Consider the following 144,179-nt stretch of genomic DNA (forward strand, 5'->3'; position numbering starts at 1 on the left):
ACTGGGGTTGTGGGATGGAAATCCTATAAAATTGTATTGTGATGATGGTTGTAAAACTATAAATGTAATAAATTCATTGAGTAATAAAAAAAGTCCAATGCAAAAAAAAAAAAAAGAAACAAACAAACAACAGTGCATCCTTGGGGCAGTGTCCTGGTTCCTCCTTAAGGGATGCACCTAACAATGTGTTTGAGTTCTTCTGTAGAACTAACACCCCCAACAAATGGAAGATGTTAACTATTTGATGAAGTTTTTTTTTTTTAATTTTTTTGGGGGGGCGTCTTTTTAGAGCCACATCAGCAGCATATGGTGGTTCCCAAGGCTTGGGGTGGAATCGGAGCTGTAGCTGCTGGCCTACACCACAACCACAACAATGCCAGGCCCAAGCCACATCTGCAACCTACACCACAGCTCATGGCAATGCTGGATCCTTAACCCACTGAGCAAGGCCAAGGATCGAACCTGTGTCCTCATGCATACTATTCAGATTCGTTTCCACTAAGCCATGACTAGAACTCCCAAACCACTTTTCTGATTTCTTTACCTTATATTGTTTACAATGTTCTCTTAATTTTTTTTCTAATGTCTGTAGGCTCTGAAGTGATGACGATTCTTTCATTCTTGATATTGGTAATTGGGGTTCTTACTGAGAGACAATGACTCATGGGTCTCTGTTAACGGAAAACTGGACTTGCCTACTGGAGGTTGTGAGCCAAAAGATGCAACCAAGCCAAAGATTGGGAGAAGAAAGGATTTATTGCTAGGAGCAAGTAAGAAGAACAGTAGGGGTCTTTCCCAAAGTACTAACTACCTAAAGAACAAAATTGCTAAAGGTATATGCATATTCATGAAGGGGTTGGAAAAGAGGAGAATTCAGCACAGAATTGGGGCAAAGATTAACAGAGTTAAAGGTTAACTAGTTAAAGATTAAAGGTTAACAAGTTTTAGTTGATTGAAGTCACTCTTGAGGATCAGAAAAGGTCAACCTTATCCCTTAGATTCCAGTTGACCTGGTGGTTGAAGGGGTTCGAATTCTGCAAAAGATCTCAAGATAGTGCTTCAGACTAACCTTTACCATTGTAATGGAACCAGGAGTCTACAATTGATTTATTATCTTTGCTGTTTCTACTACTTGCCTGATAAAAAGAATGTTCCTGCCTTCTTTTGTTCCCTTAAGATCAACATGTTTATAAAGACCTGTTTATACAACTATAAATGTAAGAAAACTCATTGAGTAATTAAAAAAAAAAAAAAAAAGAACTGTTCAAGGACAAGTGTTGTGGCCAGGCTTAGGTCAAAAAATGACTTGGGCCAAAATGGCTTCTCTTATGTCAAGAAAGCCATGCTTGGTTCTCTTTTTCCAAGGATCCCCTATTCCCATCTGCTTATACTATCTATTACTGAGAGACAAAATCTGTTATTATTATGAAACTGTCTTTTAGTTCCGTCAGTTTTTGCTTTCTGTATTTTGAAGTTCTGTTATCAGGCACATACATATTCATGATTAGGCATACATACATTATTTCTTCCTGATTAGATCCTTTAATCATTATTAAATATCTTTCTATCACTAGATATACTTTTTGTGTCAAAGTCTATTTTTGTTATTTTAATAGCCATCCTGCTTTTTTATGTTTATGATATCTTTTTTTCCATCCATTTACTTTTAGTCTGCTTTTTTATACTTAAAGTGAGTCTATTTTAGACAACATATACTTGGGTCTTAAAAAAAATTTATACTGGGAGTTCCCTTTGTGGCTCAGCAGAAACGAATCCGACTAGGAACCATGAGGTTGCAGGTTCAATCCCTGGCCTTGCTCAGTGGGTTAAGGATCTGGCGTTGCCATGAGCTGTGGTGTAGGTCATAGAAAAGGCTCAGATCTGGCTTTACTGTTGCTGTGGTGTAGGCCAGCAGCTACAGCTCTGACTCAACCCCAAGCCTGGGGACCTCCATGTGCTATGGATGTGGCCCTAAAAAGACAGAAAAAAAAATTTATTCTGACAATCTCTACCTTTCAATTGGAGTGTTTAGTATTAAATCAAAAATAAGTAAATAAATAAACATGTAAAAAATAGAGTTCCCTGATGGCCTAGTGGTTAAGGATTTGGTGTTGTCACTGCTGTGGCTTAGGTTACTGCTGGGGTTTGGGTTCAGTCCCTGACCTGGGAACTTTTGTATGCTGTAGGCATAGCTAAAAAAAAAAAAGAACTTAATCATTTAATACAGTTGCTGATAGGGCTGAATTTGTTATTATCTTATTTATTTTCTATCACTTGATTATTGTTACATTGTTTCTGGTTTCTTGGCTTTTTTAAATTATTTGAACTTTTTATAATTCCATTTTAATTTATGTATGGCTTTTAGATTCTAGTTCTTCTTTGCATGATTTTTTTTAATCAGCTCCTTTAAGGATCACAATATGCATCATTATCTTTCCACACTCTACTTGAGTTAGTATTGTACCAATTCACATAAAATATAGAAATCTTGGCTATAAACAGGTCCATTTGCCTCCTCTACCCTGTCTTTGAAGCTATATTTGTCACTTATATAATGGTTATATACATTATAAACCTATGCGCAATATCATAGTCTTTGTTTTGAAGTCATATGTATTTAAAGGCATTGATAGGAAAATACAAACTTTTATATACAATGATTCTCATTGTTTACAGTAGTTATGTTCTAGAAAGTCACCACAAACACCAAATTTTGAATACTGAGCATTGCTCCCAGAAGAAATACAGAATTAGCTTCCTGGAGGCCTCTACTCACAATATTTTTTGTCAATTGATCAATATATAACCTTGTTTTATGTATATTTCTGTTTAAAGACACCTAATTAAAGTATATTGTTGATTATTAACATTGAACCGATGACCAGTGACATCAGTTCTTGAACAAAGCTTATCCAATACATGTATTTTTTCCATAAAGCATACTGTAGACTTCTTGGGCTTAGGAACAGTAGACAGCATTGTCATCATTACATTTGGGAGCCACTTTAATGAGCAAAATCATCAAACAAAGCACAAGAATGCAAAAAACATGGCAATTATAGACAGTGAAAAGTCACTTGTTTACATTACAGAAAGGCAGTGCCCATCTGGGAACTTTCTGGGAACGCACACGCACTGGGCAGCTCATAGTTTCCACTGCCCTGCATGTGTCCCTGAATGACTGTGAGTACTGATTTGGGGGTGACAAATGAAGATTAGCAAGTGGGCAAATTCACAAATGTGGAATCTGTGAATAATGAGAGTTGACTGTATTTCCTCGAATGTTTTTCACTTCTCACATTCTTCCTTCCTTCCCAAAATATTGAGTTTCCATGTGGCAGCATTCAATCAGGCTGAAGAACTTTCTTGAACATCTCTTGTGGCATAGTTCTGATGGCAAATACTTCTCTTAGTTTCTCTAAAATATCTTCATTTTCCTTCATTAATGAAGGATAATGTGTGGGTTGACAGTTTCTTCTGCTCCTTAAAGCTATTGATCTACTGTCACCTTCATAGTTTATGATATGAAATCCTTAGTGATTCAAATTATTCTTTATGTGATATTCCATCTTCCTCTGAATGCTTTCAGATTTCTGCTTATTTTTGGTTTTGAAAAATGAAATATTGCCTTCCAGATCAGTAAACAAAAGATGTCACAGTCATTCGTCATTGCAGCCACCTCCTAGGGTGAACAAAACAGGAACACCAGCCATCCAGCACCCATCAGACTGCAGCCACTCCCAACAGTGAGCCTTGAGAAAACTCAGGATGTGAAAAGACAGAGCACTGGCCCCAGAGCAATAAGGTTTATATCAAAGGAATTATTTTAGTGAGCCCAGACCTTGCATTTTCCCATACTTAGAAAAGCACTAAATTCTTTAATTTGAGATATCTAGTTTTGAGTTATTAGCAGTAATCTTTTGTTCTTACTACCAGCACATGATTGCAAAACTCCTATATAGCTTAGCTCCCCACAGCCTCCTTAGAGCAGTTTTCTCAGGGTTCCTTAAGATGCTGCCTACCAGGCTTAAGTCCTCAGTTTTGTCCACCAAATAAAACATAACTCTCAGGAGTTCCCATTGTGGTGTAGTGGAAACAAACCTGACGGAACTCCTGTCATGGCGAAGCAGAAACAAATCCAATTAGGAACCACGAGGTTGTAGGTTCGATCCCTGGCCTTGCTCAGTGGGTTAAGGATCCGGTGTTGCCGTGAGCTGTGGTGTGGGTTGCAGACATGGCTCAGATCTGGTGTTGCTGTGGCTGTGGCATAGGCCAGCAGCTATAGCTCCAATTCGACCCCTAGCCTGGGAATCTCTGTATGCTGTGGGTGCGGCCCTAAAAAGACAAAAAACAAAACAAAACAAAAAAACCCAAAAAACAAAAAACAAACCAGAGTAGTAAAAATGAAGACTCAGGTTCAGTCCTTGGCTTCGCTCAGTGGGTCGAGGATCTGGCATTACCATGAGCTGTGGTGTAGGTCATAGACTCAGCTCAGACCCTACATTGCTGTGGCTGTGGTGAAGGCCGGCTGCTCTAGCTCTGATTCAACCCCTAGCCTGGGAACTTTCATGTGCTGCAGGTGCAGCCCTAAAAAGCAAAACAACAACAACAACAACCATCACCCCATAACTCAACTTTTAGGTTGTGCATATATATATTTTTTTTTGTCTTTTTTGTTGTTGTTGTTGTTGTTGTTGCTATTTCTTGGGCCACTCCCGTGGCATATGGAGGTTCCCAGGCTAGGGGTTGAATCGGAGCTGCAGCCACCGGCCTATGCCAGAGCCACAGCAACGCAGGATCCGAGCCGCGTCTGCGACCTACACCACAGCTCACGGCAACACCGGATTGTTAACCCACTGAGCAAGGGCAGGGACCGAACCCACAACCTCATGGTTCCTAGTCGGATTCGTTAACCACTGCGCCACAACGGGAACTCCAGGTTGTGCATATTTTTTAATCATCAATTTTTGGCTATCAGACTGTGGTGTCTCTGGGCATAGCTATCTTTGTATTTATCCTGCCTGGGGTCTACTGAGCTTCTTTGGATCTGTAAATTTGTTTCTCATGATGTTGATTTTCCTCAAATTATTTGGCAATTCTTGGTTTTGTGGTCATCTGAACACATAAGAGATTTTGGTTATGGAGGAGAGTATCTGTCATATACTCTCTCCGTGGGTAGAAATAGGACCTGTGGCCACCACCTGAATAGCTTGCATTCTTTCAGGATGTCATTGCCCAAACTCGGCCTTTGTCCACTGTGCCATACAGAAACACGGAGACAGAGTTTGGGGTGAAGGAGAAATGAGTAACTTTATTGCTTTGCCAGGCAAAGGGGGCCACAGCAGCCTAATATCTTAAAGACTGTGCCCTCTCTGGGGAGAAAATAGGAAGGGGCTTTATAGTTTGGGAGTGGAAAATAGGGCCATAAATAATGGCCAATGTAGATGTAAGCTTGCATTCTTCTTCAAAGCTGGCATCAGGTGGTCCCAGGTTCTGTGGTCCTTGAGGCTGTCTCACTCTAACAACTTTCTGGAATAAAGAATGCTTCATCAGGAGTTTCCATCGTGGCTCAGCAGAAATGAATCTTACTAGTATACATGAGGACACAGTTTCAATCCCTGGCCTGGTTATAGATCTGGCGTCGCCATTGATACTGGAATCTGGGTTCTTGTTCACAGCAGTCGAAGAATGTACTCTTTGAACACACAGGCAGCAAGCAATCAAAGTCTTTATTAAAGAAAAGCAAATAGCTCATGGGGCTACTGGAAGGGGGGAGAAGAACCCCCCTTCTTTATTGTCCTATAGGGATTTTTATCTCTTAGAGGTGGGGAGGGGCACCAGCGTGGGGTCCAGAAAGATATGGTTTTCTCCCAGTGGCCTTGCTCAATTATCTATATCAGTCTTTGTCCAATAGGGGTTTTAGGGTTGGAAATGTCCCATAAGTTTTACGGTTTTTTGGTCCTTTTCTTTCCTTAGACTAAGTCACCATTCCTTTCATTCCTTTTCTATCAGTTGAGGAATGGCTAGAGATTGGCATTTCCTATAGTAAACAAAGCCTGTGGGGAATGTGCATTTCCTATAATAAAACAAGACCTGTGGGGGTGTTATTCCCTGGAGCCCTTAAGCCACAAATGTTAATCAATATCCATACCAAAGAATGTAGAGGAGCCCATGTTCCTACACTGACTACCTGAGTTAATATTCTGCCTCACAGTGAGCTGTGGTGTAGGTCGCAGATGCTGCTCGGATCTGGCATGGCTGGCATTGCTGTGGCTGTGGCGTAGGCCAGTGGCTACAGCTCCAAGTCTACCCCAAGCCTGGGAACCTCCATATGCCATGGCTCTAAAAGGACCCCCCCCCAAAAAAAATTTTTTTTAAAAAGAATGCTTCATGAAATAGTTAACGTCTTCCATTCGTTGGGGGTGTTAGTTCTACAGACGAACTCAAGACATTGTTAGGTGCATCCCTTAAGAAGGAACCAGGACACTGCCCCAAGACTGCACTATTGTTTCTTAACTCTTCCTCGCTGGTCTTTGCATCCCCTCCCTTCCCTGATTAGCAACTGTTTGAACCTGCTGTTTGGAACTCAGGGGAGGTCGTGGAAGCTGAATGAAGCCTACTACTTAAAAACTAGAAATGAGGGACACAGAAAGGCTTTTGTGCCCAGGAGCCCCACAGTGCCCTGCTCCATTTCAGTATGAGGAATGGGTAGGGCATGCTGCTGAACAGGAAGAGCTAGCAGTTCATGTTTTGGTAAAAGAGTTTCCTGATTGGAGTTCCCTGGTGACTCAGTGGCTTAAGGATCTGGTGTTATTGCTGTGGTTCTGGTCACTGGGTGATGGGTTCAATCCCTGGCCTGGGAACATACTCATGTGGTTGATACTGGAAAGATGATACAGGAATCTGGGTTCTTGTTCACAGCAGTCGAAGAATGAACTCTGTGAACACACAGGCAGCAAGCAAGTGAAGTCTTTATTAAAGAAAAGCAAATAGCTCCCAGGACAGTCGGGAGGGGGGAGAAGAGCACCCTTTCTCTATTGTCCTATAGGGGTTTTTATTCCTTACAGATGGGGAGGGTACCAACATGGGGTCCAAAAAGATGTGTTTTTTTCCTCCCATTGGCCTTGTTCAAGTACCTATATCAGTCTTTGTCCAATAGGGTCTTAGGGGTGGAAATGTCCCTTAAATCTAGTTTCTTTGTCCTTTACTTTCTGTAACCTGAGTCACAGGGGATTAGGGATTAATGTCCATCTGGGCAAACAGGAGTGTGGGGAGTGTTACTCCCTGGAGCCCTTAAGCTGCAAATGTTAATTAATGGCCATATCAAAGAATGCATCAAAGCCCAGGGTCCTACACTGACTACCCTCACAGGGATGGGGGGGGGGTGCAGACACACACACACACACACACACACACACACACACAAAAGCTTTCTGATTATTCCAGGTTTCACCTGCCACATGGAATGTCCTATCTTATCTTTTAAACTAAAGGCCCTGTATTCTACCTGCTGCTATCATTGATGAGGCTAGCTTATCTGCTCCTGAAACCAACACACTTTTGACTCAAACCCAGGTTCAACACAGGTGGGACTTGAACCCACAGTTTTTTGTTTTTGTTTTTATGTTTATTTATTTGTCTTTTGTCTTTTCTGTGGCGTATGGAGGTTCCCAGGCTAGGGGTCTAATTGGAGCTGTAGCCACCAGCCTATGCCAGAGCCACAGCAATGCCAGATCCGAGCTGCGTCTGTGACCTACACCACAGCCCATGGTAACACCGGATCCTTAACCCACTGAGCTAGGTCAGGGGTCAAACCCACAACCTCACGGTTCCTAGTCAGATTCGTTAACCACTGAGCCATGACAGGAACTCCCTGTTTTTTTTTAAATTAGAATCACTCCCTGGAGGGAGTTCCCACTGTGGCTCAGTGGTAGTGAACCTGACTAGTATTCTTGCGGGTCGGGTTCAAACCCTGGCCCCGCTCAGTGGGTTAAGAATCTGGTGTTGCCATGAACTGTGGTGTAGTTTGCAGACTTGGCTCAGATCTGGCATTTCCGTGGTTGTGGTATAGGCTGGTGGCAGCTGCTCTGATTTGATCCCTAGCCTGGGAACCTCCATATGCCATGGGTGCGACCCTAAAAAAAAAAACTAACTAAAAGAGCATTAAAAAAAAAAAAAAAAAAGAATCACTTCCTGGTGCCTGGACTTACTAAGGCTCTGGTTCCTTGTGTCTCAGCATAAAGAAATTCAATGAGAGACAAAGTGATAGGCAAGAAATAGATTTATTAAGATAGAATGCTTGTGAGCGATACAAGTGGGCAAGCACAGAAGCTCTGCCCCGAGGATTAGCTGGGCTACATTTTTATAATCCAAGGAAAGGGGAGTGAGAAAAGATGGGCTTCTTCCTCATTCTTTGAGTAGACATTAGGCTTATATCACCAGCTCCCCCTTTGTATCAGGTAAGAGAGTATTTGACCCTCTGAGGTCAAACAAGGATTGTCATGGTGCTTATTTAAATCAGCAGAAGGGTGGTAACATAGGCTAAAATGTGTTGAATCATCTCAGGTTTCTGTATAATCAGGGTCTCCTACTTTGAAATATCATCTTTCCCTTAAACTCCTGCCCTTGTTCCTCAGGATCATCATCTTGTTGCTGACCTTGAATGCAGACGTCATTTTATCTTTCACTCAAAGACCTTGTGGAAAGTAACATAATGTCTTTTCTATCAGAGGAAATTTTGGTTACTCCATTTTGCTCTGGTTTTGGCCTAAATGCCCCTGCGACCCCCTTTCTGTTTACCTCTTTTTCCCAGCAACAATTTGTTTCAATTAGCCAACCACGAAGAATGTGCGCCCTGACCTGACCAATGGGAAGGGGACAGGTAAATCACCTGCGTTAGGGATAAATAGGGGAGGGTCCTTTGTTTGGTGGGCGTGCTTTTTGGAGTACCCGCGCTTTTCTGCAGAAGTAAAGAGCCTTGTCGATATTTCTCTTTGTCCATGTGTCTCACTTTCCGACACTGGTGACCCAAGCCAGAGTTATCTTAATTTCCAACAACCTGAGGCATGTCGCGTGCTTTTATTTATGGTTTTATTTTATTTTATTTTTTCTTTTGAGTACTGCACCTGTAGCATATGGAAGTTCCCAGGCTAGGGGTTCAATCAGAGCTGCAGCTGCTGGTCTACCCAACAGCCACGGCCATAGCCACACCAGATCCAAGCTACACCACAGCTTGCAGCAAGGTTGGATCCTTAACACACTGAGTCAGGCAGGGATCAAACCCACATCCTCATAGATACTAGTTGGGTACTTAACTGACTGAGCCACAGTTAGAACTCTTATTTAAGCAAGACTGCTTCATTCTCCAGACATTCTGATGACTTTCTTTCTTTTTTTTTTTTTTTTTTTGTCTTTTGTCTTTTTAGGGCCACACCCTTGGCATGTGGAGGTTCCTAGGCTAGGGGTCAAATTGGAGCTATAGCCGCCGGCCTACACCAGAGCCACAGCAACGCCAGATCTGAGCCGTGTCTGTGACCTACACCACAGCCCATGGCAACGCTGGATCCTTAACCCACTGAGCAAGGCCAGGGATCAAACCCGAAACCTCATGGTTGCTAGTCAGATTTGTTAACCACTGAGCCACGATGGATACTACTCTGATGGCTTTCTTGAGCAATTATTAACTAACAGTGGTCTCCCAAATTTCCCTAGGTTTCCCTCTCTATCTGTGGTCTCCTACTGGGACTTCTACAACTACCTGTGTAACTATCCTACTCTATCTGCTGTGATACTCCAATCTATCACCTTGTGACTTAGTGTGGATTCCTCCCTGCTCCTGACAGCCACCTGTAGATGTGGGTGCTACTACTGCCTTTTTCAGCAGTCCGTCTTCTTGTTGTTTGGGCTGTTTCTCCTTTCTACTGTCCAACCTAGCCTCCTCTCCATCTTTCAGGGACTCCTAAATGCTGGACCATCAATAGCTAATCTTGTTATTTTCCAATGCACTCCTGAATTTATGAATTTTAAATATCAATTTTCAAGATGTCTTGTCCACCAAGTCTAGGGATTTGTGGCATGTAGAGAAGGCTGTAGTATGTGTCTAGTTTGCCATTTTATTTATTTATTTATTTATTTATTTTAATTTTTCCCCCCTTTTCTGGCCACCGTACAGCATATGTAATTCCTGGGCCCGGGATCTGATCTGAGCCACAGGTGTGGCAATGTTGAATCCTTAAACCACCGTTCTGGGGATAGAACCTGCATCCCAGTGCTCCAGAGACACCTCCAAACCCCTGTGCCACAGCAGGCACTCCTCTAGTCTGCCATTGGCATTTAAAATCAAATGTGCTTTGGAGTTCCCATCATGGCTCAGTGGTGCCGAACCTAACTAGAATCCATAAGGACGTGGGTTCAATTCCTGGCCTCGCTCAGTGGGCCAAGGATTCGGCATTGCCATGAGCTGTGGTGTAGATCACAGATGCAGCTCAGATCTGGTGATGCTGTGGCTGTGGCGTAGGCCAGCAGCTATAGCTCCCATTCAACCCCTGGCCTGGGAACTTCCATATGCCTTGGGTGCAGCCCTAAAAAGGACAAAACAAACAAACAAACAAACAAAGAACATAAAATGTGCTTCTCCCCCTCCCCCGACATCCCCATCTGCTCCCTCCTCTTTTTCTTAGGGAAGCAGTGCTGATAACAGCCTGATTTAATAGTGAAGTTAGGTAAAGAAAGGATACAAGAAATTCTTTTTTTTTTTTTTTTTTGTCTTTTGTCTTTTTTGTTGTTGTTGTTATTGTCGCTATTTCTTGGGCCGCTCCCGCGGCATATGGAGGTTCCCAGGCTAGGGGTTGAATCGGAGCTGTAGCCACCGGCCTACGCCAGAGCCACAGCAACTCGGGATCTGAGCCGAGTCTGCAACCTACACCACAGCTCACGGCAACGCCGGATCGTTAACCCACTGAGCAAGGGCAGGGACCGAACCCGCAACCTCATGGTTCCTAGTCGGATTCGTTAACCACTGCGCCACAACGGGAACTCCAGGATACAAGAAATTCTAAGTAAGATGAGCTGCGAAAAGAACACTACAAACTTTCAGAGTGAAGGGGAGTTTGTTCTGATTGGAAAAGTGTGCTAAGCTTGCCAAATTCATAGGTTTGATTTCTCACAATTTTTGTTTGTCTCATGTAGGCTTTGAATTTGTCTTGAATTCCTCCAGTATTTGCCTTGCGTTTTTAGATTTATTGGCGGAGTCTTCTTTCAAGCTTATACATTTCTGAAGTTATATTCAAACACTGCCATCTTGTGGGTCATTCTTCCTGTCTCCCAATCCCACCCCTCAAACTCATGCAAACATTTCTACCCAGAACAGTTCAGGTATGTCAACTTTTATTAGGTGTAAACCGCAGTACTAAGTGTTCTACATATATTAAATTGTTAAACTTAATAAGACATTTAGGAAGGCAGTTCCTAAACTGTTTGTTGTTGTTGTTGTTTTTGTCTTTTTGGGGCCGCACCCATGACATATGGAGGTTCCCAGGCTAGGGGTCTAAATGGAGCTGTAGCCGCCGGCCTACACCACAGCTCATAGCAATGTGGGATCTGAGCCGCATCTGCAACCTATACCACAGCTCACAGCAACGCCGGATGCTTAACCCACTGATGGAGGCCAGGGATCGAACCCACAACCTCATGGTTCCTAGTTGGATTCATTTCCACTCCACCATGTCAGGAACTCCAAGTTCCTAAACTGTTAATCCCGTATTAGAAATAAGGGGACTGAGGCCTCGAGGAGTTATATAACTTGCCTTAGGTTTTACAGCTAGTAAGAATAGGAGTAAATTTTTACATGTAGGACGTTTGCCTTCAGAACGTTTGCTTTCCTGCCATGGCTCAGTGGTTAATGAACCCGACTAGGATCCATGAGGATATGGGATCGATCCCTGGCCTCGCTCAGTGGGTTAAGGATCCGGCATTGCCGTGAGCTGTGGTATAGGTTGCAGATGCGGCTCGGATCTGGCATGGCTGTGGCTGTGGCTGGCAGCTAGAGTTCCAATTCGACCCCTAGCCTGGGAACTTCTATATGCTGTGGATGTGGCCCTAAAAAGCAAAAGCAAAAAAAAAAAAAAGTAGTTCCCGTCGTAGCGCAGTGGTTAATGAATCCGACTAGGAACCATGAGGTTGAGGGTTCGATCCCTGCCCTTGCTCAGTGGGTTGACTATCCAGCGTTTGCCGTGAGCTGTGGTGTAGGTTGCAGACTCGGCTTGGATGCCGCGTTGCTGAGGCTCTGGACTAGGCTGGCAGTTACAGCTCCGATTAGACCCCTAGCCTGGGAACCACCATATGCCGCAGGTGCGGCCCAAGAAATGGCAAAAAGACAAAAAAAAAAAAAAAGGAACACTTACTTTTACTGCACCCTCATGTAAAACTAATAAATCTAGAACCAACACAGGGTGAAACAGTAATATGAATAAACTATAGAGAGGAGGAGGTAACTGTTAAAAAAAGTCATCAGGGAAGGCGTCACAAATCTATGAGGAGGTGGACTCTTCTAAGTGAGAATTTGCAGGGAAGTCATTACCTAGGAGGAGTGCAGCGGGGGCCCTATCCCCTGGAACTAATGGTGTGGAAACACCCTTTAGTTGTCTATTGTTTTGTCTGCTCTGCCCCATCTTCGTTTGAGAAAACATTGTCACCCTGCTTCAACCACAGACCTCTAAAAAGTTGTCAGTCACAATACCCTTGACTCCTCACCTAATCTGAGCTAACCTGAGCCGATGTGAGGGCATATCGGTGCCTCTGGGATCTTCATGCTTGAAGCAGAGGGCTCAGTGTGACCTTCCCTAAGGGCAAAGCTGAGATGTGTGTCAGAAAACTGCTCCTAGGTGCTCTCCTGTGGCACAGCAGCATTGTCACTGCTTTGGCATGGGTCACTGCTCTGGCTTGGGTCTGATCCCTGGCCAAGGAACTTCCCCATGATATGGGCATGGCCAAAAAAAAAAAAAAGAAAGAGAGAAAGAAAGCTGCCTCCAGCCATGTGTTTAGATTCGGAAAGTGGAAGATGGTTTAGAATAAAAGAGAATATGGCCAAACAATAAGTCATTTGCAGGCCAAATGTGCTGCTATTCTTCCCGTGGTGATAATCATTCTTGCAGAACCTGAACAGGTTTGGGTTTTGATCCACTGCGACCGTACAAGCTCTGATGTTCTCTATCTTTCTCTCTCTCTTTTATTTTTTCTCTTTTTAAGCAGCATCTGAGGCATATAGAAGTTCATGGACCCAGGATCAGAATCAAGCTGGAGCTGCGACCTATGTAACAGCTTCAGCAATGCTGGATCCCTTAACACAATGTGACGGGCAGGGGATCGAACAGGCACCACCACAGAGACAGGCTGAATTATTAACACCTTCAATGGTTGTTAAAGTCAATACATTTTGATTATGAAGGATATTAATTTATTTTGGAAAAATGGCATTTAGGGAGTTTACTGCAAATGATGTGGCTCAGTCATTTCTGCAGCACTCTATCCTGGCCTCATCTCAAACTCCATTCTTGACGCCTGGATTATTCTCCTCTTTCTCCTCTAAATCACTGCCCTCTTCTAAAGCCATCTTTAGACTTCTTTCTTTCCACATTGGTATTTTATTTTATTTTACTATTTTATTTTTTGTCTTTTGGGGGCTGCACCCATGGCAAATAGAAGTTCCCAGGCTAGGCATCTAATTGGAGCTACAGCTGCTGGCCTGCAATGCAGCCACAGCAACACCAGGTCCGAGCCATGTCTGTGACCTATACCACAGTTCAGAGCAAAGCTGGATCCTTAACCCACTGAGTGAGGCCAGAGATGGAGCCCATGTCCTTATGGATACTAGCAGGCTTTGTTACTGCTAAGCCACAACAGGAACTCCTAAACTTTGATTTTTAAAAATTAATCAAGTAACTCAACTACTACAAGTAAAAATGACAATTCAAAATGATAGAAATCAAGAATCACTCATAACCACACAGAGACAATCATTGTTTTTGGTATATTTCTATCTTTCCTTCTATGGGTAAACACAACAAATTTTTTTAAATGGTTGATTTTGATCTCTTCTTTCACTAACCACATCTGCAATGCAGTTTTCATTTAATTGTATTTCATCTGTACTGTTGCCTAATCATTGCAATATTCTGTCCTAGAAATTATCAGTATCTTTGAAGACAATTTTCCAGGGAAATGGAGAGCAATCCCATATGGCTTGCAATCTATTTCATCTGGTTATCTCCTACCCAATATTCTAGTCTCAGTTCAAGTGTCACTTCTTTGCAAAGTTAAATTTATCATAGCATTATTTGCAGTTTTTGTAAGGGTTGCAAACTATTTTTACATGTGTGATTATCAAGTTTGTGTTTTGTTCACTTTTGGATCCCTAGTGCTTACCACAAAATCAATGAATGCTTGGAATAATTCTGTTGCTAAGGAAATACTTCTTACTTATAAAAAGTATGATCTACCACTTATGAAGTGTTATTGTGTGCTAGACACTCCGTTAAGTGGGATATATCTGTACATAGTTATGTTTTCACAACCCTAAAATGCATTATTGCTTCTATTTTACAGTTGAGGAAACTGAGGCTTCAAAAAAGCCAACTAGGAGTTCCCAGGCTAAGAATCCAGGGTTGTCACTGCTCTAAGGATGTTCATTTCCTGGCCTTGGAACTTCCACCTGCTGTGGGCTTGACCCCAGCCCACTGCCCCCTCCCCCCTCCAAAAAAAAAAAAAGAGAACTTGCCCAGCGACAAACAAAAGATTTAAAAGATTTGAATTTAGGTCAATGCATTTATTTACATTATGGGCTTTACTTGCCATTCTTAGCTTCTCCATGATTATAAAGGTCATCATACATAGCTTATTTTCAAAACCAGCCGATTTTTACATTACAAACTGGTTTTTGTTACATGTCAAAAAAGGACGTCAGGCACCTAGAAGGGGCAAAGAGACAGAACAAGGTTTTGGGAAGGGCGGCGGGAGAGCTAGTTATTTTCCTATTCCCTTCACTAGGGAGGTGCGTGGCTTTGGGGATTCCATAAGGTAGGCTCCAAAAAAAGTAAAGCCGAATGGGCCTTTAAGAAGACATCTAGTTCAAGTCTGTCGTTTTACAGATGAGAGGGACTAAGTGGCTTGTATAATCTACACGTGGCAGAACTGCACAGCTGTGTCTTGACTCCTAGCGTTGTTTGTTCTGAGTCACACTAGCCCTCCCTGAACAAATATTTACTGAATCAGGCCTACTCCGCAGGATGTTTCCCTTTCCCTATCCTAGTATCGATTATCGGCTACTTGCTTTCCTCCCTAATTATTTTCACTCCATTTTTAAAATGGCCCTTGGATGCAGAGTTAAAGGGGAAAAAGCATAGTGCAAGAGCCTGGGGTGAGGACTGAGTGCAGTGATCTGGTGAGTGGTATGACCCTGGCCTGGTCCCACAGCAGTGATCTAAGGAGGCAGTGACGCCTCCTGACCCAGGGAGTGACCCCAATATAATGCGGGTGTAGGAGCGGCCGGTGAGGGGCGAGGCTGAGTCTCTGCAAGACAACGCCTTTGGCTTTCCTGTGACCCCAGGGTCAGGGCAACGGGAGGGCACTCTCATAGGTGCAACATGCCAACAACGCCTTTGACTTCTGCGGCGTGGCCAAGGCATTCCGCTGCCCGAGACATCTAGCCAGGTGTCCCATACTGTTTCTAAACCCAGGTTTATCCTGAGTTCCAAATCTCCTGCTGCGGGGGAGCGACGTTTCCTCTTGGGCGACGGCTGACCCCCGAAAGGGCCGTCACCTTTCCCACCGCCCCCGTCGGCCGAGTGTCCCCGGCTGAGGCCTGCCCCGCCCCCGGCTAGCGCTGGTTGCCCCAAGGCCGGCGGGGTCAAGTTCCTTCACGCGGCCAGGGAAAGGCCAGAGCTTAGGGCTGCCACGCGAAGCATTCTGGACAGACTCCAGCCAATCCGCAAGAGGCATACACGACAGTCAACCAATCAGCGCCGGTCTTATTCCTGGGTCCCGCCCGCGCCGGCCCGTCCCTCCTTGCCCCCCTTCCGCGCGCCTGTAGTCGCGGCTGTAGCTGCAGCCGCCTCCGGAACTGACCCGGGCCTGGGGAACGGGCCTCCACTGGCGCCCTTCGGTTTCTTCTGCTGCCTTCACTGAGGATGAGTCCCTGCGCGGCCGTGTGCCCACCCCGCGGAGAACACCGGCGTATTTTCATCTAGCGACTGGTGAGGGACTGCATGGCACGGTGCGACCCCGTGGAGCCGGCAGGGGCGGTGGCCTCCCCGTAGCAGGGTGGCGTCGGGACGGTATTCTAGCTTCCCTGAGGGTGCGAGTGGGCCGCGGGGCGGGGACGCACAGGCTGCCCGGCTGCCCGCGCATTGGCGCGGGGCCAGTCGAGTGGCCTGGTCCCGGCGGCCGCCCTCAGGCCGCCTCCTGGAGCTAATGAATGGTCCGTGCAGGCGACGTGCTACGTTGCTGTCCTGCCTGCCACGCCCTCCATCGACGTAGAGGTGCTGGGTTTTGATAGTTGTCTCGTGTCACTTTCCCTCGAGCCTTGAGTTTTAAGCCATTCCTCCAGGCGCCCCTGTCCCTTATCTCTTTCGTGGCGTCACTGAAGTTTTAGTCACTGTGGGGATACTAACGACGAAGTTCAGCCTGAATCTACAGTTGTCTGTGAAAAGGGACCCGTGTGTTTTTTGGGGGGCGTGGGGTGGACAGGAGAGAGGCCTTTTTCTTTTTTGGCCGCCCCGCAGCGTATGGAATTCCTGGGCCAGGAATCAGATCCGAGCCACAGTCACGACCTAAGCCTGGGGTGCAGCAACGCCAGATCTTTAGCCCACTGCGCCAGGCAAGCGATCCAACCTGAGTCTCGGGGCTCCCAGGATGCTCTTGATCTCATTGCGCCTCAGCGGGAACTCCCCGATAGAGGCCTTTTCTGATATCATGTTGCTTTATTTCTAAAACGTTTTAGTTCAGCAGTGAAATAAGTAACCCAGGACTTCTGTGACTTCTGATCTCCAACGTAGTTAAAAAAAACTTAAAGTCTGTTGACCAGACAGGTTATTTTTCAGGAAGCAGAGACCGATGTAGTAGCACTTTTTTTTCCCCCTCATGCCTGGAAGCAGAGTGTGTTTGAAAATTGAAATTTGAAAAACAGTTTTTTTGAAGTGTAGTTGATTTACAATGTGTTAATTTTTGCTGCGCAGCAAAATGATTCAGTTATATACACATACACTCTCACGCTTTTTTTTTTGTTTTTTGGTTTTTGGCTGCAGCGTGCAGGGCCTTGATATGGGATCTCAGTTCCCAGCCCAGGGATTGAACCCTGCGGCAGCTGTGAAAGCACTAGGGATTTCCCAGCATTTTTTTTTTTTTCTTCTTTCTTTTGCCTCCACTGTGACATATGGAAGTTCACAGGCCAGAGATCAGACCCGATCCACAGTAGCAACAATGCCAGATCCTAATCTGCTGCACCACCAGGGAACTCCACAACATTCTTTTTTAAAATAGTTTTTTCTTGGAAAAAAAATTCTTAAATCGATGAAGTTAACATTTTAATTTTATTAAAGTATAGTTGACTTACAATGTTGTGATATTCTTTTCCATATGGTTTATTACAGGATGTTGAATATAGTTCCCTGTGTGCTGTATAGTAGAGCCTTGTAGTTTATCCATTCTATATGCGGTAGTTTGCATCTCCTAACCCCAAACTCCCACTCCATTCCTCCCCCACCTATTTTCCCCTGTGGCAACCACTAGTTTGTTTTCTGTGTCAGTAAATTTGCTTCTGTTTCATAGATAGGTTCATTTGTGTCATGTTTTAGATTCCATAGATAAATAATATAATAAGGTGTTTGCCTTTCTCTTTCTGACTTACTTAGCATGATAATCTCTAGGACCATCCCTGTTGCTGCAAATGGCATTATTTTGTTCTTTTTATGGTTGGGTAGTATTCCATTGTGTATATGTACCACATCTTTTTAATCCACTCATCTGTTGGTGGACATTTAGGTTGTTTTCCTATTTTAGCTATTGTAAATAGTGCTGCTTGTGAACACTGGGGCACATGTATCTTTTTGAGATAAAGTTTTGTCTGGATATATACCCCGGAGGTGGATTGCTGGATCATATGGCAATTCTATTTTTAGTAGAAAATCAAAATTTATCAGAAATACTGAAAGAATGTGACTCTTGTGACTGGTAGAGTTTATATGCCCATGATGTGCAAATTCACATCCTTCCATAGCTCCTTCATCTTTGTACTGTTTCTCTTTCTTTCTTTCTTTCTTTTTTTAACAGCCACATCTGTGGCATATGCAAGTTCACCGGGTGAGGGCTTAATCAGAGCTGAAGCTGAATCCTGTGCAATAGCCATGGCAATGCTGGATCCTTAACACTGACTTGAAGCAGGAATTGAACCTGCATCTTTAGAGACATCGGGTCCTTAGCCTGCTGAGCCACAGTGGGAATTCTTCTATTTTTTTTTTTTTTTCTTTCTTTTTGTCTTTTTTGCCATTTCTTGGGTCGCTCCCATGGCATATAGAGGTTCCCAGGCTAGAGGTCGAACCGGAGCTGTAGCCACTGGCCTACGCCAGAGCCACAGCAACGTGGGATCCAAGCCACATCTGCAATCTACACCACAGCTCACGGCAACACTAGATCCTTAACCCACTGAGCAAGGCCAGGGATTGAACCTGAAACTTCATGGTTCCTAGTCGGATTCGTTAACCACTGAGCCACGATGGGAACTCCTCTTCTTTCAATTTTGAATTCTTGATTTTTTTTTATTGGTTTTTAGAAACTGGTATAGGGTAGATAAGGGCAGAAAGAGCTGTTTTCTAAAAAGAATTATAGAGGGTACAGATACTTGCAGAAACTTTAGTCAAAGCAAAGCAAATTTTACTTCAAGGAATTAAAAGTAGGTTACTTCAAGGAATTAAATACATGGCTCGTCCATTATTTTAAAAAAAGACTAAGGAATTCCTGTTGTGGCTCACTGGGTTAAGAACCCAACTAGTATCCTTGTGGGTTCGATCCTTGGCCTAGAAACTTCCATGTGCTGCAGGTTTGGCCCTAAAAAGGAAAAAAAAAAAAAAAAAGGAAAAAAAAAAGATGAAAAACTTATATCCAGATCTTTCAGTATGCTAAATTTTGAGTAAGGAACTTGTTATGTTTTTAACTCTCTGTGCTTTAGAATGATACGCTTCTATAGACCGAATTACATAAGGAGCTCACCATTACTTGGTTAATTATTATAAATGATGTCAAAGTTAGTTTACTGTCATGAATAGGACAATAATTCTTTCCCCCCTAAAATTTAGGGAAGTTATTAGTTGTGAAACTGAGTTTTGCACTAATAAAATATTGGAGTTTCTTTTGTTCCCAGAGATTATTTGAAAAAAACTTTAGAATGAAATACAATATTGATAAAGCTGAATTATTAATTTCCTGAAGTAGTAAGTCTTGATGTTTTAAAACTATGTGAACTCTTTTCAGGGCTTGCAGAGGGATATAAAATCTTGAAAATTCTTCAATTATGAGTCATTGTAATTTGTAGCTTTGTAACAGTTATTTTAATATAGATACAAGCTTATAGGGAAGATACTTTGGTTTTAGAGAGCTCTTTTTTAAAAAACTGCTTATTGAATTTTGAATATTTTATTTTGTGAGAAACGTAAGCATGGCATTCTCTCTGCTTCCCTCCCTTAAGGAGGCAAGGTACCTCCTTACAAGGCGTGTTATCATCATTTTGCAGATGAAGAAATTGAGGACTAGAGAGATTAAACCATTTGACTTAAGTTTTAGGTAGCAGGAATTCAAATTTTATGACTACAAATAAGAGTAATTTTTTTTTTTTAATTCTGTTACACTATTCTTCTCATTAAAGATTTCCTAACTGCATTTTGAGAGTGCAATTTGGGTAGAGTAGAATATGTGGAATCTAGAGGACTTTCTGTCTGTGATATTGGGTAGGCTACTTAAACTTTCACATCAATTTCCTTATTGTAAACTGAGAGTAATAATATATATAGGGCAATATAGGCTAGAAGGAAGATTAAATTAGTTAATTTATATAAAGCACCATGTTTGTCCATGTGAAAGCTCACAAGGTGGTAGATGGATGGTTTTAAGCCATGGGCAGATTGGCAGCCTTGTAAAGGTTTGGGTAAAAAAGCTTTCCAAGTAGAAAGGATTCTAATACAGTTATGCTATTTTCTTGTGCACACACACACACAGACACACACATATATGTACCTTTTTCCTATGTGACATTTTTTGGGTGCTTTCATGAATGAATTGTTTCCTTTACTTTTCAGAACAACTCAGAAGATAAATAGTTGTTATTCCCATTTTACAAATGTGAGAATTGAAGCTTAGGCAATTATGATTGTGTGCCCAGGGTCATTTATTAGTTGTGTACCTGAGTTACTAGCCCAGCATTCTGAATTCATTGAGTCTGAACTTCATATGCTACATCGTTCCCAGGTCTAACTGACATCCTCTTCTTGAAGTCACAAGGCTTTTAACACATGAAATATAGATATTGGTTGATTTTGGCTTTGGCTGTGTCAGAGAATAGCAGTCTTGTTTTTTAGGATGATAACTGAAGTCAGCCATGGATGAATAGGATTGTGAGCATTTGTCGAGGGCTCGGCCTCTAGTGGTTGGCACCTTTGTGGTGGACCATTCCTCAAGGTTAAACAGTGGCCTGCAACTATCTGTACTTCTCAACTCAATTTCTCGTCAACCCTTCCTGTCATCACGTACATAATAGAAATCTTCGCCTTTAATTTCTTTGTTCCTTTGTTTATTTTTCTGATTTCCAAAGTATTTATAACCCTTACTCTTCTTCCTTGCTGCCCTATCTGTAATCAAACCGCAAACCTAGGAGTTATCACCATGTACTGTCAATTCAAGGTCCTAAACATGTTTCTGAATCACTCACTTTATTTATCCTTAAAGATAGGCACATAAAACTGTGTAATCTAGTTCATCCTTATATGTATTTTAGGCCTTACACATTGCTGTCTTCTGAATTACATGGAATTTTCAGAATGGACCAAGATGATTTTAGTGCTTTTACATTTACTGTTCTTTCTGCCTCAGATGCCAACCCACCCTGAATTTATCAGGCAAACATGTACTCGTCTTAAGTCTCCTTTGGGAAATCTTGCCTCTGTCCCTCTTGTCAGCTCCCCATTCCTGTAGGCCACTTGTTATATCTTTACCATAGGTTTATAATCATGATGTATTTTTAAAAATATTTGTTTATTTTTGGCCACACCTGTGGCATGATATATTTTTAGTGGTTAAATAAAAACCATTCTTGGAAGTGCCCCTGTGGTACAGCGGGGAAGGGATCTGGTGTTGCCAATCCTGCAGTGCGGATTTAGATGCTGGCCTGGGAACTTCCACATGGGCCTGGCCAAAAAAAAAGTTATTCTCTACCAAGCTGTGACCCATTGATGGTAGAGACAGTATAATAGATAATATATTTCATTTGCTTAGTATGATTGTTAAATGAGCTATATTTTTTACTCAAATATTATCCATGAATCTTTGCTTTATTATCTAAAATATTTAAGTTCTGTTTATTTTTGTATTCCCAGTACCTTATGACCTATTGATACACTGAAGAGGCAGCATAATGTTGTAGAAATAGCTTGGACTTTACTGTTAACTAGATCAGTGTTTGAATTTCAACTCCTCTTTTACTGGTGGCGTTATTTGCTTACTTAACCTCTGTGATGAATAATATCATACCGTGTAAAATACCACATGCTTAATAATTATTTCATTTGCTTTCTCGGCCTTCAGTAAGCACTTGTTGAAAGCATAAATAAGACTGACACTAGGCATTGGAAATATAGGCCAGAAATTTAGGAGATACATGAAGAGTATACATGAAGACAGATTGGGGGATTATGAGTATGTAGGTTGAATAAAGTTAACATGAAGAGATTGAAGTTATCCAGAGAGAATATGAAATGGAGAGGAAAAGGAGACTGAAGATAGAACACCGAGAGAAGCCCAGCATTTGAAGGTTAGAGGAAGGGGAATGCCTTTGGAAGAAGTGGTAGGAAAGAGATCCCTTGCTTTAATGCTTCAGTGGTTCTTATGCTTTTAGTATTCTTTTATAGATTTCTTAGGAGAATGGACTATAAAGTAATATTATCCAAAAGTATTTGGCAATTTGGAGGTCAATAGTAACCTTATGTTAATGATTTCATTGGAGTAGAATGCATAGAAACCAGGTAGCAGAGACACTGAAGCCCAGACTTGAACTTCAGGATTAAAATTTGTTAACTTTTTACTGAAGAAGTGATAGTAATAAAAGCTGCTGTTTGTTGAATATATTTTGGTGCCAGGCACCATGCTAAGCAGTTTCATTTATCACTACAGTAATCCCATGAGGTTTGGTGGCATTGTCTCTATTTTCAGATGAAGAAATGAGGGCTTATTTAGCTTATGTAATTTTTAGAGTTGTGTAATTGGTAACAGCATTGCTGTGTTTGAATCCAAATATGTAGGACTCTAAGAACTGCTAGCTCTTAGTCACTTCCGTATTTATGTTCATAGTACTCTATTCTTCTTTCTTCATGTATTATAGTATGGTATTACTTTTATATTTAATACTTTTTTTACATTTTAAGTGTTTAAATTATGTATAGTAACAAATTAGGGAATTCTTTTCTATTGTACCTTAATTCTTTTTGTAGGCTTTGAATGATTTATGTAAGTGATTCCTTTCAGGTATTAGGAAGATACTGAAAAAACAAAGATGGCAAAATTTTAGAGCCTCGAAGCAATGTAATTAACTACCTTTGACTATTTTGCCATATATCATGTTTTCCAATTTAACATTTTAACTACTTGCGACTTTGGTACTTTTTTCTTTATGTCAATTACCACATACTTTTTGCTGATTTTTGGTTCAGATAAGGTGGAGCTGATTTTTATAAGGATTCTATCAAATTATAAAACATATAGTCTAGTAGAAACAGAGCTGGAGCTAGAAAGGATTAGGAGTCATCTAGTTCTATGCTCATTTCCAGATGGGGAAATGAGAATAGTTTTTCTTGTGCATATAAACTTACTTATGTCCCACTAAATATTATTCTTATAACTGTTTTTCTGTCATTGAGTAAATAGAGTTGTCTCTTGGTATCAATAGGGCATTAATTCCAGGACCCCAGCAGATAACAAAATCCACAGATGCTCAGAGTCCTTTGTATAAAATGACATAGCATTTGCATATAATCCACATACATCCTGCAGCATACTTTAAATTATTTCTGAATTACTTGTGATACCTAATACAGTGTCAGTGCTATGTAAATATGGTTGAACCTTGAACAACTTGGGTTTTAAGTGATGGGTCCACTTATGCTTGGTTTTTTTGTCAATAAATGTGTACTGTAGTACTACAAGATGTGCCTTTGGTTGAAACTACAGATGTGGAACCATGAATAGGGAAAAGCTGGCTGGCTGTAAGAGGGTCAGTGTGTTGTTCAAGGGTCAACTATAATTGTGAATGTTTTGTAAATAGTTGGCCAGCATGGGGCAAATTCAAGTTTTTCTTTTTGGGACTTTCTGGAATTTTTTAATATTTTTACTTGAGCTTGACTGAATTCATAAGTGTGGAACTTGCAAATGTGGAGAGCCGGCTGTATTTTAAAAACAAAACAAAAAAAATTCTTTGGGGGAACTTAGTATTTAGGATAATTTGATAGCTTGGAGAAGAGAATTTACATAGAATTTCTGCTATAAAAGCTTTAAAATCTAGACATTATGGATATGACATTTTATAGTACATTTTCCAGATTATTTCATTGTAGGAAATATATAGCTACTTTATTCTTTTTGATACATGAATAATCTGTTGCATGATCATATGTAATCATCTCTTAACTGTTTATTTTTTTTTCCATACAGTGATAGATGCAATGAATATATTTGTGCTTATGTCATTTGCACATGGATGTATTTTTACATGATAAATTCCTAGGAGTAAAATTGCTTCAATCAGAAGCAATGTGCATTTTACATTTTGGTACTTATTACTAAATTGCTGTCCATAAAGGATGTACTAATTTACACTCACCAACAATGGAATAGGGTTTCTATTTTTCCACAGCTTCATCAATACATAGTAATATCAATCTTTTTGATCTTTGCCATTCTAATAGATAAAAAATGGTGTCTTGTTGTAGTTTTTGCATTTCTTTTAAGGACAGTTTTTCTCCTTTTTTATCTTTGACATTTCTTATGTATATTTTAAACCGATTCATTGATCTTTTATAACTTTTGGATTTCTGATCTTTGTTTTGTTTTGTTTTTTTTGTTTTTGTCTTTTTAGGGCCACACCCTCATGGCATATGGAAGTTCCTAGGCTAGGGGTCGAATTAGAGTTGCAGCTGCTGGCCTGTGCCACAGCCACAGCAACGCCAGATTCGACCCGTGTCTGTGACCCTCACCACAGCTCACGGCAGCGCTGGATCCTTGATTCACTAAACGGGGCCAGGGATCGAACCCACACCCTCATGGATCCTGGTAGGGTTTGTTACCGATGAGCTACAATAGGAACTCCTCAGATCATATTTAGAAAGGCTTTTTTTTTTTTTTTTGGTCTTTTTGCCATTTCTTGGACCGCTCCCATGGCATATGGAGGTTCCCAGGCTAGGGGTCTAATCGGAGCTGTAGCTGCCAGCCTACGCCAAAGCCATAGCAACGCAGGATCCGAGCCATGTCTGTGACCTACACCACAGCTTATGGCAACGCCGGATCGTTAACCCACTGAGCAAGGCCAGGGATCGAACCTGCAACCTCATGGTTCCTAGTCGGATTCACTAACCACTGTGCCACAACGGGAACTCCAAGAAAGGCCTTTTGTGCTTTAAGATTATATGTAAAAAAAGGGTCTCTGGTTTTCATCTGGTGCTTTTATAGTGTCATTTCTTATGTTCGTCTTGGAATTTATATTGGTGTAAGATATAAAGTAAGTATTTAAAGCTATTTTTTTCTAGCGAGTTAACCAGTTCTCTTGATACCTGTTGTTTGATTATCATCTCCTGTGATGAAGGACCTTCCAGGCAGAGAGAACAGTGTTAGCCCAGAGCTTGGCACTTAGTAAAAACTAATGAAGAGAGCCTTGGTTATTGTGGTGGTGAAGGTGGAGGTGATGGTGATGATGATTATGTAGTTTTAAGGAGTGAAGATTTTGAATGGTAGTCCAAAAAAATCGTAAATTTAAGAATGTTTATAGCTTGTAGAGGCATAACTAGTTGAGTGTAAAAAATGCGGAAGAGAAGGAATGATGATCTGAAAGAAAAGAGGTGGACTCTTTAGACACAGAGGTTAACCTTCAACATAACACTGGAAAAAAGGTGAGATTGACTGATGTAGATACAGAATATTATAGTTGTGAAAGTGATATTAATGCAAATAACCAGTAATCTATAATAAGAATGGAAGGGAGTTCCCATTGTGGCTTAGTGATAACGAACCCTCCTAGAATCCATGTGTATTCAGGTTCAATCCCTGGCCTTGCTCAGTGGGTTAAGGATCCAGCATTGCTGCAAGCTGTGGGGTAGGTCGCAGACTTGTGGCTCAGCTCTGGCATTGCTGTGGCTGTGGCGTATGTCGGCAGCTGCAGCGCCGATTCGACCCCTAGCCTGGAAATTTCCATATACCGTGGGTGTGGCCCTAAAAAAAAGAAAAGTAAGAACAGAAGAGGGTTTTATTCCAGTCAAATAGGACAAGAGTCCAGGAACCAGCCTCTCAGTAGCTTTGAGGGAACTATTCTGCGGAGGTAGGGGAGGAGACAGTATGTATGAATTATTTTGATTGGGAAATATATATAGTCAAGCATATATGTTGGTAAATGATTACTGTTAATCACAAAGAACTGATACCTTGAGTTAATGATTTTAGTCTTATTCTATATATGGGAAGGTGCAAGAATCTGGTCTTCTTTTTAACTACTTAGGAGCTTCATCCTGTTTTTCCCATCCTAAATTTCCCTCAGTATGCACTGTCGGTGGACTTCTGTAGTGGGTTTGAACTTAACCTTTGTATACCTGAATGATGAGCCACACTCTTCTTTAATGATTAAAGCAGATCTACAGTGTATGTTCATAGGTCATGAAATAGGCTGCTGTAGTTAGCATAAAATTCAAGCCAAGTTTGTATAAGCTGAAGTGACTTCCCCATGTCTCACTATGTGAAAATTTCTTCTATCAGTGAAAAGTTGATAGATTCTTTTTTTGTTTGTTTGTTTTTTAAGTAGGAAATTGGGGCATTAAGTTTATAGGAAATTAAAGAGGTACTTGTATTATAAAGTATTTGAGGAGAATAAGAGATAGATTTTGAATTTTTACTCTTTCTTTCTTCTCTTCTAGGTCACCCTTGCAATTATGGATATTTGAAAGGATCAGTCAGTGTGGAGGGGGAGTTCCCCTCCCCACTCCCCCTTGGTGCTTGACTCCAGGAGTAATTTATAAACTGTGGAAAGCTTTTTTTTTTTTTTTTAACTAAATAACTTGTATTTGATATAAACTTTATAGAGCTATTTATAATTTTCTGACTGAAGTGCCAAATAAATTGTAACAATTCTATATAGTTTTATACTGTTACCATAAGGGTTTAAATTATAATACTAAACAGGCCATTTATTCTCTATACATCTCTCTGAATAGCACCTTTGTGTCCTGGCTTTTGGATTTTTTTAAATTATCTGACTATTCTGAAGCAGTAAACTGTATAAAGCAATTAGGATGAATTCTTCCATCCCAGACTGCACATCAAAGTGTCGATCCCTGAAGCATGCTTTGGACATCCTTTCTGTGGTAACCAAGGGGAGTGAAAACCAGATTAAGGCTTTTCTCTCTAGTTACTGTTACAATGCTGCAACTATCAAGGATGCCTTTGGCAGAAACGCCCTCCACCTTGTTTCCTCCTGCGGAAAGAAAGGAGTATTAGATTGGCTCATTGAGAAAGGAGTGGATCCACTGGTGAAAGATAAGGAGTCAGGATGGACAGCTTTGCATAGAAGCATTTTTTACGGGCATATTGATTGTGTTTGGTCTCTCTTGAAGGTAAGTGTCATTTAATTAAAACTCTTTGGTCTGGTATATGTTTTCTTAATCTTTTTCATATGCTCCAATTTCCAAAAGAGATTTGAATTTGTTCTTATCAATTGTTTGATGTCTCTTTTATTGTAACTCTTCTTAAGATAGAATTCACACCTCGTATATCTTTTTGTTTATAAATGTATGTATGTGTGTATTTGAGGGCTGCTCCTGAGGCATATGGAAGTTCCCAGGCTAGGGGTTGAATTGGAGCTGCAGCTGCCAGCTTATGCCACTCAACACAGGATCTGAGCCACGTCTGCGACCTACACTGCAACTCATGGCAATGCTGGATACTTTACCTACTGTGTGAGGTTAGGGATTGAACCTGCATCCTAATGGATACTAGTTGAGTTCATTTCTGCTGAGCCACAATGGGAACTCTTCATATATCTTTCTAATTTAAACCTTTTGTGATGTAAAATTTTAAGCATATACCAAATTTGCAGTATATTGATAAACTGTTGGCCAGTTTTATGTTATATATGTCTCTACTGACTTTTTCCCTTCTCTGTTATTTTGAAGTAAAGCCTGGACATTTTGTCATTTACTCAGTACTGTGTATCTTTTAATATTTTTAAGAGATACGGTTTCCTTTTATTTATATTATTATCTACTTCAAAAGGGCAGCAGTTATTGAAATCACTTGGGGACTGTGTTTTGAATAGTGCCTTTATTTCTTGTTTGACTAGGATAGTTTTTTTTTTTTTTTTTTAAGGACCTGTCCCACAGCATATGGAGGTTCCCAGGCTAGGGGTCAAATCAGAGATGTAGCCACTGGCCTACACCACAGCCACAGCAATGCCACATCTGAGCTGCATCTGCTAACTACACCACAGCTCATGGCAATACCGGATCCTTAACCCACTGAGCAAGACCAGAGATCAAACCTGCATCCTCATGGATTTTAGTCAGATTTGTTACCGCTGAGCCACAATGGGAACTCCTAGGATAGTTTTTATATATTAAAAATTAGAATCAACCTAATTTATTTTGAAATTTCCCATCAAGTAGATTAAATCTAGGTTTTGTTCTACTGTTTAGCCAAAAAATACGAAGTGTTTTGAAGTATCCCCTGATGTCATTTCGCTAATGAATGCAAATTAAAATCTATCAGAAGTCATGAGTTTTAAAATGAACAATTTTCTTTTGTTTAGGCATTTTGTTATGTTTGTAGAGGACCCAGAGAACAAAGCAGTTCCTGTCCTCAAGAAACTTGTGGTCAAATTAGGGCATTAGAGCACTATCTTCAGTGTCTTAATTTTTGATAGCTATTTTGACTTAAAAGTTTACCTAGTGGTTTTTATGTAGTAACATTTACTGATCAAAATTATTTTCAACATGTATTAATGGCAAAATATCCTTTTTGCAACTAAACTATCCAGGTCTATTACTTACTGAGTCATCTTGGACAAGTTACTAAATCTTAAACCTCAGTTTTATCTGTAAAAAGAGAATAATAGTAGCACTTTCCTTATTTCCTTTTCCCCTGGGAGTTTCTGTGGGAGAAAAAACTTAAGTTTATTAATAGTACTGTTAATTCCTTTTATATCTAAAACCTTTGGGCATCTGTTTAATTCCCTTGTTGTAATCTCTTTTATAGGGAAAGTTAGGTTAGTAAGAGTTAAAGCATCTATCAGCTCTGCCTTTACCCTTTCCCATCAATTTCTGCTGGAAAATTGGATGACTGCCAATTCTTTCAAGGGTGGGTGTGTCCTTGAGTTTTCTCCTGTCCTAGGATTGCCATTCAGGTCTTGGGATTTGTGGCTTCAGTTTGAAATAGGGTCTGGTCTGAAGTTGGGACCTTCCTCCTTTTCAGTTTCATTTCCCTTTAGAAATCCCCAGTCATCATCACTGCTGTAGCTCAGAAAAGCCAGGTTATGCCTTGGGCCACCTTTGCCCTTGGCTTGACTTATCATCAGAGACCTTCTGATCAATGGTAGACTTCTGACATGGACATATTCTATTGATAAAATATTCCTGCAAAAACCTCTTTCATCCATTTGGTATCCACATATTGTTGTGATGTAACTGTATTTGTTTAGCACAAACTTCTTTCCTTTGGCCTTTTAACATTCCTTTATTCTGAAGGGCTGCAGTGATGGGGTGTTTATGTCAGTTCCACTTCTGGGGACAGCTGAAACACTTAAGGTGTTATAGATTGGCAGGAAGAGCCATACAGAAAAACACATTTTAAATGAATTGCATTTGATAAATAGTTTATAGATATGAAATTTTAAATTTCAGTGCCAAAATAAATTGTACAATAAATTGACACCCATGCTATCAATTCCCAGTTGCCAGTGATGAAAAAACCTTAGCAGAAACTTGTCCACCAAAAGCCACAGTAGAAACAGCATTCCTATGCAGTTTTTCATTGCCTCCTTGATTCCGTGACAGGATGCATGTTTATGTTTGTAGGGTACTGATAAAGCTGTTAACACTGTACTATTGTTCCTTAATATTGTTTGTTTACTTACATTACTAATCTGGAAGAACTTGCTTTAATTTTCCCCACTGGTAAATAGAAGAACTGAATCATAAGATTGTGTGGATTAAATGATATACTATTTGTAAAATATTTGGAATGAAAATTTTGAGGAGTTCTCATCCGTGGCTCAATGGTTAACGAGTCTGACTAGGAACTACGAGGTTTCGGGTTCGATCCCTGGCCTCGCTCAATGGGTTAAGGATCTGGCATTGCCGTGAAGCTGTGGTGTAGGTCACAGACATGGCTTGGATCCTGCGTTGCTGTGGCTCTGGTGTAGGCTGGCGGCTGCAGCTCCAATTCTACCCCTAGCCTGGGAATCTCCATATGCTGTGGCTTTGGCCCTAGAAAAGACAAAAAAAGAAAAAAAGAAAAATTTTTTGAGTGCCTGATGGCAGTGATCCAAGTGCTAGGGATATTGTAATTAACAAGACAGAATTCTTTTCTTGTTTGTTTTTTGTTATAGTTAGATGCTGTTTAATAAACTAATGAATTTACCTACTATTTTGGGGATTTGTAAAGGGTTGATCTTTACTTTTTTGGCTGTGCCCATGGTGTATGGAAGTTCCTGGGCCAGGGATCAAACCCATGCCACGGTAGCAACCTGAGCCACTGTAGTGACAATGCTGGATCCTTAATCTGCTGCACCATAAAGGAACTCCTAGTTGATCTTTTAAATGGAGTAAACTACACACTGGTCCTACTATCTTTAAAGATGAACATATTAGAAACTGTTTGGGCAAAAAAAAGTCCCTAGTCCTTTATACAGTTAGGGCTACTTAGTATGTAGTCTTACTAGGGTTCACTTGGTATGTATAAAGTTTAGGACTATATATAAATTTTATAAAACTGTTAAAATAAACTCTCCAGGAATCTAAGCTTCTGGGATCCTATTCATTAGATTCATAGCTTGGAACGCTCTACCCTAAAGTCTGCCTTTCTTACTCTTATAAAGGCTAAGCTCAGGTCTTCCCACATGGGCTTGTTAATAGTATCTAATTTGTAATAGTATCTAATTTAAAAGTAGTAGGCAACATAAAATTGTTAAGGTCTAGATCACTTCTGAATTTTGTTAGCTCACTGACTTGAGAATTTTTTGTTCATTGATGATCTTGTGAAATCAAGTATTATTAACCATCTGGAACACAATGAAGTTAGAATTGATTTCAATTTATTAAAATCCATTGTTATAGGGTAAGAGGAGATTTTGTTTCTTAGGTAACCCCAAACAGTATTCCAGCATGTTAGGGTTTAAAAACTTCATGGTTTACCTTGGCCCATAACTACCCAGGTAAACTGTGTGTAGAAAAGCAGTTGATGACTCAAACCAGTTAAAATAGAAATCAAAATAATTGTTGAATGCCTTATTAAACTATCAGAAAATATTAAAAGTTATTCTTTAAAAGGTCTATGTTTTATATTTAAAAAACGAATGAAGTAACAGTAATATGAACATTCCTCTTTGTCTCCCCCCCATTATATTTTAAAAGACAGTAAGAATGGTGAAGGGATAAATAAGTAGGACAGAAAATGTTCTATTTCATGTTTGAATTTGAATTGTGGAGATATAAAACAACAAATTACTTTAAATTCTTCTTTTTGGTTGCACCTGTGGCGTGTGAAAGTTTCTGGGCTAGGGATGGAACCTGAGCCGCAGCAGTAACCCAGGCCACAGAAATGACAATGCTGAGTCCTTAACTGCTAAGCCACCAGCAAACTCCCTGAATTCATCCTTAAAACATGTATAAACATGCATTCGCAGATTTTTTTTTTAGATGCAATTTAACTGTAAGTTATGAGACTGCTATAAAATTTTAAGTAGAAAAACATAAAAATACCTAATACACAAGTGGGAAAGAATGTAATTATCTTAATGTCAATAACAAGGATAATAGAATTCAAGGCAAAAAGAGATGGAGCATAGGTGATCATCGTATTTATATATAGTAAATACTATTATGCATAGTAAATACTAATATAAATATTGTTTGCTATTTCATAGAAGTGTTTATAGCCCTTAATTGGACGTGGAGTTTGGCTCTTTAAATACAGGAAAAAAAGTGTGTGTGTACATACACGGAGACACAGACCCAGAGCTACAGCCTTCAAGGCAACTAGCCCTGCCTTACCGTGGAACTTTCAATATCTAGTTCATTTTGATTATAAATGGTTATTGATTTTATTTCTTCACGTTTTCTGGTTTTTCCTTATTCCACCAAGAATTGAATATTCAATTTCTTTTAGTTTTTTTCTGTGTGAGAAAAAATATGTATGAGCATAGGTGATAATTCTTATTAAATGCTTATTTTTTAATGTATTTATGGGCTCGATCACCTGGTATTTTTTTTGGCTGACCCATGGTGTATGGAGCTCCTGGGCCAGAGAGCGGTTCAAGCTGGAGTTGCGACTTAAGTCCACAGTTGAAGCAATGCCGAATCTGTAACCCCCTGTGCTAGGCTAGGGATCAAACCCAAGTCCCTGCCACTACAGCGATACCATTGATTCCATTGTGCTGCAGGGGAAACGCCTGAGGTTTTGTTTTGTTTTTTTTGTTTTTTTTTGGTCTTTTGTCTTTTTAGTGCCCCACTTGGGGCGTATGGAAGTTCCCAGACTAGCGGTTGAATTAGAGCTGTAGCTGCTGCCCTACACCACAGCCACAGCAATGTGGGATCCCAGCTGGGTCTGCGACCTACACCACAGCTCATGGCAACGCTGGATCCTTAACCTACTGAGTGAGGCCAGGGATCGAACCGCAGCCTCATGGTTACTACTCGGGTTCATTAACCACTGAGCCACGATGGGAACTCCATGCCTGAGTTTTTAATGTGAGTGAATTACTGGTTGTAGGTAAATGATAAATATATATGTATACATATCTCTCTCTGTATACACACCTATATTTTTTCCTTTTTTTTTTTTTTTTTTTTTTTAAGCATGGTGTTAGTCTTTATATTCAAGATAAAGAAGGCTTGTCAGCTCTGGATCTTTTAATGAAGGATAGACCAACTCATGTAGTATTCAAAAATACTGGTAAGGAAATTCCACAAATATATTCTGTTAAGGTCCAGCCTAGAAAATTTTAGTGAAATTTTATTGTTATTAAAATATCTAAGAAAATTGATTTGTGTGTGGATATCTACAAAGACTTTTATTCTTGTATATGTTGGTTGATAATTTTAGTTTTCTTTTAGAAGACTTTGATTTATTTTACACTTTTCAATTTCAGTGTACATTTATGTCTATAAGTGTAAAAACACAGCCTAAAAAGGAGAAAGGCAGTTAGAATTGTAACTACAATAGAAAAAATCATTAATGTGCACGGAGAAAGCAACATCAGCATTTGATGTAGAGGGAAAAAGGAAGTGATTCTTTTACCCACTGTCTTCTAGTTGCACTCATATCTCCATTTTTTTTTGCCCTGCGAGCTTTGGAAATTGAAATTGGCAGAAAAGGAGATGAGATTTAAATGAGAACAGTCTGTAATTTGCATTTAACTAGTAAGCAAGCTAAGTGAAGACACATTCTTCATTTTTATTTCTACCTTGGACACTATATTGCAAGTCACAGTCATATAGAACCGTATAAACCTTCCAAAATAAAATGAAGATTTGTATCATAATTAGCTGTGATTAGGTTTTATCCCAGTTTAATGGGTATTACCCTAATCACTAATGTGGTTTTACATCTATTAAGAGCAAACTATTAGAAGTTAATGTTTCTGTAGAAATAGTAACTAATATCATGTTTGCCTCATTTAGAACCTTTATATGTGCGTGTATATATTTAACAGTTCACATATTCATGGAAGCTAGAGGTATATGGCAGGTGGCATTTTACTCATTTGTCAGTTAAACTTCAGCTGCTAAAGAAACAAGGGTCAAATGTTAGAATGCTTAAATTGAGACAGGCCTGTGCCTAATTCAGATTTTCTGGTTTCTGTTCCTAGAATTATATAGTAATAGATTCATTATTTATTTATTTATTTTTATAGATTCAAAATTTAGAGTGTTGGTAGTATCTTTTTAAATACGGTAGTTAAATTAATTTTTGTAAAGAGTCATGTTTGAGGTAAACTGATTAGTGGAGTATATAATTGAACTACACTGATACTTGTTTTAAAATGTAAAAGAGTATATATAAAACCCAGTTTTTATTTTAGATCCTACAGATGTCTACACTTGGGGAGATAATACAAATTTCACCCTGGGTCATGGAAGCCAGAATAGCAAACATCATCCGGAGTTGGTGGATCTCTTCTCTAGGAGTGGGGTTTATATCAAGCAGGTATATTGAAGTATATATATATGAGTACTTTTAGAGATTAAAAAGAACTTTTGCGTTTGATAGCTCATCTTTTCATTTGGATTTTGTTAACTTTGTTGAAGATATGATAACATATTTGAATGAAGAAACTGATCAGAACTCCTCTAATTCTGTTTTAGATTTTGTTAGATCTAACCATATTTAGACATCTCATAACTATGTGAGATGTTTGTATAAGGAGTGCTTAGAAATTAGAAGGCACTATACAGATTTTTTTTTTTTTTTTTGGCTTTTTGCTATTTCTTTGGGCCGTTCCCGTGGCATATGGTGGTTCCCAGGCTAGGGGTCTAATTGGAGCTGTAGCCACTGGCCTATGCCAGAGCCACAGCAACGCGGGATCCGAGCCGCGTCTGCAACCTACACCACAGCTCACGGCAACGCCGGATCGGATCGGATCGTTAACCCACTGAGCAGGGGCAGGGATCGAACCTGCAACCTCATGGTTCCTAGTCGGATTCGTTAACCACTGCGCCACAACGGGAACTCCACTATACAGATTTTAATTTAAGAAGATAGAGCTTCTGTTGATTTTCTAGTTTTTGTTTCCTTTTAATTAAATTTCTTCAAATTGTTTCTTAAATGAATTTGTTGTTGAAACTTGGTGTTACTAGTTCGAGGTACGTGGACCTGAGCTTTACATATAAGTAGTTGTAAAATATTACCTGATAATTGTGAAGGGTTGGTCTTGGTCTCATGTCGTTGTTTTGGATAATATCTTCTACTTCCGTGGATTTTGGTACTTTTGACATACTCATCTTGTCTACAAGGCTGGGTGTGTGTGTCGTGTGTGTATATAATTTATATCTCTAGCCTCTGCATTTCTTCCTCTTCAGCTTCGTTTCAGTTATAGTCTGGATATTCTCTCAAAATTTTAAAACCTGACTTTCTGAAGTGCTATTTTTGCAGCTCCTAAACATTCTTTATTTAATTTTATAAGCCATAGATCTTAGTTTCTGAATTTTGAGGAGTATACCTCAGAACATGTCTATTGAGGTCATCATGTGTTTTTTTTTTTCCCTGATATAATTATTAATATCATCCCTTCTTGGTCCCCCCAATATTTAGGTGGCAAATTATGTGGCCACTATATTTAGGGCACTGCTTTTCATACCAAAAGTTATCACTTAATGTATCACAGCAGTTTAAAAAAGAAATGGAAGAGTTAAATTCTACAGAATATTAAAATTTGAGAGGCCAAATAATATTAAGGTAAAATGAGTATACTGATTCATTGACAGAATAGCAAAGTGTGGTCTATGGGTTAGGTATGAAACTATACACATATTCAAAGGTGTTTCTTGTTCTTGCTTTCCGCTGATACACTCAGCCAGCCATTTCAGTACCCTTGCTTTCTGGTGAGAATATGTAACAATGGAAGTGTTCTTCAGAGGATGAGGAGGGGTCTGGGAAGGAAGCAGATAAGACAAGAAGTGGGGAGGAGAGAAAGCTTGAAAATCAGTATAATGTTATTTAAAGCCACGTCATAATGTTAAAGATAGATTACAAAACCAGAGTTATAAAAAGGATGCACTGATTATCCTCTAGTCCTTGTTTATAGGTGATGGTGTTCTGAAAAAAATCTCTTAAGGCATTTCCACTGTTTTCTATATTTAAGTAATATTCCGTTCTTTCTTTTTTTTACAAAACAAATGATATTTTATCCCTAGAAGTTTAATAATTTCTTTTCTTTTTTTTCCTATAGGTGGTGCTTTGTAAATTTCACTCAGTGTTTCTGTCTCAGAAAGGGCAGGTTTATACCTGTGGACATGGTCCTGGAGGACGTTTAGGCCATGGAGATGAGCAGACATGCTTGGTAATTGAATTGTCATTACACATTTTAGGTATTTTCAGTAAAATTTGGTAAACTGGAAGCTTAAATTTTTTTTTAACCACCTATAAGGAGAAAAGAATATATCAATTGATAATAGATTTTATTTAATTTATTTATTTATTTATTTTTTGTCTTTCTGTCTCTTCTAGGGCTGCACCTGCAGCATATGGAAGTTCCCAGGTTAGGGGTCTAATTGGAGCTGTAGCCGCCGGCATGTGCCAGAGCCACAGCAACGCCAGATCCAAGCCATGTCTGTGACCTACACCGCAGCTTACGGCAACGCAGGATCCTTAACCCATTGAGCAAGACCAGGGAGCAAACCTGCAACCTCATGGTTCCTAGTTGGATTCGCTAACCACTGAGCCATGACAAGAACTCCGATTGATAATAGATTTTAAAAGATCGGTTACTTTTCTGATATATCATGTTCAAATTAAGGATTTAGATATAATGCAGATTTCTAAAGCAGCAAAGAAAAATTATGTATAAGCTTTAAAGTATTTCTATAATTGAAATTAAAAATGTCAGACTGATTATAAAACCTTTTTCTTGAAGTACAGGTTTTTGTTAAGGTGTTTGTGTTATAAAAATTGAGCTGGTATTTTCATTGTATAATCTCAAAATTGACTCTTAGGGGAGTTCCCATTGTGGCTCAGCAATAATGAACCCGACTAGTATCCATGAGGTTGTGGACTAGTATCCCCGCTCTGGCGTTGCTGTGGTTGTGGTGTAGGCTGGCAGCTGTAGCTCTGATTTGACCCCTAGCCTGGAAACTTACATATACCCTAAAAATTGATTCTTAGGCCACTGACACTTATTGTTAATTGAAAGAAACCTAGTAATCATTACATTCAAGAAAATACCTTACTAGTTATTTTTTAAGGTAATGTTTTTTTTTTTTTGGAGGAAACTAGTGGTATATTCATCATTAATTAAGGGGTGCTTTAATTGAGAGAGAGCTATGATAATAACTTCCCATTTTTTGAGGGTGTATTATGTTCTAGATATTATTCATGCTTTCCATGCAGTATCATTACCTTGATTTAAGCCTTACAGCAGCCCTGTGAGGTTATAGGCGTTATTATCTTCACTTTATGTACAATGACAATGGTAATACTAACAGTCATTTATCAGTTGCTTACTCTGAGCCAGAGACTGTTGTGTTTCGTCCTTACGTACTCATTTACTCCTTACACTGATCTTATTATCATCTAAAATACTATTATTTTGTGTTCAGATGAAGAAAATGAGGTATAGAGAGGTTAAGACATTTGAGATTCAATAGCTAATGAATGGCAGAATTAAGATTTGAACCCAGGACAGATGACTCTGAAGGAATCTGCTGTTATATGTTTGGTAATTCATGGACGGGATGCATTGATTCTTGCATTTTTATTTATTTCTTCACTATACCAATGAATATTTCAGCTGAAGAGCTCCTTTTATTCATACCAAACTAATTTGCACTTGGTGCATGATTTATATTAAGAACTCAAAAATATTTGTTAAATCACACTTTTTTTTTGTCTTTTTGCCATTTCTTGGGTCGCTCCTGAGGCATATGGAGAATCCCAGGCTAGGGGTCAAATTGGAGCTGTAGCTGCTGGCCTACGCCAGAGCCACAGCAACTCTGGATCTGAGCCGCATCTGCGGCCTACACCACAGCTCACGGCAACGCCGGATCGTTAACCCACTGAGCAAGGGCAGGGATCGAACCTGCAACCTCATGGTTCCTAGTCGGATTCGTTAACCACTGCGCCACGACGGGAACTCCACACTTAAGTCTCTGATGATGAGTTGAGTACTTTTTCATGTACCTGTTAGACATTTTTACATCTTGGCAAAAATATCTACTCAGGTCCTCTGCCCATTTTAAATTGGATTCTTTGTCTTTTTGCTGTTGAGTTTTAGGAGTTCCTTATATGTTTGGAAATGATACCCTTATCAGATATATGATTTGCAAATATTTTCTCCCATTCTGTAAGTTGCCATTTTATTTTATTGCTTGTTTCCTTTGCTGTGGAGAAGCTTTTTAGTTTGATGTAATTCTACTTGTGTGTTTTTGCTTTTACAGCATGAGTTTTGAAGTAATGTCCAAAATAAACATGGCAAAAACAATGTTAGAGAGACTTTCCCCTTTGTTTTCTTCTAGGAGTTTTACAGTTTCAAGTCTTACATGTAACTATCTATTCCCTTTTGAGTTATTTTTTGTGAGTGATGTAAAACAGGGAGCTAGTTTCATTCTTTTTCAACACCATTGTTTTTGAGAAACTATCCTTTCCCCTCTGGCAATCTTCCTAGGGAGTTTGATGCTTTCTCAGATATTTTCTAAGGATATACCTGCTCCACAATTCTTATTCTATCTCTGGGGGAATTCTTAAGACTGTACGCCTTCTCTGGATGCTGTAAAGCCAGGCCAGTTGCTAACAGCTTTCCATCTGCTATTCCTAGGGTGGTACTAAATCCTTTTTTTTTTTTTTTTTTTTTTTTTTTTTTGTCTTTTTGCTATTTCTTTGGGCCGCTTCTGCGGCATATGGAGGTTCCCAGGCTAGGGGTCCAGTCGGAGCTGTAGCCACCAGCCTACGCCAGAGCAACAGCAACTCGGGATCCGAGCCGCGTCTGCAACCTACACCACAGCTCACGGCAATGCCGGATCGTTAACCCACTGAGCAAGGCCAGGGATCGAACCCGCAACCTCATGGTTCCTAGTCGGATTCGTTAACCACTGCGCCACGACGGGAACTCCTAAAGCACATTATTTTTTTTTTTTTTTGTCTTTTGTCTTTTTGTTGTTGTTGTTGTTGTTGCTATTTCTTGGGCCGCTCCCGTGGCATATGGAGGTTCCCAAGCTAGGGGTTGAATCGGAGCTGTAGCCACTGGCCTACGCCAGAGCCACAGCAACGCAGGATCCGAACCGCGTCTGCAACCTACACCACAGCTCACGGCAACGCCGGAGTGTTAACCCACTGAGCAAGGGCAGGGACCGAACCCGCAACCTCATGGTTCCTAGTCGGATTCGTTAACCACTGCGCCACGACGGGAACTCCAATCACATTATTTTTATTGAAATGTCTTATTGGAGTTTTAGATTTTACTCATTAAACAATGTCCATTTCATGTTAAACTCATCTCCTTGCTGAACTATAGCATTTGCCTCTGATAGATCCAGCCATGTATCAGTCATGTCATTTGGGATGTGGTATCAGATTCTATTTATATTTCTATATAGATGGTTAATGTAGTGTGCTAAAGTTAATTTTATTTTGTAGGTCCCAAGGCTTGTGGAAGGACTGAGTGGTCATAATTGTTCTCAAGTGGCAGCTGCTAAGGACCATACTGTTGTATTAACTGAAGATGGATGTGTTTATACATTTGGTCTAAATATTTTTCATCAGTTAGGAATCATCCCTCCACCTTCCAATTGTAATGTCCCCAGACAGGTAAATATATCTTTTTTAAACAATATGGTGACCATTTGCTATAAAACCTGTATGGACAAAAAGATGGAAGGTATTAAAAGAGCAACTTATTTTACTTATATTCAATGGTATATGTTTCTTCAACGGTATAAACTTTATTTTTCACAGGAGATTTAGCATAGTACAAATTAGTATTTGTTTGGCATGAGAACAAATGCACTTGGGAAATTAGGTGCTTAGATTCAGCTTTTAAGTATTCAGAAGCAGAAGGTGGTCCAGATATTTTGCCTTTGACCCTTAAGTAATTTTAGGCCCTGAAAAAATGTGCAAAGTTTATAAATAAAAAATGGGCCGTACAAGTGAGGCACTCAGAAACTTAAGCTTATTGGCTTTATGGTATATCTGTCTCCACACAGAAATCACACTTGGTAAGTTTATGTGAGTGCGCATAAGTCCAAAAGCCACTGTTCTTTGTTCTATTTTCCCCTTTTCATTTGAGCAGCCATGACCAGAAGGTGCCCTTTCATCTCAACTCCAGGGACCTAGTACCCAAGACGAGACTGCACAGTGCTTTAAATTAATAGGTTAATAGAATCATCACAAGTGTGTTTTCAACTCATAAAATGTTGCATTTCAGGTGATATATTTCTTCACTGGTTTAATCCTCTGAATTAAATTATTAGATATGCATTTTTATTAATTAGCTTTAAAATCCAGTGCTTTTCCATTCTGGGTAGCTAATGAATCAATAGAAATTACTCCAAAATAACTAGAAGTAGTTTCCAATCTGATTTTTTTAGAAGATCTGTTTTCCCCAACGAACTGTGGAATTTGTAGATATTTAATTATTTTATAGACTTCTTTAGGAATGTAGGTTTTGCTTCCATTTTTATTCTCATTGTTTGGCTACCTTGAGCTCTGGATTTATATGGACATGTTCTTAAGTGGGGGCAGTTTTGCCCCCCAGGCGCCATTTGGCAATGTCTAGAGACACTGTTGTCGTAACTGGGGGCTAGGGGTAGGAGCAGTGCCACTGACACACGTAGTGGGGCAGAGTTTAAGGATATCACTAAACCTCCTGCGATGCACAACACAGTCCCCCACAACCAAGAATCATCTGGTTACTGTTGAGAGACTCTGAATTTGTCAAATTTAAAAGTACCATATTTTCTAATAAGAATGAGGATGCCTATTTTACATATTGCTTGTTAACAGAAGTTTAATGATTTGGTTTTTATTTTATTTTTGCTTTTTAGGGCTGCATGAGCAGTATGTGGAAGTTCCCAGACTAGGGGTTGAATCGGAGCTACAGCTGCCAGCTTACACCACAGCCGCAGTAATGGCATCTGCGACCTACACCACAGATCATGGCAAGGCCAGAGATCGAACTCACATCTTCATGGATACTGGTTGGGTTCATTACTGCTGAGCCACAATAGGAACTTCCAATGATTTGGTTTTTGTACCATGCCAACTTTATACATGTTAAAACTGCTGACATCAAGTGGCTGCACCAAAATATCTCATGTTCTGAGAGGAGTTGGGGTCTCAGTGTTTGTGCTGGGATCTTTTAATGATGACTGCCCCTAGCACTTGAGGGGAGAATTAGCAGCAAGGATGCCATGTGTTTACCACCCTGGTGTACTGTTTTTTGCACGATTATACTAGTTCATAGATACATAAGAAATGAAAGTCTTGTTTGTCTTTTGAATAGATGCAAGCAAAATATCTGAAAGGAAGGACAATCATTGGAGTAGCAGCAGGCAGGTTTCATACAGTGCTGTGGACTAGAGAAGCTGTTTACACTCTGGGACTAAATGGTGGACAACTGGGTAAGAAATCTGTGATGACAATATCAGAAAAATAAATTGGATTCTTAAAACAGATATTTTGTGATTTGTTTATTTGTGTAATTTTTTAGGTCACTTACTGGATCCCAGTGGAGAAAAGTGTGTAACTGCTCCTCGTCAAGTCTCTGCCCTTCATCATAAGGACATCGCTCTGTCTTTGGTTGCTGCTAGTGATGGGGCCACCGTCTGTGTTACCGCAAGGGGAGATATTTACCTACTTGCAGACTATCAGTGCAAGAAGTTGGCTTCTAAGTATGTGTATTTCAGCTCTTCCAGCAAATATCTGAGTATCAGCTTTATGCTGTCCTCTGAAATGTCAAATGGAGAAAATTGAATGGTGGGAAAGTCAACAGTTTTGCCTTTGATAATCTTAGTCATTTGACAAAACATCTAGTGAATATATGTTAAAGTTCTTTGAAGGTTATAAAACAGTATTTCTGAATTATGATAACATGTAGTTAAACATTACCTATAAACTTCCTTTTTTTATGCTTCAGGTGCACAGAAGTAGATTAATCATAATTCTTGGTTTGTGACACAGTCGTCACTTGTGATGTTTTATATATTATACACTTATTTTATAAAAAGTAGTTAATCATATTCTGTGGACCCTCAGTCCGAGTTTTAAACCTATCTGATATATTTTTTTATCTTTGTGTAATTAATTTTATCTGGTAGCATGTTACAGTAACTTGCAATAAATAAGAAGTTGGCTGTCTAATCAAAAATTTAGTTAAAGCAGGGACTTATAAAACTAAGGTTTAATTTCAGAGGGATCTGTCAACTGGAGTTCTCTCTCCTTTGTGCATAAACCATACTAATAATGTATTACCAGTGATGTCATTTTTAATGATTTAGGAAACAATTGTGAAACAAGGGCAGAATCCTATATTTTTTCATACATTTTCAGTCTTTTATATAGTTGATTAATTCGTATCTGTTTTGACAGCAATTTTTTTGCTTTTCATAATTATTGTGTCATTTTAAAGTATCCAGCTTTTGTAACAGATGTTCTTTTCAGACAAATCTTTCATTGATTTACACAATATTTCATTATAACTGTAGTACTAAATACAAGTAGAGAAATATATCATTGAACAGATAATGTAGCTCAGTTAGTGGAAGCGAGAGTGTGTAGGAATTCTAGAGAGTAACCATCCAACTTTTAAAGCAATCAGGGTTTTACAGTGCAGCAGAATGTGCTTTTGCTAATGTAAATGAGATGGTATTTCATAAAGATACCATCCATGCAGTTATCTTATGAGCAGAAGATGTCAACTTCTTTATTTTAGGTTTTAGGTTTTGTTTTTACTTAACATTTATAAAACTTGCCCTGATAACATTAAATTACACTTTAAACTTAATGTTTAAAGTTCTATCCAAGTTTTCACTAAGAAAATTCTTTTGTTAACAGCTTGTTACAACATAGTAATTTTGAAAAGAAAATTTTTTTTTTGAAAATGCAGGCAAAATATCCAAAAGGGAGGACAGACATTGCAGTAGCAGCAGTCAGGCTTCATACAGTGCTATGGGCACATCACATGTAGATATATTGACAGGTGCGATGAATTGGCTAGCAGATGAGTTATTAAATTAGCAATATGAATGGTTTTTATGGTAGCTATATCTATTTAAGGTTGTCCATATTCAAAATTAAGAATTTATATTTCATTTCAAGGTTTAAATTTTTCTGTTAAAATACAGATATATTTATGAGCTTTTAGCTTTATCAGTTACTTAATATAGAGTGAATGTGTACATGAGCAAGTGGGGTTTTATGTATTTATTTATTTATTTATTTATTGCTTTTTAGGGCCACTCCCGCAGCATATGGAGGTTCTCAGGCTAGGGGTCTAATCAGAGCTACAGCTGCTGGCTTACGCCACAGCCCCAGCAATGCCAGATCCGAGCCACATCTGCGACCTACACCACAGCTCACGACAACGCCAGATCCTTAACCTACTGAGCGAGGCCAGGAATCAAACCCGCAACCTCATGATCCTGGTCGGATTTGTTTCCACTGTGCCATGACGGGAACTCCAGTTTTAGGTATTTAATGTATCTTTGTAGTAGGGCCTTTTGGGAAGGAAGGATTTTCAATAGAGAGATATGGCCAAATGGCCGTTGTGTAGGGGAAACTTATAAAAAGGAGGGACTGAGGATGCCGAGGTCACATCATCTCACTTCAACTTTCACAGTTACTGCTCTGAGGTATTGTTTGAATAGTAAGTTCTTTAAAGTTGAGCTGGTGTACTTTAGAGAACATATTAATCTAGAATTTTTTTCTTTTTTACCCAGACAACTAAACTTGAAAAAGGTTCTTGTATCTGGGGGGCATATGGAATACAAGGTTGATCCTGAACATTTGAAAGAAAATGGGGGTCAAAAAATTTGCATTCTTGCAATGGATGGAGCTGGAAGGGTGAGTATATATTTAGGCAAAGGCATAGTAATGTTTTTTTTTTTTTTTTCTTTTTTAGGGCCACATTGAGGCACATGGAGGTTCCCAGGCTAGGGGTTGAATCGGAGCTGTAGCTGCCAGCCCACACCACAGCCACAGCAATGTGGGATCTGAGCCGTGTCTAAGACTTACACTACAGCTCATGGCAACATGGGATCCTTAACTCACTGAGCAGGGCCAGGGTAGAACCCACATCTTCGTGGATCCTCGTTGGGTTGCTTACCACTGAGCCACAACGGGAACTCCAAGGCATAGTAATCTTGTTCTCAGTTGGTAACTGTAGAGGATCCGATGATGTTAAAAATACATGTTTTATGGATCATAAATGCTGTGATAGACAGTTTCTATTGACTTTTGTTTCCCTCCTTGCTTTTGATGTCCAGTACTAATTAGTTTGGAGCTGGTGTTTCACAGAAAGTATGATGACATTTACCTAATCTTGCACTGTACTTGTTAAACTAGTTTAAAATTTCATTTGTTGTGCTTAAAATGGAAGTAAGGGATTTTGATGGGTATTTAATGTGTACACTGAGTAATGAAAAAATTGAATTGCATAAATTTGAGATATAACTACTCTTTAAAGATAAAGTAAAATGCTAAGCTGGCAATGTTGAAAATTCGATACATAATAGGAAATTTTCTCTCAGATTTGGTTTCTAAACAAATGTGCATATATAAATGCAGAGATTATTACTATCATAAATAAAAGGTAATGTATTTCTAGATCACTAAAGAAAGAATCTTATCTCTTCCAGTAAAGAGAGTTCTAATTTTTATTTCTCTAATAAAATTGTTAATTAAAATATATCATACATTAGAAACACTGAAAAAATTTTATACCATGTCTATAAAAACGCATTACTTTGTGCTTTGTTTATATAAAAAATACAGAAATTATTTTCTTAGGTTTCCTAAGTGCTATAAAAATTTACATTTTAGAGATTGAAAAATTAATTATAAAGCCCTACCTACTGGTACATTACAGGTATAAACCTACTGGTTGATTATTTTATTAGAATTATATTTAAGAATTAAATATCTAATTTATACTGAAAGAAGGAAGCAGAGGCATGGACTTACATTTAAAAAGTTGAATATAAAACCGTTTGACTTCGGGATGTATTTCATTTACATTAATAGAGATTAGCTTATTTATACATGTGGAATTTTCTGTGAAATTAATTACTCCTATAAAAGTGACAACCAGGCTCTGAAGGAATCAAATCAATATAGTCTATTTTTTGTGTACATAGCTTTTGAGTGACCTTGGCAGATACCATTCTATGCTTTAGATTTCTTAATTATGAGGGGAATGAACTTTTAAAAATCAGCATTATTAATTGTTCAGGTGAAATCATCCTTAAAACACGAGGCTTTGAGCAGATGAAAGGGTTGCTGCTCTGGATAAAGCTGGGTTGGGAGCCCAGCGCCCTGTCTCGTTCTCCATCCTGAGCAGCAGTGCCTGAGCTATCACTCTGGAACACTAAGGGAGAACCATGTGGGAGCCATTAAATTTTCTGATGATTTTTCTGTCCCTAAGATTTTGTTTTGGTTGTCTGAGTTATGCAGACATCTGTTTTTTTCCCTCAAGAGCAAAGTTTGGATTTTCATAGGCGATTTTCATTGCTCTTGCAAATAGATGGTACTACAGCAAGTCTGACATCTAAGGTTTAGCACTAAGACCTTTGTTTTTCTTTAGCATTGTAGAATATCTGTTTGCCCCAAATTTTAATACTGAAAATCATTTCTTTTTCTTTCTTTTCTTTTTTTTTTTCTTTTCAGGGCCACACCTGCAGCATATGGAGGTTCTCAGGCTAAGGGTCTAATCAGAGATATAGCTGCTGGCCTATACCACAGCCACAGCCACGCCAGATCTGAGCTGGGTCTTCAGCCTACACCATAGCTCACGGCAATTCCGGGTCCTCAACCCACTGAGCGAGGCCAGGGATTGAACCCACAACCTAATGTTTCCTAGTCAGATTGGTTTCCACTGTGCCACAACGGGAACTCCTGAAACATTTTTAATGCTTCATGTTTGCTTGATGTATTTTCTGGAAGACAATTCTTTAAAACTATCTTGACTTTATAGTAGTCATATATATGTATGGAAAAATGAACCCTGAAACATATTAATCAGTGTCTTTCTTTTTAGAGGCAGTATCTCCTGATTTCCGCTTTTTGTTGTTCCAATGCTATATTGCTCTCTATTCCAATGTTATTTGGTTTTATTGTAGGTATTTTGTTGGAGATCAGCCAGCAGTTCTCTGAAGCAGTGTCGATGGGCCTATCCACGCCAAGTCTTCATTTCTGATATTGCTTTAAGTAGAAATGAAATTCTTTTTGTCACACGAGATGGAGAGGGATTTAGAGGGAAATGGTTTGAAGAAAAAAGAAAGAGTTCTGAAAAAAAAGGTTAGTTCCTATATGTGAATGGCATTTAAAAGTGAATGTATAATTTTGTTAGTATTTATCATTAGGTTTAATTGACAAGTGTTATTAGGTTTTACCCCATGTCTATTTTGATTTTGTTTTGTACTTGCATGTAAACAAAGGGAATTCATTCCACTTAAATCTGGAGTTTTCAGTCTTATCCATCTTTTTTTTTTTTGTCTTTTTGCCATTTCTTGGGCTGCTCCTGCGGCATATGGAGGTTCCCACGCTAGGGGTCTAATCGGAGCTGTAGCTGCCAGAGCCACAGCAACACGGGATCCGAGCCACGTCTGCGACCTACACCACAGCTAACGGCAACGCTGGATCGTTAACCCACTGAGCAAGGGCAGGGATCGAACCCACAACCTCATGGTTCCTAGTCAGATTCATTAACCACTGTGCCACGACGGGAACTCCAGTCTTATCCATCTTAATATGCCCTGAACTGGTGGTACATTCCCATGGGCAATGGGGGGCATTATTGCTAATCTTTAGCCATGGCTGTAAGGCAAGGAATTAGAAAGTTAAGGGAGGAGTTCCTGTTGTTGCACAGTGGAAACAAATCTGACTAGGAACCATGAGCTTGTGGGTTTGATCCCTGGCCTTGTTCAGTTAAGGATCTAGTGTTTCCTTGAGCATTGATGTGGGTCCAAGACTCAGCTTGAATCCTGCGTTGTTGTGGCTGTGGTGTGGGCCGGCAGCTGCAACTCTAATTCAACCCCTAGCCTAGGAACCTCCATATACTGCTATGCAGCCCTAAGAAAAATTAAAAAAAAAAAAAAAAAGTTAAGGGAAAAAAAAAATAAAAAAACTTCCTAGATGGTTTTGAACCAGCTTCCAAGCTCCTTTTTTTTCCCTCTCCCCAGATTGAGAATTGAGTGACTTATGCTATAGGTTTTTCGTTTTTTACATATAAAATTTTACAAGTTTTATAAGGTATATTAGCACTTAGAGGAAAATAAGAAGAATAAGTTTTTTGTGTTTAAGAATTTTTTTTTTCTTTTTTTTATGGCTGCTGCTGTATAAAAGGTTAGTTCCCAGGCCAAGAATCGAATTGGAGCTGCAGCTGCAGGCCACAGCCACAGCCACAGCAACTCTAGCTCTGAGCCACATCTGCAACCCATGCCATGGCTTGTGGCAATGCTGGATTCTTAACTCGCTGAGCAAGGCCAGGGATTGAACTCATATCCTCACAGAGACAATGTCAGGTCCATTAAGCTACAATGGGAACTCTTCATTGTGAATTTTTTTTTTTTTTTTTTTAATAAGAACAAGTAGTTTTAATTAAACAGTTGCTGAATAATCGGTGACAAGTATTATTTATTCCTTGAATATAAAGGAGGAGAGCTTTAATTAAGATGCTGCCATTGAAAATAGAAGCTATTCATTATATAGTTCATTTTTAATTATCTGATTTTAAATTTACAAACTTACAGATTATTTACATTGTTTTTTAACTTAGGTTGCCTACTTTTGTCTTTTATCTATAGTTAGCGATCTTTTTTCATCCCCAAAAAATGAAGTTCATTTACCTCTTTACTTCTCTTTACTCACTCCCACCCTAGCCCAAGTCACATCACATGGTCTACTGCAAAGAATAAGTTTTCTTATTTGCACTCTTGTTTCTTTTTATCTGTTTGTTTGTTTTAACAGAGTGAGTTTTTTATTTTTTTATTTTTTTGTCTTTTTGCCATTTCTTGGGCCACTCCCGAGGTATATGGAGGTTCCCAGACTAGGTAGGGGTCGAATCAGAGCTGTAGCCACCAGCCTACACCAGAGCCACAGCAATGCAGATCCGAGCCACGTTTGCAACCTACACCACAGCTCATGGCAACGCCAGATCCTTAACCCACTGAGCAAGGCCAGGGATTGAACCCACAACCTCATGGTTCCTAGTCGGGTTCGTTAACCACTGAGCCACGACGGGAACTCCCAGAGTGAGCTTTTAAGATCTGAGTTTAAAAACTCAGTGATGGTTTCCTCACTTCCTGAACATGACCTACAAAGCCTCTACCCTGACCCTTGTCTGTGTCTATGGACTCTGTTGAGCTCTCTTCCCCTCACTTACCACTCTACAGACACACCAACCTTCAGGTTTTTAGTCCAGCTATGATTTTTTCCAGGGACTTTCTTAATTTTTTACATGTCAGCTTAATTTTATACTTCATCAGAGATGTTTTCACCTATTCTCAATCTAAACTTTGTTACCCTGTTTCAGTTTTAATCTCTTTGTGTTTTCATCATGTTCATTCGTTTTGTGGACTCTTAGTTTCCTACATTATCTCTTTTTTTAATTTAAACATTTTTTTGTACTGCAGGCAGAATCAGTGCTTTACATGCACATTTCATGTTTTTCTTTCATAGCTTTGATCTGACTTGTAGTAATAAAATCATTTATTTAGTGTCTGTCTCCTCTGCTGGATTGTGTATTCCCAGGTGGTAGGGACATGCCTTACTTGTTCGTGACTATATCACTAGGGATAGACTGATAAGCACTGTGTCACTGTAGCACGATGTGGTCACTCATATTTGCTGAATACACGAAAGGGAGGGAGAGAAGAAGGAAGGGAGCAAGTAAATAAGGAAACAGACTATATGAAGATGCCATGTTTATGTATTTTTAAAATATATAGACAGTGCTAAGTTTATATGTTTTAAGTTTTTATTTATTTATTTTGTATTTTTAGGGCCACACCTGAGGTATATGGAGTTCTCAGGCTAGGGGTCAAATTGTAGCTGTAGCTGCTGCCCTATGCCGCAGCCACAGCAGCACAGGATCCAAGCTGCGTCTTCGACCTACACCAAAGCTCACGGCAACACCGGATTCTTAATCCACTGAGTGAGGCCAGGGACCTGTGTCCTCATGGATATTAGTCTGGTTTGTTACCGCTGAGCCACAATGGGAACTCGCAAGTTTTTATATTTTTAATGGAAGCTGACAAATTTTTAAAGGTAGTGTAACACTATATTTTTCTTTTAGACAACTTTGGTTGCATGTGGAGGATAAAATTGTGGGTAATAGAGAACTGACTCACCAAATTTTCCTTTGTAATACAGTGAATAGATAGGGTGTAAACTGTGTTGAAGAAAGAGATGTACAAGAGATAGCAACAACAAAAGACAAAAAAAAACTAAAAAAAAAAACTAAAAAAAAAAAAAAAAAAAAATTAAAAAAAAAAAAAAAAAAGGAGTTCCCGTCGTGGCGCAGTGGTTAACGAATCCGACTAGGAACCATGAGGTCGCGGGTTCGGTCCCTGCCCTTGCTCAGTGGGTTAACGATCTGGTGTTGCCGTGAGCTGTGGTGTAGGTTGCAGACGCGGCTCGGATCCCGCGTTGCTGTGGCTCTGGCGTAGGCCGGTGGCTACCGCTCCAATTGGACCCCGAGCCCGGGAACCTCCATATGCCGCGGAAGCGGCCCAAGAGATAGCAACAACAACAAAAGACAAAAAAAAAAACTAAAAAAAAAAAGAGATGTAGTTCTTCAGAACTTAATACAGACAAAAGATATGTCCTTATTCTCCTTATTGTTTTCCTATTGCATTTACTCCTAAATCATGTCACTGTTTCAGTAAGTAAAGCCTTGATTAATGGAAATTTATTTTTTTCTTTTTAGCAGAGATTTTATCAAACCTTCATAATTCCTCACCAGATGTGTCTTGTGTCTCTGATATAAATAGCGTGTATGAAAGAATTCGACTTGAGAAACTTACTTTTGCCCACAGAGCTGTTAGTGTCAGCACAGATCCAAGTGGATGCAATTTCGCAATCTTGCAGTCAGATCCTAAAACAAGGTATACTTGTATATATTAAATTTCTTTTTTAGAGGGAACAGTCAGTGGGTTTTCTTTGTATTCAGTAGCTCCTGGAACAAATTTAAATTGAAGATCTGTTGCCAAGTCTTGTAGAGACTTCAGACATATAATCATGTTGCCAGGTTAAATCAGAAGTGAGAGTTCAGTTGTGGCTCAGTGAAAATGAACCTGACTACTATCCATGAGGATGAGGGTTCAATCCCCAGCTTCGCTCAGTTGGTCAAGGATCTGGTGTGGCTGTAACTGTGGCTGTGGCTGGCAGCTGTAGGTCTGATTTGACCCCTGTCCTGGGAACTTCCATGTGCTGTGGGTGTGGCTGTAAAAAGCAAAAGAAAAAAAAAAGAAATTAAAAGTGGAATTTATTATATTGAAAATGATGAGTGTTCTTTTTAGTTTGGAAACTGATATTTATGGAAAATACTGAAGATTTTATATATATATATATATGTAACGTTCATGTCTTTAGTACTTTGTGATCTGTTTGAGGTTCTCAGATTCTGAGAAATAGAACTATTCATTAATGTAATATATAAAAATTGCTGACCCTTGCATACAATGAGAAATGACAAAGAAGAAGTAGTGTAGAGTCATCTGGAGGGCACTGTGAGTCTCAGTGCAAATCTTCCATTACCTCAGGCCAGACAAATATCAAGGGTATTAGTGAAGAGGGAAAAGTTTCCGGAGATATGGTGACCATCCCTTCTGGTTTGTCAGGTCTGTCCCATATTGAGCGCTGAAAGTCTCCTCTCTTGGGAAACCCCTCAGTCCCAGGCAGAACAGGGGGTTGGTCACCCTACGTGGAAGGATGGGTGATATGTATATTGGGAAGGGGAGCGTGCATTTTTAAGGTACTGATATGACCTGTGTGTGTTTATTTTCTTGAGTTTCTAACCTATTCTAGGATCTGGGACCTGAAGTATTTATTTACTGGTTTCTCAGTATGTATTTTTCCCCACTTCTGAAATAAAAAGATAAAAGAAGAAAAGGTTGAGACTGTACTCTCCTCTTTTTGAGTGTTTTTAGTTATACTTTCAATAATTAAGATATTCTATGAAACAATCATTTGAATTTATCTTATATAGTGTTTCCTTGTGGAAATAGAAAACACTGCTTTGAAAGGAAACTTAATTTTTGTCGTTTTAGTTTAGGAAAAAAAAACACATACATAAAGGAATAGAAAAAAATTATAGGGTGACATAGTATCTAAGCCTGTATGCAATGTTATATATTGGAAATACCAAATTTAAAATTTTCTAAGTTAAATAAAAAAGAAATTACACTTTAAACGAATTGGGCAGGGACGTTTTCTTTTTTTTTTTTTTTCTTTTTTTTTCATTATCTTGAAAGTAAAAATAATTTTTGTTTCACTTCTAGCCTGTATGAAATTCCAACTGTGTCCTCATCATCCCTTTTTGAAGACTTTGGCAAACTGTTGAGGGAAACGGATGAAATGGACAACATCCATGATGTGACATTTCAAGTTGGCAGTAGAATCTTCCCTGCACATAAATATATTTTGGCAGTGCGTTCTGACTTTTTCCAGAAACTGTTTCTTTCAGATGGTACTACTTCAGACTTTACAGATGTTTACCGGAAAGATGAAGATTCTGCAGGATGCCATCTCTTTGTGGTAGAGAAGGTTCATCCTGACTTGTTTGAATACCTTCTACAGTTTATATACACAGATACTTGTGACTTTTTAACTCATGGCTTCAAACCAAGAATAAATTTAAACAAAAAACCAGAAGAGTATCAGGGCACTGTGAATTGCCATTTGAATAAAAAAATTTCACATGAAGATAATCAGAAGTCAGCATTTGAAGTTTATAAAAGTAATCAAGCTCATAGTGAGAGGCAGAAAAGTAAATCCAGATCTTCCAAAAAAGTTAAAAGCCTTGGGGAAGATGATCCTGTGAGAATGTTGCAAAATGTTGCAAAGAAATTTGGTTTCAGTAATTTGAGTAGTAGGTATGACTCCTCCTTAATGTCCATTCATGTAACTTATTATTATGTCCTCCTTTTAGTAATCCTCTGCTAGCCCTCTCTCCTCTCTGCTGCTGCTACTGCTTCTGTTCCTAGTCCTGCTTCTCTTCCTCCTCCTGACCTCCACACCCTCCCACATGTCCTCTTCATCTTCCTTCTCCTTTCCTTTCCTTGCCATTTCTCCATTTTATGCTCAAGCTTTCTCTGGGGTTCCCTGGATTAAAATGTTAAAGAATGGGAAAGCTGTTAGTGGGTTTGAACTCTCAGTGATGGACTGGCAGGCAATGTGCTATTCTGAAGTTAGAATGACCTATATATGCCTCTTAGCTATGCTATGACTACCTAGGGCAAATTTCTTATTTCTTTGAACTTCAGTTTCTCAGTTTATAAAATCAGAGGCATACGATTGACTTAATATTATTGGTAAAGTGCTTACACAGTATTTGTCATCTTATAAGCTAGGTTTTTTTTGGAATTTTCTACTTTTAAGGTATTTATGTTGCCTGTGGCAGTATAACCTTAGTTGTGGGGCAGGAGCAAGAGAGAAGAGTGTATGGTGTCTTTAAAAAAAAGTGAAGGGCTTTGTGTCATAGCTTTCATTTGTTTTTTCAGTAATGATGTTTAATATATTTTGAATGTTAAGTAAAATTGAAGGAGAATGTAGGATATTTCTTTATCACTGAGTAGGGATTTGTGGAGATACTTTTTTCTAGGTGATACAAATTATGTAATTGTGTTCAATTGTGAGCTAATTTGCTGGATTTCTGTTGTTTGTTTTGGAAGGGGAATATATTCACCAATTAATTTTTATCTATTCTTGATAGGTTAGATGGAGTCAGATTTGAAAATGAAGAAATTAATGTCATTGCCAAGAAAACTGGTAATAAACTAAAACTAAGTCAGAAAAAATGGTAAGTTAGGAAATGAAGATAAACCTTTCATGTCTAGATTTGGGGACCTAAGTGTGGAAATAGAGCTCTTTTTACTCATATGAAGCAAAATGTGTAGATGAATTCCCTTTTATCTTTACTAATATTCTTCATTTCTGGAAATGTTGGAGAGCATTGAGGCAAATGGATAAAATTTTAACTGCTCAGTAAGACATTGATATAGTTCCCTTTTTTCTGATTACTTTTTAATGAAGAAAGGAAATTTTAATTTTTTCTTCCCTGAATTTTGTCTTTTTTTTTTTTTTTTTGTCTTTTTAGGGCTGCACTGGCAGCATATGGAGGTTCCCAGGCCAGGGGTCTAATTAGAGCTGTAGCTGCTGGCCTATACCACAGCTCATGGCAATGCCAGATTCTTAACCCACTGAGCGAGGCCAGGGATCGAACCCACAACCTCATGGTTCCTAGTTGGATTTGTTTCCACTGCACCATGATGGGAACTCCTGAATTTTGTATTTTTTATAAATAGACAGTGATATTAATTCAAAAACCAAATAATTATTTCATTATGAAGATTATTTCCTTTAGTATTTTTTCCATAATAAATAGACTCATCTAAAATATGTTTATTTTAAAAGTTTTTATACTTTGTTAGTGAAAAGTTTTGGAGAAAACAAAGGGAGGAATCTAGCCTGCTTAGCACAGAATAGATTGTACAAATAAGTGAATTCAAGACCTTTGACAACAGGGTCACTGATTATCATATTGCTAACACCTGGCCTATAATAAAAAGGAACATTAGAAGACTTCTAAAAATATTTATCTGTATTTATTCAGTTATCTTTTCAAATATTATCTTTATTGTAAGGCCTTATTTTCCCTAAAGTGGAAGGAAATGAAGTACTTCCTTATATATGTGTACCCTCAAGTTGCCCCTTCTCTGCCATCCTTTTTATTTGTTTGCTTTTTAGCTGTGCCCACAGCATATGGAAGTCTCTGGGTTAGGGATCGAATGCTCACCACAGCAGCGACCTGAGCCACTGCAGTGACAGTGTTGAGTCCTTAACCTGCTGTGCCACAAGGGAACTCCTCTGCCACCTTTAATTAGGAGAAAATCAAAAGTTAAGACAGATCCTATTTGCTTATTTGCTACTTATATAAAGAAATTGCTCTTGCTTCAATTAAATTTTTTTTCCCCAGTTCATTTTTATGTGATGTGACCATGAAATCAGTGGATGGAAAGGAATTTCCTTGTCATAAATGTGTTCTTTGTGCTAGACTTGGTAGGTACATTTTTTGTTAGTTGCTGTTTTATTTGTTTTAGTATTGTTTTTCTATTCTTACTGAATTTTTTTCCTTTCAGAGTATTTTTACAGTATGCTGAGTAGCTCATGGATTGAGGTAAGATTTAAGTAGAAACCACATAGGTTGGTAATGACAGTTTATATTATGGGGAAATTACTAAAGAGATTAAAAAATTTTTAACTCATTTTTTCTTTTGTATTGAACTTTAGCTTAAGCCTACTGAAAAATAGCAACATTTTGAGATGAAAATTGTTGCAAAAAAGCTACTTAAATAAGTTCCTCGTTATTGTTTAGACTTGTATTTGGAATACCAGTGTGTTTCTTTTTTTCTCAATTTTTCTTGATTCCTTTTCATGTTACAGAGCATTTTAAAATGAAATGTATCTCATTTTAACTTTATGTTTTATATAGTGTTATTTTTTTGTGTTTGATATGATTCCTATTAAAAGTTTTTCGTATCAATAACCTCAGTCTGTAGTAGTATTTTTGTAGTGTAAAATTATCTTATTTTATTTTATTCAGGCTTCCAGTTGTGCAGCTCTGGAAATGCCAATACATTCTGATATACTGAAAGTTATTTTGGACTACCTCTATACTGATGAAGCTGTGGTGATAAAAGGTATTAATAAGAGTTAGGACATTTAAATATAATCACAAATGAGAAAATCACATGAATATTAATTTCTACTCTAATTGAAATAAGCCATCAACAGAGGCTTTAACTGAAACTAAGCAATAGTAATGGCTACTAACAGTGAAGGAATGGAAAAGAAAATTTTCATTACCTGTATGAAAATGAACTCTTTTAAGAATTGTTAATAGTGTTTAAGATTAAACATTTTCACACCCAGCTGCTTATGATTGAGATGAGGAAATGACAAGGAATGTAGTTTTGACAAATAGCCTATAAAAGTTCTTCTTGCCTGTATTTCCCCTTGTGCAAACATGAACACGTCTGAAGTAAAAGAAATAGACTGATAATTGAATTGAAATCTATGAAAAGCATTTATACACTTTGTTAGGCGATACAGCCATGTTAATTTACCAGGTAGGTGTCTTTAGTCATAGGAGTGGTGTAGTCTCTTGTTGTGTGTATGTGTATGCCACATTTTCTTCATCGATCTGAAGATTGTTTCTATATTATAACTATTGCGAATAATGCTGCCATGAACATGGCAATACAGTTATATCTTTAAGATCCTGATTTCACTTCCTTTGGCTAAATACTCAGAAGTAGGGATGCTGGATCATTTTATGGCTCTATTTTTAATTTTTTTGAGGAATCTCCATACTGTTTCCCATAGTGGTTGTACCAATTTATCTTCCCACCAACAGTACACGAGGGTTCCATTTTCTCCAAAACACTTGTTATCTTTTTGTAGTTGTTGTTGTTAATAATAGCCTTTCTGACAGGTATAAGGTGACATCCCATAGTTTTGATTTGCATTTCCCTGATAAATATGAACATTGAGCACCTTTTCATTTACCTGTTTGCCACTGTATGTCTTCTTGGGACAGGTGGGTCTTTTGCTCATTTTTAATTTAAATTTTTTTTTTTTTTTTGCTTTTTAATTTGTAGGAGTTCTTTATGTATTTTGGGTATTAATCTCTTTTCAGATATAGTTTGCAAATATTTTCTCCCATTCCAGAGTTGCCTATTCATTTTGTTGACTTTGCTATACTTTCTAGTTTCGTGTAATACCACTTGTTTGTTTATTTATTTATTTATTTATTTGGCCATGCCAGTGGCATACAGAGTTCCAGGGCCAGGGTTTGAACCCTAACCATAGCAGTGACAGTGCCAGATCCTTAACATGCTGAGCTACCAGGGAACTCCTGTTTTTGCTTTTGGTTTCACATCTAGAAAATCATTGTCAAAACCAATGTCTAGGACCTTTTCCCCTTTTTTCTTCTGAAAGACTTAACGCTTTCAGGTCTTAAATTCTAGTCTTTAATCCTATTTGAGTTGAATTTTGTGTATAATGTAATATATGGGTCCAGTTTCTTTTGCATGTGGATATTCAGTTTTTCCTAATACCCTTCATTGAAGAAACTGTTTTTTCTCCATTTTGTATTCTTGATAACTTTGTTAAAGATAAGATGGCTATATATGAGGGCTTATTTGTGGGCTCTCTATTCTGTCTCATTGGTCTATGTGTCTACTTTTATGTCAGCATGTTACAGAGTTGATTGCTATAGCTTTGTAATATGATTTTGAAGTCAGGTAATGTGATGTGTAGTTGATTTGCAATACTAGTTTCAGGTATACAGCATAGCGAGCCAATATTTTTATTGATTATACTCAGTTATTATGAAATAATATTATTTCTCTCTTCTGTAGAATATATCCTTGTTGCTTATTTATTTTATACATAGTAGTTTATATCTCTTAATCCTTTAACCCTGCCTTGCCCCTTTCTCTTCCCTCTCCCTGCTGGTAACCATTGTCTTTTTCTCTGTATCTGTAGGTCTGTTTTTGTCTTGTTATGTACATTCTTTTGTATTGTTTTTAGATTTCGTGATTCCATGAATGATAACATAGAGTATTTGTCTTTCTATGTGACTTATTTCCCTAAGCATAAAACCTTCTAGGTCTGCTGTTGCAAAGGGTTTTTTTATGGCTGAGTAATATTCCATTGTATGTGTGATATGTATATATCTTTATCCATTCATCTGCTGATGGGTACTTGGGTTGCTTCCATATCTTGGCTATTATCCACAACTTAACTTTGGTTGCATACGAAACCTCTACACTTTTTTTTTTTTTTTTTTTTTTTTTTAATGTCTTTTTAGGGCTGCACCCACGGCATATGGAGGTTCCCAGGCTAGGGGTCTAATCTGGTCTAATCTGCTGGCCTACACCACAGCCACAGCAACTCAGGATCTATGCCATGTCTGTGACCTACGCCACAGCTCATGGCAACGCCGGATCCTTAACCCACTGAGCAAGGCCAGGGATCGAACCTGCAACCTCATGGTTCCTAGTGGGATTCGTTTCTGCTACACCATGATGGGAACTCCTGAAACCTACACTACACTTCTTAACTTCTCTTCTTCTCTGTCATTATTTCTTCAAATATTGTTATGTCCTCTTTTTCTTCTGGGACTCTCATATGTATCTTGTTATGCTGGATAATGTTTCACAGGTCTCTTATACTCAGTTTATTTTCTTTCTGTTCCTCAGTTTGGATAATCTCAGTTGACCTATAGTTTCTGTTTTCATTGATGGTCTTAATTTTTTGAGATATTATTCTCATATTTTCTTTTAGAGTTTTAGACATTATTTCCTTCAGATCTTTGGACATATTTAAAATAGCTGATTTAAACTCTGTAATAGTTCAGCATCTTGGCATTCTTAGGGACAGATCTACTTGGCTGCTTTTTTTCTGTATGGCCATACTTAACATCTCTGTTTCATCTTTTCATAATTTTGTGTTGAAGACTGGATGCTTAAATAACAATATGCAGCAGCTCTTGAAATCAGATTCTCCTGTTTCTTCAGGGGATTTTTTTTTTCCTTTTTGTTTAGTGACTTTTTGTAACTAATCTGTAAAATTGGTGTTTTTGGTCATATGTGACCACTGAAGTCTCTTCTTGGTCATCTTAGTTGTCAGCTAATAATTAGACAGAATTTTCCTTAAACGTCTAGACCGTTAAATCTCCCAGCCTTTGCCTAGTGGCTCTTTGTATGTGTTGTGGCGTGGCTTCAATTCTTAGGCAGGCAATTTACAATTTTGCCTTAGCTTTTATTTCCTGCTTCTGTAGAGCCTCAGAGTCAGCCAGAGGTAAGAGTTTTGGGCCTAAGTTCTTAAGTCTTGTTATTTTTTAAAAATAATGCTGAACGTGTTTGTTCAGAATCCAGTCACTTTTCCACATTCTTTATTACTTGTCATTGTCAGCAGCATCGCCAGCACCCTGCCATTTACCAAATACATTCTGAATTTTTTTTTTTTGGCCGCACCCACAGAATGTGGATGTTCCCCAGCCAGGGATCAAACCCACACCATAGCTGTAACCAGAGCAGTGACAGCACTGGATTTTTAACTCACTGAGCCATGAAAGACTCCTGGGCCACCTTAAGTTTTTTTCTGGGTACATGCACAGCCCTCCGTGTATGTGCGGCCTTTTAGATTCACAGGAATTTGTTAAAACTTCAAAACCCCTTATGGACCCTTGTACTAGGCTTCTCAGATGGCCACAACAATGTAGACTGAAATTTATCATTCACAGTTCTGGAGGCTAGAAGTCCTAGATCAAGTTCTGGCAAGGTTGGTTTCTGGTGAGGGTTCTCTTCCTGGCAGGTACCTGGCTGCCTTCTTGCTATGTCCTCCATGGTCTTTCCTCAGTGCTTGTCTGGTGTGGTGGAGAGAAAGTGAGAGAGCACACTCATGTGAAGGGGTAGGTGGGGAAGGTATAGCTCTGAGGTTTCTTCTTGGAAAGACACTGATCCTGTCAAGTCAGAGCCTACCCTTATTGCCTGCATTTAACCTTAATTATTTCCTTAGAGCTTCCATCTCCAAATACAACCACTTTGGAAATTACAGCTTCAACATGCAAACTCTAAGGGGGCACAAACATTCAGTCATGATAGCTCTTTTCTTTTTAAGGTTTTTTGACCTGCTTCTTGTTTGTTCTGTCCCCTATTGTATCAGGCAGCTTCACTGTTAAGCAGTTGCTGATTGTTTTAAATAAATGCCCTCTCCTGAGGCTTTGCACACTGGGTAAGCTTTGAGTCAGGTCAAAAAACCCTGCTGTGGGGTTCCCAGGAAATTGCCACATAGGTCAAATAATGACAACTATTTGATAATGTTGCTCCACAGCTGTTCTGTCTCCTTCAGTGGCTGTTAGGTGCTCCTTTCTGCTCGTGATAGCAGGATTAATGGTTTTCAAGACTGCTGTGGAGGAGAGGTGAGGAGAGGAGTATCTAAATAGGAGAGGCTACTATGTCCCAAAGTTCACCATTCTGCGCAGGATTCAGCCGGTTTTTCTGAGTCAGTGCTCCCTAGATTATTGCAAGGTTTTGGCTAACGTCTTGAATTCTGAAAGAGTTGATTTTTGAAATTTTTTTTGTAATATTCTTATTGCTTTTGTAGAGAAGAATTTTTGAGGTTGTTCTTAGTCTGCCATGTACAATGATGTCACCTCTCCCTCGGTTTTTAAAATGGTTTTTCTACTTTCACTTTTTCTTTTTTAACCCTTTTTTTTTCTTTTCTTCCTATGGTGGTTGTATTGGTTTTTTTCCTATTTTACTGTTCTGGCAGTGACTCCAGCATTGCCTAAGGTCATTATCATTGGGCCAAGGTTGTATTAAATTAAGGAATTTATATAGTTTTTATTTATGTGTTTAACTTTTGTGTGTGTGTGTGTGTGTGTGTGTGTGTGTGTGTGTGTGTTTTAGGGCTGCACCCATGGCATATGGAGGTTCCCAGGCTAGGGGTCAAATCAGAAATACAGCTGCCGGCCACAGCCACAGCAACACGGAATCTGAGCCATATCTGCATCCTACACCATAGCTCACTCTGATGCCAGATCCCTAACCCACCGAGCAAGGCTAGGGATCGAACCCACAACCTCATGGTTCCTAGTCAGATTTGTTTCCGCTGCGCCATGTCGGCAATTCCAGGAACTTCTATAGTTTTTAATAAATGTACTCTTTGATGACTAATTTTGTTTTAAATAGGGAACCTAAGAGTGTTAATTGACACCTCTTCCTTCCCTCCCCCATGTATATACATATTAACATATATGTATCTGTTTAACATATACCTGTATGTTACCTTTAATGGTGAGATTTGACTTTCCACTTTATTAGTTTGAGAAACATTTAACAGCAATGGGAGATTTTAATGTCAGGCATTATAATAGCCTTTTACACTAAAAAAGACCTATTCAAATTGCCCATTTTATGGTCTTAGTGTGAACCAGAGCATTGTTTTTTTTTCCCCAACAGCCTTCTATCTAAAAGAGGATAGGAATGTTTTGAAATTACTACTCTTGATCATTCTTGCCATTTCAACCTTTAGAAAATAAATCATCATAATTCTTCTTCAGTGTCTTAACTACCTAAATTTTCCCCCTAGGTATAATGTGTACAAAATAATAAAGAGTGATACTTGTTTTCTTTTTCTTTTTTAGAATCTCAGAATGTGGATTTTATTTGCAGTGTTCTTGTGGTGGCTGATCAGCTTCTCATAACTCGATTGAAAGAGATTTGCGAAGTAGCATTAACTGAAAAACGTGAGTATATTTGAATTAGAATTTTAGTGTTTTCAGGTTGATCCAGGATTTGTGGTATTTTATTGACTTTATGATGCAGCTTGTGGTAAAATACATGTTTTTGTATCATGAAAAATGTCAAGATATTTCGACTATTTAATGTCATCATTTGTAAGTACATACTTATTTTAGAGATAGTAATATGTGAAAACATGTATATCTTAGAATTGAAATATGTTAATTTTTTGGAAATGTCATACAACTGTGAATAATAAAGATAGCATGAAATTCATTTTGGAATTTTAAGGATGAGAGTTTGAAAGCAGAGGTCTTTTACCCTTGCCCTGGTCTTTTAAGTGTGTGCCTAGCTACCCTACTGTTTGCTGAAATTTTAATGTAAACCATTTCATCATTATATTTGATCAAACACTTCTGTTTTCTTTTATTCCTCTCTCTGTTCATTATTTCAGTTAATTGCATGATTGTCATCCTAACACTCAACTTTGACACCTGAAGTTACTTTTTGTAATTTTGTAACTTACACTCAAATCGCAGCTGTCAAAACTGATTGATCCTGTGTTAATTGTATTTCCTCACCTTTGTATTCTCCTTCTCGCTGTGGTTATTGAGATGATTGTTATCCATCCCTGCTGTGTAGTGTCATACTAGTTTGTTAAGTCCAATTTCTCTTTCTTTAATCTTTCTCTTTGTTTTTTTTTTTTTTTTTTGCTTTTTAGGGCCAGGCATATGGAGGTTCCCAGGCTACAGGTCAAATTGGAGCTGTAGCCGTTGGCCTATACCACAGCCACAGCAACACCAGATCCGAGCTGCATCTGTGACCAACACCATAGCTCACAGCAACACTGGATCCTTAACCCACTGAGCAAGGCCAGGGATTGAACCTGTGTCCTCATGGCTGCTAGTCAGATTCATATCCACTGAGCCATGATGGAAACTCCTCTTTAATCTTTCTATAGGAAGTAATTATGTCTTCCCCCGCTTAAATATTTTTAGTTGCTTACTCTGGGATAAAGTTTAAATTTCCTTAGCCTGATAGAAAAGTTTCTTTGTTCTCTAGTCTTATTTTTGTTCTCCTTCATTGCCTCTTCAGAAAGTGTGAAGGGATTTCCTGTCGAATTTTTCCAGTTTGTACTTGCTGATAGTTCTCTTAGCTCTAGTTTCTTACTTTTCTTTAGCTCTGTGGAAGACATTCTCCTTGATTATCAAAAAGAGAACAACAGCTCTGATCTTTAAAGACAGAAAAGGGAAATACAGTTGTCTCTCAGTGTACGTTGGGGTTCCAGGAACTTCTGTGGATGCCAAAATTCACAGGTGCTCACGTCCCTTATATGAAATTTGGTGTAGTGTCATGAATACAGCTGGCCCTCTGTATATAGAGATGTGAAACCAGCAGGTACAGAGGGCTGACTGTACATTAAAATAATGACCAGAATATACAGTAGGTTTAAAAATTACATATTGGTGATATTTTCAGTTGTTCAGATGACTTTCCTGGCACCCCGTAGTTATTCCTTTTTGGCTCCTACTGCACAGTTGCCCCTATTAATGAATTCCGTGATCTTCCTAGAATCTAGCAAGAGAAGTGCTCAAAAGAATTTTGGTCTCCGATTATTGGCGATTCTTGTTCCCAGCCAAAAACTTTATATGATCCATTTGTATTTCTCTGAAATGGGAGACTTTGGGTTCATCATTAGTTGAAACTTGGGGTTAGTCAAGAGTGAGGCAGAAATCATTATTGTCTGCAGTTATAACTTTTGACTGAGTTACAAGAGAGAAAGAAAAAAGAAATGGAGGAAGCCGGGTATAGAAAATAGTTGTGTTCCTCTGTTGGCTGGGACTCAGAGTAAATAAGGAAAAGAGTGGAGAGGTTTGGGAAGCCAACATGTTAGGTAAGTAGAATATTCTGGGATAGTTTCTAGCAAAATACAGCGCATATACAAAGTTACAAGGATTGTAACAAAATCTAGCATCTCTTGTACAGTATGCCAGATTCTGCACTGGAATGAATGATAATACAGTAAGATTTAGATGTACTTATTTTCTAAATATAGAGTATGTGTGTGTGTTTACAAATGCAAATATACTCACATAAAGTCTGATAGATTATTCAACATAAATATATTTTATAGAATGATTTCATCAGTTTGTTTTAGTTTTATCTTTTTAGTTTTCAAGAGGATGGCTATTCCATATTATATAAATGAAAAGGAATGTTGTTTATCAGTGAAAGTTAAAAATATTCCAGAAAGGTTAGATGGAAGATTTCAATTCTTATGTGTTTGCTTTTAGATGGCACTGTGACGTACCCTGTGTATTTTCTTTTTTTTCTTTTTTTTTTTAAATATAAAGGTTTTTATTTTTTTTCCATTTTAGCTGGTTTAGTGTTCTGTCAATTTTCTACTGTACAGCATGGTGACCCAGTTATACATACCTTGTGTATTTTCTTTTGCTTAAAATTTTATGTGTTTATTTTTCCTCAGAATGAATTATTTAAAATTTCTTTGGCATATTGGAAGGGAAAATGAGTTTTATATTTGTCCTAGTATAAGTTATTTTTGGCAAGGCACTACTTTCTTTCTTTCTTTCTTTTTTTTTTTTGGCCATGTCTGTGACATGTGAAAGTTCCTGAGCCAGGGATCAAACCAAAGCACACTAGTGACCCTCACTCAAGCCACAGTAGTGACAATGCCATATCCTTAACCACTAGGCCACCAGGGAACCCCAAGACACTACTTTTAATTTTCCTTCTTCTAAATGTTCAAACCTATCAGCTTGAGAAATCAGTATACTTCATTTGCTATAGTAGCATGCCTTTCATCTCATTTCACAAATCTTTTCTTTTGTAGTTACCCTGAAGAATTCTGTGATGCTACTGGAATTTGCAGCAATGTATAATGCTGAACAATTGAAACTGTCTTGTTTACAGTTTATAGGACTGAATATGGCAGCTTTACTTGAAGCAAGGTAGGTTAGGTATATATAGACTGTTGGAAAACAATGTATATGTAATAGCAAATATATTAATAACTTAAAAGTGAATGATGATATATTCCAGCTTTGTAGAAAAAGTGAAAATATAAGAGGATTTAATCATTTCATTAGTGTTTAGATGCTTAATATATACAGCAATTGCTAAGATTCTCTGGTGAACAAATAGACACTATCCTTGCTCTCAATGGAGCTTATATTATGGTTGGAAAGTTGTGGGACAGTATTATCACAACTGTATTTTTATATATGTTTATCTTTCTTTGCTTGTTTAGGCTAATGTATAACTATACAATTGTTATCTTGGCTTTTGAAAACTATCTATAGTACTAATTAAGCCAGTACTGAATTATTTCACATATATGCATGCGTGTAATAGATTACTAGTTGATTTCTATTTTTCTCTTTATTATAATATATCTCCTATACTGTATATTGACTTTTTTGTCAAACTTAGCCTGTAGGTAGCAGATGGCTTAAAAAATTTTGTTGGTCTAGTTTATTGTAAACAGATACATGTGTTCAAGCCTTGATGTAGAAATCAATGAGTAGTGAAATATTCCTTATGAAAAGTGACACATTTTACATGAAAAATCAGCTATATATATAAATCAGGGGCTATATATATATATTATATATAATATATATATCCTGTTTCATAAGCTAATATTTCAATATATTGATATTTACCTGGATGGAAAGAATTTTTTTTTTTTTTTTTTTTTTTTTTTGTCTTTTTGCCTTTTTCTAGGGCTGCTCCCCATGGCATATGGAGGTTCCCAGGCTAGGGGTCTAATCAGTGCTGTAGGCACTGGCCTACACCAGAGCCACAGCAACGCGGGATCCAAGCCACATCTGCGACCTACCCCACAGATCACGGCAACGCCAGATCCTTTACCCACTGAGCAAGGCCAGGGATGGAACCCGAAACCTCATGGTTCCTAGTTGGATTCGTTAACCGCTGCGCCACAATGGGAACTCCTGGAAAGAATTTGATAAATGCTAATGATTTAGGGGTCATAGACATTTTAGAATTAGAGGAATCTTGGAAATTTCATCCTATTGTTTCCCACTATTTTTAGCAGAATTTTTAATGAGATAAATTTACAGATTTATTTTTTAATATAAGGTCAGAATTTTATTATATTTACTCACCAAAAAGTCAGTTATGAGAAGAAATGAGTGTTTTTGATGAACATAGAAATTTCAGATTAGAGTACTTGGTATCAGTTGCCTTTTTTTTTTTGGATATTTAAAGTCAGTGTCCAATGTAAGTATTTTGTTTTAACTGTAACAATAGCTAACACTGCCATAATAATAGTTATTAATAGTAAAAACCAATACTAGTAATATAATAATAAATAAAAATAATAATGATAAACTATGTGCTAGGCAGCATTCTCAGGATTTTTTATATAAGGAGATTTATATATATTTTAATATAAAGATTTACTTCATTTTCATGAAAACCTTATGATGTAGATTCTATTTATATACTCATATGAAGATGAGAAAACCCATGAAAGTTTTTTGGCCAATAGTCAAGAAAACCTTGATCCATATAATTAATTATAAATGATAACAATTTTTTGATAACTCATCTTTCAAAATCAGGATGATATTTTAATGAAATTCTAAAATACATTTTGAATTAAAGTTTTCTGCTCTTTTTAAAGGCATATCAGTCAGATTCTTAATAATTGCCACTTAGTGTTCAATTTAGAGGAAACTCTCTTTGGCAGTATAATGCTTTGTTATTTTGTGAAAATGCTCTTCAAATGCAAATTAGTATTATGGGATATTAGACAATGTCATTTCAGATTTCCTCTAGTATTTTAATGTTATAACCTGGCAAAGGTTTCAGAATAAATTTAATTTTTTTGCTGACATTACATTAATCATAGCAACTTTTTTTACTTTGTATTGCCAAATTAAGTTCATTTAATTTGTAGATAAGTCAACCACAATGTGAAATAAGCGCCAAATCTGTCTAAAACATATTAGAAAATGATGTGTTACACTACTGTTGTTCAGTTATTATGACAAATTTGTCAGCTGAACTATTAAGGGTGGCACATGTTCTCTAGGGAATGATTTTACGAGTAGACATGCATTAAACTTAACATTAAAGCAAAAATTTACATGACCATTCCTAATCAAATATGTGTTTGGTAGAAGTGTAAATAAATATGCACAGAGATGTTGAGAAAGGAGAGCTACGTCAAGCATCACAAGCTATTTATCTTCAAAATGTTAAAAAAAAAAAACTGGTATAGTACAGATTTGAACATGCTTTGTATTAGTTTTAAAAGTAGTTTGAAATATACTTTAGAATGTAAACTTTGATTTAAAGTTTTACTGATGCCTCAGAGTACCTCTTTGGAACCTGAGTTCTTTAAAATCTACTTCAAAGTCTAGTTCCAATGTTAATATGCACATGAAGATATTAAAGCCTAGAGAGAGAAAGTGAATTGCTTAATATCATGCAGGTAATTGGGAGCAGTGATAATTCTAGATAGATTTCATGTACTTGATAGTTAAGCTATCATTCTATCAATTTAATACTCCTTCTGTAGGTAAAGATTATAATTTGTAAAAAAGGAAGGTTGAAAACTAGTACTTGCTGTTATGATAGAAAAGGTTTTTCTTTCTTATTTACATTGAGTTTTATTCAAGATGTTTCTCTAATATGTTTGCTGTTTATATGAAATATAGAACTGCACATACTTCCAATAAGAATTTGTTGCAGCTGGCATATTAATGCTTTAAAAAATGTTCAACAACATTATGTTATCAATGTTGTTATCAACAATATAAAATGTCTCTACATATTTGAAAATATTGACAGGTATTAAATTACTTGAGTCTTAAGATAGAATTTATATCTTATTTTTTTAGGTCTCTTGATGTTTTAAGTGATGGTGTTTTGAAGGATCTTTCTGTGTTTTACCGAAAAATGGTAAGGTTTAGGTTTTCGTCAATGATAATGTCAACTAAAGAAAGCAGTGTGTTTGGTCAGACTTAATGGAACAATTTTCTAGTGAATTCTGATACATTAGGATCTTTTAAAGATGAGGAAATAGGCTTTCTTTACAGATTCCACAGGTGAATATAATTATCAAAATTGAAGATATTTAATGATAAAATTAATTATATTAAATTCCTTTATAAACGAAAGTTATTGAAAGCTTCAGAGTCTTTTTTTTTTTTTTTTTTTTTTTTTTTAAATTCTTTTCTCTTTTTGTGGCCTCACCTATGGCATATGGAAGTTCCTGGGCTAGGGGTCAAATTGGAACTTCGGCTGTGGTCTATACCATAGCCAGGCAACACCAGATCTGAGCTGCATTGGCGACCTATGCCACAGCTTGTGGCAACACTGGATCCTTAACCTGTGAGGCCAAGCATTTGAGCCCATATCCTCACAGAGACGTTGGCTCCTTAACACGCTGAGCCACAAGGGGACCTCCCATTATTTGTCAAAGATCAGGACAGTGTAAAAACATGGGCTTTTAACAATATTATTTATTTTTATTGACTTTAACATTGATTTATGACATATGTTTCTTGTGTACAACATTAAATTTCTACTTCTGTATATGTACCCTCCAGCTTGCTCACTACCAAAAATTTAACTAATGTTGGTCTAATTTAAATTTTTTGCATGTGACTGTCCAGTTTTCCCAGCACTATTTATTGAAGAGACTCCTTTCTCCATTGTATATTCTTTGCTCCTTTGTCATAAATTAATTGTTCATATAGGCAAGCATTTATTTCTGGGCTTTCAGTTCTCTTTCAATTCTAAGAACTTTGTATCTTTTTTCTGCCAATACCATGCTGTTTTGATTATTATGGCTTTGTAATTTGAAATCAGGGTGTGTGATACCTCCAATTTTGTTCTCTTTTCTTAGTATTGCTTTGACCATTGAGGGTCTTTTCTGTACCCATATAAATTTTAGAACTTAGAATTTTATTTCTGTGAAAAATATTATTGGGATTTTGATGGGGATTATATTGAATTAAATTGCTTTAGGTAATATTGACATTTTGATAATGTTAATAATTTCAGTCCATGAACATGGAATATCTTTCCATTTATTTGTGTCATCTTTAGTTTCTTTCAACAATATCTTACAATTTTTAGCATACAGGTCTTTCACCTCCTTGGTAAATTTATTCCTAGGTATTTTATTCTTTTTGTTGTGATTATAAATGTGATTGTTTTCTTTTTTTTTTTTTTTTTTTTTTTGTCTTGTGTCTTTTTAAAGCTGCACCAACATCATATGGATGTTCTCTGGCTAGGGTCTAATCAGAGCTTTTGCTGCCGGCCTACACCACAGCCACAGCAACGCCAGATCCGAGCCGCATCTGCAACGTACACCACAGCTCACAGCAACGCCGGATCCTTAACCCACTGAGCGAGGCCAGGGATTGAACCCACAACCTCATGGTTTCTAGTCAGATTCGTTTCCACTGTGCCACGACAGGAACTCTGTGATTTTTTTCTTAATTTCTATTTCTGATAACTCATTGTTCATGTATAGAGATGAAACAGTTTTTTTGTACATTGATTTTATATGCTGCAACTTACCTGTATTTGTTTTTATTTCTAACAGATTTTTCATGGAGTCTTTAGGGTTTTCTATATATAAAGTCAGGTCACCTGCCAATAGTGACAGTTTTACTTCTTCCTTTCCAATTCAGATGTGTTTTACTTAATTTTTTCTGGCCTAATTGCTCTGGCTAGTACTTCCAATACTATGTTGAATAAGAGTAGTGAGAATGAGCATCCTTGACTTATTCCTGATTTTAGAGGGAGAGCTTTCAGTTTTTCACCACTGAGTGTGTTAGCTGTGGGTTTGTTGCATATCATACCTTCTATACCCACTATATATGGAGTTTTTATCATAAATCGGTGTTGAATTTAGCAAATGCTTTTTCTGCATCTATTGAGGTGATCATATGCTTTTTATCCTTCATTTTGTTAATGTGGTGTATCATGCTGATTGATTTGTGGATGTTGAACCATCCTTAAATCTGTAGTGAAAATCTCACTTGATCACGTTTTATGATCCATTTGATGTATTTTGAATTCAGATTGTTAATATTTTGTTTGGAGATTTTTGCATCTATGTTCATCAGAAATATTGGCTTGTGATTTTTTTGTTGTTGTTGTCTTTTGTCTTTTTAGAGCTGCACCTGTGGCATATGGAGATTTCCAGCCTAGGGGTCTAATTGGAGCTGTTGCTGCTGGCCTATGCCAGAACCACAGCAACACTGAGCTGCGTCTGCCACCTACACCACAGCTCATAGCAACACTGGATCCTTAACCCACTGAGCAAGGCCAGGGATCGAACCTGCAACCTCATGGTTCCTAGTTGGATTCGTTTCCGCTGCGCCACGATGGGAACTCCCAGCTTGTGATTTTTTTTGTCACTGTAAGTTGTCTTGTCTGGTTTTGTATCAGGGTGATGTTGGCCTTGTAAAATGAGTTAGGAAGCATTACCTCCTTTTCAGTTGTTTGGAATAGTTTGAGGATAGGTATTAAATCTCCTTTGAATATTTGGTAGAATTTACCCATGAAGCCATCTGGTCCTGGGGTTATGTTTTTGGGGAGTTTTTTGATTACTCTTTCAATCTCTGTATTAGTGGTGAGTGTATTCAGATTTTCTGTTTCTTCTTAAATTGGTCTTAGAAGGTCACATGATTCTAAGAATTTGTCCATTTCTTCTAGGTTGGCTTTCACCTTTTTTCCATAGTGAGTTTACATAATGGGCTTGTCAATTTTGTTTATCCTTTCAAAAAACATTTCTTTTCTATTGTCTTCTCTGATCTTAATATTTCCTTCCTTCTACTGATTTTGGTTTTCATTTGTTCTTTTTCTGGTTCCTTTAGGTGGGTAACTTTTTCTTGTTTCTTGAGGTAGGCATTTATTGCTACAAATTCTTGGTACCACTTTTACCGTTTCCCATAGATTTTGGTGTATTGTGTTTTCATCTTCATTTGTCTTCAGGTAATTTTTAATTTCTTCTTTGATTTCTTCATTGACCCACTAGTTGTCCTGTGGAATGTTCTTTACATACACTTGTGATTTTTCCAGTATTTTTATTTTTTATTTCTAGTTTCATACCATTGTGATCAGAAAAGATGTTTGATAGGATTTTAGTTTTAAATTTATTGAGACTTTTTGTGTGTGTGTCCCAGCATATGGCCTACCCTAGAAAAAGTTCCATCTGCTTGAGAAGAATGTGTATTCTGTTGCATTTGGATGTAATGTTCTGTTCAGATCTATCAAATATATGTGGTCTAACATTTCAGTTAAGGTCGCTGTTTCCTTGTTGACTTTCTATCTGGATGATCTATCCATTGATATAAGTGAGGTATTAAATATCCCCTGCCATTGTTGTGTTGTTGTCAAATTCTCCCTTTGGGTCTGTTAATTGTTTTATATTATTATGTGCTGATCATTTTTGTCTCTTGCTAACGTTTTTGGGTTGAAATCTGTTTTTGTCTTGTATGAGTATGGCTACACCTACTTTCTTTTGGCTGCCATTTGCCTGGAGTGTAATCCCATCTCTTCACCTTGAGCCTGTGTTTTCTTTAGACCTGAGGTGTGTCTCCTGGAGGCAGTATATAGTTGAATCTTGTTTTTTAATGCATCCATCTTTTTTGTGTCTTTTGATTGGTGAATTCACATCAATTTACATTTAGGGTGATTATTGATAGATGAGGACTTAGTCCTGAAATTTTATGTTTTGTTTTTTCATTTCTTGTTATCTCCATTGTTTGTTATTTCTTGTGTTTTTCTCTGTCATTTTGGTTTGGTGGTTTTCTGTGATATTTACTCAGTTTCCTCTTTTTTTTTGTTTGTTTGTTTGTTTGTTTGTTTTTTAGGGCTGCACCTGCAGCACATGGAGATTCCCAGGCTGGGGGTCAAATCAGAGCTACAGCTGCCAGCCTACACTGCAGCCACAGCAATTCAGGGTCCAAGCCATGTCTGCGACCTACATACCACAGTTCATGGCAATGCCAGATCCTTAACCCACTGAGCGAGGCCAGGGATCCAACCCACAACGTCATGGTTACTAGTTGGATTTGTTTTACTGCACCTCAAAGGGAATTCTGTTCCCTCTTCTTATGTTTCATGTCTCTGCTCTATAGCTTTGTATAAAACATTTCATAGGTAAAATACTCATTTTTCTGCTGATAGTATGTTATCTTCATTTACCTAAAGGAGTTTTTCCTCATCCTCTTTTATATTTTTCTTCCTAAATTATCCCATTTTATCTTGTGAGTTTGCTACCAGTTATTTTTTTCTTTTTTTTTTCCTTTTAACCTTTATGCTCTGATAAAAAGTTGCAATTTTTTGGTTCCGTTTCTATCATCATGCTGAATCTTGTGTACTTTCTGCCTGTTTGTTTCTGTTAGAAGTGCTTCTTTCAACAAGTCTTGTTGGGCAGGGCTAATAGTGATGAACTCCCTCAGCTTTTGTTTGTCTGAGAGTCTTTATCACTCCTTCATATTTGAATGCTAGCTTTGCTGGATAGAGTATTCTTGGCTGGCAGTTTTAATCTCTTAGTATTCTGACGATGTCATTTCACTCCCTCCTGGCCTGTAAGGTTTCCACCGAGACATGATAGCCTGGTGGAGGTTACTTTGTAGGCACCACCCATATTAAAGGCACTGGATGCCTTTAATATTCTTTTTTCATCATTGACTTTTGACAATTTTATGTTATGTGTCTTGGAAAAGGTCATTTTGCATTAGATAACTAAGTGTTCTCTTAATTCCATGGACTTGTATGTCCAATTCCTTCTCCAGGTTTGGGATGGTCTCATCTATTATTTCTTTCAATAAACTCTCTGCTCCCTTCCTCTTCTTTTCTTCTTCTGGGATACGCACTACCCTAATGCTGTCTTGCCTAAAGGAGTCATATAGCTCTCATAGAATTTCCTCAGTTTTTAAATATTGTTTCACTTTCCTCTTGTATCATTTCAAGATTTCTACCTTTGAGCTTGCTAATTCTCTCTTTCATGTGCTCTGCTTTATTTCCATTGCTCTGTAATGCATTCTTCATCTCATTTATTGAGTTCTTCAGCTCTGCTGTTTGTTTGGTTCATTTTTAGAGTTTTAATCTGTTTGGTAAAGTATTTCTTCTGAGGAAAAAAAAAAGTATTTCTATTCATTAATTTTTTTCCTGAGTTCATTAAATTGCCTTTCTGACTTTTGTACAGCTCATTGAGTTCCTTCATGATAACTATTTTGAATTCTTTAAGTTAGATTGAAATATTTTGTGGCTTTGATTTCTGGGGAATTGTCATTTTCTTGTGATAGAGTGTTACAGTGCTTCTTCACTTTGCTTGATGAATTGTTCCTCTGCAAGTGCATTTGAAGTTAATGACAAGGTCCTTGCTTTTGCTTTCCAGTAGATGGCGCTGTAACACAAGGTTTTGGTTTCTCTTACCTGAGCTGTCTCTGGTTATATTTGAGAGTTGACACTTTCCAGCCTTCACCAGCTCTCTAAGAGGTGTGCCTCTGTGCCTTCCCTATTACTTCTTGTTCCCTCAGGGTCCTTACTTCTTTTTTCCTGCCAGAGCTACTGTCATCACTGGGATGATGGGGTCTTTCCCAGTGTCCAGGATTCCTTGAGTAACAGGCTTCTCTGTGTGGGTGAAGAGGATGATGGGGGTGGGGGAGCCAGGTTTGTGTATGTCCCTCTTGTGTCTGGTGTTGCATAAAGTCCATGGGCCCTGCCACTGTAGATGGTGAAGTGGCAAGGCTGGATTCCAGGGCCCACTGCCACTGCCACCCAGTTACCTGTGGTTGTCAGCACCCTTTGTTCAGGATGCCAGAGTTGTGTGCACCACCTTGCCTGTTGCCACTGAATTCTCGGAAGCTGTGGACTCAGGGATAGTTAGAGGCCCAGGATTGCTGACATGGACTTTGCTGTTCCCTCGATTCCACCTCCGTCTGCTGCATGTTCCAATCCCCCCACCTTTAGATGTGCAAATGTATGGAATTCTGTGGTGTCCTAGTGTCGCCTTTGTTGACTGTAGATGTTTTACTGGTTGTAGATTGAAGGGGAGAGAGAATTACTTTATAAATTTGTATTTAAAAAGTGACATCTTTTTTCTATAGATTCCAGCAATGGATAAAAGAGTCATTACACCATATCAGGATGGACCAGATATTAGCTATTTGGATGTAGAAGATGGAGATATATTTTTGAAAGAAGAAATAAATATGGAACAGAATTATTCGTGAGCTCTGTTTTCTTTTTTTTCCTTTTCTTCCTTTCCTCCTCTCCCCAACCAAATCTTGGATACTGATGACACTTTTATATTAATAACCGAAGGAAAAACTGAGAAACCTGACATAAAAAAATAGGTATTTGTGTTCATTCTTAGCCTTGATATAATACAAAGTAAATGCAAAATTAATTCTTATAGATATAAAAAATTATATAGAAATATAAAAGGAAGGTAGCCTTCTGGTTAAATATATTGGGTTGAGTAAGTACATTTACCTTAATTACCTTTCTGAACCCTGGTGAGATTATAGTTTAAAAAAAAATTCAAAAGGCATATTGCACTATAGCAAAGAGAACAGGAAAGGAGTGAATTGCAGTCATGAGATGTTAACAGTTTTGGAGGCTGGAAGGTGGTTGCCAAGCAGTAATGACTTAGAACAGAAAAAAATTAAAACAGGATTATGGAAAGGTTTAAGAATTAGGGGTACTAGGCTTATGGAGACCAGGGTTAGGTGGTTAGATTTGGAAAATAGAATTTTTTTAAAAAGACTTTTTCAAAGAGCATTGCTCTCTTCCTTATCCCCCTTCAACCACGTGATTGCCCTCCTCAGCAGAAGATGAGAAATTTGCCTTCTGAGGAGGGTGAACTAAGGGGAGTGCATCAGCCATTCTTCTCGACCCTTCTGTATAGAGAACCTTACTGGTTCAGGAGCTGTGACCTTCAATCACTGTCATTTGAGAGTCCTGCAACGAAATATCCCATGTTCTGCATAATTTCCTGTTGACCATTTGACAAGTCCTGTTTAGAATTTCCACCCACATTTTAATCTCACTTATCAGCTGGTTATAGCATTTACTGTCCTTCTACTTGGTAAATGACCTATTAAAATAAAATCTTTGAATGTTCAAGTCGTTTACTACATATATGTGTGAATGTATATATATATGTATGTTTATTAAATATGTAAGCTCACTGAGAAACTGTTCTTGCTGCCAGAAAAAAAAATTTAACCTCTTCTAGGACTTGATGGTAGCCTGGGATACTTGAATTTTATTGATATCTGACCTAGATGTATGACATCCTATCATATTGAAAATTATAATAAACTTATTAACATTGACATAAATATTCTTTAAAAAATAATAGTGTTCATAGCTGACCTATATAACTGGATAAATTATATAATGAGATCTAAAATTCTTAGGTGAAATAAGACAATTGTAGTCTTCATAGATAGTTTTATTTTCCCTTTCTGATTAATAATACTTAATTCAAAGAATTAAGTAGCCCCTGAAATGCTTTAAAACTTATTGCCAACTATTTCTAGTCCAAGATCATAGTTTGTAATAGCTTGGGTGTGAACATGTGCAGCATTTTATTTTTCAAAGTATTTTCCTATATAACATCTTGCTTCTAACTTTTACTGAAATGCTAGAGTTAGAACAAGTGGTAGATCACACTGAGATTTGGTGAAACTGAGTAATTTGCTCCAGGCCACATAGATAAATGGAACTAGAGCATGCATATTCTTCGGTGTTTTCTGTTTGACTAAAATACTATATTCTGTTGCTCAAAGTGCATGTTTCACTTCTAACTTTATTTTTTAAAGTGATTTTTACATTTGCTTTTTTCCTAGGGAAAGTATGTTCAAGAAGACAAAAACAAAAGCAAAAAAGAAGCCACGTAAGCGGTCAGATAGTTCTGGAGGTTATAACCTTTCAGATATTATTCAGAGTCCACCATCTACAGGTTAGTGGAAAGTGTTTTAGGATATAAATTTTCTGATCTAATCATTCTTGTCTTTATTCCTTATCTAATTCATTTAACACTTATTAAATATTATTATATGCCACCTCTGATGGGGCTATACAAATATAAAGTAGTCTTTGTCTTAGGGAGGCCACAGAAAATGGTACTGTATTGTGGTAAGTACTCTGATTGACATTTGCTTTGTGAATGCAAAAGAGGCACCCAAACTGGTCTGAAAAGATCAGGTAACACCTGTTAGAGGAAAGTGACACCTGAAGTGTGAAGAGAAGGTAACCAAGAAAAGGAGGCAGACTGACATGCTAAGAAGAGGGGGCCTCAACCATATAGGGTATGTGCAGATGGGAGACAGGCTGAAGAGGGTCAGCTTTCAGAGGTTGTTGTGTGCCACACTAAGGAATTTGCATTTTAATCTCAAGGCTATAGGTAGCTATTGATGGATTTTTAAGTCAAAGTGTGACTGGATAAGATTTATGTTTTTAGAAAAACCACTCTGTCTCCTGGCATGGAGGGATAGAGGTGGGCAGGACATGACAGATACTGTTACCCCATGGATTCAGTTCCTGTGTATCAGGGCTCCAGGTGTGATGCCATATGGGGGTTATTCATGTACATAAGGGGGTTATAATCCAGCAGGGTGCACTGTTGGAAGATGAATAAATGGAGGTTCAGTCATGAAACTGGTGAGTTTCTAAACACCTAAAAGATTTATGGAAAAAGCAGATACTCGTTTTGTTTTAAATGATGTTATTGTTAGCACATGTGCTAGAGTCAGCATTTCAGAGTTGGAAGAGACATCAGTAATGAACTAATTTATGCCCCATCCTTGAAACTTGAGGACATAAGCTCAGAAAACCTAAGTGATTTGAGATAGCAACAGATAGAATTTATTTTCTTGATTCCTGTTCTATATTCTTCCTGCTATACTGCTCTTTCTGTGGCCAAAGCAAATGATTGAAAAGTTAAATTTAATTGGGGCCTATTCTGGAAAAAAAAATTTGAGTATGAAGCAAATTTCATCAAGGACAGTTGTGTGAAGCCTTAACATTTATTTGTGTTGATCCTTAAAGTTAGAAGACACTCTGAAAATGTTTTTTTATCAAAAACAATTGTTGATAACTTTAAATCATCTTTATTCATTAGATTTACTTCTGACTGACTTTTGGGAACATTTTGCCATTAAATATACTCTCTTATATATAAACATTTGGTACTCTTAAACAGTTTGAATGTTATTCCAAACTGTATTTTAGCAGTAACTACCAAAAAGGCACATATCTTGTCAAAGTGATTTACTTTAAACAAGAACAACACATTGAATTGATGAGATATATTTTATTTATTTTAAAATCAGTTGTACAACTTCTAGTTGCGGTTCATATAATTTGTTTATTTTGCCTCTTCATTTAGATTGTAGTGCATTTTAAATATGTGAAAATGAATACATGAACCTGAGCAAAAGTTTTTCCCTGTTTATACTTGAAATGACTTGATTTTCTAATGAATCTGGATACCAGGTATAACAAGGAGACAGGTATTTAGCTTGCCTAAGAGAAGAGATGGTATATATATTTCATACTGACTTATGCTGTAGAAGATAAGCTAATCGAAAATAGCTCTCAATTCACAGAATTTTGCAGAAGGAAAACCCCTCAAACATGCTGTAATTGACTTCAGCAAAGCCTATGCTACATGGCCAGTCTGATTGGCTAGATGAGTGGCAGAAAGGCTACAGTGCTTGTCCCACACAGACTGGGGCAAGCACACTCCCCCTCCCCATAGGTGCAGAGACCTCTGTGCAGAGAGATAGATGAGAAAGGAAAAGGAGAGGGGTCTAGAGTTTATTAATTTTGTCTTTTTTATCTTCATGGGAAAAAAGTTCTGGCTCACTTCTTTAATTGGATACCAAAGAATTGTCTTCCTCAGGTTTATAACATAATTTGTATGTAATTGAAATGAATAAAACTTGTTTTAAAATCTCCATTTCATTTTTTCACTTCAACTGATTTCTTTTTTCAGTTAGCTTGAATTATTAAGATTTTGGTCCATTGACTATATTTTAAATGTTACTAAATCCGGATAAATGGATGCATTTAAGTTTGTTAAATGTAATACATATATGTTTAATGTATATGTGTTTTAATCTTTTAAAAATTCTTACCTTTTAGGGTTATTAAAGTCTGGTAAGACAAATTCTGTAGAATCTCTTCCAGAACTGTTGACGTCAGACTCTGAAGGGAGCTATGCAGGGGTGGGTAGTCCAAGAGATTTACAGTCTCCTGATTTCACAACAGGATTTCATTCAGATAAAATGGAGGTTTGTTTTTATTTGTTTATTAATGCACTATTTTCTTCAAGTTTTGGTTTGTAGAAGTTTATTTTCTCATTATTTTTACTCTAAAACACTCTTCTGGCCGGCTTATAAGAAAATATAATTAGGGAGTTCCTGTTGTGGCTCAGCTGGTTAAGAACTCACTGTCCATTAGGATGTGGGTTTGATCTTGGCCTCGATCAGTGGATTAAGGATCTAGTATTGCCACAAGCTACAGTGTGAGTCACAGATGCAGCTCGGATCCTGTGTGGCTGTGGCTGTGGCTGTGGCTGTGGCTGTGGCTGTGGCTGGCAGCTATAGCTCTGATTCTACCCTTAGCCTGGGAATTTCCATGTGCTGTGAATGCCGCCCTGAAAAGACCAAAAACAAAAAAAAAAACAAAAAAAAAAAAGAAAAGAAAATTAATTAATGATATATGTAGTATTAGTTTTCTCAAATTTGTCTAATATTTCTAGTTTTAAAAATTTTAGGGAGTTCCCATCATGGCTCAGCAGAAACAAATCTGACTAGTATCCATGAGGATGCAGGTTTGATCCCTGGCCTCGCTCAGTGGGTTAAGGATCTGGCCTTGCTGTGAGCTGTGGTATAGTTTGCAGACATGGCTTGGATCCCATGTTGCTGTGGCTGTGGTATAGCCTGGCAGGTACAGCTCTGATTCAGCCCCTAGCCTGGAAACCTCTCTCTGCCACGGGTGCAGCCCTAAAAAGAGGAAAAAAAAATTTTTTAATAGCAAGAGTTTCTGCTGTGGCACACAGAATCAGCATCATCTCTGTAGCACCAGGATGCAGGTTTGATCTCTGGCCTGAGAACTCCATATGCCACAGGGTGGCCAAAAAAAAAAAGATTTTAATGGCAGTTTTAAGCCTTTTATGATATATTTCTAATCCTTCTGCAGTAAAATATAATGTCAGTGTCAAATATAGCAGTACCGTGTAGGCATATTGAAATATATATTCCAAGTTAAATTGCTTAAAATTTGTGAAATATAAGTTAACACCAGCTAAAATCTGTCAAAAATGATTTTGAAAGTAAGCCTCATTTAAAAATTTGTTTAATCTTTCCTCCATGGTGTTATTTGGAGCAGTGCAATCTGGAATAGAGTTCTTGTAGTCTAGCATAAATGACACTAAACTGCTGAATTCCTAGTTTGGGCAACTCTAGGGAGGCCATTTTTTAGACCTCTGTTAACATTTTATTCCCTGATTATTAATCTATAGGGAAGGAATAATGTCTAACTTAAAAGAGTAATTTTTTTTAACCTCTGTATGTCCATAAAATGTACTAGAACATCTAGAAATTTGTGAGAGAATAGAAAATTTACCCTTTCTTATAAGTCTTCTAGGCCTCAAGGATTGATTTTAAACAAATTTTTATTAACATTTTTTTATGTAGGGTAAAAGTTGGGGGAAAGTCATATTCCAGACCACTAAGGCTGGTCTGGAAGACAGTTGAGGTTTAAAGGAGGAGTGAAGGCATGCTGTGAATTTCTGGCAGTAGTAGAAGAATCTATCCTGGCAGTGGAAATAATATTTCAGTAACTTCCTTGACCTATTGTGATAGCAATAGTTTTAGGGCCCCTTTTGAAGTGTCACTGTTATTTGGATTTAATTTTATACCAAATCATTTATATTCAGATTGAATTGTATGACATTTATACCAGACTTTGATTTTGTTTCATTTTAACATTATAGACATTAATTTGAGTTACTGCTTCATATCTTATTTGAATAACATTTATTAACATTTTTGTTTAGTGCTCAAGTAGAGACTTAGTATGCAAAGTTATTTCTCTAAAAATTATTCCCAAAGCTTTCAAAAATTGGGTTATACTTACTAATTTGGTTTTAAAATTGATCAAGATACTAAACTGTAGAAGAACTAAATTGAAAATGCGAAATGATTATTGTCATAAGACTTTACTCTTTAATGTAGTTTAAAGCAACATTTACTAAGTACCAACTGTGTGTTAGCTACTGTGCTAGGGGGTGCCTGGTATTACTCAATTTTAATTTTAATTTTTTTTTTTTTTACCCCCAGGGGAAAATTAAATCATATGCTAATGGTACACCTCCTACATATTTTAGGGAAGATTTAAAACCATGGGAAAAATCACCAGTACTTAAAATATCTGCTCCACAGCCCATTCCCAGTAGCAGAATTGATTCTTCAAGCTCTTCCAGTTGGGTTTCTGGCTCTTTCAGGTAGGATTTTCATTTTGTCCTGTACCTGTTTGTTCATTTTCAGTCAAATGAAAAATTTTAAGAATACTAAAAATATTAATATAAATTCCTAATATACAGAAACTTTCCTAAATGCATACAAATTACTAACCAGCTAAAACAGGCTCAGAATTCCATGGTGGTTCAGTGGGTTAGGGATTTACCATCATCACTGCTGTGGTTCAGGTCACTGTTACAGCAAGGGTTCAATCCCTGACCTAGGAACTTCTGCATGTAGCAGGTATGGCCAAATAAAATAAAATAGGTTCTTTTTTCGCAGACAAAATTTAGTTGCTTTTGTGAATACTAGTAAATGTTCTATAAGGACATCTACAACCGTGTATATATATAGTGACTTGATATCAACTTTTTTTTTTAACAGGTAGTGTGTATTCATAAAAACTCCCACTCAGGAAGACCATTTTGTTATTTGTAGCCTTACTTTATCTTTTCTTTAGCACATTAAAGGATATTTAAGATCTCACAAAATGTGTTGATTTTCACAATTTTCAAAGGATTATTTATTTGATGTTACACTATACTTTTTTATTTTAAGTGAGAATTGCAGCTTTATTTTTAATATATTTGCTTTTTAGGGCTGCACCCGAGGCATATGGAGGGTGCCAGGCTAAGGGTGGAATTGGAGCTACAGCTGCTGGCCTACGCCACACAATCACAGCAACACAGGATCCAAGCTGCATCTGCGACCTACACCACAGCTAACGGCAACACCAGATTCTTAACCCACTGAGTGAGGCCAGGGATCAAACCTACAACCTCATGGTTCCTAGTTGTATTTGTTTCTGCAGCGCCACGATGGGAACTCCTATACCATGCTTTTAACTTAACCTATCTATGTTCTATCCACATTTTTCTTTTATTTTATTTATTTTTATTTTTATTTTTTTTAGGGCTGTACCTGCAGCATATGGAAGTTCCCAGGCTAGGGTTTAAGTTGGAGCTGCAGCTTCCGGCCAACATCACAGCCATAGTGATGCCCGATCCAAGCTGCATCTGAGCCCTGCACCACAGCTCATGGCAACGCCAGGTCCTTAAACTTATAGTATTCTTTCAAAGTGCTTACTGAGCTTGTGGTTCATCTTTATATATCCAGTATGGTTCATAATAGTCTAAAACTGTTAATCAACTTACTAATTATATTATGTGGGCATTTGTGTCATTATTTTGAAATAATCTCTATTTTACACAGTTGGAACAAAGATTATGATGTCCTGTTTTATGATGCTTCATAGTCTAAAGATAGTTCAGAATATAGTTTCAAATTTTTTGATGAAGGAATTTGTGAGAACACCTTAAAGTACCTACTAATCACTGTTAGAAAATTTTATTAAACATGTATCACTTAACATTATGACTTTGGATGTATTTTTAGCTGTTATTTATGTATGTATATGTAAAAGTGTCTTCCATTCAAAATATCTGTTTTGAAGTTGGCCATAGCTGGCAAAATAGACCTAAATTATCCTCTCATTAATGATGTTATATGTAATTTACAGTTTCATTGACGTTTGGGTGTATTGGTAAGTGAATGGATTGTAAAGTAATTTTTATGTCTTGTAGTCCTGTCAGCCCTCCTGTCGTGGATCTCAGAACCATCATGCAAATTGAAGAAAGTAGACAAAAATGTGGAGCTACACCAAAGACAAATTTGGGGTTTGTTACAAAATCATAAAGACCATGTTGTATTATAGTTCTGCTCTAAAGATTTGGAAAGACCTACTGGACCTTTCCTTTTATTTTTCTGCATTTGATAGTTTAAGTTAATTATAAGCTCTTTTCTAGGTAATTTAGCCTCCATAACATGATTCTTAAATATATGCTAAAGATTGAGTTGGGCTGATAGTCCAGCTCTTTTGGAATACCGTATTATGCCATAAATTTGCCTCTAAAATGATCATTGTAGGCCTCTAAAATGATCATTTCTGATACAAGCATGAGGCAAATATATTAATAGAATGGCTCATGTAGCTATTACATGATCATTGATAATATAAACTGAAACTTACGGTCATTTTGATCTAGTAATAGTAAAATCCCAAACAGAAAGCAGTGTAATTACCTGTGAACTTTGTTAGTCAGAAATTAATGTGAATTGGTTTAATTTCTAACAAAATTATTTTTTATGGAATTAAACTTTCTCAGAAGCAGTGGAAGTAATTGGTTTAATTTAACTTAATTTCTAGAAAAATGATTTCTCATGGAGTTAAACTTTCTCAGAAGCAACGAAAAATGATTGCAATGACTACCAAAGATAACAATTCAGGAATGAATAGCGTGGAAACAGCTTTAACTGCTCCTTCAAAAACCTCCAAACCAGCGAATGCATGGTATGCTCTAATGTTTATTAAAATAAGCATATATTTGTACATTAGCTTTAAGATATTTCTTGGCTTTGGAATTTTTTTTCTCTCCTATCTTTCCAACTATTTCATTCTCTTTGCTTCTCAGTTAAAAATTGGAATTTGGGAAATAAAGACTTTATTTTTATTTTTTTAAAAATTTTTTGTCTTTTTAGGGCTGCAGCCACGGCATATGGAGGTTCCCAGGCTAGGGGTTGAATGGGAGCTGTAGCTTCTGGCCTATGCCACAGCCACAGAAATGCCAAATCCAAGCCACGTCTACCACCTATACCACAGCTCACAGCAACACCAGATCCTTAACCGAATGAGTGAGGCCAGGGATTGAACCTGTGTCCTTGTGGATACTTGTCAGATTCGCTTCTGCTGAGCCATGACAGAAACTCCAAGACTTTAATTTTTTTGTTTGTTTTTTTGTGTGTGTGTGTTTTGACAAGTACATCTTGATTTTCAAAAATTTTTCATATATATAGATATGATTTCTTGGTATTTAATATTTATTGCTAAAGCAATTTAAAGGAGGATTCTATTTTTTCATTTTTATAAGAAATAATAGCTATCATAGAAAAATTTGATAAAAGCAAACATTAATATTTTTACCACCACTAGTTTTTGTCCATCTGTATCATGAATATCTTTATTTAAAAAATTTTTTATTATAGTTGATTTACCATATTGTGCCAATTTCTGCTGTACAGCAAAGTGACTCAGTCATACATATTATATATACACATTCTTTTTTAATGTTATTTCCCATTATGTTCTACCTCAAGAGATTGGGTAGAGTTCCCTGTGCTATACAGTAGGGCCTTATTGTCTATCCTTTCTAAATATAATAGTTTGGCATCTACTAACCCCAAACCTCCCAGTCCATCCTATTCCTTCCTCACCCTCTTGGCAAACGCAAGTCTGTTTTCTATGTCTGTGAGTCTGTTTCTGTTTTGTAGATAGATTTATTTGCGCCATGTTTTAGATTCCACATATAAGTGATATCATAAGGTGTTTGTCTTTCTGACTTCACTTAGTATGATAATCTCTAGTTGCATCCATGTTGCTGCAAATGGCATTATTTCTTTTTTTTTTCTTTTTTTTTTAATACGGCTGTACCTGTGGCATGTGGACGTTCCTGAGCTAGGGGCTGAATTGAAACTGCACCTGCATGCAGTTTATTTTTTCCATTATTGTTGATTTGCCTGTTGTCTTTTTAAATTATAGTTTTGTCTAGATATATGCCTAGGAGTGGGATTGCTGGATCATACAGTAGTACTATATTTAGTTTTCTGAGGAACTTCCCATATTGTTTTCCATAGCAGTTATACAGTTTACATTCCCACCAATGGTGTAAGAGAGTTCCCTTTTCTCCACACCCTTCTAGCATTCTTATTTGTAGACTTATTAATAATGGCCATTCTGATGGGTATGAGGTGGTACCTCATTGTAGTTTTGATTTGCATTTCTCTAATAATTAGCAGTGTTGAGCATCTTTTTGTGTGCCTATTGGCCATCTGTGTCTTCTTTGGAGAAATGTCTATTTAGGTCTTCTGCCCATTTTTCAATTGGGTTGTTTTTGAGTTTGTGCATTTTGGAGATTAAGCCTTTGTTGGTTGCATTGTTTGCAACTATTTTCTCCCATTCTTTAGGTTGTCTTTTCGTTTTGTTTATGGTTTCCTTTGCTGTGCAAAAGCTTGTAAGTTTGGTTAGGTCCTGTTGATGTATTTTTGTTTTTATTTCTATTGCTTTGGCAGACTGACTTAAGTAAAACACTTGTATGATTCATGTCAGAGAATGTTTTGCCTGTGTTCTCTTCTAGGAGCATTAAAATTGTGTCATCTTACATTTAAGTCTTTAAGCCATTTTGAGTTTATTTTTGTGCATGGTGTGAGGGTGAGTTCTAGTTCCATCGATTCATATGCAGCTGTCCAGTTTTCCCAGCACCATTTGCTGAAGAGACTGTATTTTTCCCTTTTTATATTTTTGCCTCCTTTATCGAAGATTAATTGACTATTATTTTAGGACTTTCTCTTCTGTTGATCTGTATGTATGTCTGTTTTGATTACTATGCTTTTTGTAGTATTGTCTGAAGTCTGGGAGGGTTGTGCCTCCTGCCTTGTTTTTGTTCCTCAGGATTGCTTTGATAGTTCTGGGTCTTTTATGGTTCCATATAAATTTTTGGATTCTTTGTTCTAGTTCTATGAAAAATGTCATGGGTAATTTGATAGGGATCACATTAAATCTCTAGCTTGCTTTGGGTAGTATGGCCATTTTAACAATATTTAATTCTCCCAATCCAAGAGCATGGGATATCTTTCCATTTCTTTGAATCCTCTTTAATTTCCTTGATGAACGTTTTGTAGTTCTCAGCATATAAGTCTTTCACCTCCTTGTTTAGGTTTACTCCTAGGTTTTTTTTTTTTTTTTTTGGGGTGTGGTTTAAAAGGTATTGCTTTTTTACATTGCTTTTCTGACATTTCATTGTTAGTATATAAAAATGCAGCTGATTTCTGGATGCTAACCTTGTATCCTGCTACTTTGCTGAATTCATTGATCAACTCGAGTAGTTTCTGTGTGGAGTCCCTAGGTTTTTCTATATATAGTATAATGTTATCTGCATATGACAATTTTATTTCTTCCCTTACAATTCGGATATCACAACTGTTTACATTGTTATAATCATTCCTTATTGTCACTTTTAAAAGCAGGGCTGTTTACTTAATATTGTATTATATAAGTTTTCTCCATTAGAATTTCCCCATAATGCAGCATTAATAGGAATAATCTCTAAAGAGATCAGAGCAATTTTGAGATCTATTAAATAGGTTGTACTTCCTGCTCCCCTCCCAGCCTCCTTTTTCTTTGTAACTAATATCATCAAAATTGGAAACCAATTTTAGAGGCAGAAGAACAGTGTGAAGGGCAGGAAAGATCACTAGAACCCTGTTGCTTTCACAAGCATTGAAGAGGCCATGGGAGAGTCTTCTTGGTTTGGGAGCATCCCTTCATTGCTTCTAATGCTACCATTTCTATTTGTAAGAGGGAAATTTTTACCAATTAAAATGTAAATTATATTGAAGAGAATGACAACTCATTTTATTTTGAGTGCCATCAGTAGGACTAAATTAATGTCTGTTATAACTACTAGTAAGCCTAAAACATGATCACAGAAAAAGAAAATAAAACAAGAAGTAGGAAAATTCAACTAAAAATGAAAATGGGAAAACTCTAGGGAATGGATTTAGTAGCATGTTTTAATTCATTGGTATTTGTTGTGTACCTTCTATATGCAAGGCACTGTTCTAGTTTCTGATGGTAGGCAATGTACAAAACTGTTTTGATCACTGCCGCTGTAGGGTTTATAGGGTAGCTGTTACAATGGCAAATTGTATTTTCTCTAAGGAAAAGTATAGAAACGATTTTTTAAAACGTTTTTAAAATACTAAATATATTGCCAGTGGAAAGAATAACTAAGCACATGAGGAAGCTTTGGGCTTAGTAATAGAGTTTTAGGCATGCCATCAACCAGTTTCCTTATTTAAAAACAAAGTAAATGAACAAAAGGAGGAAAAAAACAATGATCTCTCAAGTTAGGAAATCCAACTAATAGACAAATACTTTTTGTTCAGAATCTATTTCAGATCTATTTCTATTTCTTCCCAACCCAGTAAAAGATTTTTTATTTATTTATTTATTTATTTTTTGTCTTTTTGCTATTTCTTGGGCCGCTCCCACGACATATGGAGGTTCCCAGGCTAGGGGTCGAATCAGAGCTGTAGCCACCAGCCTACGCCAGAGCCACAGGAACGCGGGATCCGAGCCGCGTCTGCAACCTACACCACAGCTCACGGCAACGCCGGATCGTTAACCCACTGAGCAAGGGCAGGGACCGAACCCGCAACCTCATGGTTCCTAGTCAGATTCATTAACCACTGTGCCATGACGGGAACTCCAAAAGATTTTTTAAAATCAAATTAAAACAATAGTTTAAAAAAATGTAATAATATGATAATACTTGAAGGCTTATCATGAAAGATAGTAGTCCCCGTCCTAAACCTTCTCTCTCTCTTTTTGTCTTTTTAGGGCCACAGCAGTGGTGTATGGAAGTTCCCAGGCTAGAGGTCAAATCAGAGCTGCAGCCTGTGCCGCCACAGCTAGGCAGGATCCAAGCAGCATCTGCAGCGTACACCACAGCTCATGGCAATGCTGGATCCTTAAACCCACTGAGTGAGGCTAGGGATTGAACCCATGTCCTCATGGATATGAGTTGGATTCTTAACTCACTGAGCCACAATGAGAACTCCCCAAACCTCTTTTATGACATGACTCGTTAATGAAGATTCACAACAGAATAGTATTATGAGTATGATTATATTTCCTTTTTATAAATACTTTTAAGAAATATTTAAAAAAATACTTTTCTATTTTTCCCTAGAATAAGTAATTCCCTCAGTTTTTCTTTGCTACCTATGCACTCATCACTGATTCTCCCTCTCCCCTCAAACCGTCTAAAACAGAACTCTCTCCAGTATGATGAAATATATTGGGTAATTTATGACTTTTTTTTTTTAGTTTTTTTTTTTGCTTTTTAGGGTCGCACACGTAGCATATGCAAGTTCCGAGACTAGGGGTCGAATTGGAACCGCAGCTGCCAGCCTACACCACAGCCACAGCAACGCCAGATCCGAGTCACATCTGTGACCGACACCACAGCTCACAGCAAAGCTGGATCCTTGACCCACTGAACAAAGCCTGGGATTAAACCCGCATCCTCATGGATAGTAGTTGGATTCATTTCCACTGTACCACAATGGGAACTCCAACTTTTGTTTTTTCTTGGAGTCCTCTTTGTTAGAAATCTGATTTCTTGGGTCCAAACTAGGCCTTTTCCAGGCCTGCTTAATATCTGTGATCTTGAGACTGCCCTTAACTGTCATCTCAGAAATTGCCTTACCTACTTCCAGTGTGTCATCTCCAGTTTTCAAGATTCCATCTTTTTGTATTTCTTGCTTTACTCTTTGGTTTGATATAACACAGTTCCAGTAGTTTTTTGATGAAGGATGTATAGGACATACATTTTTGGAGCTCTTACATGTTTGAAAATGTTTTTATTCATTTTTTAAAAATTATTATATATATATGTATATACATATTTTTTATTGTTATTTCCCCAATTTTTTTTCCCACTGTATAGCATGGTGACCCAGTTACATGTACATGTATACATACTTTTTTCTTCCATTGTCATGCTCCATTGTAAGTATCTAGACAGTTCTCAGTGCTACACAGCAGGATTTCATTGTTAATCCATTCCAAAAGCAATAGTTTGCATCGTTAACCCCAAGCTCCCAATCCATCCTACTTCCTCCCCCTCCCCCTGGGAAACCACAAGTCTATTCTCCAAGTCCATGATTTTCTTTTCTGTGGAAAGGTTCATTTGTGCTGTATATTAGATACCAGATATGAGTGATATCATGCGGTATTTGTCTTTCTCTTTCTGACTTACTTCACTCAGTATGAGAGTCTCTGGTTCCATCCATGTTGCTGCAAATGGCATTATTTCGTTCTTTTTTATGGCTGAGTACTATTCCATTGTGTACCACATCTTCCTAATCCAGGTGTCTGTCGATGGACATTTGGGTTGTTTCCATGTCTTGGCTATTGTGAATTATTCTCTTCATTATTGACTGATAAGGTAGACCAGATGTCTGAGTTGGAAATCATTTGTAGAGTCCTTTTTCTTTCTCATTGCTATTAGGAAGTCTAATACCATTCCAGTTCCTAACTCTTAATGTGTTAGCAGCTTCCTATCTTTTCCCCCTCCCCACTTATTTATCTCCAGTATTCTCAAATTTCATAGTGGTGTGACTTAATGAGGGTTCTTTTATATTATCAAAATATATACTTGATGTACTCTTTTAATTGGGAAAAGCATGTCTTTAAGTTCTAGGAACATCTTATGTACTATTGATACTTTCCACCTTACTGTTAGCTGGATGTGGCTCTTCCTGTACTTTGCTAATTTTCTTACTTTTGCTCTTTTGTCTACATAATTATCTTCCTATTCTACTTTTCTGGAACATTTCCCAGACTTTATCTTGCAGCCCTTCTACTGAGTGTTTTAATTAATAAAATCTTTAATTGCCATGAGCTTTTTCTTATTTTCTGATGGTGCTGTTTTTATAGTATCTTATGTAATAGTCAACTGTTAAATATATCTGTACTTTATAAAACTTTTTTACTCTTTAGTATATATCAACAGAAATATCTTAATATCCTCACCAGGTAACATGTATCAGAATGTTCATATTATTTGTAAAAGCCAAAAACTGGAAACAAACTAAATGTCTACAGTAGTAAATGGATAGATTGTAGTTTATTTGTAGAGTAGTGAATTATGAAAAACAAATTAAGACTAAATATGGCTGTGTGGATAAATTTCATAAATATGATATTGATCAAAAGCAGCCATTCAAGAAAAAAAAAATGTGTATGGGAGTTCCCATTGTGGCTTAGCTGTTAACAAACCTGACTAGGATCCATGAGGATGCGGGTTCGATCCCTGGTGTTGATCAGTGGGTTAAGATCCAGTGTTGCTCGGATCTGCCATTGCTGTGGCTGTGGTGTAGGCTGGCAGCTATAGCTCTGATTCGAATACTAGCCTGGGAACCTCCATATGCTGAGGGTTTGGCCCTAATTTAAAAAAAAAAAAAAAGGAGTTCTTGTTGTGGTGCAGTGGAAGCGAATCTAGCTGGGAACTGTGAGGCTGCAGGTTCCATCCCTGGCCTCGCTCAGTGGGTTAAGGATCCCACATTGCCATGATCTGTGGTGTAGGTTGAAGACACAGCTCAGGTCTGGCATTGCTGTGGCTGTGATGTAGGCCAGCAGCTGTAGCTCCGCTTCAACGCCTTACCTGGCAACCTCCATATGCAGCAGGTATAGCCCTAAAAAAAAAAAAAAAAAAAAAAAAAACCAAAACAAAACCTGTATGATTTCACTTATAAAACTTAAAAATAGTCATGATTTACATTCGTGTTTATCCACTCTTATGTATATCTTGGTTTATTTTAGTTTTATTTTATTTGGTTAATCGTTTCAAGTTCTGCTTGGAGTCTCTGTGTGCCTGTGAGGAATAGGTGGACTGGTTAATGTGACTGTAGGATAACTTAGCAGTATAGAGGACGTAATGTTCACTATCCCCATATCTTTTCTCCTTGGTCTCTCAGTTTCTCTACAGAGGAGGCTTTTCAATTTTTGTGTTTGGTTCCCAGCATTCTCACCACTGATGGGGGTGAACCACTTAGGACTGGGACTGAGCTTCTCCCCATCTGATTTAGATTTTTACGTAGCTCATTGTTTAGTGTTTAGATTGTATTCATTTTGACCTGCCCCTATAATTAGTGATTTTCAATCAAAATTTTTCTTCTACCACAGTGGAGGAAGTCACCTGACCACATGGAAATGGGGGACAGCTGTCATTCTCAGCCACTCCACAGGTCACCTTTGAACTAGTATTCATGTTTTCATTCTCACGCCTACCTCAGGATTGATACATACTATGTGTCCAGTGTACATGCCTTTTCAGGGTTCCGAGCTCCACGCTCTCCCACCACCCCACTGGAGGGCAGGTTCCCTTTATTTCCACTACATCAGTGATTAATCTGGCTTTTTTCTGCTTTCACTAGGATATCACAGCTTTTAGTCTGCTATTGTCTTAATGCCTTCATCTTTTGCCTTTGTGGGTTTATGCCTTTCTGATTACTCTCTTGTTCTTTATATGGGATTTCAGAGAAAAGGATTAAAGTAATCATTTATTTGTAACTTCAGACTTTGGTTTTCAGATTAGGAAAACATTTTCCCCACTATTAGCAACATGAGCTCATCTCCTACATTGAAGAGACTTTCTAAATTTCAGAAGAAATCCATTGTGGTCTATTAAAGAGAATTCTAGGAATGTGGGAAGAAAAATGCCATAAAATTTGGCCACAGATATAATCAGGGTATTTTTCTTTGAAAAGTATTTTGGTGACTGTGAATTAGAAGTGATGTTTATTATATGTTTATTTTATGAAAATGCAACTGGAAAATTTAAATACAAACATATAATGGATCTTATATATTTTAGGGAACTAAATTTGATTATAATTTTATTTTGAATTTTTATTAAAATGAGAGATATATAAATTGTCATAAAACTGATCATTAAACCTCTTTATAACTTCTTGAGAGACTATATTTTTGGTAGATGAAGGCTCTTTCAAAGTTCATTTCTGCTAAAATCTTTGGAATTTATATATTCAAGCAGTATAAAGCAAATAAATAGCTAACTTAGTAAAATTTTATGTAAGGTATAAATATGTATATGTAAGTAATCATACATAAGCATAGATGTATGTAATATATACATATAATTTGGTCATGGAAATTTTATTATAGAGCATGGATTGGCAAACATTTGTTAGAAATTTTAAGAACATACTTATGTAAAATGATTGATGTTGGTATTCCTGAATTTTGATGTGTATTTAGTATAAATGGAAACAGTCATTATTCAGTTGTTGAATTTTTTTTTTTTTTAAATCCTTTGAAGGCTGCATTTTAGTATATCACTTGCTTTTTAATCAGATACACATAGGGTGTAAGTGCATGTGGTATATACTTGAAGGAGTTTAAAAAAAGCAAGATTTGTTTTCCTGAGACTATTTCTTATAAATACTGGCCTTAAAAATGTTGATAGAATTTAAACTTAGCACAGCTTTGAAAAAAAGTAGAAAATTAATCTGATTTACAGATTGTATTTATGGAATATATTCATTACCGTAGTGATTTATCTTTGTCTTTTTTAAGTACTTCTCAAAGGTACATCTTCATCATCCTGATGAATCATCTAATATAATTTTATTTATTAGAAGATTTTTTTATACTTAATGTTTATAATGTTATCTTTATACTTATTTTTTATGTTTATCTTAATAAGGTTAAAGTGCAATTCTTAGCAAATCACAAATTAGCCCTCTAAGTCTGCTTCTGGTTGTGATAAGGAATTTTATTTAGTTTGTTCACACATTCATTCACCTAGTCTGCATGACTCCTTAGTATGTAGGCAGTACTCCTGCTGTATGCAGTTACATGTGGCAGTGTTAAATGCTTAAAGACAACTGGTTTTTGCATTACAGTGAAGTTCTAACCAGTTGCATTTTAAATCTAATGTGAAAACACCAAGCATATATAGGAGTTGCTCATTTTTCATTATCAAATGTTTTACTTGGAGGAATAATACAACATTTCTCACCAGTCATCTTGAGTGGAAGAATGTACAATCTTTGTGGCCTGGCTTGATGTATGAATGTAAATTCTTCGGAATTCCATTTGGAGATAACCTATAAATTACAAACTAATTTCAATTATGTAACTTTTTAAAGCTAGAAGTGTTATTCATTAAAGCAAAATTTTAGCGCTGCTTTAGTTAAAGAACAAAATCTCTATTAATTTTTATGTGGCTACAGATGTCTTGAAATTCTTCTTCATAAAGTTTCTCTGGCTGCTAAAATGGAAAATAGCCAGAGCCTGAGTTAGAAAAGTAAGATCTTGGGAAATCAGACACTGTTTCAAATCGTGGCATGATCAGTGGAAAGAATAATAGAACTCATTTAAAAGAGATCTGTGTAAGACATTTTATAGGTAACCACTATGCGTGATTAATGAACTTGTGAGTTTAAGATATTTTTTGAGCACTGTTACCTCTATTTATTCTTAAGGAGACATTATCATAAATGGCTATTAAATAAAAAATTTTAAGGTGTATATAAATTTTACCACATCTGGGAGTTTCCAAATTACCACCAAGATGAGTCTGACAACTTGTGGGTTTTATACAGATTGTTGTGAAGTTTCAGAGACATGAATTACTTAAAAAGACACTCAGCAATTTTTTTGACATAATATTTCCCAGCACTGTTCCCAAATGACTAATGATACACTGTACTGTACTTACGCCATAGTTACCCTGTTTTCCAGTAGAAACCTTCAGGTTTGTGTGTTTGGAGGAGGAGAAAGGAATTGATAAGGAAATCAGAAGTGGTTCTTTGTATATGTATTTAATTTTTTAAAGTTCTATATATGTATATGTTTTGGAGAAAATTTTGTGATAAAATCATGGTTAAGTTCCTTTCGAAGAAATATCTTGAATAGGAATGACTTAATAGGTCTTGTTTCAGATACAAATCTGTAAAGAACATTTATCTCATATGATTTAAGATTCTAAATAGGGTATGTAATTTTTAAGTGTGGACCAGCAGTAGGGTATAATGATTAAGCCTGGGTTCAGGAGAGAGCCTTGCCTGGTAGCAGTGTGAATTCAGATTGGTGATGCAGTCTTTGTCTTCTTGTTCATAAATAGGGCTAAACATAGAAGGAATTTCACCAGGGGTGTTGTAAAGCTAAACTGAGTTAATAAATGAAACACATTTTTTTAGCACAGTACCTTTAACATTGTATAATCAAATGTATAAATGTTAACCATTATTATATACTTTAACTTAATTTGTAATATATTCACATGATTAACTGATTTCTTTGATATGTAGTAAGTTTATGATGAATTTTTTTTTTGAAAAATTCTGTGAGGCAGGTTACATTGATTTTATTATTGAGCAAATAGAAATTTGATAAAAATTTGTAGCTGATTTTGTTATGAAAGGATGCTCTTAGCTCATATGCTAACAAAACAGAGTATGAATCATCATATTCCTCCCATTTGTGTCATCTTTGGCATTTTATGCGAGTATTGTTCTGATTTCGTATTGAAGCCAGTGGTGGACTAGATGGCAAAATGAGTTCTGTGATCATTATGAATTGGGTTTGGATCCCATTTTGCCTTATCTTGAGTGATCTTAGGATCACTGAGATCCCTCAGCTTTGGTTGTCACTTTTTTAAACTTAGGTAGTGATGAAAATACTTTAAGGGTTGTTATTGTAAGGACTAAATGAGATAAGGCATGTAAAAGTGTTTCAGTGGTTAGGTCAGTACAAGTGAGCTGGTCTAACAAGATAAAGGATTTTAAAAGGCCTTGCCAATTTTTTATGGGGCACCCCAAATAGTGTATGAAATTAATCTGGGTGTGGATTTCATGGTTTTTTCGAAGTATTTAAATTAAATTAACTGGTCAGCATTTGTGTTCACTTTGTTTTTTCTTTTTTTGGGCGGGGGTGGGGAGCCTGTGCCTATGACATGTGGAAGTTGTGGGCCAGGGATTGAACCCACGCTGCTGCAATGACAATACCAGATATTTAACCCACTGCATCACAAGGGAACTCCCTTTATTTTCTGAGTAAATAAAAGAGAAGAAAATTAATGTTAGACTAGGGAGCTGTTTACATTATTATTGTTCATAATTTTGACTATTATTAAGAATTCCAAAAATGATGCTAAGGATACAGTTCTAGTATACAAAATAGTAACGACAAATTATCTTTTTGAATTTATTTTCTAAGTCACATTTTAGGAAAGGAAGAGGTATTATGTCTATTAGCTGACTACATTTCTTCGTGTCAGAATGTCTATGTTATTCTTATTTTCTTGTCTTTCTCTTAAATCAAAATAAGTTAGTTTTGGGAGTTCCCTGGTGGCTTAGCAGGTTAAAGATTCAGCATTGTCACTGCTGTGGTGTGGGTTCAATTCCTGGCCCAGGAATGCAGCCAAGTAAATAATTGAGAAATAAATGCAGGGGGAAAAATCAGTTTTGTTTAAATGCTGTAAAAATTGTAGATAGTAACAGACTTAACATAGCATTTCTATGTGTCAGGTACTGTTTCAGTATTTTATCATAAGTTAACATTTGATTCTCATGACAACCATTATAATGAAGGAGATGGTACTAGTATCTCCATGTTATTGATGAGGAAATTGAAACTCAGTAGTTAAGTGCCTCCCCAAGGTCAAAGCTTTTACTTGGCAGAGCCAAGATTTGAACCCATGCAGTCGGTAGCAGAGCCTGTGTGCCTTACCTACTACCCTGCAAAATCTTTTTATATTTTTGATTATAAAGTAAAACACTGATTGCTAGATAAAACAATTCTTTTTTTTTTTTTTGGTCTTTTAAGTACTCGCGGCATATGGAGGTTCCCAGACTAGGGAACCAAATCAAAGCTGGAGCCCACTGGCCTACACCACACCACAGCCACAGCCACATGGGATCTGAGCTGCATCTGTGACATACACCACAGCTCATGGCAACGCCATAGGCCAGGGATTGAACCTCTGTCCTCATGGGTACTAGTCAGATTCGCTTCCGCTGAGCCATGACGGGAACTCCTAAAATGATTCTAATACCATAAAAACATGAGCATGAAATCTTTGGAGGCTAAATCAATCTGTATAAATGATTTTAAACTTGTTTACAGTTTTTTGGTGGATATTCTAAAGTGCATCCCACCCTTAAAGTATTACAACCTGTATTGGGTGTGATTAATTTTGTATATTTTTGATTATTCAGATCAACTTAAGTTTTATGTTCCTCTATGGTAAGCATGTAAAATCATTATTATTTTTTCTTTTTAGGGCCGCATCTGCGGCATATGGAATTTCCCAGGCTAGGGGTCAAATCGGAGCTTCAGCTGCTGGCCTACGTCACAGCCACAGCAGTGTGGGATGTCAGCCGTGTCTGCAGCTTACACTACAGCTTAAGGCAACGCAGGATCCTTAACCCACTGAGCGAAGCCAGGGATTGAACCCACATCCTTGTGGATACAAGATGGATTCTTAACCTGCTGAGCCACAACAGGAACTCTTATCCATGTAAAATTAGATTTAAATTTTAATTACTTTTTATTGAAGTATAATTTATACACTTAGAAGTGCAGTTATGTTCGTTAGGTTGTTGTATTTTCATAAACTGTGAATACGTCTTGTGAAACCAGCACTCAAATCAAGAGGTAATATTTACCAACACCTCAGAAATCCCCTCTTCCCCAGTCAACTATCTTGACTTCTAGTTCCATGGAGTAATTTCTCTCTTTTTGAAAATATATGCATACATACATATAGAATCATCTTGTTTCTGGCTTTTGTTCAACGTTATATTTATGAAATTTATGCTTTGATGAGTACTGTCTAATATACCATATGTAAATATACCACAGTTTATTCATTCACTTCATTTGAGTAGCTTTATTGTTTTACTGTTAGGGTTGCTGTAGATATTCTAGTTCATGTCCATGTTGAACATGTTTGCATTTCTGTTGCGTATATAACTAGGAATGAAATTAGCAGGTCATAGGATATGCATGTATTCATTTTTTAGTAGATACCGCTAAACATTCTCATCAGCAGTATGTGAGTTGCAGTTTCTCCAGTTCCTATCCATAAGAAATTATTTGTCATTTAGAGGAGTATAGATTTCATTGGGTATTCTGTTTTGTTTGTTTTTTCTTTTTTTTTTTTTGCAATTACTGAGGTATAATTTACATAAAATAAAATGGGCTGATTTCAAGTGTATAGTGGTAGTTTTGACAAGTAATGAAATTCCTATTACTATAATAGGGTTAGTTTTTGCCTATTCTAGAACTCATGTAATTGGCACCTGTGTGCAGTGGGCTCTGTCTTGTGTCTGGCTTCCTTCTTTCTGGAGCTTTATCTATGTTGTTGCATGTATTAGGAATTTCTTCTTTTTTTGTTGTTGTTGAAAAATACTGGGTTGTTTCCAGTTTATCTTTATGAAAAAAGTTATTATTTATGTACAAGTCTTGTGTTATTTCTTTTGAGTAAACACTTAGGAGTAGAATTGCTAAGTGAGTAAGTTTGAGAAAAGTACCAGTTTCCCAAAATGGTCATGCCATTATGCATTCCTACTAGCAGCATATAAGAATTTCCATTATTCCATATCCTTTCCAACACTTTGTATATTTAATTTTTAATTTTAGCTCTTCTAGTAGGTGTTTTTTATTTTACATTTCTTAGGGGCTTACTGACCATTTTCATATCTTTGAAATGTCTGTTCAGATCTTTTCCTTTTATTGGGCTGTTTTTTTTAATTTTTTTAAATTGTTATTTCCCAATATATTTTCTTAATATAGAATTCTAAGAGTTTTCTATTCTGGAAATAAGGCCTTTGTTGGCTATATGTTTTGTGAATATTTTCTCCCACTTTGTATTTTGCCTTTTCATTTCTTAATAACCTTTTTCTTTGGAGAAGCATAAGTTTTTCATTTTGGTAAAACCTATTACATCAGGGTTTGTTTGTTTTCAATTAAAGTTAGGGCTTTTAATATCTTTATTCCAAGGTTACAAAAATTTTGTGTTTGTTTTGATCTAGATGTTTCCTAAGTTTAGCTTTTGTGATTGGGTTTATGATTAAGTTTCTTTTTATATGTTGATAAGGTAGAGGTCAAGTTTTTTGTTTTATTCTTTTTTCTCATACAGATATTCCTAGTTTCAGCACAATTTTTTTACAAGACTGTCCTTTCTCCATTTTATTATTTGGTACTTTTGCTGGAAAAAGTATGTGTGGGTCTAGATCTGGACCCTAACTCAGTTCCTTTTGACCAGCTTGTATGTGCTTGTGCCCTCACCACACTGACTCAATAATGATAGCTTTTATCAGTATTGAAATCAGATAGGACAATTTCTCTGACTTGTCTTTTTTTTCAAAATTATCTTCTCTATTTTCAGTTTTGACCATGTTTATATAAATCTTAGATTTGGCTTATCAAAAAAAAACCCTGCTGGGATTTGTTGGATATTGCTTTGAATCTATAGATGAATGGCACAGTATTGATAGGTTATTGTTATTGAGTCAGTGAGCCTTCTAAGAATGAACATAGTATCTATCACATGGTGTCCTTTAGGGCCTCTTTAAAATCTCTCAGCAGTGTTTTGTACTTTTCAGTGTATGTATCATGTCCATCCATGTTTTGTTAAATGTATCCCTAAATATTTCATTTTTTTGCTTCATTGACTTGATCACAGAACTTTTCCATAGGACTTTTATCCTGTTAATGTGATGAATTATATTGATTTTTTTTTTTTTTTGTGGTACTTATTTTTATTTTATTTTTGTCTTTTTGCCTTTTCTAGGGCCGCTCCCATGGCATATGGAGGTTCCCAGGCTAGGGGTCTAAGAGGAGCTGTAGCCACCGGCTTATACCACAGCCACAGCAATGTGGGATCTGAGCCGTGTCTGCGACCTACACCACAGCTCACGGCAACGCCAGATCCTTAACCCACTGAGCAAGGCCAGGGATTGAACCTGCAACCTCATGGTTCCTAGTCGGATTCGTTAACCACTGAGCCACAACTGGAACTTCCTAATTTATCATTTCTTGATTTGATGGTTATTGCTATGTATGTCCTTAAGAAACCTTTGCTTACCACCAAGTTGTTGTGATAGTCTTTTGTTTTCTTCTAGGCTAGTAGTTTTTTGTTTGTTTGCCCTTTGGAGGCTGCACCTGCGGCATATGGAGGTTCCCAGGCTAGGGATCAAATCGGAACTGCAGCCGCCAGCCTACATGACAGCCACAGCCATGCCAGATCCTTAACCCACTGAGTGAGGCCAGGGAGCGAACCTGCATCTTCATGGAACCTAGTTAGATTTGTTTCTGCTGAGCCCCAATGGGAACTCCAGGATAGTAGCTTTTATGTTGGGTCTATAATTCATCTTGAAATAATTTGGGGGTATAGTGTGAAAGGTAAAAGTTTTTTTTTTTTTTCTCTTCTCTAATCCATTTATTATAGAAAACACTTCCCACTGGATTGCTTCGGCAGTTCAGTTACTGAAAGTAAAATGACTTTGTACATGAGGGTATATTTTTGAGTTCTTATTTTTTGTTACCTTTGATAAATTGTTTTTTTCAAGGTATGTCTAGTTCATGTAGATTATCAAATTAATTTGCATAGTTATTTATGTATGTATTCAGGTAGGTATTTATTTGACCAATTACATTATATTCCACCAACATATAATGTTCAGATAAGGTACACATCCCTCCTTTTAATTTTCACATATTCTCTTAGGCAGTTAATTTCTATATACTTGCTGGTTGTATTTTTGTGAGATAAGAGGTCCCTGGCCCATTGTTTTGAGATAAGGTGGAATTTTTTTTCTTCTCTTTTTTAAGGGCACTCCTGTGGCATGTGGCGGTTCCTGGGCTAGGGGTCAAATCAGAGCTGCAGCTGCCGGTCTACACCATAGCCATAGCAATGCCAGATCCAAGCCACATCTGATCCTTAACCCACTGAGTGAAGGCCAGGGATTGAACCTGCATCCTCATGGACACTGTGTTGGGTTCTTAACCTGCTGAACCACAGTGGGAACTCTGATAGGATGAATTTTATGACATGTAAACTTTTAAGTTAATTTCAGCAGTTTTTAGTATGTCTTCCTTGTCCTTTTAACTCATATGTTATCTTCTATAGTTATCTATTGGTTTGTGACAAATAATCCCTAAGCAGTTGCTTAAAACAACCAGTGTTTTTGTCTCTGAGTTCCTTTGGGTCAGGAATCTGTTATGGCTTAACTTAACATTTAGGTGGGTGCCCGGTCCAAGGTCTCCCACATTACTGAGTCAAGGTTCGTACAGGACTGGTTTATTTCAGAGCTTGACTTGGAGAGGATCCTTGCCCAGGCTCACTCATATGGATGTGGAATTGTGAATTGACAGTTTTCCCTCCTTTCATCACATTAAATATTTTGGCCTTCATTGTTTCTAATAAGTTAGGTGTTTTCATGCTGTGTTGAAGTTCTGTGACTGCTTTCAAGACTTTTTTTTGGATCTCTGGTTTTTAGCAGTTTGCCCAGTGTGGGTCTAAGCGTGGTTTTGTGTTTGTTTTCTTTGGGGTTGGTTAAAATTCGTGAATCTTTAATTTTGTGTGTTTCACCAAATTTGGAGAATGCTTGGTTATTGTTTAGATATTTTTATCTGCCATTATATCCTCTCCTTTCGAGACTCCAGTTACATGTATGTAATTAACCTTAGTATTATCCCATAAGTCACTTTGGTTGATTTAAAATTTTTTTGTTCTTTTTCATAGTTTCCCTCTGCTGAGCTTATTTATTAATTTATTCAGAGCAAATTTTTGGTCTTTACTTAAGGCATAGTTATAATAGCTTTTTTTTTCTTTTTGGGGCTGCACCCTTGGCACATGGAGGTTCCCAGGCTAGGGGTCTAATCGGAGCTATAGCTCCTGGCCTACACCACAGCCACAGCAATGCTAGATCCAAGCCATGTCTGCAATCTATTCCACAGCTCACGGCAACGCTGGATCCTTAACCCACTGAGCGAGGCAGGGATCGAACCCTCAACCTCATGGTTTCTAGTTGGATGTTTCTACTGTGCCATGACAGGAACTCCTAACATTGCTAGTTTCAACATCTGAGTTATTGCCCATGTTGGTCTCCATTGATTGTGCTTTAATAATACACAGTTTTGTTAGTTCACAGTTGACAGCAAGAATCCAACATTGCATTGAAAACTGTAACTATATAATACATTCACTCCATTGTCCCCTTGTCACTTTCAGCAGCAACCTTGTTAAAAACAATGAGTATTTTACATCATCTCTGTTGTTCTTTCAGGGCATCTTCTCTACATTCAGTTTCATCCAAGTCATTCCCGGATTTCTTAGTAGAAGAAAAAAAATCTGCTACTGATTATGTCAGAAAAGTTTGTTTCAAAGGAATTGAAAATTCCCAGGATCCAAAAGTTGTAAGGTAATAAACATTTTCTACCTTAAAGTGTTCTGTGGTGATTTTACATGCTGAAGTAGTCTTTAAAAATTATGAGGTAGATTTTTATACATTCTTTTACATTCAAAATTACGGTGTTTATTTTTTTTAAGATTTATTTTGGTATAATTGGCTCACAGTAAACTGTACATATCTGAAGTATACAGTTTGAAGTTTTGGCCTGTGGAAACCCTTATGAAACCATCATCACAGCTTTTCCAGTTGGTGGATGTAACCACCACTCTCATGCCCCTGTGTGGTCCTTCCTTCCCTATCCTGCTCCCCTGCAGTTACTCACTCATTTCTTCAGTACAGACTAGCTTATATATTCTACAGTTATAGACCTGTAAAGTCATTCAGCATGTACTTTGTTTTGGTTTGTTTGTTTCCTTTTTTGGCTGCCCCGTGGCATATGGAGTTCCCGGGCCAGAGATCAGAATCTGATCTGCAGTTGTTACAGCTGCAGCAACACAGGATCCTTAACCCACTGTGCCAGGCTCCAGATTGAACCTCCGTTCCAGTGCTGCAGAGAGGCTCTCGATCCCCACAGTGGAAACCCCTGTACTTTTTTTTTTAAATCTGTCTTTTACTTACCATACGTTTTAGGATTCATCCACATTGTTATGTGTATCAGTAGTTCATTCTATTTTATTACTCACTAATATTTCATTGTATGGTTAAAAAATCATCTGTTTATTTGCATCTGTTAACCAACCTTTGGGTGTTTACAACTTTTAGCTATTTTTGATACTGGTTTTTAAAGTCCAGTGTATATTAAGAAGATGTTTCATATGCCTATATGAAACACAAACATATAAACCTAGTTTAAAGGTAGAATTTTAATAAAAGTAGTTTCCCCACCATGATACATCCAAGTTCCCTCAATCAGTGTTCAAAAGAGAATATTTATGGGTATTAGGCTAGTGTTGGAAGAAAAAACTATTTCAAGTTGGTTGACTAAATAGTGTTGTTGTTTTTTTTTCCTATTTCTGCTAATGTGACATCTTTCCAAGATAGAATATACTCCCCAGAGTGTTTTAGACAAGACAAAAAATTAAAAATCAGTCGTGACCAGATTAATAACTTTTTCATAATGATAAATAATTTCAATCCCCCCCAAGCCCTTCATTAAAATCAAGTTTGATATCCAGTTATAATAAATAGGAAATATAAACTTCTTTTTTCAGATTCCACATGTAAGTGATAGCATTTGATGTTGATGTCTCATTGTCAGACTGACTTCGCTTAGCATGATAATTTCTAGGTCCATGCATGTTGCTACAAATGCCATTATTTTGTTCCTTTTAATGGCTGAGTAATATTCCATTATGTATAGGTACCACATCATCTTGATCCATGCCTCTCAGTGGACATTTAGGTTGTCTCCATGTCTTGGCTGTTGTATAGAGTGCTGCAATGAACACTGGAGTACATGCGAGTTTTCGAGTCATGGTTTTCTCTGGGTAGATGCCCAGGAGTGGGATTGCTGGATCAAATGGTAGATCTACTTTTAGTTTTCTGAGGAATTTCCATGCCGTTTTCCACAGTGGTTGCACCAATTTACATTCCCACCAACAGTGTAATAAGGTTCCTTTTTCTCCACACCCTCTTCAGCACTTATTGTTTGTAGACTTTATGATGACGGCCATTCTGGCTGGTGTAAGGTGGTACCTTATAGCAGTTTTGATGTGCATTTCTCTAATGATGAGTGATGTTGAACATCTTTTCATGTGTTTTTTGGCCATCCATATGTCTTTGGAGAATTGTCCATTTAGATCTTCTGCCCATTTTTTGATGGGGTTGTTTGTTTTTTCGGTATTGAGCTGTAGGAGGTGTTTATACATTTTGGAGATTAATCCATTGTCAGTCGCTTCATTTGCAAAGATTTTCTCCCATTCTGTGGGTTGTCTTTTTGTTTTGTTTAGGGTTTCCTTTGCTGTACAGAAACTTTTAAGTTTAATTTGTTTTTAACTGTCATTACTCTAAGAGGTGGATCTGAGAAGATGTTGCTGTGGTTGGTTTATTTCGCAGTGTTTGGCCTATGTTTTCCTTTAAGAGTTTTATAGTGTCTGGTCTTATATCTAGGTCTTTAATCCATTTTGAGTTTATTTTCGTGTATGGTCTTAGGGAGTGTTCTTTTCCTGTGGCTGTCCAGTTTTCCCAGCACCACTTATTGAACAGGCTGTTTTTTCTCCATTGTCATAGATGAGTTGACTGTAGGTGTGTGGGTTTAATTCTGGGCTTTCTATCCTGTCCAATTGATCTATATTTAGGAAATATAAACTTCTGATTGAAGTGAGGAAGGGGATGGGAATCATTAGTTAACCTTGCCTTACCTGCCCTGAAGCAGCTCAGGAACTGTCGGTCTTCTAAAAGCCTTGGAAACTGCTATTTAGGTGAACTGTTTTAAACATAATTTTAGCGTTGATAACGTGACCTGCTTTCTTATTATATACAGGTACATTTGCAGCTAAAGTTCTTGAGCTGTTTACTTCTAGTACAGAAAAGCAGAGATTAGGAAGGACCTGAAGGAGTCATCTGGTCTGTCCAACTTTTTAAATAGCTTTGGCAGTGGATTGCTATTTTAAAATTAAAATGTTGGAGTTCCCATCGTGGCGCAGCAGAAACGAATCCGACTAGGAACCATGAGGTTGCGGGTTCGATCCCTGGCCTTGCTCAGTGGGTTAAGGATCCGGCGTTGCTATGAGCTGTGGTGTAGGTTGCAAATGTGGCTCGGATCTGGCATTGCTGTGGCTCTGGCACAGGCTGGTGGCTTCAGCTTCGATTGGATCCCTAGCTTGGGAACCTCCACATACTGTGGATGTGGCCCTAGAAAAAGACAAAAATAAATAAATAAAATAAAATTAAAATCTTAAATGGAACCCCAACACATTCTTATGATAATGTAATAATATTAAGGCTGTTTTCATAAGTCTTATAAATACAAATTGGGTGCAATGTAAGACATTTATTAACTGCTCTGGATCAGACATTACCATAGGTATTTGAGTTACAGTGGTGAAAAATATTAACACAGCTCCTGCTCATATAGAACATGCAGCCTGAAAGAACAACCTTAAACAAATGATTACTTAAAACTGTATAAAGCATTATGAGGAGGAAGTTTATCAGCCTCAACATTCAATTTATTTCTCATTTTGTTTTGTCCAGTATTAAGAAAATCCTAGTTGAAATAAATGTCATTATAAATGATTTTAAAAAAAATCAACCCCTCTTAGCATTCCATGTCCAAACTACATTTGAGTGCTACTTGTATATACGCACACACTTATGCATGTATATTTTATATATATTTCATAAATGTGTTTATTATATAATTATAATTTTAATTTTTTTTTTAGGGCCACCCTCATGGCATATGGAGGTTCCCAGGCTAGAGGTCGAATCAAAGCTGCAGCATCCAGCCTACACCACAGCCACAGCAACGCCAGATCAGAGCCACGTCTGCAGCCTACACTGCAACTCATGGCAATGCTGGATATTTAACCCGTCGAGTGAGACCAGGGATCAAACCCCCAACATCATGGATACTATAGATGGGTTTGTTATCGCTGAGCCCAATGAGAACCCCCTAATTATAATTTTTAAATGTTCTAAAATAGTCATTATGTATACATATTTCATGAGGTTTTTCTATTCAAATTTTCAGTTGGAAAAAAAAATTTAATTGGTTATTGGTCATCCTCCGTAATGAACCTACATCTGTGATAATATTTTTTCTTTTGTCTTTTTGCCATTTCTTGGGCTGCTCCCATGGCATATGGAGGTTCCCAGGCTAGGGGTTCAATTGGAGCTGTAGCTACCGGCCTACACCAGAGCCACTGCAACGTGGGATCAGAGCCATCACTGCAAACTACACCACAGCTTTCAGCAGCACTGGATCCTTAACCCACTGAGCAATGCCAGGGATCGAACCCTCAACCACATGGTTCCTAGTCGGATTCATTAGCCTCCGAGCCACGACGGGAATTCCTGTGATAATATTTTTTTAAAAATTTAATAGACTTTTTAATCGAAAAATAAACATACCATTGTTTTTGTGAGTTATAAGTGCTATCCCATAGGCATGCTTATAGAAAGACATGTAACTTCTTTATTTTCCTACTTCAAATACACAGAAACCCACCTCTGTTTGTCTTCATCTCATCCTCCTTTCTTGTTTTGCAATAGAAGAGTTATCCTTCCCATCTAACACTAGGAATTAGACCTATAGTTATATCTTAACCGCTTTTCACTTCTGAAGGCTTAAACTATTTATTATCCCTCTCTCATAGATGTTCAACCTTTTCCTTTTAAGTAGATTCTTCCCATCTGGTTTTGAATATCCTCAAATCACTAGCATGTAGAATGGGTGGGGTATTGAATCCCTCACTTAGCCCCCACACTTTCTTCTAGCAGTTGTCCTATTATTACCAATTCCCTGCTTCCTTCACAGCCAGATTTCTCAAAAGAGCTGTCAGCACCCTCACTTCTTAATCCATTCTGGCTTCTAGTCCCATTACTAAACTGAAGCTGTCTGGGTTAAGTTCAGCAGTGACCTCCATATTGCCAACACCATGGACTTTTTATATGACTCATCGTACTTGCAGTTCACTAGTAGGTCATCTTTCATTTCACTTACATTTTTGCTTTTTAGGGCCGCACCCATAGCATGTAAAAGTTCCCAGATTAGGGGTCTAATTGGAGCAGCAGCTGCTGGCCTATGCCCCAGCAGTGTAGGATCTGAGCCATGTCTCTGACCTACACCATAGCTCACAGCAACACCGGATCCTTAACCCACTGAGCCAGGCCAGGGATTGAATGTGTGTCTTCATGAATGCTAGTCATATTCATTTCCGCTGAGCTATGATGGGAACTCCCTCACTTATATTGTTTCTATGATATTTCATGAGCTTCTATGTTTAGTTATCAGCTCTACACTAAAGAGTTGAATTGCCTGTCCACATCTAAGGCAGATTTGACTCTCCCTCTGCCTTCTTGATATCTCCATCTTATTCGGATGTTTCCTTCAGAGATAGTGATGTTGGCAATTCGGATGTGCCAAAGAGGAGCCATAAATTGCTTCCTTTAAGTGAGAAAATGGAGAGTTCTCGATCTGATAAGGTGAGAAAAAAAATTGTATGTTGTTGAGGTTGCTAAGGAGTTTGGCATAAATGACTCTTCATATATAAAATTATGAAGGAGAAATTCATAATAGTTTTGCTATTGCACATCAGATCAAACTTTTTTGTATGTGCAAAAGCCAAAGTGCATGCATGATTAGTTCTTAGTTAAGGTGGAAAAGACATTAAGTTTGTATAAGATGTTTTGAAAGACCACATTCACCTAACTTTCATTACAATATATTGTTATAACTATTCTGTTTTATCATTGTGGTAACTTTCTTACTGTGCCTAATTTAATTTATAAGTTAAACTTTATCATAGATATGTATGTATATATAGGGGAAAAACAGTATATATAGGGTTCAGTACTCTGCAGTTTCTGGCATTCACTAGGCTACCTGGAATGTACTCCCCATGGAATGTCTGTATATTCAGCTGTATGTTCAGTGATTAGAATGTTACCTAGCAGGTGGTGGGTGCTCAGTGAGCATCTGGTGAACGAGAGGATGAATAAATGAAACAGAATTGTAGCTCTCTTTCCAGTAACTTGTTTTTAATGTAGTGGTTATATGCCATAGATGTATGTATTTTAAGATATGAATGGTTCAGTTGGTTTTAATATTTTAACATTTTAAAATTTTACATTATTTTTAAAAATTTAATTTCTTTGGATAAATATGTCTTCTGTGGAACTTTTAAAATATTGTGGATTTGTGGTTTCATAGTTGATCACTAGAGTGTGCTATAACATCAGGGCTCTTAATTGTGAAAAGGGTGCTGTTACACTGCTTTGGAAATTTTAGCTAAAGGAGCATATGATGGATCATGCTCTCTCCATAGTTTGGGTGTTTGGTAAGTGGAAGTTAATGTTTTAAATAGTTATGTGTTGTCATCTGATCACTGAGAAAGAAAACTGCTTGGATTTCATTTTAATTTAGTCATAGGAAATATGTAATCATAAGAGCTTTTTTAAAAGGAAGTAATAAAATATAACAGATAAAGTAAAATATTTATTAATTCACCAAATTATGTGACATTTGGTATATGTATGGTATTCTGCTGGCTTCTCTTGGGTATACATAATACACAGGCCCAGCCTTAAATGTATTTGAAGTCTAGGTGGTGTGTCTACATATGCACACATGGAAGTTCATTGACAGAAGAATAAAATTACAGTTTAACAGTGTTAAAGAAGTCACAAAGCAGTGTATGACTAAGTGCTATATGAGAGGTTCAGAGAAGGAAAAATGACCATGGGCTTGTACTCATTGAGGAGTACAAGCTGGAGTATTATAAACTCTTTCCCTATCCTGTTCCAAATATTTAATCATTATATTTATGGCCATATGAACAGTATTAGAAAAATACTGATCCATTTCATTGCTACAAGCTTTTGAACATAGAATGAGATCATTAAAAGCAGAGAGGAGAACAAATGGAGAAATAGTGGGAATTAAAGCAGGAAGATAGGAATGCTTATTCTAACATAGGACGGGATCATTAAAAGAAGAGAGGAGAGACAAATAGAGAAAATAGTGGGAATTAAAGCAGGAAGACAGGAATGCTTATTATTCTTTAGGGAATCAGGATAGTAGGGAGAGAGGAAATTCCTCTCAGGAAATTCCACAAATAACACATTTTTGTTTTAATTGTAGAAAATGTGATTTTTTTTCCCCCTCTAATATTAGGGATATCCAAGAATGGCAATGTTACTTACTGATGTGAAAAGAGAAATTTATGCAGTTTCTGTTTGTTTATTGTTACTCCTGTTCTTTTCCATTTTAATGTGTTTTCTTTCATTTTCCTTTCACTGAAATACCCCCTTATGTAATTCTGGGCAGAAAATGTGAACTTGTGTTTCTAATTAGTAAGAAAAACTATGTGTGAGACAAAATCATATCAGCTCCCATTTTTTATAAAAACCTTTGTAATTGGGATAATGCGTAGTTCTTTTTAAAAATGTCAATTGTATAAGCAAGAAGTAATTTAGTTGTTCTCTTAAAGTCTAAATTTGGCAAGATTAATGTTCCTCACTTTGAACAAAAGTCTTTGAAAGATTTTAGCCAGCCATTTTATGTTGTTTCTTAGAAGGCTAAATTTTATACAGATTATCTATTGGGATGTCTTTTTCTATGTTGCAAATACCTAAAGCTTCATAATGTTATTATTTTTTATCTGAAAGCTTAGGCATTTTATATTTAATCATAGCTCTGTTTTAACTGGTTTGCTTCATTCTAAGATGAAATTTTGATAGATTTCAAGTTGTTTGAGTAAATTTATAATTGATGATTTTCTCCATTGAAAGTCATTTATGGAATTGTAGCGTTATAATCTTATGAAACAGATTTGAGTTTTAGTCTGATGTTTACCAGTAGCCTTCTGTGAACCTTTCTGAATTGAGAACAGTAATGCCTACCATATAGGTTTATTACAAAGGTTCATGTCATATAATTTATATGAAAGTACTCTGTAAACTATAAAATGTTACATAAAGTTTTTTACCTAAGCTCTGATTGCTTAACTTTAACAGAACCTATGTAGGTTATTATAGTCCTTATATTTAATTCTGTTAACCAATGACATATTTTTAAAGATGGGGCTTGTAGTTACTGCTTCTTACTTAACAAATAATTGGTTTTACATTATTTTCACATTTCTTTGAAAGTGCAAAACACAAGCTGATCCCTAAGCCCCAAGGATGATTTTTGAGCACCAGTTAAGTTATGTTTTCATTACTCTGTGTTATACTTTATTGTCCTAAAATGCCTCTAGTCTCCAGTCTTAATTGACTTAAGAATTTTTCAAGGAACTTAACCAAGGGGATTTTGCATTTAGTCTGTCTAAGGTAATTATCAGAATGTAGCATATTTCCATTTAGTTTACAGTCATTCTAGTTTAGATTTTCATCATCTCATAACAAGTTTAACCCAACAACCTTCTAGTTCATCTCCTTGGCTTTATTTTTCTTCTGGTCAGAAGTTTTCTTTTACTTCATCCTGGAGACTTCTTTTTTGGATATCAGTGGTCAGGTATCCAGTAAGTTTCAAGTCATAGAACTTCATTAAAACTAAGAGCCTGTTACCTACCTATTTTCATTTCAGTTTGTATTTCAGTACCTACATCTAGAATAAACAAGTTATCAGTAATTCAAAACAATAAGGAACTTCAAAAAAAAAAAAAAAAAAACCTCTGCTTTTATTCCATCCCATGCTTAAAACCCTTTGGCTTTCTGCTTCAGTTATTTATTTTCTAGTTTTTTACAAACAACTATATATTCCGGGTGTTCTGCTGGACATTGAGATACAAAGATGAAAGAAAAGTCCTGTACCTTGAGAGACTAGTCTAGCAGTTAAGACACAGATGTGTAAACAGTACAAATACCACGTGTGAAGGTCTAAAGCAGTAATTGACATGGTCTGAGAGCAGAGAGGAGGTGATGTTTGGGAGGCAGCTGTGTTCACCACTGTGCCACCAGTGCACACAAGACAAGGTGATATTTGAGCCAGTCCTTGAAGAATGAGAAGACGTTTGTAATGGACTGTAGTCTATAGACTGCAGGGGAGAGGAGAAATAAAGGTAGCTTTGTAAGAAAGGTACTCTGTACTCTGAGTGAAAAGGCCTGGATTTGTCCTCAGAAAAGAAAATCATGGACTTGGAGAAGAGACTTGTGGCTGCCTGATGGGAGGGGGAGGGAGTGGGAGGGATGGGGAGCTTGGGCTTATCAGGACACAACTTAGAATAGATATACAAGGAGATCCTGCTGAATAGCTTTGAGAACTTTGTCTAGATACTCATGTTGCAACAGAAGAAAGGGTGGGGGAAAAAATGTAACTGTAATGTATACATGTAAGGATAACCTGACCCCCTTGCTGTACAGTGGGAATATAAAAAAAATTATTTAAAAAATTAAAAAAAAAAAAAAGAAAAGGCCTTGATTTGAGTTCTGTCTTTAGCATTTACTCACTTTGCAAATCAGGCAAATTATCTAATCTTCTTTGAATATTAGTTTCCTGATCAGTGTAATAGAAATAATATATGCTTTCTTCACAGAGTACTACAAAAATTAATTGGGATAATGTATGTGAAAACACTTACAGTAAATTTGTTTACACATATATACATCAGGTTTAAATATTTTAGTTCTTAGTGCTTTTTTTTTTTGGCTTTTTAGGGCCGCACCCATGGCATATGGAGGTTCCCAGGCTAGGGGTCGAATCAGAGCTGCAGCTGCCAGCCTATACCACAGCAACATGTGGGATCCAAGCCACATCTGCATCCTACACCACGCTCATGGCAACGCTGCCTCCCCAACCCACTGAGCAAGGGCAGGGATCCAACCCACATCCTCATGGATAGTAGTTGGATTTGTTTCTGCTGTGCCACAGCAGGAATGTCTAGTTCTTAGTGCATTTTGTACATTTTAACTTTATTTCCCTTTTTAATATCTTCCATACTTTTAATCAAATCATTCTGTTTATTGAAGCCAACAAAATCTTTAACCATCCATGTATTTGTATGACCAAAGCCCTGTCTCAGTGCCACTCTCCTCAGCTTTCATGCCGTTTCCTCAGTGAAGCCAACCCTCTCCCATGATACATTAATTTGTCCAAGTCCTGAGTACCTGGCATATTGTTGGTATAAATGTTGTTCATGTACTCTTGGTACATGTTGGTATACTCTCAAATTATTCCTATACGCTCATGCTGCTTTATCATTGCTTAAATACCTTTTAAAAAACTCAATAAGAGTTTTTTGAGTGGAGGGGACTGAGTTTTAAACAGCCTGATTTTCAGTACCATAATACTGATAGAGGAGTTCCTGTTGTGGCTCAGCAGTTAACGAACCCGACTAGCATCCATGAGGATGGGGGTTTGATTCCTGGCCTCTCTCAGTGGGTTAAGGATCCTGCGCTGCCATGAGCTGTGGTGTAGGTCACAGACAGCTCGGATCCCAGGTTGCTGTGGCTGTGGTGTAGGCGGCTACAGCTCCGATTGGACCCCTAGCCTGGGAATATCCATAAGCCGTGGGTGCAGCCCTAAAAAGACCAAAAACAACAACAACAAAAACTGATACATAGCCAGTAAATGTGCATAAATGAGTCAAGAAATCAATATTTTAGGCCCTATTTCTTCACCTTCTGTTTGACTTTTCTGTTGTGAAACCCAGCTAGACCTAAATTTGCTTATTGCTGAAAGAGGGCATTGGATTAATCTAAGTAATTTCTGGCTATCTTTCTAAGGCTAAAATTCCACAGTTAGGCTACTCTCTATAGTTCCTTTGTTAATTTTTTTCTTTACAGGAATGCTTCTTCCCCAATCCTGTAAACCCTTTTATTGTCTTTGCCATGAGATCTTCTTAATGACCAAATCTTTTTTATTTTTGTAGTCCATACTGTCAGTAGAACTTTGTTAGATACGTTTAAGTTCATTTCTGTTGTATTATGTCATTTTATATGTTGTTTCCTCATCTTTTTGTGAGTTCCTAGAAGGCATATTATGCCTTAAATTTCTGTCCTATCTGTAATCCCTACAGTTTCAAAGTCTCTACTATATTTTTATTGTTCACAAAATTTAGACTATGTATTAGTTATACAGTTCAGCTGCTATTTATCTAGTTTCTATATATTTTGAGACCTAGTACTAATTTGTCACTTTTATTTATAAAATGTTAATGTAAAACATTCTTTACAGACTTGTCTATTTCCTCGTGTATGATTGATTACAATAAATGGCTATGTATGACAATTATTAGAAAAAATAGTCCATTTCTTCTAAGATCTTCCCCTGCGGTATTTTATACACAAGATTTTATAACTACCTCTTGACTTTTTTGTTGTTATTTAATGATGTTAAAGATAAGTCTGACTATGTATATTAGTTAATCTGCTGAACCAGGGCCTTGCAGTACCTCCTTGACACTTCTATTAATGAGTGATTTTACTAGTGTTACTAGAAGCTTTAATCTCCACTTTTGGCATGTTTTGCAGATGCTCTACTCATGGTTCCCCAGGACCAGAAGGCAACCGTTTTTCAGATGTACCACTTCTAGACAGTCCCAAGTAAGGTTAATTGATTAGCTTTGGGACCTCAAAGCTAAACTGACGCTTAGCCCTGAGAGAGAATGTTAAGAAACTGGGACTAGTATGATACTGAATAGAATGTATTGGAATACTCCTTGCTCCACAGTTTGAATTACCTTTCTGTTTAGTTATATTGCTTTGCTCCATTCTACTTTTTGATATTTCCAAAGTTTTCTCTATAGCTCTGATCCAAATAAAATACTAATTCTCCTTCTGTTTCTCACCTTGTCATTCTCTAAGTGAAATGCAAAAGTTTCTAGGTCCCTTTATGTTGTAGGTCACTAAGGAAAAAATGTAACATGAAGAGTATTTCGGGGAGATTTTTGTGTGCAAAATGTGCAAGATGAATGAAAATTCATTTTTACTATTTCAGTCCCTGGCTCTCTTCTTCAGTGACTGCTCCTTCCACAGCAGCCCCAGTCACTTTCGCATCTATTGTGGAAGAAGAGCTACAGCAGGAAGCAGCCCTTATCAGAAGTCGAGAAAAACCCTTGGCTTTGATTCAGGTAAATAACATGCTTGTTTGGGTTTATTTTGGGTAGGAACTATACTACATTTCATCCTGAGGTCCTAAAATCCTGGGAATTCTAGTGTTTTAAGCACTAGCTTCTTTGGCTCCTTGCTTGGTGCTCTGCAGTTAACACTACACTTCTTCACCACAACCTGGTATCAGTAGTTTGGCTTCACTGTGTGTGGGTGAGTGGACCTAAGTTTGGATTGATAATGATAGTTCTTGCTATTTTTCTTTTTCACTGGACTTTTAACTGGGCCAACAGCTTACCCTAGTCCTTGACTCAGCCCTGCTTGGTAGGCAGGACTGGTGGGGGAACAGAGGAGGATGGTCTGGAGTGGAATGTGTGGCCACCTTTCTGGGGGTAGTGACATTTAAGCAAAAACAGAAAAGGAAGAAATTAACCCCATGGAAATTAGGGGAATGGGGAGTTACCTGCTGGTCTATGGTTAAGACTCGGCACTTTCACCGCTGTGGCCTGGGTTCAGTCCTGGTCTGGGAATTAAGATGCTGCATGTGTGCTGTGGCCAAAAAAAAGAAAAAGAAAGAAGGAAAATTGTTGTTTTCTTTGCAGAGGTGCATATATTTATCACATTTAACATGTAAATGCAGTACAAGAGTAAACTGGAGCATCAGCAAGTATTAACTGAATTGTAATTCAGGATAACTAATTTAGAACTGATAAATTGTGCTAGAACTAGTTTTGTTTTGTTTTGTTTTCCTACTGGTGATGCTTTTGACTCTTTTAGTTGTTGAAAGTGACCCACAGAGAACTTGGCATTGTCTAGTTCTTGGGTTCAGTAAGAGCTCTAAGGTTGTAAGCCACAGACACACACTCAGGCTAACTTAAGGAAAAGAGAATTTATTTGAGAGATACGAAGATTCCACTGACATAGCTGAAAACCAGAGAGCTGGGTTTAGGAAGCAAATAACACTCTTAGTTGCCCTAAAGAGCTTAAAGAATTAGATGACTGGTACAATAACAAAAAATATCTCACAGAAAGAGCTATTGGATTGAATGGATTCCAACAGCTGTCTTCAGTTTCTTTTTCCTTCTGCTCCAGATTAAAATAAAGGGCAGGTGGCTATCTGATTAATCTATTTAGGCCTCAACTCTCCAAGTGCCGAGGGGATAGTAGGATATGTAATTCTGCTGTATTGTATGCCTAGAAAGTGGTAGTTCCACAAGAGGAAATTGGAAGGCTGATAGAATCCTGCTTAATTTGTTATTGAAAGAGTAAAGCAAATTTTCTTTTTTTCCCCCTTCCTCCTTTCAGATTGAGGAGCGTGCGATTCAAGATTTACTGGTTTTCTATGAGGCATTTGGCAACCCTGATGAGTTTGTCATTGTTGAAAGGACACCACAGGGACCACTGGCAGTACCTATGTGGAATAAGCACGGATGCTAGTTCACCATGGACTTGAGATACATTTTTCATAAATTGTGATTGTTATAAATAAATGCTGTGGCAGAAGATTGGTAACAGCATTCTAGATAGAATAAGAAAGGGTCTAATTTCTTTACTGCATTTTGAGCATATAATGTTTATATGATTAAAAAGAAATTCCTCAGAATTGTGATTTTAGTAACTATGTAAAGATGTGTGAGAGGAAAAACTTAGTAGATTAAGTTTAAATAGAACTATTTATTCTGAATAGTCTTAAAAGGAAAACATGAGTGATTGAAGTATAAAATTTAAGAGTGATGCATTAAAGATAATTTCATTTGAGAATTTGGGATAAGTAATTTAGAAGATTTTTGCCAAATAGCTGTCTTTTTTTAGTGTAATACCGATGAACTTAAATTAGGAGCATCAGCCATTACTTCTGATTCATTAATGGTCAAAATTTTGTGTTTGCTGCAGTAGTTATGTCTCCATTCATGTGTCTTTTGATCAGGCATTGGGTGTTCTGGGTATTTAAAACCTGAACTGCTTGAATGTCATATTATTTCAGCTTGAACAGCACATTCTCCATTTTGCATTGAACTGTAGAATGTGGTAGAAAGAAAGGAAGAGTCTAAGATAATAGTTCCTTTGTGAGATTTGGAGTTACTATGGGGTTTGTTATTGGTTGGGATGAGGAGACCTTTTAGAAAACTTTAACACTTGGAAAAATTCTTTCACAATTAGGCTTTTATAATAAATACTTCATTATACATCCAAGAACTGAAAAATCTGCAAGAATTTTGGTTTATAGTTACCTTTACAATGTTACATAATCAAATACTTTGAGCCTGGGTTATAGGAATAGACATTATTTTCTTTACAGTATGCTGTTTGGGTTGTTTTTGAATGTTTAAAGATTTTAAAAACAAATGTTAAATTTGTGCTCCTAGACAATTTGGGAAGGCTAATTTTTCTGGGACATAATAAGCCTAGGGGAAAGGGGCAAATTACTGCTATAATTAGGTTGATAAAAATAGGCTGAAATTAACCCAACAGGAGGTTTAGCTCCACCCAGAGCAGCAGACTTGTAAGCAAATGTGCAATAAAAACTAATGTTGATCACTTCACTGGTAATGTGTTTGCTATCTTAAACTATACTGATATATATTATAGGAGGAATTCCTAATGATTCTGTCATATATTGTAGCCTGTATTTTATTGAACTTGATGCTCTATCCATTCAGATGCCTAAAAAAGGGCAGTTTTCCTAAAATCCACCTGTGAAAAGTTTTATATTATGTATGTTTGAGTAAATTGCAAACAATGAATTTTATGTTTTATTGATATTGCTCTAAAGAGATCTTCTATTTCACTTGAAACTTTGATTCTTCTATGCATATTGGCATCTTTAATATTCGGAGATGCTATAAAGTGATGATTTTCATGGCGTACTCCACACTCTCTGGAAAGCACCCTTTAAGGGCCTCTAGTAGGTCGGATGTGAAGGAGGAGCTGGAGCTGACCAGGTCTGTACAGTTTTAGGTCTTTACGAACCTCATTCAGAGCAGTGGTACTTTATGGCCCGGTTTATATATTATACAGAATTTCATTTGGGTTAAAAACAAATTCTTTTTTGCTAGTAAAATGAAAGATAAGCACTGCTATAAACTAATTCATAAATGATTCCATGAAAATAACAACTTGATATGCTGTGACCAAAAAGCCCAGGAAGTGACAGGTTTTCTCCCTAACATTATTCTGTTATAATAACTCACCTTTAATCCCATAATTTTAAGAAAGTCTTAATAGCATCTAGAAATGGGCAATTAAGAGATCAATGGGATAGAAGGTTTTTAAGACGGATCAAAACAATCACTCCTTAGCCTGGAAAGGTGATGATTAGATGGGGATTTGGGGTTAGGGGTAGAGGTGTCAGAGCAGAATATGCTTAAAATTTGCAAAATCAAGTCTACCAGTCAAAGGCGTATTTGTTGACAAAATACTGGGATTTGGGACTTCTCATGAAGTTCTAAAGAGATGGCTTTTAAAATGAATTGAAGACAATCCTACTTTATATAAGAATAACAGACAGTAATTTAAGAGGGTTATTGCTAGTTAATAATTGGTTTGGTTATATAACTCTTTTGGAGGCCGGGGTATATTTTTTTGTTCATGGTAAGGGGGGTGTTGTAGTTGATTCATAAAATTTAAGATCTGAGGAAGCCATATAGATTAGCCTTCTATATTCTCTATTTTATAAACTGAAGAAAGTGAACTCTAAAGAAAGTAACTATTGAGAATGTAGTCTTCTGTCTTCTGAAGTCTACAGCTACAGCACACTGCCTCTTAGAAATTGTTAATTGTCTATAGCAGTTCAGCCAAGACTGAGAAAATATTAAAAAACACTTACTAAAAATAAATATAACCCAGAAGCTTCCAGAATGGTCAGTAAAAGAGCTATTTGCAGAAGAAACTACAACCTTCCACCAAGGAAATGGGGACAAGTGATCCAAGATATTCATGGTAATGTTTATGTAACTTTTTTGCTTGAAGTGATGCTCCATCATGTAAGATACCAAAACAACTTGGTCTTTCCTACACAAAGGACTATCACACTATATCTTAGACCCTATGTATTTCACTTTCTTAGATGTTTCCACTTGGCCCTTGGCTATCTGTTTTAAAACTGAATTCTTGTCTCCTCCAAACTCTCTGATCTTTTTTATTTCCTTATCTCTTAATGTCACATTCCGTCTAGTCATTCAGGCTAAATTTTCTGATTCTTTGACTCTTTTCCTATTTTGCCCTGACATTTATTGTCCATCTTCTATCAGTTCTGTCTCTGCAATTTCTTTAATCTTTTTATATATGTTGACTACATACCTATCCATATTTAATATATTCTAAGGTAGAACTTTAAACGTAAAAATTATAAACTGACACATCCTAACATAAATAACATTTTTAGTGAGAATGTAAACCATTCTACAAAAAATTAGAGTGAGCTTATTTTATATTTTCATGGTCATATATAAAAATACATAACTCAGTATTTCAGGTTTAAGTCTCTTCATTTCCTGGCTTAATAGAGGTTTAGGTATTTACTGCCTGGTTTAATAGAGTACTCCTAGATTTTCAGGTCTGTTTCTGCATTTAATCTTTTGTGAAAATACATGTCATATCCTGTATGGAAACTTAAAAGACTGAAATTGAAAAAGGCAAATAACATGTTATGAAAATAGTTTTGATCGCACCAAACTCTTAAAAGGTTGAGAATGTGATCCATTTAGCTGCTTAATTGGCTACCCCATTCTCTGTCTTCTTGGACCAAGACATTAATTTTTTTTTAATTTATGGCTGCACCCACAGCCATAAATCCCTGGGCCAGGGATCGAACCTGTGCCTCTGCAGGGACCCAAGCTGCTGCAGTTGGATTCTTAATCCACTACACCACAGTAGGAACTCTGACATTAAACTCTAACTTTGAAACTAATTCCTCCAAAGCACATGTGTTGTCTCTTTCCTGCTCTGAAAACTTGTTCTTCCCCCTCCATTTTAAGTTCATATTTCCTTAGCTTGGCCTTCCAATGACAAATATTTTTAACCTACACATGGAGTGGTGGAGCCAAACCTGACCTGTTGTTTTTCCCAAACAGGAGTCAAGCTTTGCCCATGCAAGATCTCTACCTAAATTCTTTCTCTTCACCTACTGAAGGTCCATCCATGATAAAGGCAACCTCAATTCTATTTCCTTTATAAAGTTTTTCTTGTTTTTTTCTTCTTGTAACTCAAAAGAAAAACAGCATACATGGATCAATTATGTTCCCATTCCTTAACACTTTATACCTTTTAGGAAACTTGTCAAATTCTGCCATTATTTTGTTTTTCTGTTAGTCTGGTTAATTCTATTTAACTTTTGTTAAATTAGTTTGAAAGCATAGAGTAGGTACTCTTTCTTGTGTTTATATCTTTAAAATCTTGAACCATAACACAAACAGATAACTTCACAAGACAAAAATATTTAGTTCAGTGATTTACAAGTAAGTCAAGAAATGGACAACTAAGAGCACTTTGGAAGGAGGTTCTAGATTTGATTTCTAATACTTCATTGAAGATTTTTCTTTCTACAATTCATGATATTCTGGTCTGTGATTTTCCTTTGCTTTTTCTAGCTATGGAATCAGTTTAATACTGGCCTCATAGAATGATTTAAGAAGTATTCCCTTTATGTTCTGGAGGTTATGTTTATAAATGACTAGTATTATTTATTTTTTAAATGTTTGATAGAATTAACCAGTGAGTCCAGCTGCGCATGGACTTTACTTGGTCGGAAGATTTTTTAATTATTCAATTTCTTTCTCTTTACATATCACAGGCAATTTTCTGTATTTTTTTGAATCAGTTTAAATAATTTGTGTCTCTAGGAGTTTTTCCAGTTCACCTAGATTATCTAGTTTATTGGCATAAAGTTGTTCATAGCATTTACTTCTAGTCCATTTCATTTGTGTAGGTTCGGTGGTGAGGCCCCACTTTTACTCTTGATTTTGGTAGTCCATTTCTCTTTTTTTCCTTTATCATATCAATTTTATTGTTCTAATAAAGAACCAACTTTGTGGGTACTTTTGATCTTTCCCTACTGTCTTCCCACACCTTGGTTTCAACCCTCATCTTTATTACTTCCTTTTTTACTACTTGCTTTAGCTTTAGTTTGCTTTTCTTTTTGAGATGTTTAAGCTTAGGTTATTGGTTTAAGCTCTTCTTTCCAAATACAGGCATTTAAAGCTGTAAATTGACTGGTAAGCACTGCTTGATCTGCATTCCACATTTTTTTTTTCTTTTTTTTTTGGCCATCCTGCAGGATATGGAGTTCCCGAGCCGGGCTGCAGTTGTGACCTGATCAACTGTGCTGGGCCAGGAACTGAACCTGCATCCAGTGCTCCCCAAATGCTACCAATCCCGTTGTGCCACAGTGGGAACTCCTACATTACATAAATTTTTTTATTGTATTTTATTGGAGTTATACTATAACTCCAATAAGTTACAGTGTTGTGTTAGTTTCAGGTATACAGCAAATTAAATCAATTACGTATATATCCATTCCTTTTCAGATTCTTTTCCCATAGTGTATTACAGAATATTGAGTAGATTTCCCTGTGCTGTACAGTAGGTCCTTGTTAATTATCTATTTTATATACAGTAGTGTGTATGTTAATCTCAACCTCCTAAATTTATCCCTCCCCACAACATTTCCCCTTTGGTAACAATAAGTTGGGTTTCAAAATCTTTGAGCCTGTTTCTGTTTCATGAATAAGTTCTTTTGTTTCATGTTAAAAATTGGATTCCACATAATATTGATCTCATATAATATTTGTCTGTCTGTCTTCACTTGGTACGATAATTTCTAGGTCCATCCATGTTGTTGCAAATGCCATTATTTTGTTCTTTTTTATGCTGAGTAGTATTCTGTTGTATAAATATACCACATCATCTTTATCTAGTCTTCTATTGATGGACATTTAGGTTGCTTCCTTGTCTTGGCTATTGTAATTGGTGCTGCAGTGAACGGCAAGGTGCATGCATCTTTTCAAATTATGGTTTTCTCCAGATATATGCCCCGGAGTGGGAACACTGGATCATATGGTAGTTCTATACTTAGTTTAAGGAGCCACCATACTGTCCCCCATAATGGCTGCACAAATTTACGTTGCTACCAACACTGTAGGAGGGTTCCTTTTTTTCCCCCACCCTCTCCAGCATATATTATTTGTAGACTTTTTGATAATGGCCATTTTGACCAGTGTGAAGTGATGCCTCATTGTAGTTTTGTGTAATAATTAGCAATGTTGAGCACCTTTTCATGTGCCTGTTGGCCATCTGTATGTCTTGTTTGGAGAAATGTCTATTTAGATCTTTTTGATTGGGTTGTTTGTTTTTTGAGATAGAGCTGTATAAGAGGTTTGTATTTCTAGAGAATAATCCCTTGTTGGTCACTTTATTTGCAAAGATTTTCTCTCATTCTGTGGGTTGTCTTTTTTTTTTTTTTTTTTTTTAATAGTTTCCTTTGCTATATAAAAGCTTTTAAGGTTTTTTGTTTGTTTGTTTGTTTTGGCTTTTTTAGAGCTGCACCCACGGCATGTGGAGGTTCCCAGGTTAGGGGTTGAATCGGAGCTACAGCTGCCAGCCTATGCCACAGCCACAGCAATGGAGGGTCCAAGCCGTGTCTACAACCTACACCACAACTCACAGCAATGCCAGATCCTTAACCCACTGAGCAAGGCCATGGATCGAACCTGAAACCACATGGTTCCTAGTTGGATTCGTTTCTGCTGCACCATGACGGTTAATTAAGCTTTTAAGTTTAATTAGGTCCCATTTGTTTTTGTTTTTATTTTCAGTACTGTAGGAGATGGATCCAAAACGATATTGCTATGATTTATGTCAAAGAGTGTTCTGCCTATATTTTCCTCTATGAGTTTTACAGTATCAGGCCTTATGTTTAGGGCTTTAATCTATTTTGAGTTTACCTTTGTATATGGTGTTGAGACTGTTTTAATTTCATTCTTTTCCATGTAGCCATACAGTTTTCCCAGCACCACTTATTGAAGAGACTGTCTTTTCTCTATTATATATCCTTGCCTACTTTGTCATAGATTAGTTGACCATAGGTGCGTGGTTTTATTTCTGGGCTTTCTATCTTGTTCCAGCGATTTTCTGATTTTGTGCCAGTACCCTACTATTTTGTCGACTGTAGCTTTGTAATATACTCTGAGATCAGGGAGTGTGATTCCTCTAGCTCCATTTTTCTTTCTCAAGACTGCTTTGACTATTTGGGGTCTTTTGTGTTTCCAAAGAAATTTTAAACCTTAAGCCTTAACCATGGGTATATTGGTAATTGGCCCTAGTGTCTCTCAGGTGATCTTTTCATCTGGCCACCAGCACTGATCCACTGAGGCTAGGACCCAGGACTGCAGTTTTCATGCACTTAGGCCTGCTGTGGGAGCTGTGGAGGCATCTCAGCCTCTGGCCTGGTCTAACTCCCATGTGTATGTGTCCACAAAGCCCACAGCTACTAAACCCAAACCCCTTACAGCTGCAGGAGCACTTGCCTATTTGGTTTTTCACCAGCACTGAATTTAAAAGGCTGATACACACAGCCAGGAGGAGAGGTTTCAGGTCTTCATTCTTAGTTGCAAGGCTCCTGGGGCTCATCTGTTGTTTCAGCCCCACCTCTACATGGGGGCAACCCACCTGGGACTGCTCCCGAGACAGCAGGTGCACAGGAGCCAGTGGTGAAGAGTGGCTGTCAGAGTGCGGGGGTGAGGGGTGGCCATGATCAGAGGTGTGCACAGGCCTTTTTCAGTGGGGGGTGGGTGGCAGGGCTACAATAGGAGGGCCCCGTCCAGCCCAGGCAGGAGCCTCCTCCAGAGGCTGCAGAGGCACAGGCCTCATGGGGAAGGAGGCCACAATAGCAGCTCTGCCCTTCTCATGACCCTAACAATGGCACTTAGGCTCTGTGTCAGCCCCGACCTCAAATATTCTGGGATGCTATTCTGGGATTTAGCACTCTGCTCTCACTCCTCCAGGCTTTCTGGCACTGCCAGCAGCCATCCTCATCCCCAGGTGTGTTCTCCAGCCCCACTCCAACACTCAGCCCCCCACTGTCCCAAGCAGTGGATAACCAGTTCAGACTCAGTGTAGGCCTCATTCTGTACTGCCTGTCACAGACCCACTGTTATGCTGTCCTCCCTTTCCTGCCCAGCTGGTCTCTCTGATGGTGAGGGTACTCCCCAGGCATGGCAACCTCTCCTCTCCCTGGGGCGCAGGTCCCGACCCACTTCCACCTCTTTTTTCCCCCCTTTCATCCTACCTGGTCATGTGGAGACCCTGTTTGTCCTCTCAGGTGTTTGAGTTCTTCTGCCAGTGTCCAGTAGATGTCCTGTGAGGAGTGGTCCCTTTGTAGATGTGTACCTGATGTGTTTGTGGGAGGAGGTGAGCCCCACATCCTCCTATACCACCATCTGGATCTGTCATTTTGTTTTTAGATTAACGTCTTCAATAGAGGCACAATCCTCTGTGCTCAGGCACCACCATGTTGGGGGTCAGTCCCATAAATTTGTATATTTTGTGTTTTTGTTTCATTTTCATTCAGTTCAAATATTTTCTAATTTCCTCTATTTCTTCTTTGAACCATGAATTATTTTAAAGTATATTGTTTAATTTCAAAATATCTGGGGACTTCCCCCCAATATCCTTTTGTTGTTGATTTCTGATTTAATGTTCAGTTTGAAGAATTTATTTTGTATTGTTTCGTTCCTTTTAAATTTGAGACATGTTTTATCAGCTATCATATGGTCTATCCTGGAGAAACTCTCACCATATTCAAGAGAAGAGTATGACTGAATTGGCATCAACCTCTTATGAAATGGTAGCTTACAGGACTTGGTAAGTTTCCTAATTGAGGACACAATTTGTTACCTATATAAAGGATGAGAAGAGATGCAGGACAGAAGAGGTGGACAGTGCTAGATAGATATTAGGGTCACAGGTGCAGCATATGGGAGTTCCCAGGCTAGGAGGTCAAAGCAGAATTTCAGTTGCCAGCCTACACTGTAGCCCCAGCAACACAGAATCTGAGCCACATCTGTGGCCTACACCATAACTCATGGCAGTGCCAGATTCTTAACCTACTAGGCGAGGTCAGAGATCAAACCCACATCCTCATGGATACTAGTCAGGTTCATTACTGCTGTGCCACAATGGGAACTTCCAATATTGTGTTTGCATCTTAGAATCTTAGATCCGTTCTCTGTTCCGCCCCCCCCTTCCCTTCCCCCCCCCCCCCCCCCCCCCCCCCGCCGCCACTACTATGTCTTGTGAGGCTGAACCTAGGACTGTATCAGCCAGCTCATTTTCCCTCTGGGTGCTGGTTACTTTAGCCAGTTTGGAGTACTAGCATAATACTGGCATATTGACAGGAGAAAAGAGAAGGAAGTTTTTTTGGTTTTTTTTGTTTGTTTCTTTCTTTCTTTCTTTCCTTCACCTCCATGGTGTTGCTGTGGGCCACGCTTCTCACTAAAAGATTACGGCTCCTATTAGGCAGCTTGCTAGCCACACTGCACTCTCCAGATTCTGGTAAATGTTGCCTCCCTTCACCCTTTCATTTCGAGGAATGGCAGAAGATCTCTTACTGTTTCTATCCAGATTACTACAGTATCCATTGTAGTTTCCCTCTATGCTGCCCACACTTTAATCAAGAGGCCTTTAATAATTTATCCAAGTCGAGAGAGCTATCTGTTGATTCAGAGATAATCCAAGTAATGGAGTTGATTCAAGGATATTTTATTTAGTAACTTGTCAGTGAACTGATAGATGCATGAGGCACAAAAATGATAAATGGGGCAGTTGCTTTCTGTTTTAAAAAATGGGGGTCTGCATCAAGAAAGCAAAAAGTGAGAAGTCAATGCCTGTGGAAAGAGACTGAAGGCGCTGGGGATAGAGGGAGTAAATTCAGAATGGGGATGAAGATGGAATCAAGTACTATCTTGGAAGGAAGTACTATCTGTTTCTCCTAAACTTCAGGGAAGAAATTGAAGCTAGTCATTGGTCAGTGGTTCTCAGTTTGGTCTCCACATTAGCAACATCATCACCACCACCAGGAACTTAGGAGAAATGCAAATTATCGGGCTCCACTCCAGGTCCATCCGAAACATGGACAGTTCCACAACCAGTGTTTTATCAAGGCCTCCAGGTGATTCTGATGCAGCTGTATTACTCAGATACTAAAACCAGGCAAGACGCTACAAGAAAAGAAAACCATAGGCCAATATCCCCGATGTACATAAATACAAAAACCCTCAACAAAATAGTATCCAACTGAATTTAACAATACATTAGAGGGGTCATACACCAAGATGAAGTGGAATTTATTTCAGGGATGCAAAGATGATTCAACATCTGTAAGTCAATGTGATATATACCACATTAGCAAAATGAAGGATAAAAATCATATGATCATCTCAATAGATGCAGAAAAAGCATTTGACAAAATCCAACATCCATTTGTGATAACTCCCAATAAAGTGGGTTTAGAAGGAATGTACCGCACCATAAAAGGCCATATATGACAACCTCAGAGCCAACATCTACTCAACAGTGAAAAGCTAAAAGCTTTTCTTTCCTCTAAGGTCAGGAACAGAACAAGGATGCTGACTCAGATTTTATCCAACATAATCCTAGCCAGAGCAATTAGGCTAAATACATAAATGGCATCCAAACCAGAAAGGAAAATGTAAAACATCATCTTTTGCAGATAACATTATTTATAGAAAACCCTAAAGATTCCACCAAAAAAACTTAGAACTAATAAATGAATTCAGTTAAGTTGCAGGATACAAAATCTCTATATAAAAATCTGTTGTGTTTCTACACATTAATGATAAACTAATAGAACTAAGAAAGTCCCATTAATAATTGCATCAAAAGGGATAAAATACTTAGGGATAAATATAACCAAAAAGATGAAAGACCTACAGAACTATACAATACTGATGAAGGACACTGAAGATGGCATAAGTAAGTGGGAGGATATTCTGTGCACACAGATTGTAAGAATATTGTCAAAATGTTCACATTACCCAAAGCAATCTACAGATTTAATGCCATCCATGTCAAAATTCCACAGAAAAGGAACAAACCTAAAATTTGTATCAAACCACAAAGAACTCATAGCCAAAGCCATCTTGAGAAAGAATAACAATGCTAGAGATATCATACTTCTTGATTTTAAAGCTATAGTAATCCAAACAGAATGGTATTGTCATGGAAACAGACACACAGATCAATGGAACCATACAGACACCCACATATATTTGGCCAATTAATTTATGACCAAGGAGCCAAGATGATACAGTGGAGAGAGGACAGTCTCTTCAATAAATGGCGTTGGGAAAGTTGGACAGCCACATGTGAAAGAATGAAACCTGACTACTATCTTACATCATATAAAAATTAATATGAATTAGATTTGAAATACTTGAGACCATTAAACTAGAAAAAACAGCTGGTGAACTCCTTATCATCAGTCTTAGAGATGATTTTTTTTGGATTTGTCACCAAGAGCAAAGGCAACAAAAAAAAAGTGGGACTACATCAAACTAAAGAGCTTCTTCACAGAAAAGTAAACCATCCACAAAATGGAAAGGCAACCTCCTAAACCAAAGAAAATACTTTCGACTCATATGTCTGATATGGGGATAATGTCCAAAATGTATAAAAAATTCATGCAACTCAGCTGCCAAAAAAATTTGATTAAAAAATGGGCAGAGGGCCCATATAGACATTTTTCCAAAGATGACATACAGATAGATGGTCAGGAAAAGGTGCTCAACATCACTAATCTTCAGGGAAATGCAAATCAAGACCACAGTGAAATACTACCTCACACCTATAGAATGGCTCTCACCAAATAACATGGTTTGGTGAGAATGTGGAGAAAGGGGAACCCTTGTGCACTGTTTGTGTGAGTGAAATTGGTGCAGCTACTGTGGAAAACAGTATGGAGATTCCTCAAAAAAACTAAAAATACAGCTACCATACAATCCAGCAATTCCACTGCTGGGTATCCATCTGTAGAAAATGAAAATACTAACTCATGAAGATATATGCACCCCCATATTTGTTGCAGCATCACTTATAATAATGGAGATACGGAAACAACCTAGGTATCCACCGATGAATGAATGGATAAAGAAAATGCGAAACACACACATGTACACACAGTGAAATATTACCCAGCCATGAAAAGGAAATCTTGCCATTTGCAACAATATGGATGAACCTTGAGGGCATGATGCTAAGTGAAATAAGTCAGACAGGAAAGATAAATACTGTTTGATCTCATTTGTTACATGTGATCTAGAAAAAACAAGATAAGAGCTCACAGATATAGAGAACAGATTGGTGGTTGCCAGAAGTGGGAGGTGAGGGGTGGGCAAAATGGGTGAAAGGATTCAAAAGGCACTAGATTCCAACTATAAAATAAGTCACGGGGGATATAATGTACAGCTTTGTGATAAAATTTCTGTGACTATATATGGTGAGAGATGTTAACTAGGTTTATTGTGATCATGTCATAGTGTTTACACATATCTAATCCCTGTGTTGTACACCTCAAACTAATACAATGTTTATGTCAGTTATACATCAAAACAAGTTTTTCTAGTTCCATTCTTTGAAAATAAAAATTAAATGGCTCAGGCCATGACTGTATGGGGATTATTATAGGGCCAAACTCAATTTCAAATATTCAAGACCACGACTTCTCAAGTAATTTGGTATTTTGTCTTACAATCTCTCCCTTCACTCATCTTTTATACACTTAATTATGTACAGATAGGGTCACTTAAAATAGGGTTTTTCTATTCCAGACCTGGTAAATTATCTTTAACCTTGAGATTCATTTGCATAGAAAATGAAGAATTGGATATGTTGTTGAATTGCTGTACATATGAATTTATAATACAAATATTTTCTAAATACTTACAATTTTTGTTTAGCTACAGAGCTTAATTTTATATATATTTGGAGCTTTTAAAAAGTAAAAGCCTATAAATATACTACTTTTTAAATAGATGGCAAATAATATTGTACCTTTTAAGAAATTTTGGCTAAAAATATTAAGGGAATCTCCAGTCCCTTCATCAGCACATGAGATGATTTAAAAAAAAAAAAATTGGGGAGTTCCTGTTGAGGCTCAGCAGTTAATGAACCTAACTAGGATACATGAGGATGCGGGTTTGATGCCTGACCTTGCTCAGTGGGTTAAGGATTCAGCATTGCCATGAGCTGTGGTATAAGTTGCAGATGTGGCTCAGATTTGTTACTGCTGTGGATGTGGTGTAGTCTGGCAGCTATAGCTCTGATTAGACCCCTAGCCTGGGTACCTCCATATGCCATGGATGTGGCCCTAAGAAGACAAAAAATAAGATTTGGAGGTGGTGTAACTTTTTGTATTTATAGAGACTTTGGAGGCACAGTTTGGGGTGCACTATGATTTCTAGTTTTAGAATGACAGAGGAAAGACATCTTCAGCTTTCCCTTGAAAATCACTTTTGGAGGGAGAGGGGGGCTGCACCCATGGCAAGCAGAAGTTCCAAGGCCAGGGATCGAACCCTATGCCACAGTAGTCGCCCAAACGACAGTGACAATACTGGATCCTTAGCCTGCTGTGTTACCTGGTAACTCCTTGAAAATCACTTCTAAATAACAAGAAAGCAAGAAGCAAAAATACAATAGTCACTTTTGATCAAATCAGAAGAATGAAACACAGGGTAAGAAGACAGAATATATGGATCTCAAAAACTTCTAGGAGAATGGCCTCCACATTTATTTGTTGATTTTAACTATATAAAGTCTTTGTTCTTGAGGAATTTAACTTTTTTGCTACTTCTGATTTGAGCCCTTCTGGGTCCAATACATCTATCCTGAGCTTCCAAAATGTTCCCAGTGCTCAGAGTAAACTTGGTCATCCAGTTTGGTGAGTTTCAGGAATTGTGAGACAACGTATGAAACAAGCTTATAGACGTCAGTATGCTGCTTTGCTTACTCCCCAAGCCACTTCAGTATCAGGTTGACCCCAGCACAGCCTCTCACTGGCTCATCATCAGTTTTACCAATGGCTTTTGTGGTACAGCCCACAAAGCATGACCTCACTTTTCCTGTAGTGATCTTGAGAGTCTGCTCCTTCCCCAGTTGACTGGAAAGGGCCAGCATTAACTTACTTTGCAAAAATAAGTTCTGGAGATCTATTCAGCACGGTGCCTACAGTTAACGGTATGATTGTATACTTAAAACATGCAGATCATGTGTTATCATGCACATGTGCAAAATACTAATCTAATAAGGGGGGTGGGAAGAAACTTAGAGGTGATGTATATATTCACGACCTTGATGGTTGGGATGCTTTCATGGAGCTATTCTTATTCCCAAACTCATCAGGTTGTAATAGTACAGTTTTTAACATATCAATCTTGTCTCAATAACGTGGTTTTAAAAATAAACTGAATTAAAAAAAAGAAACAGAAGAGGTGAAAATCATTGTATTTGAGCTGGGGTTGGAGGCAACTTTGGGCACAAAGCTTTTTGGCAGAATTTGTCTTCTAATCTCTGCAAGTGTATATTTTATAGTAATTTAGAGATTGCTAAATTAACAATAAACTCAAAAATGTAGTAAGTAGATAGATGGCTTTAGAGAAAGAGAACTAGACATTAATTCTTGCTCAGTATAAATACTGATTTAACTTGTGTTTAATCTTAAAACTTAAGGCTGTAAAACAAGTACCCCAAGATTGGTTAATATGAGAGCTCTATTTATTTTAGGCTACACTCACAGCATGTGGAAATTCCAGAGCCAGGCATTAAACCCCTGCCACAGCAGTGACCCAAACTGCTGCAGTGACAACACCAGATCCTTAACTTGCTGCACCACAAGGAAATTCCTGAAAGCTCTAATCATTAAGCCAAGTTTCCCTCATAAAACAAGTCCTACTTTCAGAAAATGTGCACATATAAAACATCTATCTTCACTCTGTATTGTCACTGTACTAGGTATTTTAAGGCATAATCTGTGGCAGAATATAACAAATATTTAGATTATTTACATATATAAAATATTGTTCATAGCCCTGAGAACTCTTTAGATTTGTCAAAGTAAAATTGAACTTCTGAATCCTATATGATGCATTAACGATATGAAGACACAGGTAAATTATGTAGTCTAATAAATTATAAATATATGCCTTACAATAGCAAAAGAGAAGCAGATTGGAATAAACCCTTTTCTTTCTTTTTTATTTTTATTTTTTGTCTTTTTAGGGCCACACCCATGGCATATGGAAGTTCGCAGGCTAGAGGTCGAATCAGAACTGTAGCTGCTGGCCTACACCACAGCCACGGCAGTGACAGATCTAGGCGGCATCTGTGATCTGCACCAAAATTCATGGCCATGCCAGATCCTTAACCCCTTGAGAGAGGCCAGGGATTGAACATGCATCCTCATGGATGCCAGTCAGATTCGTTTGCACTGAGCTGTGATGCGAACTCCCGAATAAACCCTTTTCTAATAAGCATATTAATTACTGTCTTCCTATATGGACTATCAGCCAGTAAAGAAAATAAATCCAAAGTTAAGAAAATCAGTTAAAATTTATGAATGCTTCAAGTTGATTTCTAAAGTTAAGCACTTGTAAAACTGGTTTGAATTTCGTTTCACTCAAGCCTCAGATTCTTCTTTGGAATTGCCATAAAGATATTCCAAAATTAGAAACTATAGCTTTTTTTATAGGTTACTGGGAGTACAAAAGTCCAAATTTCATGCTCTAATAAGTCTCCAAATGAGGCACTATTCACATTCATAGCAACAGACTGTATGTTAGCTTAGAATTTTAAACCGTGAATTGTATCACAACTGTTAGCTTAAAATTGGAAAAGTTAACAGTTCTTTGTTTTTTGGGTTTTGTTTTTTTTTTTTTGTATTCTTTATGAAAACAGTTGCTAGGCAGATAAATGTTTAAACAGAATTGCACAAAGTGCATTTATCTACTTTATTTTTGTTTTCTTTTTATTATGAGCCAAATAAGCTTTAAAAAGTCAGAAGGTAAAATAAAGGTTTTGTTTTTTAAATCAAGTCAAGAACTTCAAATCAATCGAACTTTTGCAACATTCCAGCTTATTCTAATAACCCAACTTTAAAGTTCTAGGAAATAATATATTTTAGAATATTTTAAAAGTATATTTTGTATACTTTAAGCAGTTTAGGACAAAGTTATACTCTCACTGGAAAGAAATGATTTACTGGTAAGATTGAAAATAAAAGCATCTTAAGTTCAATTTATAACAACTTATGCCTTATACTATTAAATGTCTTAATTTAGACTCAAAGTATTCTATAGGTAAAAATTAAAGATGTATTAAAATAAGCAAAGTATTATATTCATTATTATAACTAAATTCTGTATTTCTTGCATAATATTTTGAGGAAATAAAACATCTTAATTTTTAGAGAAAAATGAATTTATAACTATTGTATCTCTAAAGTGCTATTTGTTCCATAGGCATGGCAGCAATTATGTGATTTAAAGATTTTAAAAATAATTTTGAAACAAATGACTAATTTCACTTATCAATAAAAACAGAAAAGCATTCAAGTTTTATAACTCTGGCATTCCTTTTATTTCCAATTCCAGGGAAATGGAAATAAAATTAAACTGGATCGAGAAGATGAATTTTCCTTTACCTTCTAAGAATAACAGCAGTGACCAGCCTGGGTTTGCTCACTACTCTAAAGCAGGTCTATAAAATAAAATAGTGTATTTAACTCCTTTTGCATCACTAGAAATGGAAAACTTTTAGAGGCAAAGAGGCATTAAAAAAATAAAAAAAGGGAGAACACTGTAAACCAACTATAATGGAAAAAATAAAAATCATAAAAAAGAGGCACTGAACATGAATGAAATCACGGTAGACGTATGCCCATAACTATCTAAAACCATCAACAGTGACAGCACACTTATCACCAAGCATTTGTTTAAATAGCTACTGCACAGAGGGCAGAGTTCAAGGACAGGGCATAGAACCCACTCCTCCTGTCTAGGGACTGACGTTTGGCCGTGAGTGGCAGAAAATAATACAATGTAGTGTGTTCTAAAGGCTTATACAAAGAGACATTGGTAACCAAAGTACTATAATTGAAGGTAGGGCCTGACATTTAAATAATATCAATTTGTCCTTTGGTTGTACATTAAACAACATTTGTTTGGCATTAATTAGAGCCCTCAAAATGACTTTATCTTAAACTTTTCAAAATTTGTACACCATTCAAGGTGGAAAGCAGGCTGATTAGGAAGGCGATAATGTTCTCTTTAATATCATTTGCCAGCAGAATTGGTGTAAACTTGCTACTCCCCTAGGGTTATCTTCAGAAACCAAAAGTGTATGTGTATATATATATATAGATATAGGTATGTATATTTATATACATATATATAGACACACATATAGATATCTATATACATGTAGATATACATAGGAATCAAATTTCACTAAATCTGCCATAGGATTATTCTTTCATCAGTAAGATGCTGTAATGCCATAGAGATGAACTATTTGTAGAATTTTGGTGAAGCCGCGGCACTTTTGGTATCACATCAGGATTAGATAGTTTACAAAAATATCAAGTGTTTTAAAACAGGGCACGATGGAGAAAAATGTGAGAAAAATAATGTATGTGTGTGTGTGCGTATATATGTATGTAAGATTGGGTCACTTGGCTGTACAGCAGAAATTGACAGAACAATGTAAATGAATGATAATAGAAAAAATAAAAACCTTAAAAAAAAACAATCAAACCAAAAAACAGGGCAGAATATAAGGCTCAGTGCTGGGTTCCCTAAAATGTTTTCTATGGAGTGCTAATTTTGGGGGGTGGGGTTGATCTATATATTTCTAAATGTACTAGGGGTTTCACTGCAGTGAGCAGTGACTTGATGTGGGATCTCAGTTCGTAGACCAGGGATTGAACCTAGGCTCCAGCAGTAAAAGCACAGAATCCTATGACTAGACCACCAGAGAACTCTTAATCTATGTATTTCTAAAAAGCCCTGTGGCTAAGTTAATTTGAGAAGTGCTGGGTTAAAGACTACAGGACTTCTCAGAACCTTAATTTGTTAATAGACATTGAAAACTGTTAGAAGGGACTTTTAATAACATGCTGTATTTTAAAATGCATCTAAATTCATTTAACCAGTGAGCTCTTTTTCTTTTCTTTTCTAGCAATATCCCTAGGGACTGAAGTTCTATGGAAAATATTCTGAATCACACTGGCATCAAAGTTAGATATAAAAAGCCCTGGAATTAGACAACTAGCAAGTTATTTTATCTGAGCCTTGAGTCCTCACTTATACTTAATTATTGTCATTAAGAATAGTAATTCCAAGACCTAAAGACGGCAGAAGGAAGGAAATTATAAAGATCAAAGAAGAAATCAATAAAATAGAGATTCAAAAAACAATAGAGAAAATTAATAAAACTAAGAGCTGGTTTTATTTAAAAGGTATTTATTTTTGTTTAAAAGGTAAAATTGAAAAACCCCTGGCCAGACTCACTAAAAAGAGGAGAGAAAGAACTCAAATAACCAAAATTATAAATGAAAAAGGACAAATCACAGCAGATACTGCAGAAATACAAAAAACTATAAGAGAATACTATGAACAACTATATGCCAAAAAATTTGACAATTTGGAAGAAATGGACAATTTTCTAGAATCCTACAGCCTGCCAAAACTGAATCAAGAAGAAACAGACCAACTGAACAGACCGATCACTCGAAGTGAAATTGAAGAGGTCATAAAAACACTCCCTACAAATAAAGTCCAGGACCAGATGGCTTCACAGGCGAATTCTACCAAACATATAAAGAGGAACTGGTGCCCATCCTCCTTAAACTCTTTCAAAAGGTTGAGGAAGAAGGAATACTCCCAAAGACATTCTATGATGCCACCATCACCCTAATTCCAAAACCAGACTAAGATACCACCAACAAAGAAAACTATTGGGAGTTCCCGTCATGGCGCAGTGGTTAATGAATCCGACTAGGAACCATGAGGTTGCGGGTTCGGTCCCTGCCCTTGCTCAGTGGGTTAACAATCCGGTGTTGCCGTGAGCTGTGGTATAGGTTGCAGATGCGGCTCGGATCCCGCGTTGCTGTGGCTCTGGTGTAGGCCGTTGGCTACAGCTCCGACTGGACCCCTAGCCTGGGAATCTCCATATGCCGTGGGAGCAGCCCAAGAAATAGCACCAAAAAAAAAAAAAAAAAAAAAAAAAAAAAAAGGAAAACTATCGGCCAATATCATTGATGAATATAGATGCAAAAATTCCCAACAAAATCTTAGCCAACCGAATCCAACAACATACCAAAAAGATGATACACCATGACCAGGTAGGTAGGGTTCATCCTAGGTTCACAAGGATGGTTCAACATATGCAAATCAATCAATGTCATACACCACATTAACAAAAGAAAAGTCAAAAATCATATGATCATCTCAATAGACGCAGAAAAAGCATTTGACAAAGTCCAACATCCATTCATGATCAAGACCCTCGCCAAAGTGGGTATAGAGGGAACATTTCTGAACATAATCAAAGCCATTAATGACAAACCCACAGCAAATATAATATTCAATGGGGAAAAACTGAAAGCCTTCTCACTCAAATCTGGAACAAGACAGGGATGTCCACTCTCACCACTGCTCTTCAACATAGTTTTGGAAGTCCTAGCCACAGCAGTTAGACAAACAAAAGAAATAAAAGTTATCCAAATAGGAAGAGAAGAGATAAAATTGTCACTGTACGCAGACGACATGATACTAAGAAAACCCTAAGGACTCAACCCCAAAACTACTTGAACTGATTAATTCAGCAAAGTAGCAGGATATAAGATTAACATTCAGAAGTCAGTTGTATTTCTGTATACCAGCAATGAAATATTAGAAAAGGAATACAAAAATACAATACCTTTTAAAATGGCACCTCAAAAAATCAAATACCTGGGAATACACATGACCAAGGAGGTAAAGGACTTATATGCTGAGAACTATAAAACTTTAATCAAAGAAATCAAAGAAGATGTACAGAAATGTAAAGATATTCCATGTTCATGGATTGGGAAAATCAATATTGTAAAAATGGCCATACTACCCAAAGCAATCTACAGATTCAATGCAAGCCCTATCAAATTACCCAGGACATTTTTCACAGAACTAGAACAAACAATCCAAACATTTATATGGAAAAACAAAAGACCCAGAATCATCAAAGCAATTCTGAGAAACAAAAACCAAGCAGGAGGTATAACTCTCTCAGACTTCAAAAAATATTACAAAGCCACAGTCATCAAAACAGCATGGTACTGGTATCAAAACAGACAGACAGACCAATGGAACAGAATAGAGAACCCGGAAATAAACTCTGACACCTATGGTCAATTAATCTTTGACAAGGGAGGCAAGAACATAAAATGGGAAAAAGAAAGTCTATTCAGCAAGCATTGCTGGGAAACCTGGACAGCTGCATGCAAAGCAATGAAACTAGAACACACCCTCACACCATGCACAAAAATAAACTCCAAATGGCTGAAAGACTTAAATATAAGACAGGACACCATCAAACTCCTAGAAGAGAACATAGGCAAAACACTCTCTGACATCAACATCATGAATATTTTCTCAGGTCAGTCTCCCAAAGCAATAGAAACTAGAGCAAAAATAAACCCATGGGACCTCATCAAACTGAAAAGCTTTTGCACAGCAAAGGAAACCAAAAAGAAAACAAAAAGACAACTTACAGAATGGGAGAAAATAGTTTCAAATGATGCAACTGACAAGGGCTTAATCTCTAGAATATATAAGCAACTTATACAACCCAACAGCAAAAAAGCCAATCCATCAATGGAAAAATGGGCAAAAGACCTGAATAGACATTTCTCCAAGGAAGATATACAGATGGCCAGCAAACACATGAAAAAATGCTCAACATCACTGATTATAAGAGAAATGCAAATCAAAACTACCATGAGATATCACCTCACACCAGTCAGAATGGCCATCATTAATAAGTCCACAAATAACAAGTGCTGGAGGGGGTGTGGAGAAAAGGGAACCCTCCTGCACTGTTGGTGGGAATGTAAACTGGTACAGCCACTATGGAGGACAATTTGGAGATACCTTAGAAATCTGTACATAGAACTTCCATATGACCCTGCAATCCCACTCTTGGGCATCTATCCGGACAAAACTCTACTTAAAAGAGACACATGCACCCGCATGTTCATTGCAGCACTATTCACAATAGCCAGGACATGGAAACAACCCAAATGTCCATCAACAGATGATTGGATTAGGAAGAAGTGGTATATATACACAATGGAATACTACTCAGCCATAAAAAAGGATGACATAATGCCATTTGCAGCAACATGGATGGAACTAGAGAATCTCATACTGAGTGAAATGAGCCAGAAAGACAAAGACAAATACCATATGATATCACTTATAACTGGAATCTAATATCCAGCACAAATGAACATCTCCTCAGAAAAGAAAATCATGGACTTGGAAAATAGACTTGTGGCTGCCTGATGGGAGAGGGAGGAAGTGGGAGGGGTCGGGAACTTGGGCTTATCAGACACAACTTAGAATAGATTTACAAGGAGATCCTGCTGAGTAGCATTGAGAACTATGTCTAGATACTCATATTGCAACAGAACAAAGGGTGGGGGAAAAATGTATACATGTAAGGATAACTTGATCCCCTTGCTGTACAGTGGGAAAAAAAATAAATTATTAAAAAAAAAAAAGAATAGTAATTCCAGCGTTCCCGTCATGGCTCAGCAGAAAGATGCAGGTTCGATCCCTGGTCTTGCTCAGTGGGTTAAGGATCTGGCGTTGCCATGAGCTGTGGTATAGGTCGCAGACATGGCTCGGATCCCATGTTGCTGTGGCTATGGCATAGGCTGGCAGCTACAGCTCCGATTTGACTCATCCTGGGAACCTCCATTTCCCATGGGTACGGTCGTAAAAAGACAAAAGCCAAAAAAAAAAAAAAATTCCTACCTGATGTCATCATTAAGAGATTCTGCTACTTTATGTAAAGAGCATAACTTATAATCACTACAAATACTTATAAAAACAGCATTAACTAGAGAAACAGAGGTCACAAATGCAGCCACTATGATTTCTCAGCCAAATGTAACAAGCCTAAAAATCTGAGTAGTATGTCAATGAAGACAATTGTGAAACAATAGGAAAAAGTTGAACCCTTGTGTATTAAAATCTAAATTTTTCTTTGGTTCATGATTCAGAATTTGATCCCATAATTGATTCCCTACTTATTAAACTGAGTATTTTCACATACATTATCTCATTTAATCTTCATAAAAAGGTGCTGAGATATGGTCTATTTTTACATTTAATTTTACAGATGAAAAAACTGAAGTAATAACTTTCCCAAGCTAATCTGTGGAGTCAGTACTAAAACTCTGATATGACTCCAATGTCCATGATCTATTTTTTAAACTAATGTACTCATACAGTTAAAAAGTCAAATAACAGAAAAAGAGGATGCATCACACCTCCTGCTCCTACCCACATTCTCTGCTTCCCACTATAGATTATATGCTTTTATTAGAGTCATTGTCCCCCAGTTCCTTTATGCAGATTCAAGCACATGGTTTTGTTTCTTTCAGAGCCCTTAGACATGACATCAAACATATTGTCTATAAAAGAAAAAATAGATAAAACTTTCGTGCTGTGAAAAATGCTTAAAAGGATGAGAGACAAGCTGTAGGCTCTATCTAGACTATATAATGAACATTTTAAAAAAGAACAATCCAATTATAATATGTGCAAAAGATATAAACAGATATTTTACTAAAGAGGAGAAAAGGAAGGCAAATAAGCACATGAAACCATGTTCAACATCATCCACCATCAGAAAAATGCACATTAAAATGCAGCGAGGTATCATGATATGTCTATTGGAGTGGCTAAAATGAAAAGCATCAGTAATACCAAATGCTAGTGAGGGAGGAGGGGAGAAACTAGGTGTCTTATTTGCTGGTGTAAAGGTAAAATGGCAGAGCCACCCTGGAAAATAGTTCATCAGTTTCTTGGACAACAAAACGTGCATATACTGGGAGTTCCCATAGTGGCACAGTGGAAACAAATCCAACTAGTAGGATTTATAATACAAATATTTTGAGGTTGAAGGCTGGATCCCTGGCCTTGCTCAGTGAGCTAAGGATCTGGCATTGCTGTGAGCTGTGGTGTAGGCTGGCAGCTAGAGCTCCGATTCGACCCCCCAGCCTGTGAGTGTGGCCCTAAAAAGCCAAAAAACAAAAAACCAAACAAACCAAAAAACATGCACATACCATGTGACCCCGCAATTGCACTCTTGGGCATTTATCCTAGAGAAATGAAAGCTTGTCTTCACACAAAGACCTGCATACAAATGTTCATAGCAGCTTTAATTGCGGTGGTGAAAGCTGGAAGCAACTGAAATCTTCAACCGAAAGCTTCCCCTTAGGGGTGAATTGCTCTTTGTGCCCATTATCTACTCACTCAGCTGGAGGATTGTGTAGCTTGTCTCAGAGATGCAGCAACAACCCTCCTGACCATACTAAACTGAATCAACTCTGGCACATCAAGAAAGAGGATAAACTACTGATATAAGCAACAGCCTGGAAAGCCCTTGAGAATCTTATGTTTAGAGAAAAAAAAATCAATCTGGAAAGATTACATACTGTATGGTTTCTTGTAGAGAACATTCTCAAAATGATAAAAATTATAGAGATGGAGAAGAGATTCGTGGTTGGCAGGGAACAGAGATCTTTTCTGGTAATGGGACAGTTCTGAGTCCTAATTGTGGTAGTTGTTATGTGACTATAAATGGTATAAAATTGAATAGGACTATAGCCACACATACATGAATATAGGGTAAAAAATGATGGTAACTGAGTAAAGTCTATAGTCCAGTGAACAGTAATATACTAAGGTCAATTTCCTAGGTTTTTTTTTTTGGCTGCACAGCAGCAATGCCAGATCCTTAACTCACAGTGGAAACTCCTCTATTTCCTGGTTTGTGTTTTTTTTGTTTGTTTTTTGGGTTTTTTTTTTTTTTTTTTTTTTTTTTGTGCTTTGTCTTTTGAGGGCCACACTCATGGCATATGGAAGTTCCCAGGCTAGGGGTCGAATCGGAGTTGTAGCCACTGGCCTACGCCACAGCCACAGTAACTCGGGATCCGAGCCAGGTCTGCGACCTGCACCACAGTTCACGGCAACATCAGATCCTTAACCTACTGAGCAAGGCCAGGAATTGAACTCACAACATCATGGTTCCTTGTCGGATTCCTTCCGCTGCGCCAAGACAGGAACTCCCATTTCCTGGTCTCGATACTGTACTATTGTAGACTGTCCGATGACTGTGATGTCATACTATAGCTGTAATTCTGATATAATTTGGGGAAGGTGGCTGAAGTTTACAGAGGACTCAATCATTTCTGCAACTTCTTGTGAGTCTATATTTTATAATTATTTTAAAATACTAAAGTTTAAAAAAAAGTGCATGTGGGATGGAAGGGATCATTGCCACTGCCTTGGAGACAAGTTACACAGTCCTTCAACTCAGTGAATAAATAGCACAGGAACCGAGAACTTGGGCTCTTGGAGCCAATGAACAAGACAACAGGGCAGGTTTGGAAAGAATCATCTATCTCCAGGAACCCAGGCTCAGGAGGTGGTGTCTGTCTTCAAGGATGAAGCATCTACCAGATAGGGCAGCCAACCGATGAAAATTAAAGGCAGCCAACTGATGAAAATTAAAGGAAAATGTAGATCGAGACTCACTCCTGAGAACGAGACCAAACTGGAGAAAGGAATGGGCAGTCTGGGATCAGGCAGACTCCAGGTGTTCCGTAGCAGGGGGATCTAAGCCAGCGGGTCCTGTGCTGGCTGTGGGCCTTATCACCAAGCCCTACAGTTTGGGTTTCAGAGGCAGGTAAAATGCACAGACTGGAAAGAGCCCTGGACCTCAGACAGACCCTCAGGGTGAGGGGCTAGAGAATGCAGACAGCAGAAATCATGTGAGGGTCAAAGCACAAAGAGAACTAGGGCATTTCCTCAAAGAATCTTAAGTGTCACCTCCTTTCCTTTACCATTACATTTCTCATGAGGAATGCAATCAGGAAACAACTGCAAGTACTACACTTCTTTTTACAGAACTAAGATACTGCTTTAGGCCATCCTTAGGCAGAATCAAACCACCAGTGGTGACTGAGGTCATTCTGTTTCTTTGGATAGGGGATGGGTTCTCAGTGGTGATGAGCTTCTTGGACACTGTCCTTGCTTTTGTGAACAGGAAAGAAGAGCTTCTAAAATAATCTCAGTGTAATCCCCCAATAAACCTAGGTCAATGGCATTTAATCATCTGGGCTTAAAATTTTCCCTGACCAAGTAGCTCTCTTGTTCCCTTTCCAAGATGGTAAACCGGGATGTTATTTGCACTTTCCTCCCATCCCTGATCCCCAGGATACTGGGATAGGCCAGGAGGTTGAGTGCATGTTCCTGATGGTTGTAAACGGTCATGTGAATTAATGCTGATTTTCTCATTCAGAGTTGGTGCTTTTCCACCCCATCCCTGGGACTAAGGTTCCATACAGAACTACCTCCATGGCCCTGTAGTTGCTCCAATGCCACACTTCTGCCCCCACATAGCTGTGACTCAGTTCCCTAGCTGAATGCTAAAAATGTCAAGAACTGAACACACATGCAAATCCTTTCTTAGGACCAAATTTGATCTCTAGCGATAATCAGAATGCCTGACTTCTACACAGAGGACAGTAAAAAAAAGGATCAATTTGAGGAGTTCCCTGGTGGCTCAGTGGATTGAGGATCTGGCATTGTTACTACTGTGGCTTGGGTTGCTGCTGTGGCGTGGGTTTGATTCCTGGCCTAGGGATGTCTGCATGCTGGGGGCATGGCCCAAAAAAATCAATTTGATCATCAATTTTTCGACACAGATGGGAAGCCTGTTTTCATTGGCTACTGAATAAACAGTGCTTCAAAATCTTGCAGTAGTGTAGGATACTACTTAAATGCATGCTCTTAGTTCACAGAGCACTTGTGAATAATAGTTACGATGATAAATGCACTTGCTCAGTTGCCATTATGACCTTTAAATTTGGCACATATTTCATAGAGATTTTTCCATTAGAACATGACTCCAGGAGTTCCTGTCATGGCACAGCAGAAACAAATCCGACTAGGAACCATGAGGTTTCAGGTTCGATCCCTGGCCTTGCTCAGTGGGTTAAGGATCCTGCGATGCTGTGGCTATGGTGTAGGCTGGCAGCTATAGCTCTGATTAGACCTCTAGCCTGGGAACCTCCATATGCCGAGAGTGCGGCCCTAAAAAAGAAAAAAAAAAAAAGAACATGACTCCAAATGGTACCAAACATCACAATGGCTCTAAAGGCCAGGATTTTTTTTTTTTTTTTGCTTTTTAGGGTTCCAAGGCTAGGGGTCCAGTTGGAGCTATAGCAGCTGGCCTATACCACAGCAATGCAGGATCCAAGCCACATTTGCAACTTACACCATAGCTCATGGCAACGCCAGATCCTTAACCCACTGAGCGAGGCCAGGGATCAAACTTGAATCCTCATGGATACTAGTTGGATTCATTTCCACTGAGCCATGATGGGAACTCCCATTTTTATTTATTATTTAAAAAAATTTTTTTTATGCCAGGACTTCAAATAGCAGGAGTTTTTTGGTTTTTTTTTTTTGTCTTTTTTTTGCTATTTCTTTGGGCCGCTCCTGCGGCATATGGAGGTTCCCAGGCTAGGGGTCGAATCGGAGCTGTAGCCACTGGCCTACGCCAGAGCCACAGCAACGCGGGATCTGAGCCGCGTCTGCAACCTACACCACAGCTCACGGCAACGCCAGATCGTTAACCCACTGAGCAAGGGCAGGGACCGAACCCGCAACCTCATGGTTCCTAGTCGGATTCGTTAACCACTGCGCCACGACGGGAACTCCGAGGAGGAGTTTTTAAAGTAAAAGGAAGACGATTCTGAATTCAGTTTCACGTATCAGATAAGTGTGTTGCCTGAAAACATGAAGTGAAGCTTCAGCAGGAACCCAGGCTGGTGATGTACAGACTGGAAATGAGTGTACTTGAGGTTTGACCCCGGTTGTTTGATGGTACTGCAATCTGCTAGCTGGCATACCGTGCCCTCCCCTGCCTAGTATCACAATATTCCAATAAGAATCTGGTTAACACTTGTTCCTTATCTCAGTGAGTTGCCATCAAAGTTAGTTTTTTAAAATCATAAAGCTCTTTGAGCTCTCAACATGGGAATTCACTTTTCTTTTCTTTTTAGGACCACACCTGTGGCATATGGATGTTCCCAGGCTAGGGGTTGAATTGAAGCTGTAGCCGTCAGCCTAGGCCATAGCCACAGCCACAGCCATGCAGGATCCAAGCCACACCTGTGACCTACACCACAGCTCACAGCAATGCTGGATCCTTAACCTACTGAGCAAGGCCAGGGATCAAACCCACGTCCTCATGGATACTAGTCAGGTTTTTTAACCGCTGAGCCACGATGGGAACCCCACCTTTATTTTTATACTGGGGCTAAATTTGTCTATTCTGAGTCCAGGCCCTAGGGCATAGCTCACACATTATCTTTTTCTTTTTTTTCTATTTTTAGGGCTTCACTCATAGCATATGGATGTTCCCAGGCTAGGAGTCGAATTGGAGCTGCAGCTGCTGGCCTACACCACAGCCATGGCAACACAGGATCCTGCAACCTATGCTGCAGTTCCGGCAATGCTGGATCCTTCACCAAAGTAGGCCTGGGATCGAACCGGCATCTTCATGGGTACTAGTTGGGTTCTTCACCTGCTGAGCCACAACAGGAACTCCTCCCCCTCACACATTATCAGCATTACCCTGATTCCTCTGTAGAAAGCACAGCCCAGCCTTGACCAAAAACATTGGAAACTCTAGGGAGGCCCTACCGAGGATTTCAAACTACCTAACTGAAGAACCCAAACTATTTCTTACGTCAAATGGAGAGCACTGCAAATAATTTTTATTAGAAAGGAAACATGCTTAAGAATTGCACCTGGAGTTCCTGTTGTGGCTCAGCGGAAACAAATCTGACTAGCATCCATGAGGACACAGGTTCGATCCCTGGCCTTGCTTAGTAGGTTAAGAATCTGGCATTGATGTGAGCTGTGGTGTAGGTCACAGATGCCACTCGGATCCTGGCATTGCTCTGGCTGTGGTGTAGGCTGCTGGCTGTAGTTCTGATTCGACCCGTAGCTTGGGAAACTCCATATGCCATGGATGCGGCGCTAAGAAGACAAAAAAAAAAAAAAAGCCTCATTTTAGATTTGATGCCCTTCCCTACAAAGTATCTTGTGATACTTATTTTTATCTACTTATTTATATTTGCCATACCCATGGCATATGGAAGTTTCTGGACCAAGAATCGAACCTGCTCCTATGCAGCAAACCAAACCACTGCAGAGATAATGCTGGATCCTTAAACTGTTGTGCCCCAGTGAGAACCCCAAGCATCTCTTGATACTTTAAAAAAAGATTCGAGTGACTGTGTTGCCAGGCTCTGCTAATCAATGCATGTTTTAATCAAAGAGAAAATATGGATTTTGTGTGTGTTCTGAAAGTCAGCAGGGAATCAAACTTTGTTCTGCGCATTGAGTAAAGATTTTAGCAACCTAACAGGGAGTGATGCTCAACATTGCTAATTATTAGAAAAACACAAATCAAAACTACAATGAAGTTATTACCTCACACTGGTCAGGAAGGCCATCATCAAAAAGGTCTAGAAATAATAAATGCTAAATGTGGTGAAAAAGGAACTCTCTTACACTGTTTGTAGGAATGTAGCTATTATGGAGAACAGTATGGAGGTTACTAAAAAAAAAAAAAAAAAACCAAAAACCCTAAAAACAGAGCTACCATATGATTCTGCAATCCCACTCTTGAACATGTATCTTGAGAAAAACACACTTTGAAAAGACACATGCACCCCAATGTTCAATGCAGAACTATTTTCAATAGCCAAGACATGGAAGTAACCTAAATGTCCATTGACTGATGAATGGATAAAGAAGATGTGGTATATTTACACAATGAAATACTACTCATCCATAAAAAAGAATGAAATAATGCCATTTGTGGCAACATGGATGGACCTAGAGATCATCACACTAAGTGAAGTAAGCCAAAGACAAATACCATGCGATATCACTTATAGGTAGAATCTAAAAAAATGACACAAACTTATTTGCAAAACAAATGGACCCACAGGCATAGAAAACAAACTTATGGTTACTGAAGGGAAAAGGAGGGGAGAGATAAATTAGGAGTTTGTGTTTAACATATACATACTACTACATATAAAATAGATAATCGACAAGTTCCCTCCTTATAGCCCAGGGAACTATACTCAATATTTTGTAATAATCTAAAAGGGAAAAGAATCTGAAAAAGAACATACATAACTGAATCACTTTGCTGTGCACCTGAAACGAACACAACATTGTAAATCAACTACATTTCAATGATAAAGGGGGGGAGTGCGTAGACTGGTCTTCCTTTATACAACCTTCATTGCAGTACATTTACTTTGGTCTGACTCCACCCAGAAAATGTTACAAGCAGCAATACAGCTTTTAGGTTGGAGCCAGGGTAGAACATTTTGTCTTGATAATATAGCAATGCCATCTATGTTGCTATGGAGGTGGTGACATTCTGCAGATGATGTTGCAATTGATCTTGCGGTGAACTCGTAGGCCAGTCATCACAAACTAATACAGCAAGTGCTACAAAACAGTAATTTGCATTCACCAGTAAATACTGATACACACCAAGTTGTCAATAACGGGTGGACCTTTCAGAAAACCTCCTCTCCATGGCAGATATCTCATTAAGACACGTGTGAGGGGATTAGGTGTTCTGACGATACTTAACACAGGAGAAAAATGTGGCAGAATCTCAGGAAGGCTAAAACTCCAACTGTGGCTTGAGGCCTGCAGGTAGTTTTCCTTACATTAAAGCCAGAAGCATTGGGGAGTTCCCGTCGTGGTGCAGTAGAAACAATCCAATCAGGAACGATGAGGTTGCGGGTTCACCCCCTGACCTCGTTCAGTGGGTTAAGGATCTGGCATTGTTGTGGGCTGTGGTGTAGGTCGCAGACATGGCTCAGATCCTGCATTGCTGTGGCTGTGGTGTAGGCCGGCAGCTACAGTTCTGGTTTGACCCCTAGCCTGGGAACCTCCAAAAAAAAGCCAGAGGAACTGATGATATGGCTTAAGAAGAGGCAGCTCTGACATGGGAAGTGATGTGTGATGTAGGGGTCTAGGACTTCCTACAAAGAACCACTTTTTTCCCTGGTGGCTTCATGTCACATTCCTTAAAAGTCAAGTGGAAGTTCCAGCCACATTTACTGAGTACCATAATCTCAAAGCCTGGCGGTCAAAGCAGTTTTGGCAAAAGGCCTTGATAGAAAACCTGGGGAACTAACGAGACCATGCAGCCGGAGGGTTTGAATTCTCCAAGGAGGTATTCAGAGGCCCTGTTGCCTTGGGCAAAGGACAGCCCAAATCTTTCCCCAGTTCTTAATCACTGCTGACAAGGGCTCCTGATGCCCACAGGCTGCTCACCTTAGGGGCGGGGCTCTTTCTGCACCCCACCCTGGGGGGAGGGCAGAGGACACTGAGACATGACAAAGCTGGCCAGCCCTTTCTTGCACTTGCGGACATTTATGAGCCTTGCTATAAATTGGTGCAGAGTCACAGGCATCTTTCCTGGCCCCGCTGCAATCACACCCCATTCCTTGGCTAACTCACTCCAGGCGAAGTGAAGAGCTAGGGTGAGCAGTAGCACTGTCATCACGATGAACCAAGATATGTGGGAAAAGTTAAAGATGTGGGGTTCTTGCAACAGTGGGTTATAATCCTCAGTGGTGTGAGCGAGACCCCAGTTTAATGGACAGCAAATAGCATCTCTGGACTTCAAACTGGAAATCTTCCTGAGTTCTGCTTTTTATTTTTTTTTAATTATTTTTTTTTGCTTCTTAGGGCCTCACCCATGGCATATGAAAGTTCCCAGGCTGAGGGCTGAATCAGAGCTATAGCTGCTGGCCTACACCACAGCCACAGCAACACCAGACCCAAACCGCATCTGTGACCTACACTGCAGCTCACAGCACTGCAGGATCCTTAACCCACTGAGCGAGGTCATCGATGGAGCCTGTATCCTCCTGGATACTAGTTGGGTTCATTACCGTTGAGCCACAACAGGCACTTCCTAAGCATGGTTTTTAATTCCTTGAAATAGTTATGGGGTCTACCACTGAGATAAGGATATTAACACTCACATGTTGATTTTGCCCTCACTGCATCAAGAAACACTGGAAGGTTTTAAAACTTACTGCAATATTCAAGCACAGAATAGGACCCTCTGCAGACTGTGTGAACTTTCCCGCTGGATCCTGCATCTCGTGTTATGTGAAATGTTTTCCATTAGGCTGTTAGCTATGCAGGGCTCATCAGTCTATTGACACTCACGCATGGCAAGCAGCAGGATAACCCTGTGGTTCCCTTGGATCTAGGAAGGCTGAGATTGTGTGGGAATATTTCTCATATCACGTTTTCTGTCTCTCTTCTAAAGGGCGACTGAGGAAACCGGTGACCCACCCCCCAGGGCTTTTGCATGAGTCAGTCAGCACCACTGCCTGTGAGCCCTTGGCAGAGACCAGCCCCCAGCGCCTCCTGGTCCTGGGAAGCCCAGCTCTCTCCTTTCCATGCATTCCTCATTCCACTCTGAAACTGTTTCTTAAGATGGGTGTGTGTGTGTGTGTGTGTGTGTGTGTGTGTGTGTGTGCGCGCGCACAGAGAGGGATGGAGGTAAAATGTATGATTTATATGCTTCAAATTTCCTTCCATTTTTGGGGCTGGGGGGTGTCGCATGCTACTTCCAAGACAGACATTCTATGAGAAACAGATTTCAATAGAGAGTCTGAAATGACAGGAATGGTTTAAATTTAGCGTTGGCTAAAGGAAATGTTGCCTCTAGGTAACGTACATCTAGAACGATTCCAAATGTTTTATCTGACGCCAGCTGTTCAGCCTGCTGGATAAATCGTTTCCCATCACCCTCTCCCGAGCACTTAGTGCAGATGAACCCCCAGACACCAAGACCCTGGACCAGACTGCTGCTCACAGTCCCAGCAGCGGCCCCTCGCCCACTGGCTCGGTGTGACGCATGACCAATAAAGCCTGCCCTTGGGGACCCAGTCTCCCTGGGGAGAACCGGCCTTCCCTGGTTTTTATTTTCCTTAGGACCTGGTGACTCATCTTTTGTACCGTCTTACATGGCGTGACTCATTTCAGGCAATTTTTTGCCCAGTCTCAGCCCAGTGGCTCATTTCTGGGGAGGGCCCTTCCTCATCTGTTAAATGTCATGAATCACAACATCGCACTTGGTAGGAACCCCACGTTCACTTCCTTGGCGGTGAGCGTGAGCCGGGTTAAACCCAAAGAACATCACAAAGAAATAGCTCTCACGCGGTGAAGCAGCCCAGGCCTTTCCCAGGCTTCCTTTTAAGCCG

General features: G+C 37.8%; 1 protein-coding gene across 3 annotated transcripts; it reads left to right on the plus strand.

The window, feature by feature from the left end:
• On the plus strand, positions 16,043-113,253 carry IBTK (inhibitor of Bruton tyrosine kinase). 3 transcript variants are annotated; one of them, XM_013992804.2, is made up of 30 exons: positions 16,059-16,247; positions 26,424-27,119; positions 32,574-32,670; positions 33,800-33,924; positions 35,666-35,776; positions 39,064-39,234; positions 40,928-41,045; positions 41,135-41,315; positions 43,362-43,485; positions 45,759-45,936; positions 49,568-49,745; positions 51,141-51,734; positions 52,574-52,660; positions 53,837-53,919; positions 54,000-54,037; positions 54,464-54,560; positions 60,077-60,178; positions 63,025-63,142; positions 66,065-66,125; positions 72,302-72,423; positions 74,051-74,163; positions 76,350-76,498; positions 78,551-78,714; positions 80,314-80,406; positions 80,937-81,080; positions 98,672-98,806; positions 103,855-103,945; positions 109,934-110,005; positions 110,400-110,532; positions 111,815-113,052. In XM_013992804.2, exons 2-30 carry the CDS (start codon positions 26,799-26,801, stop codon positions 111,817-111,819), a joined length of 4,005 nt encoding a protein of 1,334 aa, XP_013848258.1. In that variant the 5' UTR covers positions 16,059-16,247; positions 26,424-26,798; the 3' UTR covers positions 111,820-113,052. The 3 variants fall into 3 exon arrangements, with proteins under 3 accessions (XP_005659470.1, XP_013848258.1, XP_001924905.2); XM_005659413.3 differs by lacking the exon at positions 103,855-103,945 and having other exon boundaries at positions 16,043-16,247; XM_001924870.6 differs by lacking the exon at positions 103,855-103,945 and having other exon boundaries at positions 16,063-16,247; positions 49,571-49,745; positions 111,815-113,253.

This window comes from Sus scrofa, chromosome 1 (assembly GCF_000003025.6).
Source record: "Sus scrofa isolate TJ Tabasco breed Duroc chromosome 1, Sscrofa11.1, whole genome shotgun sequence".
In the NCBI taxonomy this organism is placed as follows: domain Eukaryota; kingdom Metazoa; phylum Chordata; class Mammalia; order Artiodactyla; family Suidae; genus Sus; species Sus scrofa.

Coding starts and splice junctions, on each gene's coding strand:
- IBTK (XM_005659413.3), top strand. CDS start 26,799: ATGAATTCTTCCATCCCAGACTGCACATCAAAGTGTCGATCCCTGAAG. Junction 78,715..80,313: donor TGGGTTTCTGGCTCTTTCAG/GTAGGATTTTCA, acceptor TATGTCTTGTAG/TCCTGTCAGCCCTCCTGTCG. Junction 81,081..98,671: donor TCCAAACCAGCGAATGCATG/GTATGCTCTAAT, acceptor TTGTTCTTTCAG/GGCATCTTCTCTACATTCAG.